General features: G+C 36.5%; 1 pseudogene; it reads right to left on the bottom strand.

The window, feature by feature from the left end:
- Positions 1 to 78300: 78300 nt before the first annotated feature.
- On the bottom strand, positions 78301 to 78607 carry LOC102286561 (EKC/KEOPS complex subunit GON7 pseudogene; annotated as a pseudogene).
- Between the last annotated feature and the right edge of the window lie 65572 nt (positions 78608 to 144179).

The following is a 144179-nucleotide window of genomic DNA, read 5'->3' as shown; positions in this document are numbered from 1 at the left end:
TTCCCATCCCTTGCCAGCACTTCTTGTCAGTTTCTTCCAGCTTTGGAAGTGTAATCTGTACAGGTTATTTTTTTATGATAAAAATAGGGCAGAGGAATGAAAGGGATGGATGTGAAGAAACACAGTCAAATGATGGGTTCACCTACTATAACACATTTCTTTATTTCATATCCATAATAACATCTGATAATAACAGCAGTGAGATAAAGATATTACAAAATGTAAATTGTTTAGCACAATAGCATATTGTGAGTGTAGGGAAAACTGATTATTCTTCTCTCCCTATTCCTGCCTTGACCAGAAAGAGAGGAAGTTACATTCATAACTTTCTTGCAGTGCATATATTTGTTAATTCCCAAAGTAGCAGAGGTACTAACCTGATTAGGATAAGTTTGACATTCATTGGACAGCATGTCTCATACTTTGTCTCAAACATCATCTTTTTATTATTATTATTGCTTATATAAAATATATGTAAAAAGCATCCAGAATTCTTACTCCTTTATCACAAGAAAATCCTGGTAGGGTAGTTTATAGGTTCAGTTCAGATCAGTCACTCAGTCGTGTCAAACTCTTTGTGACCCCATGGACTGCAGCACGCCAGGCCTCCCTGTCCATCACCAACTCCTGGAGTGTACTCAAACTCATGTCCATTGAGTCAGTGATGCCATCCAACCATCTCATCCTTTGCTGTCCCCTTCTCCTCCTGCCTTCAATCTTTCCCAGCACCAGGGTCTTTTCCAATGAATCAGTTATTCACGTTGGCTGGTCAAAGTATTGGAGTTTCAACTTCAGCACCAGTCCTTCCAATGAATATTTAAGACTGATTTCCTTTAGGATGGACTGGTTGGATCTCCTTGCAGTCCAAGGGATTCTCAAGAGTCTTCTCCAACACCATATTTCAAAAGCATCAATCTTTGGTGCTCAGCTTTCTTTATAGTCCAACTCTCACATCCATACTTGACTACTGGAAAAACCATAGCCTTGACTAGATGGATCTCTGTTGGCAAAGTAATGTCTTTGCTTTTTACTATGCTGTCTAGGTTGGTCTTAACTTTCCTTCCAAGGAGTAAGCGTCTTTTAGTTTAATGGCTGCAGTCACCATCTGCTGTAATTTTGGAGCCCCCCAAAATAAAGTCTGCCACTGTTTCCCCATCTATTTGCAATGAAGTGATGGGTCCAGATGCTATTATCTTAGTTTTCTGAATGTTGAGTTTTAAGACAACTTTTTCACTTTCTTCTTTCACTTTCATAAAGGGGCTCTACAATTCTTCTTCACTTTCTGCCATAAGGGTGGTGTCATCTGCATATCTGAGGTTATTGATATTTATGCCAACAATCTTGATTCCAGCTTGTGCTTTATGCAGTCCAGAATTTCACATGATGTACTCTGCATATAATTTAAATAATCAGGGTGACAACATAGAGCCTTGACATACTCCTTTCCCTATTTGGAACCAGTCTGTTGTTCCATGTCCAGTTCTAACTGTTGCTTCTTGAATGCATACAGATTTCTCAAGAGGCAGGTCAGGTGGTATGGTATTCTCATGTCTTGAAGAATTTTCCACAGTTTATTGTGATCCACAGAGTCAAAGGCTTTGGCATAGTCAATAAAGCAGAAGTAGATGTTTTTCTGAAACTCTCTTGCTTTTATAGGTTTGAGAGGACCTCTCTTGCTTTTATAGGTTATAGGGTTTTTATAGGTTAGACAATCACAGTTCTCTCCCTTGTGGCCACCTGGACTTCTTCAGATCCAGCAGGCCCAGCTGAAGCACAAGAAGATTCAAAGGTGAAAGTTGGCTTATGATGGAGAAGATGTCATTTCAGACACTGATCTAAGCCCTTATCTTGTTCTTCGCTATAGCATGTAAAAGACAGCCTTACATTTGGCATTTTAAGTTGCTGGTACAAATTTTAAAAAATGCTGCTTAATTCCCGTTTGGCTGGAAATCCTGATGTATATGTTTCTTCAGCCAGAACCCTGGTGCGGTAGAGGAAGAAGTGCTTGGCCTTGAGTCCCAAACAGTAAGCACTAAATTGATGGAGGCTCTTTTTGTTGTTGTTGGAAGGAAGAACATGCTATAAGAGATTTTGAACAGGGAGAGTTAAATGAAGATAACACATGGAATTCTTATCTTTTTCCAAATTTCCACTTTATATAGTTACTTCGTATATGCAAAGGGGATGTTTCCAGTACTCACTAAACCAACTGCTGCTGCTGCTGCTAAGTCGCTTCAGTCGTGTCCGACTCTGTGCGACCCCATAGACGGCAGCCCACCAGGCTCCCCCATCCCTGGGATTCTCCAGGCAAGAACACTGGAGTGGGTTGCCATTTCTCTCTCCAATGTGTGAAAGTGAAAAATGAAAGTGAAGTCGCTCAGCCCTGTCCAACTAGTAGCGACCCCATGGACTGCATCCTACCAAGCTCCTCCGTCCATGAGATTTTCTAGGCAAGAGTACTGGAGTGGGGTGCCATTGCCTTACTAGTTTAGGGATCATGATACCTTTTTTCTTTTTTTTTAAAGGCTAAAACCTTCTGATATTATCTTGGATTAGAAATGTTTATTCATTCTGTGATGCTTCCTCTCAAAGAGAAAGAGAGGGGGTTATTTTGAGAAACAAAATTAATGGCAAAGGATACCATAGAAACTGCACATAGCAACAAGGAAAACCGGTGACTGAACAATGAGGAAAAATATGGGAAGATGAAAACAAAGATCATGCTCAAAAAACACTTACACAATGCAATTATCAGAGTAAGGTTATAAATATGAGAAAGTAAAATGAACTGATTAAAAGCAAAACTAAATTTAATTCAGAGTAAAAGGTATAGGTACAGGAAAAACTGCTATCTTCCATCCCCAGAACTATTAAGCTTTCTAGTTCCCCACAACGTAGGATGAATTTCTGGTTAAACTGCTTAGTGACCTAAGACATCACCAAGTCACATTTTACTAGTAAAAAGCTGTTCCACTCTCCCTATTTTGCCCCATGTGGCCAAGGGCTCCCAAAGGATGACCTTGCCAAGCATTATTCACTTTTCCATTTCTTTTCTGCATGCAGGATGGAAAAATAAGTTGAGCCAGGGTGATTATAATCAACCAAGTTGCGTTACTATCCTCTAAATATTAAAACAATACTTTAGACAAACCTTAGTTCCCTGAAATTGTTTTGATTCCTTTGGATATAGACACTTCAATATCCCAATTTTTAAATTTCTTCTACTTTATGGCAATGCGTTATTCATGCATGCATAAATATTTTTCTGAGTTGGCTTTAAATCAATCTTTTTAATCCTCCAAATCTCTACATCTGATATGAAGGATTAACCAATAATGTATTTGTATCACATCAAAATTACTTTCAAATTGTGGAAAACGAACTTGAAATTAATTCTGTACCATAGTGGATCTACTTAAGGCACACAGCAAAATTCAAAATGAAATTAAATGTATATATAAATTTTTTTCTATATATGGGTTTTAAAAAATGTAAATTTAAGACGCACTTATGTAAGTTGAGAGGCTTCCCTGGTGTCTTAGCAGTACAATTTCCACCTGCAATGTAGGAGACACAAGAGGCACTAGTTCAATCTCTGAGTAGGGAAGATCCCCAGGAGGAGAGCATGGCAACCCACTCCAGCATCCATGCCTGGAGAGGCCCATGGACAGAGATACCTAGTGGGCTGCAGTCCATGGGGCTGCAGAGATGGAAGCAACTGAGCACTCACAGATCTGAGTTGAATGTGTAAGAGGCTATCAAATTGACAAGACGAGTTTCTCCTCTTCTACACAAAACTGGACTTCATTTCTTGGCTTCTGTTGCTGTTAGATGTGGCCATATGACTATCGGGTTGACTATAAGTAGAATGAGGGTGAAATGATGTATGTCAGAGTTCTGTCTGTAAAATCCCAACACATGGGATCCACTGAGATCCTTTGTCTTTTAAGATAGCTGAAATGGAGACCAAGCCTATGGCACACTTGGGAGATTTTGCTGAGGATATTAGAGCCATAATATGGAATAAGCAAGAATTCTTAAGGAGCTTCCCCAGTGACTCAGTGGTAAAGAATCTGTCTGCAGTGCAGGAGATGCATGGTTTGATCCTGGGGTTGGGAAGATTCCCTGAAGAAGGAAAGTCAACCCACTCCCATCTTCTTTGAGAAATCCCATGGACAGAGGTGGCTGAGTCCATGGGGGTCTCAAAATAGCTGGGCATGATTTAGCGACTAAAACAACAAAAAGAATTTGTACACATTCCCTTATTTGAAGAATTGTCTACTTATTAGGAGCTATCATTTTGGACTTCATATTATCATAGCAATAGATATACTTCATGTAACTACCACATTAGGCTATTGGATTTTGGAGGTTTATTTATCATTACAGCATTACTTTAAATAATTAAAGTAGAATACATTTTAGTAAATTCCCTGCAACATCAAAGTTACCATACATCTTAAGGGAGATTGGAGACCAAAATAGATGTCATGTCAATCCATGTGCTTTTTTGGAGGCCATTCTCCCAAATGTTGTTTTTATATGTCTAGTATCTGACTTTGTCTATGCTTACCTTTTGTACAATAGGAAACAGGCTTAGGAAGCAGAGATAGTACCCCTCTTCAGAAGAGAAGGTGAATGGATTTGCTGTCCAGGATAATAATGTCCCCATCTGATGTAAGAGTTGGCGATTCTCTTGTAAGATTGGTGATACTCTAAGCTGTTCTCATGTGGGAGACAATCCACTCTGTATGCAGTGTCCAAAAGGGCCCACCTCTCCATCATTCTTGGGGCCTGGAGAGCAAGGTTTTCTCTATGAGAACATGAAGCTCAAGCTGCCTGCTGCGCCATGAGTGATAAAGTCCTTTATCTCTGATTCGGGTATCTGCCACTATGTATGACACTGTGACAGGCTACCTTGTTAGCCTGCAAGTGGGATAAAATCTCATAGTCTTCACCATTCTTGACAGCCCTCTCCACATATGTGTGTTTAAGTAAATGTGGGTGCAATGTGTCTGTGTCTACAGAGACTATATCATGCTTCCTGCTCCTGGTTACTTCACCAGCTGCTCCCTCCTGCTCCTCCTGTAGGCACAGTAGATATCCTGAGTTTCTGTCAGTGAAGTGTGCCTGAAACAGAAGCATCAGAAACAACACTCACATGTAATTAGGAAAAGTAGGAATAAAAAGTAATAATGATGATGGCACTGATGATTATAACTTAGAAGACTATGTCAATGGCAGTCATTTCAAAATGCTTCAAATATGAAGTCATTTAAAAGTTAAAATGCCACTCTAAGCTGGCATTGCTATTATCCCCATGCACAGTTCTGTACAGCTGCCTGTAAGTAGTTACTTTGGATTTTTGTGGAACTGTGTATAATATTATGCTACAGACTGCTACTACTACTGCTAAGTCACTTCAGTCGTGTCCGACTCTGTGTGACCCCATAGATGGCAGACCACCAGGTTCCCCCGTCCCTGGGATTTTCCAGGCAAGAACACTGGAGTGGGTTGCCATTTCCTTCTCCAATGGTACACACTAGTGTAGCATATGCTATGCTATGCTATGCTAAGTCGCTTCAGTCGTGTGCAACTCTGTGTGACCCCATAGACGGCAGCCACCAGGCTCCCCTGTCCCTGGGATTCTCCAGGCAAGAACACTGGAGTGGGTTGCCATTTCCTTCGCCAATGCATGGAAGTGAAAAGTGAAATCGAAGTTGCTCAGTCTGTCTGACTCTTAGCGACCCCATGGACTACAGCCTACCAGGCTCCTCCATCCATGGGATTTTCCAGGCACAAGTACCAGAGTGGGGTGCCTAGTCCATTTGGGCTGCTATAACAAAATGTAAACTAGATGGCTCATTAACAAAAGAAATGTATTGCTCATAGTTCTGCAGGCTGAAAGTTCAAGATCCAGACACTAGCAAGTTTGAGTTCTGGTGAGTGCCCTCTTCCTAATTTATAGCTGGTGCATTTTCTCTGTGGTTCTCACATGGTAGTAGGGGGAAGGATCTCTGTGGAGCCTATTTAATAAGAGGCTAATACCATTCATGATGGCTGCTGCTGCTGCTGCTGTTAAGTCGCTTCAGTCATGTCTGACTCTGTGCGACCCCATAGACGGCAGCCCACCAGGCTCCCCCGTCCCTGGGATTCTCCAGGCAAGAACACTGGAGTGGGTTGCCATTTCCTTCTCCAATGCATGAAAGTGAAAAGTGAAAGTGAAGTCGCTCAGTTGTGTCCGACTCCTAGCGACCCCATGGACTGAAGCCTACCAGGCTCCTCCATCCATGGGATTTTCCAGGCAAGAGTACTGGAGTGGGGTGCCGTTGCAGAACCTCCCAAAGTCCCACTTCTTAATAGCATCACATTCTGAGGTTAGGATTCAGCATATGAGGGGGTACATTTAGACCAAAGCAGGTAGTCTAGATGCCTTGGAAACCAGATGTTGCCACAGGCTAAGCATTCAAATGGCATGATGTACTACAGCTGTTAACCAACCTCAGAACTTGTTTGTCAACCCAGATGAAGAAAGGAATAAGAAAAGGAAATTTGCATTGATTTTGCTTTTAAACTTTGTAGTTGCCTAAAGTGGCTGTGAAATTACATAATCATAAGTAAAAAAGAAACTTCTAAAATTCAAATTTTTGTTTTTTTCATTTTCTTTTTTTGAAATGTGATCGAGTGATAGATTTCTGAGCAGTTACCATAATTTGCAATGATTATTACTGGAATTAGAGTAAAATAGCAACTTCTTTAGGCTTCTTAAATACCATATCTACTAAACACAGGATGATCGAGAGCATAGATTAAACAGTAAAGAAGAAAGCCTGCTTTCTATGTGATTTAGCATAGGGAAGATGAGATGCAATTGCTTTAATCAATTTGCTAAGTCTTCTCTATGTTTTATTTAGAAGACATAGAAATGGAGTACCATGGGATACTGTTTTACTGAAGTGTGACTTTCGTAGATCAGTAAACTCCAGAGACATAGAGCTAAGTTTTCTCCTTCTGTATTTAGCAACCTTTAGCTCATGTCCTAGGATCCCCACAAAATGAAAGGCACACATATTCCCACTGAGATTGTTTTGTCTCTTTCAGTCACCAAAAGGTGATCGATCATGCAATGATGACTTCGATCAGAAGGGCCCTGGGACTCTCCCTTAAGCACTGTACTCCATATCTGTGTCTTTTACAATAAAATATAGAGAAAACTTACATTGATTAAAACAATTGCCATCCTAGTCTTATCTATCAATATGTCGAGCCTCTCAGAAAGTAGGTACTCTTCTTTTCTGATTGATCCTTCTGGTTCCTCTGTCCCTTGCAGATCTGGCATTCAGGAAGTTTACAGTAAGTTTATTCTTACTCTAATTCTTTTCATAACAATGGGAAGTCAAATTATTGAGGATATAATTTACTACTGATTTTCAGCCAAATTATTCATCTTGATTTATAAAATTCCTTATTAATTACATTTCAAATTATTGAGTTCACATGATAGAGGTTTCAGAAATGTAGTTCAATCCACCATTTTGCATTAAACTGAAAACTTCTGATTTCCATTTAATGTAAACTAATCATGATACACTGAGATCCACTAGAATTGTTATAGGAATGATAATGATACAATATAAAAATATGCTTAGGCTTTCTAAGGGATAAAGGAGAGGATGTTCTCCTTACTAGTAAATTGTTTTATTAAAAAATGCACAACATTTAAGAATAGTGTTCAAGCTTTGACAAAAGAACACATTCACAGGTAATCACAAAATTACTGGGAGTACTACCTTTGGAAAGTAAATAAGCTCTCTCATGCAAATTACATTATGAGCACTTAAGAATTTTACACAGATGGTGTGCTACCACTGAGAAAGATTGGGAACTCACCAGGCATAAATCATCTGTTGCTGTGAGAGTGTGTATGTGTGTGTGTGCAACTGTGTATGTGTGAGCATGAGTGCTTAGTATGTATCTATATTTCAACTTTATTAAAATAGTTTAGCACAGTGATTTTCATAAAATACTAACTGTTCTATTCCACGAGACACTGAATAGAAGAAAGAAGGATCCAGCAGGTGAAGCTTTACCCAGTCCCTTTAATGAGAACAATGTAGAATTATCTAGATTAAAGGAAAAAAAAAAAAACTTTGAAAAAAAAAAACTTTCCAACTCTCACATCCATACTTGACTACTGGAAAAACCATAGTTTTGACTAGATGGACCTATGTTGGCAAAGTAATGTCTCTGCTTTTTAATATGCTGTTTAGATTTTTCTAGACTTTTCATAATTTTTCTTCCAAGGAGCAAGTGTCTTTTAATTTCATGGCTGCAGTTACCATCTTCAGGGATTTTGGAACCCCTCAAAATAAAGTCTGTCACTGTTTCCACTCTTTCCCCACCTATTTACCATGAAGTGATGGGTCCCAAATGCTATGATCTTAGTTTTCTGAATGTTGAGTTTTAAGCCAACTTTTTCACTCTCCTCTTTCACTTTCATCAAGAGGATCTCTAGTTCTTCTTTACTTTCTGCCATAAGCGTGGTGTCATCAGCATATCTGAGGTTATTGATGTTTCTCCCAGGATTCTTGATTCCACTGTGCTTTAACCATCCCAGTGTTTCTCTTGATGTACTCTGCATATAAGTAAAATAACAGGGTGACAATCTACAGCCTAGAAGAACTCTTTTTCCAATTTGGAACCAGTCTGTTTTTCCATGTCCAGTTCTAGCTGTTGCTTCTTGAACTACATACAGATTTCTTAAGAGGCAGGTCAGGTGGTCTGGTATTCCCATCTCTTTAAGAGTGTTAAAGACTTTGTTGTGGTCCACACAGTCAAAATCTTTGGCATAGTCAATAAAGCAGAAGTAGATGTTTTTCTGGAATTCTCTTGCTTTTTCTATGATGCAACAGATGTTGGCAATTTTATCTCTGGCTCCTCTGCCTTTTCTAAATCCAGCATGAACATCTGGAAGTTCACAGTTCACGTATTGTGGAAGTCTAACTTGGAGACTTTTGAGTATTACTTTACTAGTGTGTGAGATGAGTGCAATTGTATGGTAGTTTGAGAATTCTTTGGCATGCCTTTCCTTGGGACTGGAATGAAGACTGACATTTTCCAATTCTGTGGCCACTGCCGAGTTTTCCAAATTTGCTGGCATACTGAGTGTAGCACTTTCACAGCATCATCTTTCAGGATTTGAAATACCTCAACTGGAATTCTATCCTCTCCACTAGTTTTGTTCGTAATGATGCTTCCTAAGTCCCACTTGACTTTACATTCCAGGATGTCTGGCTCTGGATGAGTGATCACACCTTGGTGATTATCTGGGTCATGAAGATATTTTCTACAGTTCTTCTGTGCCTTCTTGCCACCTCTTCTTAATATCTTCTGCTTGGTCCATACCATGTTTGTCGTTTGTTGTGCCCATCTTAGCATGAAATATTCCCTTAGTATCTCTAATTTTCTTGAAGAGATCTCTAGTCTTTCCCATTCTATTGTTTTCCTCTATTTCTTTGTATTGATCACTGAGGAAGGCTTTCTTATCTCCCCTGGTTATTCTTTGGCAGTCTGGATTCAAATGGGTATATCTTTCCTTTGCTCCTTTGCCTTTGGCTTCTCTTTTATTCACAGCTATTTGTAAGGCCTCCTCAAACAACCATGTAGCCTTTTTGCATTTCTTTTCCTTGGAGATGATTTTGATTCCTGCCTCCTGCACAATGTCACAAACCTCCGTCCATATTTCTTCAGGCACTCTGTCTATCAGATCTAATCCCTTGAATCTATTTCTCACTTCCACTGTATAATCATAAGGAATTTGATTTAGGTCATACCTGAATGGTCTAGTGGTTTTCCCTACTTCCTTCAATTTAGTCTGAATTTGGCAATAAGGAGTTCATGGTCTGAGCCACAGTCAGCTCCTGGTCTTGTTTTTACTGACTGTATAGAGCTTCTCCATCTTTGGCTGCAAAGAATATAATCAATCTAATTTTAGTATTGACCATCTGGTGATATCCATGTGTTGAGTCTTCTCTTGTGTTGTTGAAAGAGGGTCTTTTCTATGACCAGTGTGTTCTCTTAGGAAAACTCTATTAACCTTTGCCCTGCTTCATTCTGTACTCCAAGGGCAAATTTGCCCATTATTCCAGGCATTTCTTGACTTTCTACTTTTGCATTTCAGTCCCCTATAGTGAAAAGGACAACTTCTTTGGGTGTTAGTTCTAAAAGGACTTGTAGGTCTTCATAGAACCATTCAACTTTAGCTTCTTAGCATTATTGGTTGGGGCATAGAGTTGGTTTGCTATGATATTGAATGGTTTGCCTTGGAAACAAATGGAGATCATTCTGTCATTTTTGAGATTGCATCCAAGTACTGGATTTCAGACTCTTGTTGACTATGATGGGTACTCCATTTCTTCTAAGGGATTCTTGCCTACAGCAGTAGAAATAATGGTCATCTGAGTTAATTTTACCCATTTCAGTCCATTTTAGTTCACTGACTCCTAACATGTTGACGTTCACTCTTGCCATCTCCTGTGTGACCACTTGCAATTTGCCTTGATTTATGGACCTAATATTCCAGGTTCTTATGCAATATTGCTCTTTACATCATTGGAGTTTACTTCCATCACCAGTCACATCCACGACTGGGTGTTGTTTTTGCTTTGGCTCCATCTCTTCATTCTTACCAGTAGCATATTGGGCACCTACCAACCTGTGGAGTTCAATTTTCAGTGTCTTATCTTTTTGCCTTTTTATACTGTTCATGGAGTTTTCAAGGCAAGAATACTGAAATGGTTTGTCATTCCCTTCTCCAGTGGACCACATTTTGTCAGAACTCTCCACCATAACCGGTCCTTCTTTGGTGGCCCTTCATGGCATGGCTCATAGTTTCATTGAGTTAGACAAGACTGTGGTCCATGTGATCAGATTGGAATTATGTTATTATGAGGGATACATTATACATATGTCAAAATACATGGAATGTACAATTTCAAGAGTAACTCTAATGTAAACTATGAACCTGGCTGGTAATCTTGTCCAGTATAGATTTATTAGTTGTAAAGAAATATACCATTCTAGCAAAGAGATGCTGTTATGGGGGAAGTTGTATATGCATGGGGGAAGGAAGTGTCAGAGAACTCTCTATACTTTCTGTTCAATTTTGCTATGAACCTAAATGTCCTCTAAAATATAAAATCTATTACTAATATATATGCCATGTAGAAGACAATGTCTAGGGAATAATGTTTTTAATAGTTAATCTATGCAGGAATGGTCATGCAAATCTAATCATCTGTCCTCTGTGTGACCAAAGTATTTGTCCACCTGAAATCTAATCCTAAAATTACGAAGCACTTAACACTACCCACACTGTATTTTTTCCCTCCCATTTGCTGGGATGCATTTTGATTTAGAGCTTAAATATCAAAGTACAGAATGCAACAAGTTTCTTGAATAATGACATGAATTCTTCAGTAATCTGAAGAGCTGCCAAGGAAAAAACACAACCAAATATAACAAATTCTAGTCTTCTATTTATCCTTTTATGGGATGATTCAAAGAATGCCTTGAAGAAAAAGCGACAGAGTCAACAGGAAACCCTAAATTCAATTTTGATGCAAAAGGGAAAAAAAATGGTTTGGGAAGATTTATCCAGAGTAAGACAAGCAGAGAAAAAAATATGTTAGTTCTACAAAAATTTACTGTAGATAAATACTTCATGAATTAGCCACAGAGGTGATACAGAGAAAAAAAGGAATAAAGTTAGAGGACACAACACAGTGTGCAAAAATCTGAAAGAAATAAAACACTCTGGAAGAAGATTTATCTTAAGAGAAAAGAAATGTTTCAGTAAGTAGTAATTCATTTCCTGGCAATTAGAGAGAATATGCAATTCCCAAACTAATGACAAAAGATCAAGTGTTATTAGCACAGAATGAACTGACAAAATAATAAGGGAAAAGATCTTTCATAGAAAATACACAACTACTGAAAAATCATAAGTCAGGGGATACAGACAGGTAGGCTTCAACAATACATGAACCAAGAACTTCCAGGTGTAAAGCTGGATTTAGAAAAGGCAGAGAAATCAGAGATAAAATTGCCAAAATATATTGGATGATAGGAAAATCAAGGAAATTCCAAAAAAACATCTACTTCCACTTCATTGACTATACTAAACCCTGACTGTGTGATTCACAACCAACTGTGGAAAATTCTTAAAGAGATGGGAATATCAGATCACCTTACCTGTCTCCTGAGAAATCTGTATGGACAAGAAGCAACAGTTAGAATCAGACATGGAGCAACAGACTAGTTCAAAATTGGGAAAGGAGTACACCAAGGCTGTATTGTCACCCTGCTTATTGAACTTCTATGCAAAGTACATCATTCAAAATGTCAGACTGGAAGACTCATAAGCTGGAATCAAGATTGTTGGGAGAAATATCAACCTTAGATATGCAGATGATAGCACCTTAATGGCAGATTGTGAAGAGAAAATAAAGAGCCTCTTGATGAGGGTGAATGAGGAGAGTGAACAAGTTGGCTTAAAACTCATTGTTAAAAAAACAAAGACCATGGCATCTGGTTCTATCACGTCATGGCAAATAGATGGGAAAAAGTGGAAGCAGTGACAGATTTTATTTTCCTGGACTCCAAAATCACTGTGGACAGTAACTGCAGCCATGAAATTAAAAGATTCTTGCTCCTTGGAAGAAAATCTATGACAAACTTAGACTGCATATTAAAAAACAGAGACATCACTTTGCCAACAAAGGTCTGTATAGCCAAATCTATTATATTCCCAGTAGTCATGTACAGATATGAGAGTTGGACCTTTATGGTCCAACTATGAAGGCTGAGCACTGAAGAACTGATGCTTTTGAATTCTGGTGCTGGAGAAGTCTCTTGAAAGTTCCTTCGACAGCAATGAGATCAAACCAGTCAATACCACAGATAATCAACCTTGAATACTCATTGGATTGACTGATGCTGAAGGTGAAGCTCCAATACTCTGACTACCTGATGCAAAGAGCTGAGTCCTTGGAAAAGACCCTGATGCTGGGAAAGATTGAGGGGAGGAGGAGAAGTGGGTGACTGAGGATGAGATGGCTGGATGGCATCACCAACTCAGTGGCCATGAGTTTGAGGAAACTTTGACAGATAGGGAAGGACAGGAAGCCTGGCCTGCTGCAGTTCATGGGATCGCAAAGAGTCAGATATGCATAGGGACTGAACAACAACAAGGAGATACAGCAGTGATACGGACAGTATAAAAATGTAAAATAGGCTACAAATACAAAAGATACTATTTAGCACCAGAAGTTAGTGCAGTAATGCCTATCTATCAAGCATGAAAGCAAGTATTGTGAATTCTGAATTATATTCGTAGGAAGCTGTATTTCATATGCAAAAGCATCAGGATGATATATTTAGTGTGCAGCAACTCAGGAGGTATAATGTTCACTGATATTCTAGAATTCACAAAATGATTCAAAAGAAATAGCCTACTTATGAAGAGGAGAGTATTTAGGGGATTTTTGATAAAGCTCCCAACATTCAAAAACCTGTAAGATTAATCTAAGCTAAACATGCTCATTCCAGTCTTCCTCCCAATAAAATTTCAAAACTGGGAATGGGAAGTCCAACAACACTGAAGGGAAAATATGTTACTAACTTCTGTGAAAAGTTTCTCTATGACTAAGAGAGAAACAAGAAAGAGAAATTTTCTCTTTTTCACTCAGTTATGTTTCTCCTCTTCATCTCATTATGTTTGAATGTGACTAAGTTGTCTAAAGTTTCTCCAGCTACCTACTCTAGGTGTGAGGTTAAAGGTAACAGTGGTTCTCCATGACATCATTTAGACCAATGTTCACTGAAGTGTTCTTGGATCCTGTGTTATCTGTGAACTCCTAATTATGGGATATATATTTCCTAGATTTTTAAGGCAATTTGAATGGGACTTTTAAAACTTACTTCCAAAAGAAGCATCTTACCTGATATCATATGTTGTGAAAATATGGATAGAGATAAATAGATTCACCAAAATGTAGGCTTAACTAAATAACTGTGATGACTGTGTTAAGAAATGAATGATAAAGTTTATATTCTCAAAAGACAAGTTATATAATATAAAACGTAATGAATGTTATTAGCTATCTCTACTCTAGTGATTGTGATAAAAATACCAAAATATTTTATTGAGAAGGAGAAAGAGAGGTTGGAGAAGGCTTTTATTAGTTCATCAATCTTTTCATCTTCCACATCAGGGAATTAGTCAATGCTTTTTTCACTGAAATTAATAAACTTAAAAAGACAGATTCAAGTTGTGATTTAAAGCAAAAATATATTTCTGAGTAAATAAAACAGATTATAACTTATATGAGGCACCACACAGAACATATAGCAAAAGGGAGAAAAAACAGAAAATAAGGAAGCATCAACAAAATGTCAGATAAGATGACAGAAATAAGATTAAACAGATCCTCTGGGAGAGGCAGGCAGTTCTGATCTGCCTGCATTTTGCATGATCTTGGGCAAAACGTTAACCTTTCAGGGCCTCAGTTTCTCATCTGTAGAATGTAAATGACAGTAATAGTAATTATCATAGATTGTAGTGGGGATTAAATGATTCAGAGCATATAATGATTTGAATGGTAATGGCACAAAATCAAAAGTTAGTTTTTACTGTTGTGGTGGTTCTTCACAAAAAGAAAGCAATGATTATGATTTGTTCTTGGAGGACAAATCTCAATATTATTAGGCTAGCCAAAAAAGTTCACTTGGTTTTAAGTAAAATAAAAGGTATGTTTTTCATTTTCACCAAGAAGTTTATTGAACAACTTACAACACTAATCAAATGAACATTTTGGCCAACCCAATGCAAAGCTGCCAATTTTCACTAAACTAATGCTTTCAATATAACTAAATCAAAATCTTTATTGATTTCATTTTTATACTTCATAAATCTAAATATATATATGTATGTATATACATACATATATATATGCCCAAATTGTTTTAATCACATAGTAATCCTACTTAGTAGAAGAAAGCATGGAGAAAATACTGATCTTTTTTTTTCCAACAAATTCTGTTGGTTACCTGGCTAGCTATTTGGAAAATAATTCTCCTACCTGGGTTATACTAATACTTCCTCTCTGCTTTCATCTGTTTTCTGATAGATCCAATTGTATAAGAGAACATGCATAGTCCACACTGCATGAAACTTGTTAGGGTTCTTTAGAGGACATTTTAATGGAAAGAGTAGTTGACAGCTAAAATGTTAAAATTTTTAAAAAACTATATTTTTGTAGAATATATTGGAAGCGATTCTGTCAACAGACTCATGATGCTTTTAGCACCATCCTCGCTGTTACATTCTGTGAAATCAGTCAGCTTCCGGCCATCTTTACAGGGGCATGATTGGACAATTGATGTTTTGAGATGCCTGCTGCTCACATCACAGTGAAGATAAAGCCTAGTTGATTGTAAATCATACGTTTCAGCTAGAATGCTTTCAAAAGGTTTTGTTTTTGCTGGCTTAGTTGAGATTCCTGGGCTGGTCTGACGTTTCAACTTCACATCACAGTAGCCTGATAACTGTACTTACCCAAAGTGCAAACTCAGAAGCCAAAAAGGAATTTTCTGTCATAGGTGGTACAAGCAGTGAAGTTCAGTGGGAATGTGAGTGAAAATAAAGCATATCATTTAATGTGGGACTCAAAACTTTGGATTGCATAAATTCAAAGAATTAATCCATTTATTTATTAAAAAAAATGTTTTTTGAGCACCTACTAACTGCCATGAATGTATACTGGTTAACAAAACTAAGAAGGCCCTGCCCTCTAGTGGGAAGATAGACAATAAACAAGTAAAAGAATAACTGCAAATTATGTTAAGCACTGACTTTTTGATGATAGTTGCAGTCTTTAACCCTTCAAGATCACATTCTAGAAAAATAAATCTTTTTTCTCTCTTAAAAATATTGATACTCAAATAAAAAGATCCTTTAAATTTTTAATTAAGAATGCATTATTGGCCATTTAGTGTCCTGCATATGTAATGGTTTAAATAATTTTTTTTTTTTGCTAAATTGATTGAGTCAAATATGATATATATAGCAGTCTTATTGCTCTAAAAATACCAAGAAATCTGTGACACCTATCAGATAGAACTAAATGAATGGTTAAAGTAATAAATAAACCAATGAATTTAGAAAATATTTAATAGATGTTGATTCTGATTTATGAACTAATATACCTACCTGTTTAAGTTAGGCCTTTTCTTGTTATATTTTACATGACAGAGAGAATCTGTATACTTGAATAAGTTCCATGTTCTACTGAAACAAACAGTTGCATATATATAGTATTGAATCTCAACAGCAATCCTAATAGGAACGGTTGTTCGCATACTTTGAGTTCATAGTGTTTGCAATTTGTGGTAGATTAAGCCAAAAAATTGATTTGTTTGAACTGTGATGTTGGAGAAGACTCTTGAGAGTCCCTTGGACTGCAAGGAGATCCAACCAACCAGTCCATTCTGAAGGAGATCAGCCCTGGGTGTTCTTTGGAAGGAATGATGCTAAAGCTGAAACTCCAATACTTTGGCCACCTCACGTGAAGAGTTGACTCATTGGAAAAGACTCTGATGCTGGGAGGGATGGGGGTCAGGAAGAGAAGGGGACGACAGAGGATGAGATGGCTGGATGGCATCACCGATTCGATGGACGTGAGTTTGAGTAAACTCTGGGAGTTGGTGATAGACAGGGAGGCCTGGCATGCTGCAATTCATGGGGTCGCAAAGAGTCGGACACGACTGAGTGACTGAATTGAACTGAACTGAAGCAAGGCAATAATTACTTGTACTTGAGGGATATACTTATATAAAGCGATCCAAAATGCAATGAGTTATTTCTGCCCAGACAATTTTCCCCAGGTACAAATACAAATGAGTGCATACACTTCCTTTTAACAAATTGAAAACTATCTCTGTATCAATGTTATCCAGTCTTACATGTGCATACAGGTCTTATGTGTTTAATTCAAGTCTTATTTATAAAATATTGGATGTGATCACAAATGGGATCATTTTGATGTTTGGTATAATTTCCAATAAGTAGTTTATAATGCTTACATTTTTATTTTGAAAATCATCAAGAAAATAATAAAGCATGAAATGTTACAAAGTTTGAGATTCAAATGAAAATTGTAAAAGCTAATGCCTCTAACTTGACATTCATATGGAAATATGAGTGATTTAAAATTGAAACCAATGCAATATTGTAATTACCTCCAAACAATAATTATTTTAAAAATAATAATGATTACAATAAAAAATAATAAAATTGAGCTTCAGATGCTTTTTATCAGTTGGAGTCTACAACTGTGTTGTGGAAGAAAGGTGGCGTATGATGTGGGCAACAAGCAGCAAGAGGAAGTTGACTAGACTTAATTAATTCTTTGCAGGGCGGGGAGGTGGGGGGGGGTGAGGATGGGGCTTCTTGGGATACTCAAATGCTTAAACAACCTGATAGGAGAAATAGACATGAGATGATAGGAGAGCAATTCTTATCTTTTTCCCCTGAGGAACAGGGATTCCCTCATTTTCAATGCACTGTTGGTGCACATCACAGCTTGAAGCTGGGGAAGAGGGTTGAGAGAGACCAACAAAAACAAATTCACTTGAGCTACCAAGTAGAGGTGGTCACTTTGGAATGAAGAAAGAAATGAGTTTCTCCTGCATACTCTTTAGGGGAACCCCCCGATATTGGCAGCTCCCAAGCTAACCACTCAAGTCACACCACTTACTTCTATTTTCCAATGCTGTTCATTTGCTTCCCTTTCAGCTGTCACCATCTGCAGTTTTAAGCATGATTCCTTTTCTCTGGCCTAATAGTGAAAAGAATAAAAATTTAAACATTGAATCAGCTCTCCTTCCAATGTCCATAGCTTTCTTGAGATTGTTATGTGCAGCCGTGAGGCATTCCACTCGTGACAAAGGTCATGAGGAAGGAGGCTCGGCATACGCAAAGGCGGATCGAGCCTCAGGAGTCCCCCCGGATATTCTCGAGCATTTTCCCCCAAAAAACCAGAGTCTGCCTACTTTATTGCTTTGTGCTCTCACCTCTGACTTTACTGGGGGCTGTCCCCTACCACCATCTCGCTCTCTCTGTCAAAGAGTTAACTTACAGCTCCAATTAATAAAGTTCCTGGGCAATTAGGGAGTGTTTAAATCAAACCCTGATGGCTCTCTAACTCGCCTGACAAGTTTACCCGGACTCCTGCAGCTATGCATACGATTGTTTACAGTCTCCCAGCCTCCAGAGGCATGGGAAGCTTAAGATATTCAAATAGCTTAGAGCCTCTCAGAGAGTTAAAAACTGTCAGAATAAACTAGTAAAGGATTTCATTGATGAGTCAATGCTTGTTGCCAAGTTTTCACATCCCCTGAATTGTATCCTTGAATATGTATCAATTAATAGTGGGTATGTAGAAAAAATAAGTAGTGGCCTTGGTGTTAGTAACTTTAGACCCTTAAGGTAATAAATTCTTTCTTTGTTGTAAACCCATTACACATCCGCCTATAGGAATGCAATTTATCTTTGGAAGATGGTGCCAAACCTTGAAATAATTACTCTTGGAGAAAGTAAGTCTTTGTTGATAAGTCCTTGTCAAGAGTCATAAAATGTTAGTAGGCCTTCTGGCCAGAAGATGATGTAAATCACCTAAACCATTTGTATACGATACATTTGCAGGAAAGAAACCTTGGTTTTGATAAGAATCAAAGACTGCTGACTTTGCATCCCCTATTATCCTCTATGTGTAACTTAGGTATAAAAGCCCCTGTTGAAAATAAAGCTACGGGCCTTGTTCACCAGCTTGGTCTCCCCATGTCATTCTTCCCTCTAACCTCCAGCTGAGTCTCCATCTGGGCGCTGAACCCACCACGCTTACTAATCATGCCTGGGCTTCTAAGACCCACTCGAGAAGGAGTCTAGGGTGAGACACCTTCCGCTATTCGAGAGGGCGCCTGCCTACGTAAGTGGTGCAAACTTCTTGTCTTGAAGTTTTATTGGTCTCCCAGAAACCAAGCTACTCAGCTTCTTTTCTCCACTGAATTTTCCTACTGAGCTATCCTCATTCTATTGTTCCCTATATCTCTAATTAGCATATAAATAGTCGCCTAGGCCGTCTCTCCTTCGAATACCCTGGATCAGCTGGGGCTGGTCCCCAGCAGTTATGTGCAATAAACTGTCACATGCAGGGCCTAAAATGGACACAAACACAGATACACACTCACAATAAAAATTAATATACTTGTCAAAATGTTCACAGTCACAGTAGAGGAGTTGCTCTTTTTTTCTTTAATAGAAGGAAGATGCTCTGTAGTCAAGGACACAGCAATGCAGGGAAATAGCAGTCTCTGTATAGAAAGTCAAAGGACTGTAGATTTGTTTCTCCAGAGCTCCCCCTGAAAATGTGAGCAAACTAGATTTAGAGATGACAAAAATTTACTAATTACAAATAAACTATTTGTAAAATCACTTTAAGACCTGGTAGTGTTAATAATTTCCTTACATCGAGAGATTTAGATTGATTGCAGTATTTTTGTTATAGTAGAGCAATAAACATCTTTTACTGTAACGTTCTACAAATTTTAGCTAGTTCCTTAAGATATATTCCCAGTTGTGAAATAACTGGTTCAAAGGGTTTGATTTGTTTCTCTCACTTGATGTTTATATGTTACCAAATATTTTAAAAATTAATACAGTGCACGTTTACAAGCAAGTATGCTCATTATAGTAATTATTTTCCAGTGACATAATTTCCATAAACTTGTGTGTGTTCAGTCACTCAGTTGTGTCCGACTCTTTGCGACCCCATGGACTGTATGTAGCCTACTAGGCTCCTCTGTCAATGGGATTCTCCAGGCAAGAATACTGGAGTAGGTTGCCATTTCTTACTCCAGGTCCATTACCTTGGTGTTAAGAAAATTAGCAAATATTCTCCACCCCTGACACACACACAAAATCCTAGAATGATTCCAAAGAAACGTGTAGATTTTTACTTCATGGTTTTAAAAAAAAGTAAAAAAAAAAAGTTTCCCTTTCTAGTACACAGTCTCATACTTGGTTTTGTTAGCTTTCTATTTCCAGTGTTTTTTATATTAAATAGTGTGCCTTTTAACAGAAAAGCATAACATTTATTTTTCAGCATCAATTAAATTACATTTTGATTCCTTAATATTCAACCATATAAACAATTTAAAAAAATTTTTATTCTTTTGATGTTATCCCAGTATTTATCTGTGTGTATGTTTCATTTTTATATATTATTTATTTTTATAAATCAGTGCCAAGCCCTCTCATTGTATGATTTTTCCTGGATAAAAATGCTATCCCTGTCTCTAAAATATGAGGTGTACATTTTACTCCTGGAAGCTAGATTAAACCCTTTTCATTACATGTATCAATTTCTATGCTGTATAACACATTGTCAAAAATCTGATACTTGAAACAACATATCTTCATTATCAGTTTTCAGGTCAGGAATTCAGATCCTCTGCTCAGGACCTCACAATTTGGTAATCTGTTGGCTTGGCTGTCTTTTTTTATTTTTTTTCTGAAACTTGAGATCCTTTTCCAAACTCATATGGTTGTTGATAGAATTCATTTCCTTGCTGTTATATCCACTGAGAGCCCCACTGGTGGCTCTCAGCTCCTAGAGGTTCTTAGATCCTTGCAATGTGGCCTGCTCACAGGCTGTCCACAATGCAGCCACTCACTTCAAAGCCAATAGGAGAAGCTCTTATACCAGTCTGCTCAGATGGAGTCTTATATAACCTATTCATGGGAGAGACTATCTCACAACTTTGGTCATATTCTATTGGCAAGAAGCAAGTCCCAGGTTGTATCACATACTAGAAGGGGAAAAGATTTTTAAAAGGCGTGATTCAGTGAGGATCATCTTAGCATTCTGTCTCCAATATGACTGCATTTAACTGCCCTGGGATACATCGTTAACTCTTAAATATCCCCATTTCTGAGTCTTGAATGGATTCTCCTATCGCTCTTCTATACTGTCCTACCAGAATGAGAAATCTGATCAGTACATGTAGGCTAGTTTTCTAAATTTCTGTCATTCATTGATTTTCTTCCTCATAATCTAGTCTTAATAATAACTCACCTAAACTATATGCAGTATTTTGTAATTTAGAAAGCATTTTTTTGTAATGTTTTTCTTTACCAAAAATTCCAATAAATTTGAGTGGTGTCAGTTCATAAAGGTCCTTTTGCTTAGAAGCCAAGCCCTATGTAATTTGCTTGATATAGTATAGTGTTGATTGACACCTTGTGATTTTCTTGGTCTGATAGTTTTTAACTGTCCCCATTTTGGAATGATTAGAGAGTGGCCTCCAAGGGTTTTTCAACTGCCTTGGGTCATTAGTTATCTTTCATTCTGATTGCATTTGTGAAATGCAATAGGCAAGATAAACATGGCCCTTGGACAAACAAGAACTCTGAAAGCTTATACCCATGCAACTAATAAAAAAAAAAAAAAAAAAGAAAGATTTGAAAAAAAAATGATGAAGCTTTGAAAGATAATGATATGGTTTACAAGAAAAACTAGTCACTAAGTATAACTCAAAAGTCAAGAAGTAAAAATTAAGTAGGAAAGAAAGCTATGTGGGAAACAAATGTCAGCAAGAAAAGAAAGAGAAGAAAAAAAAGTTTTTAATTTAAATTTAGAATCATATTGCTGAATTCATTTCAAGACTATATTAATTTGAAACTTGCTGGCTCTGAATTAAAAATACAGGAAACCACAATTTAAAAATTATATGAAGAAATGTTCCTTTTTTTGACTCAAGTTCTGTGATTATCGTAAGCTCATATTTACCTTTCACCACTACATATATAAGAACCTCCCTGAAAAAATTACACTATTTTATGCTGAAATATGTAATTTAGACTGAATTATATTCTCTTTAGTATCAAGACAAACATCTTAAGTTACATCAACACAGAATTGTAAATGTTCATGCTAAAATGCATGTAATAATTTAGTGATAAAAATTTACATTTTTCTCTACATGGAAAACATAAACCTACTCCTAGGTAAAGACATAATAAATTAAAAGCAGGTAGAAATTAATATAGATAGTCTAATAAATTATAATCATTAAATACAACTGAGCATTAATTTCTATACTTACATATTAAAGTTATCATTGGAATAAAGAAAAACCACATACTTAGTTATTGCACTCATCATCAAACAGGATTTCAGAATTAAATGTTCCACCCTAAGATAACATCTGCTTTTGAATTTCATGAAGATATAATTTCCTTCATTAAACAAAATTGAAATAAGACATTTCTAAAGGCACCACAACTTTAAATCTAAGAAATCATAAATCAATACCATCTAAGATTCTATTTCATAATTTGGGAATCAGTTTTCTACAATATAGAGTTTATACAAACAGCTGATAGACTGAACAAAGGAATCATGGTATGTTCTATTTTACTGTGATAGGCAGATACCAATCTTTGTAACAAAAGACAGAATGACTGTTGTCCTGGTCTTGCAGCTATCAACAATTTTCCAAATGTTTTCTCAGTATTTGAAAGGTCCATTCACTTGAGTAAAGTTTTATCAAGACATCTCCAATGACTAGAAGTTATTACAACTCTCTGATAATGAAAAAGTCTGAAAAAAGTTTACAAGGGAAAAGCTGAGCTTCTCTTCCTTTAAACTTGTCTTTTTATTTTTTTCCAAAAGCTCACCTAGTTGACATCTAAATCCTTTTCACTGCCCAACTGTGTCTCATTGTGCCCCTATCTGAAAGTAAGGCTAAAAGGAAGCAAACATTATATAGGGCACACTGGCAACCTCCTGCCTGAAAAAAAATGGGTTCTGTTTGTGTAACAGAGAAAAATGAATATTGATTGAGTGACTAACAGTGTCTGCTACTCCTATGGATGTGCACATATGCTTCACAGGATTATATAGCTGGAGATAAATGGGCAAAGAATTATAGCAATCTGCTAAGACTGATTACACTACAGGAGTGGGAATGGAGGCTAGAAGAGATGACTTTTAGCAACATGTGTATACTATTTCACTTACTGCAATAAGATCACATGTCCCTTTTCTTTCAACAATATGAGTATAGATAATTGAAAAATAATGGATGAAAACATATCATGAAAGAAAAACTGAAAACAATGAAGTGTTTCAGTTCAGTTCAATTCAGTCGCTCAGTCGTATCCGACTCTTTGCGACCCCATGAATCGCAGCATGCCAGGCCTCCCTGTCTATCACCAACTCCCGGAGTTCACTCAGACTCACGTCCATCGAGTCCGTGATGCCATCCAGCCATCTCATCCTCTGTCATCCCCTTCTCCTCCTGTCCCCAATCCCTCCCAGCATCAGAGTCTTTTCCAATGAGTCAACTCTTCGCATGAGGTGGCCAAAGTACTGGAGTTTCAGCTTTAGCATCATTCCTTCGAAAGAAATCCCAGGGCTGATCTCCTTCAGAATGGACTGGTTGGATCTCCTTGCAGTCCAAGGGACTCTCAAGAGTCTTCTCCAACACCCACAGTTCAAAAGCATCAATTCTTCGTGCTCAGCCTTCTTTACAGTCCAACTCTCACACCCATACATGACCACTGGAAAAACCATAGCCTTGATTAGACCGACCTTTGTTGGCAAAGTAATGTCTTTGCTTTTGAATATGCTATCTAGGTTGGACGTAACTTTTCTTCCAAGGAGTAAGTGTCTTTAATTTCATGGCTGCAGTCACCATCTGCAGTGATTTTGGAGCCCAGAAAAATAAAGTCTGACACTGTTTCCACTGTTTCCCCATCTGTTTCCCATGAAGTGATGGGATGCCATGATCTTCATTTTCTGAATGTTGAGCTTTAAGCCAACTTTTTCACTCTCCTCTTTCACTTTCATCAAGAGGCTTTTAGTTCCTCTTCACTTTCTGCCATAAGGGTGCTGTCATCTGCATATCTGAGGTTATTGATATTTCTCCCGGCAATCCTGATTCCAGTTTGTGTTTCTTCCAGTCCAGCATTTCTCATGATGTACTCTGCATATAAATTAAATAAGCAGGGTGACAATATACAGCCTTGACGTACTCCTTTTCCTATTTGGAACCAGTCTGTTGTTCCATGTCCAGTTCTAACTGTTGCTTCCTGACCTGCACATAGGTTTCCCAAGAGGCAGGTCAGGTGGTCTGGTATTCCCATCTCTTGAAGAATTTTCCACAGTTTATTGTGATCCACACAGTCAAAGGCTTTGGCATAGTCAATAAAGCAGAAATAGATGTTTTTCTGGAACTCTCTTGTTTTTTCCATGATCCAGCAGATGTTGACAATTTGATTTCTGGTTCCTCTGCCTTTTCTAAAACCAGCTTGAACATCAGGAAGTTCACGGTTTACATATTGCTGAAGCCTGGCTTGGAGAATTTTGAGCATTACTTTACTAGCGTGTGAGATGAGTGCAATGGTGGGTAGTTTGAGCATTCTTTGAATGAAGTGTTTAAGTTTCATTAAACCCTAGAGTGGAATGGATCTATTCAATTTAATATTCTATTTAAAATGTTATACTGGTCATGATCATCAGAAGACTAACGCTAAAGAGTAGCATTCTCTTGGTGAATGGATAATGAGCAGAAGGAAAAAAATAAATATCAATTTAATCTTATATGTTTCCAAACAATTTTTAAAAACACACATATAATCTACTATACCAATAATGAAGATAAATGGATAATATTAAAAAATGGATATGAGAGAAGGGACAATGTATGAATAAAAGCTACCAAAAGTTCAGATGTGTTTGGAGTTGGGGAATACATGAAGAATGATAGTCTGTGAGGGAGCATACAGTGGCTGAGGGGTTAATGGGCCCTGAAAAGCAGGTTTAACTCATTATGGAGGAACGTGGACCAATCTTGATCTTGTAGTCAGAGAGATTTATGTTGTATTTGAGATAGGGCTGGAATAATGAAAGTCCAATTTTAAGGAAAACAGCTAAAGAGAAGACACAAGGTGAAGAATCTGTTCATTTAGTCATCAGATCAGATCAGATCAGTCGCTCAGTCGTGTCCGACTCTTTGTGACCCCATGAATCACAGCACGCCAGGCCTCCCTGTCTATCACCAACTCCCGGAGTTCACTCAGACTCACGTCCATCGAGTCAGTGATACCATCCAGCCATCTCATCCTCTGTCATCCTCTTCTCCTCCTGCCCCCAATCCCTCCCAGCATCAGCGTCTTTTCCAATGAGTCAACTCTTCACATGAGGTGGCCAAAGTACTGGCGTTTCAGCTTTAGCATCATTCCTTCCAAAGAAATCCCAGGGCTGATCTCCTTCAGAATGGACTGGTTGGATCTCCTTGCAGTCCAAGGGACTCTCAAGAGTCTTCTCCAACACCACAGTTCAAAAGCATCAATTCTTCGGCACTCAGCCTTCTTCACAGTCCAACTCTCACATCCATACATGACCACTGGAAAAACCATAGCCTTGACTAGAGTGGAATTTAACGACGATGTGCTCAGGGTGATGCTGTTACATGTTTTCCCTAAAAAGTGATATTGCTAACACAGGAAGTATTCTAACAAATGTTTGGAAGAATAAATGATCTTGGCGTCTTATGTGAGCTGTAACTATCTCAGTGTGGTTGAATATGGAGTGAAGGAAGGAAGAAGGCTACGGTCAGGTAGCACATTCCCCACTGGGGTCTCAATAGCAAGAGTTTCTAAACTGTGAAAAAGAGACTGGATGCCATGCTGAGGGCAAAAGGAAGCCAGTGAAATTCTTTAAGAGGGAGGTTTCCATTTGATAAAAGTTGCTCTGAAAACACACAAAGGGAAGATCGAGATATGGCAACTCTTTTAAGAGTTCCAGAAGATGATCAGTACTTGAACTACACAGGTAGCAGAACTACAGAAAAGATATGACCCCTGCAAAGGAATCATGATCAAGAGATTCTCCGTATTTCTAAATTGAAAAGTCATTAATGTCATTTGCTTCATCTAATGGATAAAAATAGCATGTATTGATAATGAATTTATTTATTTTGAAATAGATTATCATCTCCCCTCCCCAGTCTCGTATTACATTTAGATGTCGTGAAACAAATGCGTGAAGAAATCTGTATTTTTTACAAGTAATGAACATATGTTTCAACATCGGCTAACACTTTCCATGAAAGAAACATTGTACGTAAACTATCATTTCACACCATAAAGCTGATCAATATGCTTCTTCAAGGTAAAGTTTTAACTTAAAAATATCTTTCTGAATAATGCATAATATGAGAGTGCATATGTGGTTGTTGAATGTTTCATTGGACCTAATTTTTAAATGTTAAGTAGGTCACAGAGTTGGACATGGTTTAGCAACTGAACACAGTAAACACACACGCACACGGCACACACACACATTACACTAATATCTTAGACTTTTCAAAACACCCCATGTCATAGTGTTAATCAGGCAATCTTGTGGTAATAAATGGTGACCTCAATGGCTTAAAACAAACAAACATATACGTGTACTTCTCATTCTGGTTATAAGTCTGTCTCAAGTTTTTTCTCACAAGGTGGCCCAGGTAAACGGAGCTTTCTCTCTGTGGAATATGTCTAGTCACCATGGCAGAAGGAAGGAGACATACTATACATTGTCTCTTAATGACTTTTGCCTGGAAGTTATAAATGCTCTTTGTAGTCATATTTCATTTGTAAAAGCCAACAGTGAGGACATTTTAAAATTCCACATAGAGACATAAAATCCTACCATGTGCCCATGAAAACTCGAGTTACAGGTCAAGCAAACTAATATCTACCACTGTGATAAATTAATTTTCCTTTCAATGAGATTTTGATACACAAAAGAAGAATAGAAAATCCAGGAGGTACAATTTCTATTCAGGTTCTTAGCATGAGCACATTTGGGGAAAGTATACTCAGTAACAGATTTGAATGAACATTCAATTTAAAGTCACCTTGGCTCTATAGAAATTTTAAGTAAGTTAGAAATATAGAAGAGAATAGAACTTTTACTTCAAAAGCCTTAAAATAAAGACTTCAATTCTAGTTGCTAATGATTTCTTACCCAAATCAATTACATACATGTTTTGTATAATGAATAAGCGTATGTCATATTTTATTATTTTTACTTAATTGCAAAGAAAAAATTACCACAAATGATTAAATTTTAAATGGAATCTGAACAATAATTTATATAATATTATCTGAAGAAGTTATTTTTGAAGTTTTAGTTACTATGCTTTTATGTGTCTCTAAAATTAGAATGATTGGTGAGAACAAAACTACATAATATGGTGCAGAATATAAATAGGCATCTGCTTAATTTTCTTTTATGCAAGCCGTAAGTAAAGAAATTACAAAGAAAATAAAAGCAGACACAATCCTTTCTGTTCAGTTAATAAATCCTTTTTTCCAAAGGCAGGCTTCTCTGGTGACTCAGATTATAAAGAATACGCCTGTAATGCAGGAGACCCAGGTTCAATCCCTGGGTCAGGAAGATCCCCTCGAGAAGGGAATGACAACCCACTCCCAGTATTCTTGCTTGGAGAATTCAACGGACTTCACATTCCAAAAGGCAGATGCATTTGTTAGTGTCAAGACTTTCGGAGCCCTCAACTATGATTACTGTAATGATATAATAATAGCAACTGTATACTGAGTATATTCTGGCTGCCAAGCATGGAAGGTGTTTTACATACTTAAGTTGTTTAATGTTTAGAAAACATCCCCTGGATCAAGTTTCACATTCCAGTTTTTTTAATAACAATTTTTTGAGATATAATTTAGCCATTATCTAATTTTAAAATATTATCATCATCCCTAAAAGGCACTCCAAACCCATTAGCAGTCACTTTCCATTCCTTCCACAGCCTATCCCCTGGAAATCATCAATCTACTTTTTGTCTCTAAGGGTTTGCTTATTCTGAACACTTCATATAAATGGATTATTTTTTCCTGGGTCCTTTCACTTAGCATGTTCTTAAGGTTCACCTGTGCTGAAATGTGTAACAGTACTCTATTCTTTTTTGTGGTTGAATAATACTCAATTTTATGGGCTGATCATGGTTTTTTATGCATTCCTCAGTGATAGACATTTGGACTGTTTCCACTTTTTACTTATCATTGATGTTGATGCGAACATATGTGCTTAAGTTCTTACATGGACATTTAAAAATGTTCTTGGTATATACCTGAGAATAGAATTGCTGGTAACTATATGTTTAACTTTTGAAGGAGGGGACAAACAAGTTTATATATTGTCAGCACCATTTATATTCCCATCAATAGGGTATGATGGTTCAAATTTCTTCCTAACCTTGGCAACAATTATTCTTTGAAATTTTTTTTATTGGAGTATAGTTGATTTACAATGAAGTTAGTTTCTGCTGTACAGCAAAGTGAATTTGGTATCATATATCCACCCTTTTCTTTAGATTTTCTTTTCCCATAAAAGTCATTAAAGGGTATTAAGTAGAGTTCTCTGTGGTAGGTTCTTATTAGTTATCTTTTTCATATATTGCTGCTGTTCAGTGGCCAAGTTGTGCCTGACTCTTTGAGACCCCATGGGTTGCAGCATGCCAGGCTCCTCTGTCCTCCACTGTCTCTTGGAGTCTGCTCAAACTCCTGTCCACTGAGTGAGTGACGTCATCTAACCATCTCATCCTTTGCCACTCCCTTTTCCTTGTGCCTTCAGTCTTTCCCAGCATCAGGGGCTTTTCCAACAAGTAGACTCTTCACATCAGATGGCCAAGTATTGGAGCTTCAGTTTTAGCGTTAGTTCTTCCAATAAATATTCAGGGTTGATTTCCTTTAGGATTGACTGGTTTGATCTTGCAGTCCAAGGGAATCTCAAGAGTTCTTTGGCATTCAGCCTTCTTTATGGTCCAATTGTCACATCCATACATGACTACTGGAAAAACAAGAGCTTTGACTATACTGACCTTTGTTGGCAAAGTTATTACTTTGCCTTTTAATATACTGTATAGGTTTATCAAAGTTTTCCTAAAGAGCAACCATATTTTAATTTCATAGTTACATTCATCCTCCACAGTGACTTTGGAGCCCAAGAAAATAATATCTGTCACTGCTTGCACTTTTTAAATATTTTATATATAGTGGTGCATATATGTTAATCCAAATCTCTGAATTTATTTCTCCCCTCCTTCCTTTTTGTTGACCATAAGATCATTTTCTATGTCTGTTTCTGTAAATAAATTCTGTTCTGAGTCATTTTTGTAAATAAGTTAATTTTTATAAAGTGTTAGATTCTGCATATAAGTGATATCATATATTTGTCTGGGGTCTTCCCTTGTGGTTCAGCTGGCTAAAAATCTGCCTACAATGTGGGAGATGTGAGTTTGATCCCTGGGTAGGGAAGATCCCCTGGAGAATGGAAAGACTATCCACTCCAGTATCCTGGCCTGGAGAATTCCATGGACTGTATAGTCCATGGGGTTGCAAAGAGTCAGACACGACTGAGCAACTTTCACTTTCATATTTGTCTGACTTACTTCACCTTATATGACAATCTCTAGGTCCATCCATTTTGTTGCAAATGGCATTATCTCACTCTTTTTATGGCTGAGTAATATTCCATTGTATGTATGTACCACGTCTTTATCCATTTCTCAGTTGATGGACATTTAGGTTGCATCCATGTCCTGGCTATTGTAAATACTGCTGCAATGAATATAGGGGTGCATGTATCTTTTCAAATCATGGCTTCTCCTGGGTACTACATAGCCAGGAGTGGGATTGCTGGATCATATGGTAACATTATTTTTAGTTGTTTGTTTGTTTGTTTGTTTTAAGGAATCTCTATATTGTTCTCCATAGTGGCTGTACCAATTTACACTCTCACCAACAGTGTTAGGAGGTTCCTTTTTCTCCACCCTGTCCAGCATTTATTGTCTTTAGATTTTTCAATAGTGAAAATACTTATTATATTGTCTTTTTGATTGTAGCCACCCTAGTCAGTGTGAACCTGTATCGCATTGTCGTTTGAGTTACATTTTACAAATGAACGTCTTTTCATGCACATACTGGCCATTTATGTACTTTCTTTGGAGGGAATTCTATTCAACTTTTTTGGCCATTATTTAAATTGGGTTGCTTTTTACTTTTGATTTAAAATTGTTTGTTGTATATTCTGGATACAAGTTTCCTTATCATATATGTGATCTGCAAAAATTTCCTTCCTATTTGTGGGGGAGAGTTTTCCTTTATTGATGGTATCCATTGGAGCACAAGTGTTTATTTTAATGAAGTTCAGTTTATTTCTTCTGCTGCTGCTTGTGCTGTCATATATAAGAAATCATTGTATAATCCATAGTTTTAGTTATAACATTTAAATATATGAACACTTTTAATTATTTTTTATATATAGTGTAAGATGGGGTCCAACTTAATTCTTTTACATGTTTATATCCAGCCGTCCTTTCAAAATTTGTTGAAAAACTTTTCTTTTCCTAGTCAATTGTCATGGTACCTTTTTTGGATCACATTCTAATTTTTCAGATGGGCAAATAAGGCCAAAATAATTAAATATAATATCAAGAATATATACTGTCATAAATGACACAGATATATGTTTTCAAGCCTGAACAATCTGGCTCCTAAGTTTTTTCACTATACAAGAATGTTTGAGGCTCTGATCTTCAGACTTTGAGATGGATATATCACACTTTGAGTCATTACTGCATCTCTGAATCTACATACACACATTTAGCACCTATATAACAAGTCAGGGCTCAAACACAATAACAGAGAATTTATAAGAACTTTTGATAGTCAAAGGAAACTATATATAAATATATATATATATGATAAATATGTATATATTTATTTTGTAGTTTATAGCATCTATACTAGTAAAGATATAGATTTGTACAGCTTGTGTGTGTGTGGAAAAAATATATAGATAGGTAGATAGATAAGGCTATAATAACCACAGTGTTTTATTTTTTTAAATAATATTTAGAAATTTCAGGAAACTGAATTCTGTAGAATGAGACTTTTTCATTTAACATTTACAATTTGACAATCTTACTCTTCTTCATAGTATTCCCAACATACTGGGAGACATCACACAGACATATGTTTTAATGAAGGATTATAAATGTTCTCAATAATTTAGACATATGAAATATATGAATATTTACTGGCATTTGATAGAAAAAATAATTGACCTTTTCATCATAAAAATCAATGTTTACTTGACAGATGTTTGGATGTATTTTAACTCAAGAACATATTTGCATAAATTTGGATTATTAATTAGGGTAGATTGCTCATGGATCCTAAAACTTGTATGTTGAGAGTAAGAAAATAGAAAATTACAATGCTTTCTGGAACAAAGTCAGACTCGAGATAAATCTCCAAGAAAGCATGTAAAAAATAAAGATACCAATATATTTTTAGTGGAGTTTAAAAAAGTATCTAGCTAAAAGCTAGAAACAGAGAAAGATCTCTGTATTTAGGGCATGAAGTACAAAACACAGAAATGTAAGTTACTGAAATAATATAGATGATATTAAAACATTTTTCTGTTATAAATGCTTATACTCCACTTATTTGGAACGTGAGCATAATGACTTTAAGATAGCAAGTTTAATTTTGTATGTAGTTTGGTTGACTTTTCCATTCCAGATTTAAGTTAAACATTGTGCTTCTATCTCTGCTATCTCCTCTTCCCCTCCTCCTTCTCCTTCCTTCCCTCCCGGCTCTCTTTCTCTCCCCTTCTCTCTCATTCCTCCTACCCCCATGACTATGACCAGTTCTCTATCGTCTTTGAATCCTATACTCCCAGGTATAAATTTATAGTATTGCTCACTTCAGTATTAATGTGAATATCAATAAGTTTTATATAAGTGAAGATAATCTGAAAACGGTTTATAGCCATCTAAATGGAATTTGTATAGCACCAATGACTTATCTGGTCCATGGATTTTTAAATTATAATTCTCCCTACTGTTCTTGTCTGGATTACCACTATTGCTTTGAACAGTGACTTGCACTGAGTAGTGACTTAACGGCTGAGAGAAGTACTCATAGCTGTATTCAGAAGTACTGACAATTGTACTAAGTACTATTTTTATTATTGATGCTGAATTTGTTATTATTATTAGGTAAGAATCTATGAATGGATCCATTGCGCTCACTTTTGAGTCAACTGCATTATCTTACATTTAAATGTCAGCATGCTGACATTTTATATATTACAAAAAGAGAGATATGTAGGAAACAGTAACATTTTCATGGTTGTTTTTAGTGAAATAGCTCTTAACTTGAGTACCAAATGCTGCATAATGTAGCAACTTGGTCATATAAAAACATCCATAATTTGAATGTTTCATCATAATTGTTAAATCATTTGGTGGAAAATTCTGTTACCATTATTGTTTTTAACCATTAATTCCAGGAGCTATAAATAAACTTAAAACCACTCATTTTCACCCAGTTAGATATCTACAGTAGGTCCTGCACAAGCAGGTGATTCGTTAATTTAAAAGGCTCATTAGACATAATCAATATGACCCGAGTGCTCTCACTAGCTCTAGAGTCTTAATATTCAATGTCTCTGGAAGAATCAAGATTAAGAAAGTTATTTAAACTATATTTACTGGTGGAACTATACAATTTATCACAAGGTAAATGCTGATCTTACTTTAGTCATTTAAACAGTTTTAAAGGTATCATTCTCACCTTAATTTCACAACTTTTAAGCAACGTATATTATTCAAATGATATAGGATATGGAATATAAAATAAATATTAATTTCATTATTTAAATATATTTCAATACAAAACCCAATAAACCACAAACAAGAACACTGAATGGTGAGTAATAAATATGATTCTCCTAACGGTTATAAATATTAAAATGCATCAAAACAAAAAAAAGTCCTGGAGTTTTCAGCAATAATATCAATTAAACAGATTAAATAAAATAAAATGCATATATGAGTGTCAAAATAAAATGTTAATATAAAAAACAAAATCTTAAGAGAAATCAAAATAATATCTTATACAACACTTTAAATGAACTGACATAGAAAGCAGTAGTTTCATTAAACTTATGTTTTGATAATACATAACCAACATTAGGGTTTATGAGACATTACAGGAAAATCTCTGAGTAAGATTATAAAGCTCTTTACATTCCCAATTTAAAAATTATTGATAAGGAACAAGCCATATACAATTGACTAAACAGTTATCTAATGCATAATCATCTGTAAAACAATTACCACAAATGAATAACAAGCAGGGTGGCTCTAATGTCAAAGCTGACTCTGTGTTATAGGCAGCAGGAAAAATTGATGAAGGGACCTACTTCTGTCCTTGACCTTCTGCTGCTTAAAATTATGTCACTTTAGTTTTGTATCATTTGCTGATTTTTGTCTGAGTCTTATTCTTTTTTTTTAAATTTTATTTTATTTTTAAACTTTACATAATTGTATTAGTTTTGCCAAATATCAAAATGAATCCATCACAGGTATACATGTGCTCCCCATCCTGAACCCTCCTCCCTCCTCCCTCCCCATACCATCCCTCTGGGTCGTCCCAGTGCACTAGCCCCAAGTATCCAGTCTTATTCTTTATTAAGTTTAGCAGTCACTTTTCTTGTGTAAGAAAATTTATGCACATTTTTCACATAAAATTTTCATTTAATCCTAAGTCCCTGAGTTTTCAATTGCATCAGATGTTAAGAGTTTTAATCAACTGGAGAAAAATAGTAAGAGAAGAGGTCTTACTTTTTGTGCAGAAGTGCAAAAATGATTCCTCTGTGCAGAAGAAATTGATGTTGTGTATTTATTTTAGAGCTCTGGAAAAGAGAGCTACTTTTGAATTTATGTTAGAGTGCTAAATCTGTGGCACTCTGTGAAGACATCGCAGCTGACTGACAATATACTTTTTCATATTAGTATGCTCCATTCAACGTATTTTTGTTCATGATAGAGAAACTCTGAAGACTATAAAATATGTTATTCCAAAGTGTACTCACCCTATTCTTATATTTATATATATTGTCCATATTGTTTCTCTCTATATCAGGTGATGCTATTTAGGTTATGTTAGCATCACAGAATGTACTGTAAGTTGTCATAATTGTATTACTATGGACTAGCCTGGGTTTCCCAGGTGGTACAAGTGGTAAAGAATCCATCTGCCAATGCTGAGAGACCTAAGAGACGCAGGTTCGGTCCCTGGGTAGGGAAGATCCCCTGGACGAGGACACAGAAACCCACTCCAGCAGTCTCGCCTGGAGAATCCCATGGCCAGAGAAGCCTAGGGGGCTACAGTCTATAATGTTGCACAGAGTCGAACATGACTTAAGCAACTTAGCGTGCATGCATGCACAAACTATTTCAAATGGCACTGGAATTATTCCCTGGTTAAGGTTAGCTAACCTTAATTCTAAAATCACTTGATATTCTTGCCATTTTTAATGGTAGGTCTTTTATTTTCCTTTAGGTTTTTCCTGAGATATAATTCATATATAGTCCTATGTAAGTTGGAGGTGAACAATATAATGGTCTGATTTACACACATGATGAAATGATTACCACAATAAGCTTAGTTCACATCCAACATCTTATTTAGTTACAAAAGAATAGAAAAGAAAAATAAAATATGTTTTCCTTATGAAAACTCTTAGGATTTACTCCTGCAATAACTTTCATATGTAACATACAGCAGTGTTAATGATATTTATCATGTTGTGCATTTTATCTCTTAAATGTTTTTTATCTTATTAACTGAAAGCTTGCACCTTTGACTACCTTCATCCAATTTCCCCTACTCTTCTTATCCCTCGTCTTTGGTAAGAGCAAATCTGATCTCTTTTTCTGAGTTTTTCTGTGTGTGTGTGTGTTTGAAGTATAATTGACCTAAAACACTATGTTAATTTCTGTTACACAACATCGTGGCTCGATATCTCTATACATTTCATAATGTTCACTACAATAAGTTTAGTCATGATATATCACCATATGATGGTATTATATTACTATTGACTATATTCTCTACATTGTACATTTAATATCCCTGACTCATTTATTTTGCAAATATTAAGTACGTACCTCTTCATCTCCCTCACCTATTTCTCTCCTCCTCCCATAATCCCTCCCTTTGAGCAGCCACCTGCTTGTTTTCTCTATCTATAACCCTGTTTCTGTTTTGTTATATGTTTGTTCATTTGTTTGTTTCCTAGATTCCACATGTAAGTGAAATCATAGGACATTTTTATTTTTATGTGTAACCTATTTCACTTAGCAAGGTATCCTGCAGGTCTACCCACTTCGTTGGAAGTGGCAAGATTTCATTATTTATTATGTCTGAGTAATCATCTATTATGCATAGAATATTATATTACATATGTAGTTTTATATTTATATATGTAGATGTATCACATCTTATTTATCCATATCTTGCTTATTATAAATAATACTGCAGTGAACATACAGATGCATATATCTTTTTAAATTAGCACTTTTGCCTTCTTCAGAAAAATATCCAGGAGTAGAATTGATGGGTCATATGGTAGCTCTATTTTTTAATATTTTGAGGAGTCTCTACATTGGTTTCCATAGTGAAAACATGTTTACAACAAAATAAAATTGAAGAAAAGCTCTTAAAAAGGGGAATCTATAACTGAACTCTTGCTTTTCTACTCAAATCTGTTAGTTTACAACCATAATCTATTCAAATTAACTCAAATAAAACTAGATGGGGTGAATAAATATAAAGATCTCAAGGATTATATAGATTTCTAAAGAGTGGATGAATAATCTTTCATTTCATAGGTATAAAGTTCTGGAAGACAAGGAGCCTAAGTCATTGTCTTCTCATCTCAGAGCCATATGGCCTCCTCTTTCTGCACGCTGTGTCTCTTGACTGACATCGTCTTGAACCTTATTGTGCCCCCATACAACGTGTCCTAAATCTCCCTTTCACATTATGACCTTTAGGGGTGGTTTCTATCTCAGAAAACATAGATGCTTAGTTTTTATATTTGAATTGATTGATCTGCATAGTCTGTGTAGCAAGTCTGCATGTTGTAAATCAGAAAACAGTTTATGAATTATGTGTGTCTTCTCCATTCCAGAGTCAACTTCTGGTCCAGTCAGTTGTGGCTGAGGGTGTTAATTATTTGTTTATTCCAAAGGAGCAACAGGCAGAGATTTTCACAGAAAAGGATTTCCCAGAGAGTTGACATGGATTTGCAGCTCCAATCAATGGCTTACTATAAATACTTTGCAGATGACTAAGCAATAAAGTAAACTTAAAGCAGAATTATTTAACTCTCATAGTGATCATGAGGTTGGAAAGGGTATGCCTACAGAAAGAGAATGGCTCCAGTGTTCTAAATGACCTTGAATTTTCAAGAACCATGAGAAAAGGGAATTCCCTTTTCAGAAGACACAAATTTCAACAAAATTCTAGGCGATTTAATTCTCCTACCAAGAAACAAAACATAAGCTATAAGGGATCACCTTTTCCATGGTTTAAACCAGATCTGGTATCAAAGCCTCTACACTTGAGCTGAGACATAAATGTGTCACTGGGTACATGTTCTGTGAATTATTTTAATTAGTCTTAAGCCCTACTCAAGTCATTCATGACTTTGTGTAATATCCTTAGCATTAGTTCTAGACTTTACATTTTACTTAGGTAAATACTTTAAAACATACATACTCAATAATCACAATACCGAAAAACATTACCTACGAGGGTAAACAAACTGTTTAAACCAACATTTTATAGCAAAAAAGTTGTGCTATGTTCTCTTCCCATTCTTTCTTACACTGGGTTCCATAGTTTGATATCCTCAAGTTCTTTTCATTTTGGGAGAAAGAAGCAAAACAAAGCAGTTGTTAGACTGTATATTGTCACCCTGCTTAGTTAACTTCTATGCAGAGTACATCATGAGAAACGCTGGACTGGAAGAAACACAAACTGGAATCAAGATTGCCGGGAGAAATATCAATAACCTCAGATATGCAGATGACACCACTCTTATGGCAGAAAGTGAAGAGGAACTCAAAAGCCTCTTGATGAAAGTGAAAGTGGAGAGTGAAAAAGTTGGCTTAAAGCTCAACATTCAGAAAACGAAGATCATGGCATCCGGTTCCATCACTTCATGGGAAATAGATGGGGAAACAGTGGAAACAGTGTCAGACTTTATTTTGGGGGGCTCCAAAATCACTGCAGATGGTGATTGCAGCCATGAAATTAAAAGACGCTTGCTCCTTCGAAGGAAAGTTATGACCAACCTAGATAGCATATTCAAAAGCAGAGACATTACTTTGCCAGCAAAGGTCCATCTAGTCAAGGCTATGGTTTTTCCAGTGGTCATGTATGGATGGGAGAGTTGGACTGTGAAGAAAGCTGAGCGCCGAAGAATTGATGCTTTTGAACTGTGGTGTTGGAGAATACTCTTGAGAGTCCCTTGGACTGCAAGGAGATCTGACCAGTCCATCCTAAAGATCAGTCCTGGGTGTTCATTGAAAGGACTGATGCTGAAGCTGAAACTCCAATACTTTGGCCACCTCATGCGAAGAGTTGCCTCATTGGAAAAGACTGTGATGCTGGGAGGAATTGGGGGCAGGAGGAGAAGGGGTTGACAGAGGATGAGATAGCTGGATGGCATCACTGACTCGATGGACATGAGTTTGGGTAAACTCCGGGAGTTGGTGATGGACAGGGAGGCCTGGAGTGCTGTGATTCATGGGGTCGCAAAGAGTCGGACACGACTGAGCGACTGAACTGAACTGAACTGAAATCGTATTCCATTAGTGGGAGACAAGAAGGGAAGAATATGTTACAAGCTTTCAGCTACATTGGTCCCAAGTTGTAGACATCTAATTCCCCAGGGTACTGCCTGAACTGAACTGATGGATTAGTAATATTCCATTGTGTATATGTACCACAACTTTGTACCCAATCATCTGTTGATGGACATCTAGGTTGCTTCCATGTCCTGGGCTACAGTAAACTGTGCTGCAATGAACACTAGGGTACAAGTGTTTTTTAGGATTATGTTTTACTAAGGGTAAATTCCCAGTAGTAGGATTGCTGGGTCATATGGTAGTTTTTTCCCAGTTTTTTAAAGAAATCTCCATACTTTTCTCGGAGAAGGCAATGAACCCACTCCAGTACTCTTGCCTGGAAAATCCCATGGATGGAGGAGCCTGGTAGGCTGCAGTCCACAGGGTTGCTAAGGGTCAGACACGACTGAGCGACTTCACTTTCACTTTCCACTTCCATGCATTGGAGAAGGAAATGGCAACCCACTCCAGTGTTCTTCCCTGGAGAATCCCAGGGACGGGGGAGCCTGGTGGGCTTCCGTCTATGGGGTCGCACAGAGTCGGACACGACTGAAGCGGCTTAGCAACAGCAGCAGCCATATACTTCTCCATCGTGGTTGTATCAATTTACATTCCCATCAACAGTGCAAGAGGGTTCACTTTCCTTCACACCCTCCCCAGCATATATTATTTGTAGTTTTTTGATGATGATCATTATGACCAGTGTGAGTTGATACTTCATTTTACTTTTGATTGGCATTTCTCTGATAATAAAAAATGTGAGCATTTTTTTCATGTATTTATTAACCATATGTATGTAGTCTTTGGAGAAATGTCTGTTTTGGTCTTCTGCCCATTTTTCATTGGAATGTTTGTTTTTCTGATATTGAGTTGCCTGTGCTGCTTGTATATTTTGGAAATTAATCTTTCGTCAGTTGCTTCATTAGCAATTATTTTCTCCCACTCTGAGGGATGTCTTTTCATTTTGTTTATGGTTTCCTTTGCTGTGTAAAGGCTTTTAAGCTTAACTTCATCCCATTTGTTTATTTTTGTTTTTATCTCTATTACTTGAGGAGGTGGGTCACAGAAGATCTTGCTGTGATTTATGCAGACAGTGTTCTGCCTATGTTTTCCTCTAAGAGTTTTATAGCTTCTGATCTTATATTTAGGTTTTTAATCCTTTATTAGCTTATCTTTGTGTATGGTGTTAGCAAGTGTTTTACTTTCATTGTTTTACACATAGCTGTCCAGTTTTCCTAGTACCACTTATTGAAGAATCTATCTTTTCTCCATTGTATATTCTTGCCTCCTTTGTCAAAGACAAGGTGCCCATAGGTGCATGGGTTTACCTCTGGCCTTTCTATTTTGTACCATTGATTTATATTTCTGCTTTGGTGCCAGTATTATATTGTCTTGATGACTGTAGTTTTGTAGTATAATCTGAAGTCAGGAAGGTTGATTCCTTCAGCTTCATTCTTTCTCAAGATTGTTTTGGCTATTAGGAGTCTTTTGTGTTTCCATATGAATTGTGAATTTTTTTTATCATAGTTCTATGAAAAATGCCACTGGAAATTTTATGTGGATTGCATTAAATCTGTAGATTGCTTTGGATAGTTTAATCAATTTCACAATATTGACACTTCCAGTCCAGGAATGTGGTATCTCTCTGCAGTTATTTATGTCCTCTTTGATTTCTTTCATGAGAGTCTCTTAGTTTCCTGTATACAGCTCTTTTGTCTTCTTAGGTAGGTTTATTCTGAGGTATTTTATTACTTCTGTTGCAATGGTGAGTGGTATTGATTCCTTAATTTCTCTGATTTTTCATTTTTAGTATACAGGATTGCAAGGGATTTCTGTGTGTGTATTGTTTGTGTATCCTGCAAATTTACTAAATTCACTGATTAGCTCTAGTAATTTTCTGATAGTAACTTTAGTGTTTTCTATGTACAGTATACTGTCATCTGTAAACAGCAACAGTTTTTCTTCGTCTTTTCCAGTCTGGATTCCTTTTATTCCTTTTTCTTCTCTGATTGTCATGGCTAGGAGTTCCAAAATTGTGATGCATAATAAGGGGGGGAATGGACACCATTGTCTTGTTCCTGATCTTAGAGGAAATGCTTTCAGTTTCACCACTGAGAATAATGTTTATTGTGGATTTATCAAATATGGCCTTTGTTATGTTGAGGTATGTTTCCTCTATGGGGCTTCTTTGAAGGCTCAGAGGTAAAGAATCTGCCTGCACTGTGGGAGACTTGGGTTCAATCCTTGGGTTGAGAAGATCCCCTGGAGAAGGGATTGGCTATTCATTCCAGTATTCTTGCCACAAGAATTCCATGGACAGAGGAGCATGGTGGATAATAATCCATGAAGTTGCAAAGAGTCAGACATGACTGAGCAACTAACAGGTTTCTTCTATGCCCATTTTCTGAAGAGTTTTTTATCATAAATGGGTGCTGAATTTTATCAAAAGCTTTGTCTTCATCTATTGAGATTATCATATGATTTTCATCTTTTAACTTGTTGATATGGTGTAGTGCATTGATTGTGTATATTGAAGAATCCTTGCATCCCTTGGATAAACTCAGAATGATCATGGTGTATGGTCTTTTAAATGTGCTGTTGGAATCTGTTTGCTAGAATTTTGATGAGGATTTTTTCATCTATGTTCATGTGATATTGGCCTTTAGTTTTCTTTTTTTGTGATGTCTTTATCTGGTTTGGGTATCAGGGTAATGGTGGCCTCATAGAATAAGTTTGGAAGTGTTCCTTCCTCTGCAATTTGCTGAGAGTTTGAGAAGAATAGGCATTAGCTCATCTCTAAATGTTTGATAGAATTCAGCTGTGAAGTCATCTGGCCCCGAGATTTGGTTTCTGAGAGATTTTTTATCACAGCTTGATTTCAGTGCTTGTGATTGGCTTTCACATAATTTCTATTTCTTTCTGATGCATTCTTAGTTGCACATTTCTAAGAATCTGTCCACTTATTCCAGATTGTCGATTTTATTGGCATATAGTTGCTCATAATACTCTCTTATGATCCTTTGTATTTCTGCATTTTCTGTTGTAACCACGCCTTTTTCATTTCTAATTGTGTTGATTTGAGTCTTCTTCCTGTTTTTCTTGATGAGTCTGCCTATTGAAGTGTATTGGTGAAGTGCCTATTGGTTTGTCAATTTTATTTTCTCAAAGAAGCAGCTTTTAGTTTTATTGACCTTTGATATTGTTTCTCCATTTCTTGTTCATTTATTTCTGCTCTGATCTTTACAATTTCTTCTACCTTTTTTACTATTCTTTTTCCAATTAGGCAATCTACTTATTTTAATTAAGTTGGATTTAAAACTGATTATATACAAAAGGAAAATAGGTATATTGGAAGGAGGGAAGGATTTATGCGGGGGGCGGGGGGGTGGAATCTGTAAATAGATGTGCCACTAATGATTATAAACCATATTTTTTCTATCTTTTTCCCTAGTATGTATATAACCCATTCCCCATCATACTCATTTTTTTTTTTTTTTTTTCCTTTTTGTGTGCCTTTCTAAATGCTACAGAGAGAGGTCAGGGAATTTGGATAACAAATTACACTTCAAAGCACTATGTGAAAGAACAGAATAGCTAGGCACTGAGTGTGCCACGCCACTAGGGATGGGTATGCCTTACTATAAGGAGCTGCAAGCCCCCAGTCCCTGCCCCCAAACACACACACACACACACACACACACACACACACACACACCTTATTCATAAACATCTTTGTTGTTCCATTAGCCTCAAGCTTTGCATGTTAAAAACTTGCTTTTCTCTCATTGTCTTTTTTCTTCCTCAAATGTCTTAGAGATATGGTGACAAAGTAAGGAATAAGGGTAGAGTCTAAAATCATTTTTGGCTTAGCTGCTTTATTTTAAATAGGAGAGAACTGTAAAATAATTGACTTACCTCCACTGAGTTTTTACAGAGTAATAGGTAGTGATCTAAGCTCCCTTTTTGCATAAACTCATTTAATCCTCTTAATAATTCTCAAAGTTATATAATGATTCTGTTTATAGGTGAAAAAGCAAAGTTACACGGCTATTTAGATATTTTATCCAAAGTTACACAGCTAATAAGTGATAAAACTAAAAATCAAACACAGGTAATCTGGCTCCAGACAACTCAGTCTATTAATAATATTTCCTCATATCTTAAAATAAAAATTTAAAGTCTTTTTTCTGGCTTTGTCACGCTTTCCAGAATAATGCCATTAGTAATATGTTTTTAAACCAAAGGAAGTTAGTGGTGAACCTAACCACAGTTACTCTATTTTCCCCTTTCTTTCTCCTTTTTTCTTTTTCTAAGATAGTGAAAACATTATAATATTCAATATAAAAAATTATGCTCTTTGGTGAGCCTTCTAAAACAATTATTTACTTGCTTTTTAGTGATAATTATATATTTTGGCTTGTTCTTGGTTAAGCCCAGAATGTATAGTAATGCAGTTTAGCCTTACTGTCATCTTTTAACAACCAGACTGGCATAATAATAGATTTTGATTGTTAAATATGATTTCAGGTACTCCTATGTTAGGCATTAACACAAAAACCAAGTATTACTAATTTCCCCCCAATAACTTAGTAAGCTGCAATCTCTTCCCCACACTACCAAGTGAGGCATGGTCACATAACTTGTTTTTTCTAGTATGTGTTACTTGACACTACAGCTTTATAAGCCAGATGATACACCAAATTCTTTTCTCTCTATCAAAGTCACAGTTTCAGTTGCTGGGATTATCTGTAAGCATGGGTCAAAGATTGAGGACAGCATGTGACAGGGCCCCTGTCAACCTTGATGGACATGAAGCATGGAAAAAAAATAATATTTTGTTGAGGTTTGTGGATTGTTATAACAGCATAACCTAGATTATTCTAACAGATACGTATTCCTTTACTAAAACATATAAACACATGATTCTCCAAAGAAAATATCTCCTTTTACAATAGTACCTTCTTAGTAATATTTTGTCTCTGAATATATTACTGTTTCAAATACTTCTGCTCTTATTTAGTTGCTAAGTCATGTCTGACTCTTTTGCCACCTCATGGACTGTAGGTCACCAGGCTCTTCTGTCCACGGATTCTCCTGGTAAGAATACTGGAGTGGGTTGCCGTTTCCTTCTCCAAGGGATCTTCCCAACCTGAGGGTTGAACCTGTGTCTCCCTCATTAGCAGGCAATGCTGAGCCACCAGAGAAGCCCTTTAATAACTTCTAGATACTAACAAAATAACTTTTTGGCTTTATAGAAAACAATTTATAAAGTAAAACTTAATATCTTCTTGTAGAACAAGGAGCAAATAACTCATATAAATTGTTAAAATAGTCTTATGACAATTTAGTTGTTTAGTCACTAAGTTGTGTCTGACTCTAACCCCATGGACTGAAGCACACCAAGCTTCCCTGTCCTTCACTATCTCCTAGAGTTTGCTCGAATTCATTTTCATTGAGTTGGTGATGCTACGTAACAATCTCATCCCCTGTCACTCTATTCTACTATTTCTGTCCTTTTATAGTGTAATGTAGTACTAATGCCACACTGACTTGTTATACAGAAAGACAGAGTTGAGAAATTTTCATGTTTTATTTTCACTGCTCTACCTTCTTTTTTTTAATCAGGTATTTTTCTTGAAATGGCTTTGTTTGGTGGCATCTTCTGTCCACTGTAAGGGATTCAAGACATAAATTGATGTTTCAAAAACATTTTTATATATTTCCCAAAACCTCTATTAATGTTAGTTGCTTTTATAATAACAGCACTTTACTGTCTTTATTGCTGTCATTTGTTGAAGAAATGAAGCTCAAAGAAATCACTGACTCAGTAGATAATAGTTTATAGACAACAAAATTTAAAGTAGTTTAACTTGTCCATGCCTAAACAAATGGAAAAAAAGTGAGCTTTAATTTTATTAAAAAAAAAGTATCAGACTACTGTATAAAACTTTGGGAAAGCATTGTTTTACAAGTGCTTTATGTTCTTGGCAGAAAGCTTGATTCTAAATAGAAGTTCACCCAAGTAGAGTTTAAATTTGCATATTCTAATGCATTGCAGCAATTTCTACTTCACTAAAACTGAAAAATCACTATATCTCTATTTTATATAAGTTGATCTTATGGTACCTGCATAACATTACTGCCAAAAAGTTATACAATATTCAATATTATTCTATTTACAACACATTAAGATTCTCCATGCTAGTCATGTGTCAATTAATCTATCAGATTGCACAGTGGTCACAGTTTTCAAGCATTTAACAGAAAACCATACAGATGTTTTAACATATAAGCAGAAAAGAAATGGAGCTGTAGTTCAGCATGATAGCTTTAATGTACAGTTTCTTACTGTTTATATTTGGAATATTACACAAAGAATGAATGGCTATTTCTTCATATGCATCCTATGTTTTCTATCCTTATCCCACTTCTAACTATACTTATAATTGACTTTGTGACTGTGTCTGAATTCAATCCTTTCTAATAACCATAATGACACCAAAATCATTCTTGCATTAGCATTTGGCCTGTGTAAGTTCTGGAAGTATTAACTGTAAGAATAAAATTGGGGTTGAAAAAGAGTCCTAGAATTTCCATTAAAATGATTATTGAGTATAAGGTGACTTCAAAAGTTAAAGACAGTTCCCAGAAGCATCAACATAGCAGAGGAAGAACGATATGTTTTAACACAGATTTACATTAATAATTGCTATAGCTTTGGTTTATTATGAACCTGTAAGAATTTTTTTTCAGTACAGAGAAGGATGCATGCATGCTTAGTTACTTTAGTCGTGTCCAATTCTTTGCAGTTCTATGGACTGTAGCGCTCCAGGCTCCTCTGTCCATGGTATTCTCCAGGCAAGAATACTGGAGTGAGTTGCCATGCCCTGCTCCAAGTGCTCTTCCTGACCCAGGGATCCAATTGAGTTTCCTGCATCTCCTGCAGGTGGATTCTTTACACACTGAGCCACCTGGGAGACCCAACAAAGAAGGAAAACAAGTATGTAAAGTATATCTACCAGGCATTTTTACATAGACAACAATTTGCCACTGGCTACCAGAGTAATTTTAACTATTAACAGCATAACTGTTAACAAAATATGTCTTTAAAAAAGTGATACATTTTGCTAAATAAATGACCTTTTCACTTTTAAGTATAACAATTGAGAGAGTCAGTTCCTAGGCAGGTTGATAAGGAGTCTAGGGGTCCCCAAGGAGAGATGGGTCTGGAATTCTCAAGGAGGAAGAAAGGACAAACTTTTTTTTCTTTCTCCACATTCCTTAGGATTATATAACAATAATGTATCCTGCCTAAGGACAGTCTTTGGATTCAACCTTCTGTTATCTTAAAAGTTAATTATGGGAGTAGACCTGGTCTTTACAAGGATGTATCTTGCCTGAGGACAGTGTTATCTTAAAATGTAAATTATGGGAGTAGGTCTGATGAGGTCTTTACAACCTCCAGACATTCTTTGGATTATATAACCTCATTGTTAACACTAGCAAGCGGGTACTCTTTCTGCCCCCTTCTGATGCCTATGTCAGAAGTTTTCTCTATCTCCTTTATACTTTAATAAAACTTTATTACACAAAAGCTCTGAGCGATCAAGTCTCGTCTCTGGCCCCGGATTGAATTCTTCTCCTCCGGGGGCCAAGAATCCCGGTATATTCGTGTAATTCAACAACAACCTTTCACAATCAAGAGACTGTAACTTCAGTGCTACTTTGGTGATTTTTCAGGTGAATCTCTATCTAATATTTGACATATATTCAACCAAATCTTTCTCATCTGAATTTTCATGTAAAAAAGGTATGTCGGGTGGCCATCAACAATATTACAGGACACAAGTGAAATATAATTATTTGAGCACACATAATTCTTACTGATGCATTTATTTCCTCCTATGCTCAGCTGTTAGGCCTCTCAAATCATTTAACACCAGAATCTTGGAATATTTGTGTATTAGTTTAATGGAAAACCCTAAGATTTTCAGAGACATGTGATATGAAATAATACTGAAGTACAAATTAAATCATGTGTTTTGCAGTGATATAAAATAAAATATAATGCATATTATAAGTGTATACATAAATATAAATGCTATAAAACTATTTCAGAAACTCAACAATGAGGTTCAAAAATAATAAAGAAAAGCAAAACTTACTATTAATAAGTAGCAATTATGCCGCTGAAACAGTAAAATGAACATCCTGTCCTTATTGCTTTTCTACCCTCCTACTAAATTTTGCCAATTAGATACAGAAGGTCATAGGAAGACTCAAAGCACATTTACAGGGTAATTGTACTGAGAGCAATCCAATTATGTTTAAATGCTTCCGTAATATTATCATTCTTATGGAAACCTCTGTTACATCAGCTTTATTTAGGAGACACAGCAGATGCTGCTTTCCATTTACCTACTTCCCCTCACTCTACTAAGTCTGGAATGTGGTCCAGTCAGGATATTATTCAGTACAGACTGTCTCAGTACCAGTCCCCGTAAGTGAAATTCACTGGCTATATATAGATGTCCAGGATTAATGCATAACAGATTGGAAAATGATGAGCTATTTCAAGTATTCTTACATCATCAACATAAGATGAATAACTCTATGCCTTTGTTATATGATTTCACCTCTCCAAATAACCATTTTTGAGAAATAGTATCTGGCAAGTGTTATGATTTGTTGTTTACTGAAGATGTTCCTAGTCTAGACTTTCTTGATTCTTTGAGTGTCATGTGTTCTAACTTATCAAAAAAAGTCATAAGAAAGTAACTGTGTTATCTAGAAAAAAAAAATTATTATTCTAAAACAGTGTCAATAACATATAATTTTTTCTTTAATTCTAAAAATACAATTTGGATATTTTATTCTACATATTTCTTCTATGATTCACGCATAAGAAAATATCTGCCTCTTTTTTGTTTTTTTCTGATGAGACATGACAAATATAAATATCCATTAGGGATGGCTGAAAAACAGCAAAAAAAATGCATTATGGTGAGTTTCGTCTGATTTTATATATTTCAAATGATGTATATACTATTACACCTTTGCACATCTAAGTTTCATTTTCAAGTAACATATTCAGTTCATTCAGTTCAGTCATTCAGTCGTGTCCGACTCTTTGCGACCCCATGGACCACAGCATGCCAGGCCTGCCTGTCCATCACCAACCCCTGGAGTTTACCCAAACTCATGTCCATTGAGTTGGTGATTCCATCCAACCACGTCATCCTCTGTCATCCCCTTCTTGTCCCGCCTTCAATCTTTCCCAGCACCACAGTCTTTTCCAATGAGTCAGTTCTTTGAATATGGTAGCCAAAATACTGGAATTTCAGCTTCAACATCAGTCCTTCCAATAAACACTCAGGACAGATTTCCTTTAGGATGAAATGGTTGGATCTCCTTGCTGTCCAAGGGACTCTCAAGAGTCTTCTCCAACACCACAGTTCAAAAGAGTCAATTCTTCAGCCCTCAACTTTCTTTATAGTCCAACTGTCACATCCATACATGACTACTGGAAAAACCATAGCCTTGACTAGACAGACCTTTGTTGGCAAAGTAATGTCTCTGCTTTTTAATATGCTGTCTAGCTTGGTCATAACTTTCCTTCCAAGGAGCAAGCATCTTTTAATTTCATGGCTGCAGTCACCATCTACAGTGATTTTGGAGCCCCAAAACATAAAGTCAGCCACTGTTTCCACTGTTTCCCCATCTATTTCCCATGAAGTGATGGGACCAGATGCCATGATCTTCGTTTTCTGAATGTTGAGTTTTAAGGCAACTTTTTTACTCTCTTCTTTCACTTTCATCAAGAGGCTCTTTAGTTCTTTGTTTTCTGCCATAACGTTGGTGTCATCTGCATATCTGAGGTTTTTGATATTTCTCCCAGCAATCTTGATTCCAGCTTGTGCTTCACCCAGCCCAGCATTTCTCATGATGTACTCTGCATATAAGTTAAATAACCAGGATGACAATATACAGTCTTGACGTACTCCTTTTCCTTTTTGGAACCAGTCTGTTGTTCCATGTCCAGTTCTAACTGTTGCTTCCTGACCTGCATACAGATTTCTCAAGAGGCAGGTCAGGTGGTCTGGTATTCCCATCTCTTTCAGAATTTTCCACAGTGTTTTGTGATCCACACAATCAAAGGCTTTGGTATAGTCAATATAGCAGACATAGATATTGAATCCTATTTAATATAATGCATATAATGTAATTGAGTGTAATACATAGATACATAATTTTATTACACATGAAATTGCTGGCTATATAATGTTGAAAACATACAAAAATCCAATATCTCAAAATCAGTTTTTATCATTTTTTCTCTCTAACTGGATTAATGACTTAATATGTCTTATAAAAACTGAATGAACTGTTGCTACTACTCTAGACAACCAAACAATATGCATTCTGCAAAACGTTGATGATAAAATTTTGTTATTTGATCCAGTAGCACATACTTCTTGTCACAAAGAATGATTTAGTATTAACTGCTCTAAAACTGAAATCAGTTTTTGAAACATATTCTCCCATGTCTAATTGGCCTATATCCAGCAACTGAATCCAGCATGCAAACATGTTTAGTTACCTCAGGTTATATTTTACAACTAATTCAGCTTTTAATCATTTACTGGGGTGTCAAATCACTTAAAATGCAATATTTTATGGGCCCTGGTGAATGATTGATAATATTTGTTATGAAAATGGCTCTGGGTAAAATTATTGAGACCATCTAGTATGGAGTACATCTTTAAGGTCTCAATCACTTATTTATTTTTATGTTGGACCAGATGCAGAATTATTTACCAAGGAAACACCAGGTCCTGAGTATTTCCTTCTGCTATCCTCCTGTAGATATGGCTTGACTACTTTAGACAAAATACCAGGCTTGAAATTTGTTTACAGACATCAACTATCCTTAGCTGATTATAAAGCATATGGGCCTGTCTTTTAATCAACAGAATGACTACTGTGTCTCCAGATTCCCACAGACTATAATCTCATACTTTGCTCCTGAATAATAAGATAAATGAAAAGGAACAGAAAATATGATTGCTATTAATGGGGCTGCTCTTGGAGAACATTGGATCATGTATCACCCTTTATGTTGAGAATAGCACTTGAGAAGGCAATGGCACCCCACTCCAGTACTCTTGCCTGGAAAATCCCATGGATGGAGGAGCCTGGTGGGCTGCAGTCCATGGGGTCGCTAAGGGTTGGGCACCACTGAGTGACTTCACTTTCACTTTTCACTTTCATGCATTGGAGAAGGAAATGGCAACCCACTCCAGTGTTCTTGCCTGGAGAATCCCAGGGACGGCAGAGCCTGGTGGGCTGCCATCTATGGGGTCGCACAGAGTCAGACACGACTGAAGTGACTTAGCAGTAGAAGTAGCAGTAGCAGTGAACCAGAGTCTCAGCATTGCACTTGGATGTCAATGTTCCAACATCTTGAATAAATGCTTTTATTGGACTTCCCTGTGGCATCATGCAGAGAAGGCAATGGCACCCCACTCCAGTACTCTTGCCTGGAAAATCCCATGGATGGAGGAGCCTGGTGGGCTGCAGTCCAAGGGGGTCGCTGAGGGTTGGACACGACTGAGCGACTTCACTTTCACTTTTCACTTTCATGCATTGGAGAAGGAAATGGCAACCCACTCCAGTGTTCTTGCCTGGAGAATCCCAGGGACAGCGGAGCCTGGTGGGCTGCAGTCTATGGGGTCACACAGAGTCGGACACGACTGAAGTGACTTAGCAGCAGCAGCAGTGGCATCATGTGCTCAGCTAGGACTGATTAATGCTTTAGGAGCTATCATATAAAGTCTGCATTTGTAGTAATTTTATAGATTTTTAAAGGACCTTATCTATTATATCACATAGTGGTTCCTTGAGGCATCAGGGGAAATTATCCAGAACTTTCAGAAAAAATATTTTTATATTATGATTATGTTGAATCTTAAGATTATGTTTCTCCCTTCACTTCAGTTTCTGAGAATCATAGAGTTCAATCTTTACCCAGAACTAACAACATATTAAGAATTCTGTTAGTTTTATTTGAGTATTAACCTTATCTCTATTTTTCTTCAAATTAGAATTTTTGTTTGTAATTTTTCAGAGAGCTCACTCTTATTAACATCATTCTCTTTTTACTAATTCACTTTTTTTCTTCATCATGTTCTGTGGCGTGTGGGATCTTAGTTCTCCAGTGGAGGATTGAACCCATGCCCCTTGCAGTGGAAGCATGGAGTCTTAACCACTGGACCACCAGGGAAGTCAACTTAAGTAACTTTTTACCATTTACTTAAAAAAAATCATATTAATAATTTATTTAGAGTAGCTTTAAATTCACCTTAAAATTGAAGAGATGTACATAGATTTCCTTTATAGCTCCTGAACATACAGATTCATAGTGATAGATAGATAGTGAAGTCACTCCAACTCTTTGTGACCCCATGGACAGTAGCCAACCAGGCTCCTCTGTCCATGGGATTCTCCAGGCAAGAATACTGGAGTGGGTTGCCATTTCTTCGCCAGGGGATCTTCCCAACCCAGGGATCAAACTCAGGTCTCCCGCATTGTAGGCAGAAGCTTTACTGTCTGAGCTGCATAGCCTCCCCAATTATCAGCATCTACCACCAGAGGGGTACAGCAAGGGAATTCCAGAAAAAAACTAATATAACAAAAACATAAAATACTGCTTCATTGACTATGCTAAAGCCTTTGCCTGTGTGGATCACAACAAACTGTGGAAAATTCTTAAAGAGTTGAGACTATCAGATCACCTTACCTGCGTCTTGAAAACCTGTATGAAGGTCAAGAAGCAATAATTAGAACCAGATGTGGAACAACAGACTGGCTGAAAATTGGGAAAGGAGTATGTCAAGTCTGTATATTGTCACCCTGCTTATTTAACTTCTGTGCAGGGTACATCATGTAAAATGTTGGGCATATGTCTTACAAGCTAGAATTAAGATGAAAGTGAAAGTGTTAGTCTCTCAGTTACTCTTTGCAAACCCATGGACTGTAACCCACCAGGCTTCTCTGACCATTGGGTTTTCCAGGCAAGAATACTGAAGTGGGTTGCCATTTCCTTCTCCAGGGAATCTTCCTGACTCATATATTGAACCCAGGTCTCCTTCACTGCAGGCAGACTCTTTGCCTTCAGAGACACCAGGGAAGCCAGAATCAAGACAGTCAGGAGAAATATTAATAACCTGAGATATACAGATGAAACTACCCTAATGGTAGAAAATGAAGAGAAACTAAAGAGCCTCTTGATAAGGGTGAAAGAGGAGCGTGAAAAAGTTGGCTTAAAGATCAACATTCAAAAAACTAAGGTTATGTCATCTGGTCCTATCACTTCATGGCAAATAGAAGAGGAAACAGTGACAGATTTAATTTTCTTGAGCTCCAAAATCACTGCAAATGGTGACTGCAGCCACAAAATTAAAAGGCTGAAAAGCTATGGCAAACCTAGATAGTGTACTAATAATCAGAGACATCACTTTGCTGACAAAGGTCTGTATAGTTTTTCCAGTAGTCATGGATGGATGTGACAGTTGGACCATAAAGAAGGCTTAGTGCTGAAGAATTGATGCTTTTGAACTGTGGTGCTACAGAAGACTCTTGAGAGTCTCTTGTACAGCAAGGAGATCAACCAATCAATGCTAAAGGAAAACCATCCTGAATATTCATTGGAAGGATTGATGCTGAAGCTCCAGTACTCTGGCCACCTGATGTGAAGAGCTGATTCCTTAGAAAAGACCCTGCTGCTGAGAAAGATTGAGGGCAGGAGGAGAAGGGGGTGACGGAGGATGAGATGGTTGGATGGCATCACCAACTCAATGGATATGAGTTTGAGCAAACTTCAGGAGAAAGTGAAGGACAGGGAAGCCTGGCGTGCTGTAGTCCATGGGGTCATAGAGAGTAGGACATGATTTAGGAACTAAAAGCAATAACAAATCACTCAAAGTCCATAATTTACACTGCAGTTCACTTTTGGTGTTGTGTATTCTATGGGTTTGGAAAAATATATTATGACATGAATTCATCATTATATTATAATAGAGAGATAATATAATAACAGATATAATAACAGGTATATCTTAAAATAAGTATGTGTAAAGATACTCTATATTACGTGACATCATTATACATCATCATGTAAGCATGTAAAAACATATACCACATCATGCATCATCAAGGAAAGGTAAACTAAAACAACAATAGGATACTACCACACACCTTATAGAATGACCCCAAATCTAAAACACTGACAATACCACGTGCTGGTGAAGAGGTGAAGCTAAAGTCCTCTCATTCATTTCTGGTGGGAGTGCAAAATGGTTCAGCCAATTTGGAAGACTGTTTGGCAGTCTTCCCAAACTAAATATAGTCTTATCATATGATCCAGAAATTCTGCTCTTTGGTATTTACCCAGAGGAGTTGAAAACATATCCACACAAAAACCTACACATGGATGCTTATAGTAGCTTTACTCATAGTTGGCCAAAACTGGGAAGCAAATAAGATCCTTCAGTAGATGAATGGATAAATAAACTGTGGTACATACAGACAAAGGAATATTAATCAGCACCGGAAAGAATGAGTTATTAAGCCTTGAAATAATGAAAGAACTTTAAATGTATATTATTAAGTGAAAGAAGCCAGTCTGAAAAGGTTATATATTGTATAATTGCAATTATGTGATATTCTGGTTAAGGCAAAAATACAGAGACAATAAAATGTTCAGATCAGTGTTTTCCAGGGGCTTGGAGTTTGGGAGGAAGGGAGATGAATAGGCAGAGCACAGAGGATTTTTAAGGCAGATAAAATATTCTGTACATAGTCATGTATTGATGTGAGTTGGTCCACAAAGAAAGCTGAGTGCCGAAGAATTGATGCTTCTCAACTGTGGTGTTGGAGAAGACTCTTGAGAGTCCCTTGGACAGCAAGGAGATCAAACCAGTCAATCCTAAAGGAAATCAGTCCTGAATATTCATTGGAACGACTGATGCTGAAGCTGAAGCTCCAGTACTTTGGCCACCTGATACAAAAACTGACTCACTGGAAAAAACCCTGATGCTGGGAAAGATTGAAGGCAGGAGGAGAAGGGGATGCAGAGGATGAGATGGTTGCATGGTATCACCAACTCGATGGACATGAGTTTGAGCAGGCTCTGGGAATTGATGATGGACAGGGAAGCCTGGCATGCTGCAGTCCACGGGGTCACAAAGAGTTGCACAAGACTGAGCACCTGAACTGAACTGGATTGGTGATATCATAATGGTGAAACATAAGTCCAAACTCATATAAAGTGTATAATACCAAGAATGAACTGTAATATAAACCAGCGATTTTGATGATTATGATGCACCAACGTAGGTTCATTCTTGGTAAAAAAATGTGTCATCTTGTTGAGTGACATTGATAATGAGGGAGGCTCTGCGTATGTGGGATTAGTCAAAGAGGACATCTTCCCCTCAGTTTTGTTTTGAATCTGACTCTGGTGTAAAAATATAAAGTCAATAAAAATTAAAATAAAAAATTTTAAAAATGGATGATACACAATCAATTTCTCTAACGAGTTCACAGTTCAAAGAAGTAGACAGATAAGTGAATGAACATTATCAATAACATTCAGTGAGCTAGGCCACTGAAGAGTCAAGGGCTGGGTGCTAATGAACAGAACAGGGATCTATAATCCACTCTAACTCCAATAGATCAGGTCAGAGTCAAGAAATAATACCCTGGAGATGGTGATCCAGCTCAACCTTGTAATCATCATTTTGATAATATTGATAAATTCATTTGCTTACATTAAAATTCATCATCATTTAACTCCCATGATTTTTATCAATAATTGTATTCTACCCCAACTATCCCAAGTCTGGTTACATAGAAAAAGCAAATTAATCAAATTAGAATTAGAAGATCTGAATGTCTTCATTCAGTCATTTTTCCTGCAAATTTATATAAGAGGAAATAGAAATTGTATCAAAAGCACAGAAATTATTTCTAAGTTTTATTTTAGTTATCAACTATAGAAATGAATGGTGTTATTTAAGACTCATACCATTCTGGTGTATTTATATTTTAATAAATATATTATTTTGGTGAGACATGGTAATAATAAGTCAATCTATCATTAACTTCCAGCGAACTTATCTCTAATACTTTCAATTTATTCCTAAAGTCAACACTCTCTGAGCAAGACTATGCTTGAGAAGCATTAGGTAACTTTTCAGAACTGCTTTTTAGGCTTAAAGGACAAACAAAAACTGTGGTTTTTACAGAAGCAAGTAAAATCCTCCAAAATATCAGGCTAAAGATTTTGATTAAACTTAATAGCCTGAAGGGATTGCTTCTTCTGAATGCATACAAAGGTCATTTCTTTTATTACTTGAAAATTATGGTTCTTATATTGCATAGTTGTAGCCTAGAGGCAAAATAATGAGTAATTATTGAAACATTTTATCTCTAAGTTTTTGTTATAATAATTCATTTTTATTGACATGAAATGTCTACAAATACAATTATAAAATTATAAGCACATTGAATTTTAATCAATAGCTCCAACTATTCAATTATATTATAAACAGATCAGTTATTAAGACTTTAAAATACCATTATATTTGCATAATGCTTAAATTTTGTTTCTTTAAATATTTAATAATTTTTCAGCTTGAGTTGGATACCTACTCAAAGATAACAAAAATAGGGTAGCTTGAACAAAACATTACAAATATGAATTATCCACCATTTAACTATCTTTAGCATTGCTTGCCATATTTTGCCATACTGACATTTTAAATCCACGTAACATCTTTGTACAATTTCTTCAGCTTAAACTAAAACATTGACTGTAAACCAATGGTTTCTTGACATGGCATTTTATTTAACTTACTTTTCTTATATTATATGCCTTTTGTTCTGTTGTAATTGCTTATTGCTTCCATTACAGTAATTACCATTCTTCATAGTTTCTCTCACAGAAAATTTCCTGCACTTCCTATTACTTAGAACATAATTTTATAAACGACAATAACCAAGGGGGAAAGGAGAAGGTACAGAGTTTTTATTTCTGGTCATAAAAGTACCACTTGTTGGTTTTCTGCTCAATTGATTGTGTTCATTATAACAAATCCAGGATCACTCCTGAAGAGATGGTCATAAGAAGAATGAAATCCCCAGTAAATGGGACATGTTACAGGAAGCACATAACTGAAATCAGCACTTGCTGAGCTTGTGCTGTTTCACGAGCTAGATAAAATGTAAGAGCCACCATCTCCCAATCTAGTGACTTTTCTTTATGACTATTTCTCAAATAGTAGCATCAGCTTCATCTCAGAAGTAAAGTGCAAAATCAGACTCCAGAGTTACGGTCTAGTAATCTGTGTTTTAAAAAGCCCCCGGCCCCCACCACTGCCCTAAGGATCATGATGTGTGCCAAAGCTTGAGAACTACTGCTTTAGGAGTTGTTCTTACAGATCACTTCTCTTCCTCACAAAATTCTTATCTTTATAAGGGAAATTACCCATATTCATTAAAATGCAGGACTGCTTCATGACCTTTCCCCAAGTAGTCTGCAATCTCCCTGGAACAGGGACCTCTCCTCTGTGCTTGCTCGTGATGAATCTCCAGAGTCCTGCAGTGGAATGGATGGGTCACCTAGCTCTCTGCAACATTATTTTTGGTGAATGTCATCACGCTTTTGAAGTTGACTCTAACAGATAAGTATTATACAAATACACAAATAATTACAATGAAGATTATATAAAATATTAAAATCAAATGTGAGGGTAAAAATTGATATAGCCTTCAGTTACTATGGCTTAGACATGTCTTGTCATTACTTGGTAAGATACAACATTGAGCTCAAAGACATTTTCATAAATGTTTACTATAATTAGGTAATATTTATATTTATATAGTATGGTTTCACTGTATATAATATATGCATATATCATGTCATTTATTTATTCATGATAACATAAAAATGTTTACACTTATATAATCCAGTTTAAAATGCCTTCATATCAATTGTCTCTTTTAATCAATATATGATCAGTTTTTGAGGCAAAATATAGAAGTCACCAACAAAAGAAGTCAATTGAGAAGCATTAGCTCACACTTTTTCTGAGTTGCTTTTCAAAACTTACTGTCAAGATAATATATTTTAAAATTTTGCACTTTGCATGAGTTACATCCATATTGTTAACTCATGTGCTTCATTCTTTAACCTAATTTTAAAAAGGTTCATGCAGCTACCTTTGCAAATGTTTTCTCCCTTGGCTCCTGGTCTGTTCACTTTTCTTATCCTTGATGACAGTATGCATAGAAAGCCCAAAGCAATTTCACAAGAATAAGATTCATCATGTTAATTCTGTATTTACTGATTTTCTAAGTAATACTTAGAAATAATAGGTGTAGGTTACTATTCAGTCTTACCTTTAAAGCATTTACAGAAAAAAAGTACTATCAACATAAATATAAGTGCAATTATCTATAACATGTAGCACTGGGTCTGCCCTTGGCATTTGCCAAATTAAGACAAGAGCAGAAATGGAGGCTCAAAACCCTATGTCTAAACATATAAATGTTATATTAAACTCTAAACAACAGACAAACACGCTCTAATCTCTTCATTTGGAAAAGGCACTCCTCAAAATTAAGTGGAAGGACAGACTTTAGTACCTAAACGTAGCCATGCAGTGTGCCCCTGCTCCTCCAGTCCTGGCTCAGCTCTGCACTGTAAAGAAGAGCCCCTTGGCCTGGACTAACACAGGAGTTCAAAGTCTCTACAAACAACCTCCCCTTGGCCAACACTTAAGCCTGGCAGTACCCATGACACTAATATAATCCACGCTAGAGAGAACCCAGGCAGGCTGTGGACAGACTAAGGGCCATTTGGATACAAAAGTCCAGCACATAGGATTTGTTCAATATCATGGTCCAGAAGGTGTATGGGGTCTGAGTGCACACATCCTGGCAGGCCCAGGGATGCCTCAGTTCATGGAGAGAGGCAGCTGGAAGGAAACCAGAGTGTGGGTCCTCAAGCATATGGCAATGCAGATAGGGTTTCTATGTGCCTTGGTCCAAGGGTGGACCTGTGCAGCACACAAATAAAGAAGGCCTTTGAAGGTAACACATTCTACTTGTCTTTGTCCAAGTCAGTGAATTTCGTCATGATTTTACTTCTTTTGAAACAAATAGCTTTCAAATCCCCCACCCCCTACCAAGTATTTCCAAGTTGGATTGAGATCTGCCCTCTAATTGCTTTCACATCATTTTTGTTCACTTTTTTCTCCCATTATAATGGTATTATTGTAAGAAAGGAGTCATGTTGCCAGGGTAACCAGAGTGGAGAAGAGGCATTGCTGTAGCTACAGAAAACTTAACTCCTCTTGAGTAAGTTTCCATTGTAATATTAGATCCACTCAACTTATGTGAACAACTTACAGTTTCTGCCTATTTCTCACCTCCCTCCCTCCTTCTGTCTCCCCGCCTGCCCAAGTATGGCTCTCCTTTTGATTTCCTTTGGAGCCTACTCTTTTTCTACCAACTATTTAATGCGGGCACTGTCTCCTTTATTCAATAGATTTTCTCTTCTGTTCGTTACTGCACACTCAGCACTGCCAAATCACAGCACTGGCAGCTCACTTAAACTTAGAGAACCATGTTCTGGTGGTAACTCTTTAAGCTGACCTTGAGTTAGAACATCTGCAGCAGCCTGTGCTAGATAATTTCTCTGCCATTATTACTGCCCCACAGGACAGAAGTGGGCTGCCCAAAGTTGGCAGTGAGACTAGAACAGAAAGCCAATCTCAATCTCCCTTCAAAGTTATTTTCTATTTTCACTTAACATTTTCTGTGCCTTATTCTATAATTAAACTTTTATCTCAAAAATTATTTCATTGAAAGGAAGATGTAATGTCACTACCATAGGCCAATCATTAAAATTGGAAGCAGAATTACAAATGACTTATTAATTTATATCAAACAAACAGGCCAACAATTAAGCTGGTTTGCATACATTTAGTGGTTTTCATATTAGACATTTTTTTGTATTCTTGTTTATTTTATAATATTTTACCTAATATTTTGAGTCATACTAGTTTACTGTGAATAAAAAATAACACACTTCTACACATTTTCTTGGGCTTTTCTTCCTTGGGATTTATACTTAACTAGGAAATATATCCCCATGGTATATCAGGCTGTGTGCTCTAAAAGTTCTGAGTAACACTACTGGGTTGACCAAAAGGTTTGTTTGGTTAGTAAATATGCTGTTCAATAAGGTTCTCCATGAAAATGAAAAATATGCCTTTTACCTAGATATGAATGAACTTTCTGGCCAACCCAATATATTAGCCTATTTTTCATGAACCCACAGTGGTTAAATTGAAAAAAGCTTCATACTCTAGTGCTTTCCAAAAAGGATCCTGGTTATTTCCACCTCATTCTAAGGGGAAACAATCTCAAATCTTGTGACTACTAATTTGTCTTTGTTGTTGCAATTGCTGCTGCTGCTAAGTTGAATCAGTCGTGTCCAACTCTGTGCGACCCCATAGACGGCAACCCTCCAGGCTCCTCTGTCCCTGGGATTCTCCAGGCAAGAACACTGGAGTGGGTTGCCATTTACTTCTCCAGTGCCTGAAAGTGAAAAGTGAAAGTGAAGTTGCTCAGTCGGGCTAGTTGTCACTGAATGCAAAAGAAACCGATTCTGATTTAGACATCAATTTGCTTAAGGAGACATTTGCAAAGAGATGATGTTAGAGCAAAGCAAAAAACATAAAAGTCAAGAAAATACTGGAAAAGGGGAAGAAGTAGAAGATGTACATAGGAAAGTAAACAAACACCGGGGAAGTAAAGAATGCAAGATCTACTGGTACAATGACTAGTGAACAAGCACAACTAGTGGGATGCAACCAAAACCATGTTTAACATGTTACCACTCTGTCCATTCAACTTTGTTCAGTGGGGCTAATTTTCTCTTGTCATTAGATAAAAATCTAGCCACCCACAGCTTTTCTGCCAACTCGCAGCTAAGTCAAGTTGCTGTTACCTTATATCACAAAGCAGAGCCTAATTCAGTACAGTGAATACAGTCAGACTACTGACTGTACAATGCCTAGTCACATATCTTAAAATTCAAAGTTTTTGACTTTACACAAAATGATAGTTACTCCCCTTTTCCCAGTAGGTTCTGTCTTAAGTGAAAAGACATGACTCGAATACTTGCAGTCATGGGCAACTGCCAGTCAAGCTGCCTGCATTTGGGGCTTGGCTGAAGTAGAAAGCAGAGTCCTTCCCAAGAGCAGGCATTTTTTTGTTTTTTTGTTTTTTGGTTTCTTTGGTCATCCCCCCACTTCCCCCATCACAGAGGGATATACCCTCCTTCAGTTACAGCTTTCACAGGTCTGAGTTTGATCAGAGGAGCAAAACTGCTAAAGGGAGATATAGAGCAAGCAATGTACAGCAGGGGGGCCTTCTCAGGTAGCACAGTGGTAAATAATTAGCAGGCCAAAAGATGCAGGTTCAATCCCTGGGTCGGGAAGACTCCCTGGAGAAGAGTTACCCACTCCAGTATTCTTGCCTGGGGAATCCCATAGACAGAGGACCCTGGCAGGCTACAGTCCATGGTGTTGGAAAGAGTCTGATATGAATGAGCATGCTCGCACACATCTACACACACAGTTTACTGCAGGAATCATACAAATGCAAGAGATAGTAAAGCAGTCTGTTGTCCTGAATCTGGTGATGACCCTAGAGTTCCTATATGGCAGTCAGACTGTCTGTCAAAAAGGAAAGCTAGACATGGATGAGAACAGAGACAAACTGTACCTTGCAGGACATAAAGGTACTTTCAAGGTTCATAAACCAAAAACTATGTAGATATTAGTAATTTTCAGGATAAAAAGGCATTCTTTTATTGGGAGTTGCACACTCACATTGGGCCAACTAGCTAAAGGAGAAGATCTAGGAAATAGGAATTATGAGTTCAGGTATAGCATTATGCTAATTAGGTCAGTCAGTGAAATAGTAACCATGTATACAAAAACCACCTGACCTCTGCACTGACTTTCAGAGTTGAATGGTTAAGATTTAGTTCAACCTTTCAAGTCTCTTTCAAGTTTCCCCACTCAGACAGTTCCTCCCATCAGGAAGCTTTCATAAACCTTTTATCCTTCTCCATCAGAGGGCAGACAGATTGAAAACCACAGTTACAGGAAACTAACCAACTGATCACATGGACCACAGCCTGGCCTAATTCAGTGAAACTATGAGCCATGTTGTGTAGGGCCACCCGAGATGGACGGATTATGGTGGAGAGTTCTGACAGGACATGGTCCGCTGGAGAAGGGAATGACAAACCACTTCAGTATTCTTGCCTTGAGAACCCCATGAACAGTATGAAAAGGCAAAAAGATAGACACTGAAAGATGATCTCCTGAGGTCAGTAGGTGCCAAATATGCTACTGGAAATCAGTGGAGAAATAACTCCAGAAGGACTGAAGAGATGGAGCCAAAGCAGAAACAACACCCAGTTGTGGATGTGACTGGTGATAGAAGTCAAGTCTGATGCTATAAAGAGCAATATTGTATAGGAACCTGGAATGTTAGGTCCGTGATCCAAAGCAAATTGCAAGTGGTCACACAGGAGATGGCAAGAGTGAATGTCGACATTTTAGGAAACAGAGAACTAAAATGGACTCAGTTCAGTTCAGTCGCTCAGTCGTGTCTGACTCTTTGCAACCCCATGAATTGCAGCACGCCAGGCCTCCCTGTCCATCACCAACTCCTGGAGTTCACTCAGACTAACATCCATTGAGTCGGTGATGCCATCCAGCCATCTCATCCTCTGTCGTCCCCTTCTCCTCTTGCCCCCAATCCCTCCCAGCATCAGAGTCTTTTCCAATGAGTCAACTCTTTGCATGAGGTGGCCAAAGTACTGGAGTTTCAGCTTTAGCATCATGCCTTCCTAAGAAATCCCGGGGCTAATCTCCTTTAGAATGGACTGGTTGGATCTCCTTGCAGTCCAAGGGACTCTCAAGAGTCTTCTCCAAAACCAAAGTTCAAAAGCATCAATTTTTCGGTGCTCAGCCTTCTTCACAGTCCAACTCTCACATCCATACGTGACCACAGGAAAAACCATAGCCTTGACTAGACGAACCTTTTTTGTCAAAGTAATGTCTCTGCTTTTGGTCTAGAATGGATGAATTTAACTCAGATGACCATTATATCTACTACTGTGGGCAAGATACCCTTAGAAGAAATGGAGTAGTTATCATAGTCAACAAAAGAGTCTGAAATGCAGTACTTGGATGCAATCTCATAAACGACAGAATGATCTCTTTATTTCCAAGGCAAACCATTCAATATCACAATAAACCAAATCTATGCCTTGAGCAGTAATGCTGAAGAAGCTGAAGTTGAATGGGTCTATGAAGACCTACAAGACCTTCTAGAACTAACATCCAAAAAAGATGTCCTTTTCATTACAGGGGGCTGGAATGCAAAAGTAGGAAGACAAGAAATACCTGGAGTAACAGGCAAATTTGGCTTTGGAGTACAGAATGAAGCAGGACAAAGGCTAATAGAGTTTTCCCAAGAGAATGCACTGGTCATAGCAAACACCCTCTTCCAACAACACAAGAGATACACATGGGCATCACCAGATGGCCAACACCGAAATCATATTGATTATATTTTTTGCAGCCAAAGATGGAGAAGCTCTATATAGTCAGTAAAAACAAGACCAGGGGATGACTGTGGCTCAGATCATCATCTACTTATTGCCAAATTCAGACTTACATTGAAGAAAGTAGGGAAAACCACTAGACCATTCAGGTATGACCTAAATCAAATCTCTTATGATTATACAGTGGAAGTGAGAAATAGATTCAAAAGATTAATTCTGCTAGACAGAGTGCCTGAAAAACTGTGGATGAAGGTTTTGACATTGTACAGGGGCAAGGATCAAGACCATCCCCAAGAAAAAGAAATGCAAAAAAGCAAAATGGCTGTCCAGGGAGGCCTTACAAAATAGCTGAGAAAAGAAGAGAAGCAAAAAGCAAAGGAGAAAAGGAAAAATATATCCATCCCAATGCAGAGTTCCAAAGAATAGCAAGAAGAGATAAGAAAACCTTCCTCAGTGATCAGTGCAAAGAAATAGAGGAAAACAATAGAATGGGAGAGAGTAGAGATCTCTGCAAGAAAATTAGAGATATCAAAGGAACAAAGATGGGCTCAAAAAAGGAGAGAAATGGTATGGTCCTAACAGAAGCATAAAATATTAAGAAGAGGTGGCAAGAATACCCAGAAGAACTATAAAAAAAAAGATCTTCATGACCCAGATAATTATGATGTTGTGATCACTCACCTAGAGCCAGACATCCTGGAATGTGAAGTCAAGTGGGCCTTAGAAAGCATCACTATGAACAAAGCTAGTGGAGGTGATGGAATTCCAGTTGAGCTATTTCAAATCCTGAAAGATGATGCTGCGAAAGTGCTGTACTCAATATGCCAGCAAATTTGGAAAACTCAGCAGTGGCCACAGGACTGGCAAAGGTCAGTTTTCATTCCAATCCCAAAGAAAGGCAATCCCAAAGAAAGCTCAAGTAACCATACGATTGCACTCATCTCACATACTAGTAAAGTAAAGCTTAAAATTCTCCAAGCCAGGCTTCAACAGTACATGAATCGTGAACTTACACATGTTCAAGCTGGATTTAGAAAAGGCAGAGTAACCAGAGATCAAATTGCCAACATCTGCTGGATCATCAGAAAAGCAAGAGAGTTCCAGAAAAACATCTACCTCTGCTGTTTTGACTATGCCAAAGTCTTTGACTATGTGGATCACAACAAGCTCTGGAAAATTCTGAAAGAGATGAGAATACCAGCCCTCCTTACCTGCCTCTTGAGAAATCTGTATGCAGGTCAGAAAGCAACAGTTATAACTGGACATGGAACAACAGACTGGCTCCAAATTGGGAAAGGAGTACATCAAGGTTTTATATTGTCACCCTGCTTATTTAACTTTTATGTAGAGCACATCATGCAAAATGCTGGGCTGGATGAAGCACAAGCTGGAATCAAGTTTGACAGGAGAAAGATCAATAACCTCAGATATGCAGATGATAGCACCCTAATGGCAGAAAGCAAAGAAGAACTAAAGAACCTCTTGTTAAAAGTGAAAGAGGAGAATGAAAAAGTTGTCTTAAGACTCAACATTCAGAAAACTAAGATCATCGTATCTGGACCCTTCACTTCATGGCAAATAGATGGGAAAACAGTGTAACAGTGACAGGATTTATTATTTTGAGGCTCCAACATCACTACAGATGGTGAATGCAGCCATGAAATTAAAAGACATTTGCTCCTTGGAAGAAAAGTTATGACCAATCTAGACAGCATACTAAAAAGCAGAGACATTACTTGCCAGCAATGGTCAGTCTAGTCAAAGCTATGGTTTTTCTAGTAGTTATGCATGGATGTGAGAGATGGACTATAAAGAAACCTGAGCTCCAAAGAATTGATGTTTTTGAAGTGTGGTGTTGGAGAAGACTCTTGAGAGTCTCTTGGACTGCAAGGAGATCCAACCAGTCCATCCGTGAAGAAATCAGTCCTGAATATTCATTGGAAGGACTGATGCTGAAGCTGAAACTCTAGTACTTTGGCCACCTGATGTGAAGAAGTGACTCATTTGAAAAGACCCTGATGCTGGGAAATATTCAAAGTGGGAGAAGGGGAGGACAGAGGATGAGATGGTTGGATGGCATCAAAGACTCAATGGATGTGCATTCGAGTAAACTCCAGGGGTTGGCGATAGACAGGGAGGCCTGTTGTGCTGCAGTCCATGGGGTCTCAAAGTGTCAGATACGACTGAGTGACTGAACTGAACTGAACTTCAAGTCCTTTGAACGTTTCTCCCATGGCCACCATGGCCTGAAACCATATACGTAAGGAATTACTAGGAAGTGCAGATTCAGATTAATTAAGGTGTAACAATGTAGGGCCACCACAAAACTCACCATTTATCTGCTGGTGCAGATAAGAATCACAAGAAAACTCATCTTGCCTCTTCAGAGAATTGTTCAGACACCAAATGGCAAATTTATTTGGCAACATCTCAATTTTAATCTCAATCAATCACCATCTCCCTTTGCACAAATCAGGTCTATGGGAAATATATATCCAACGCACCTGGTAGAACTTCCCAACCAAAATGCCTTCTTCTCCTTTACTTCTGCCTTCAAACTAGGTTCACTGATCCCACTCTGCTTCAGAGAATAGATGTCAAACTGAAAGACTTCAATGAAGCCTTTCTCTTAGATTTGAGGGGAAGAGCAGGAATTCCTGTTCCTGAGGGTGGGTGGAGTTTAAGGCCAGATCAGTGATCTCTAGAGAAATTCTCATTTTCCAAATCCCCATTCCTAAATACCCTCAATGAGGGTGAGAGTTTTTGGAATCATGTAGCTATCTTGTAATACCTCCAAAGTAAATTCATATCTTGTTCTAACACTGAGGTTTATTGTGTTTATTCTTTGTGACACTTCAATGACAGCATCCAACTTAACTCTGCTTTAAAGAAAAAAAAAATCTTACTTAAAAGTTTTATACTTCCTTATGCATTTCGCCAATGCCTAAAATTCTTAAGTTTAGAATCAGTATGGCATAATGGCTAATGGACAACCTTTATTTTCCTGTAGGTATATGGAAAATACTAACCACAGTTTATGTTTCAGTCTTACGAGAAGGATGTCAATGTTAGTTAAATCTTGGACTACATGTTAGTTAGTTAGTTAGTAAATGTTAGTTAAATATTAACTATCAATCATCTTAGGATGTAAAACCGTTGCAATATCCTACTTACTGTTTCATTTGTATTTTTAAAGACAATTTTATAGCAGCTCTGAATTCTGCATCCTCTTTTACTGGTAGCATAATCCTATAATTTTTCAATAAAACTAATAGCAAAGCCAACTCTAGCTTGAGAATCATAAAAAAAGCCTGCTGCCTCTACAATATTGATGATCTGATAATTAAAATGAGACCTGCTATTAAGCACAATCATTTCTGAACCTGTGGAAAGGGATGTACATTTGAACTCTTCAAACCATATTTTTATATACACAGAATTGATGAGTAAAAATGGGTTGGGAAGATTCACAATCAGGGGTGATCTCACACAAAGTTAGAATACATGAGGTGGTGTGGTGAGGATGGACCTAAATAGGCAGCATATGAAAACCACAGAAACGGAAAAAGGAACTGGGAGGCACTTTCTCATTACTTTAATCTGTTAATAAAGTATATAAAATAATAATACAAGAGAATATTTTAAAACTATAGAAAATAAAAAGAACCAGTTTATGTAAACTTGAAGAAGTCTCAAGACTTAAATAGCAATTTAGCAATTTCTTTTTGATAGGACAAAAAAGTTGCTGTGAGTAGAAAAGAAAAGCCAAGTATTTCTCTTTTGAAAATATTTGAGAGTCATTTTTCAATTTTGGAAATTCCTTAGATAATTTTAAAAGAATTCAGTTACATGGCATGTAATACAGTGAAATAATAAATTAACTGTGATAGTACTAAAGATTGCCATAAAATTTATCTTAATAAATTTGTCTAAAAAAATTTATCTAAATAAAATTGCTATACTGCTGCTGCTGCTGCTGAGTTGCTTCAGTCACGTCTGATTCTGTGCTACCCCATAGACAGCAGCCCACCAGGCTCCTCTGTCCCTGGGATTCTCCAGGCAAGAACACTGGAGTGTGTTGCCATTTCCTTCTCCAATGCATGAAAGTGAAAAGTGAAAGTGAAGTCTCTCAGTCATGTCCAACTCTTCATGACCCCATGGACTGCAGCCTACCAGGCTCCTCTGGCCATGGGATTTTCCAGGTAAGAGTACTGGAGTGGGTTGCCATTGCCTTCTCTACTAAAATTGCTATACAAATTTATCTAAATATGAACTGTAATATTATTTATTATATGCAGGTAAGTGGTAAAGAATGGGGCTGGAGGAATCAACCTGCCTAACTTCAGACTATACTACAAAGCTACAGTCATTAAGACTGTGGTTTTGATACAAAAACACAAATATATACCAATGGAACAAGACAGAAAGTCCAAAGATAATCCCATGTGCCTATGGACACCTTGTCTTTGACAAATAAGGCAAGAATATACAGTGGAGAAAAGACAGCCCCTTCAATAAGTGGTACTGGGATAACTGGACAGCTACATGCAAAAGAACAAAACCTGAACATTTTCTAAGCACTATACACAAAAAAGAAACTCAAAATGGATTAAAGATTTAAACGTAAGGACAGAAATTATAAAACTCTTAGAGGAAAAAAAAACATAGGCCATACACACTTTAAATACATAACAGCAAGGTCATCTTTGACTCACCTCCTAGAGTAATGGAAACAAATGGGATTTAGTTAAATTTAAAAGCTTTTGCACAGCAAAGGATACTATAAACAGGATTAAAAGGCAACCCTCAGAATGGGAAGAAATAATTGCAAATGAAGTGATGGACAAAGGATTAATCTCCAAAATAGACAAGCCATTCGTGAAGCTCAGTACCAGAAAAACAAACAATCAATAAATGAGGTATCACCTCACACTGGTCAGAATGGCTATCATTAAACAAACAATAAATGCTGGAGAGAATGTGAAGGAGAGGGAACCCTCTTGCATTGTCAGTGGGAATATAAACTGATACAGCCACAATGGAGAACAGTACGGAGAATCCTTAAAAAATAGGATAGAATTACCACATGACCCAACAATCCCACTCCTGGGCATACAATCTGAGAAAACCATAACTGAAAGAGACACATGTACCCCAATGTTCTTGACAGCACCTTTTACAATAGCTAGAGCATAGGAAGTCATGTAGCCTTAGGAAGCATTACAATGAACAAAGCTAGTGGAGGTGATGGAATTCTAGCTGAGCTATTTTGCATCCTAAAAGATGATACTGTTAAAGTGTTGCATTCAACACACCAGCAAATTTGGAAAACTCATCAGTGGCCATGGAAAAGGTCAGTTCGCATTCTAATTGCAAACAATGGCAATGCCAAGAATGTCCAAACCACTGCACAATTGCACTCATTTCACATGCTAGCAAGGTAGTGCTCAAAAATCTTCAAGATAGGCTTCAACAGTACGTGAAGAGAGAACTTCCAGATATACAAGCTGGATTTAGAAAAGGCAGAGGAACCCGAGATCAAATTGCCAGTATCTGATGGACAGGGAGGCCTGGCCTGCTGTGATTCATGGGGTCGCAAAGAGTCGGACATGACTGAGCGACTGAACTGAACTGAACTGATGGATCATAGAAAAAGCAAGAGAATTCCAGAAAAAAATCTACTTCTGCTTCACTGACTACATTAAAGTCTTTGATTTTATGGATCACAACAAACTGTGGAAAATTTAAAGAAATGGGAATACCAGATCACCTTACCTGTCTCCTATAAATCCTGTATGCAGTTCAAGAAGCAACAGTTAGAACCAGACATGGAACAATAAACTGGTTCAAATTTGTGAAAGGAGTACATCAAGATTGTATATTATCATCCTACTTAATTTAACTCAAATGCATAGTGAAGTTGCTCAGTTGTGTCTGACTCTTTGCAACCCCATGGACTGTAACCTACCAGGCTCCTCCGTCCATGGAATTTTCCAGGCAAGTGTACTGGAGTGGGTGTACTGGAGTACATCCTGGTAAATGCCAGGTTGGATGAATCACAAACTGGAATCAAGATTGCTGGGAGAAATATCAATAAACAGAGCTACGCAGATGATAGCATTCTAATGGCAGGAAGTGAAGAGGAACCAGAGAGCCTACTGATGAAGATGAAAGAGGAGAGTGAAAAAACTGGCTTAAAACTCAACATTCAAAAAAGTAAAATCATGGCATCCAGCCCCATCACTGCATGGCAAATAGATGGAAAACAATGGAAACAGTGACAGATTTTATTTTCTTGGGCTCCACAATTACTGGTGAATGTAGCCATGAATGTAAAACTTCCAAGCTTTCTTCTTGGAAGGAAAGCTATGACAAGCCTAGAGAGTATATTAAAAAGCAGAGACACCACTTTGCTGACAAACATCTGTATAGCCAAAGATATGGTTTTTTCCAGTAGTTATTTATGGATGTGTGAGTTGGAGTTGGGCCATAGAAAAGGCTGAGCACCAAAGAATCGATGCTTTCAAATTATGGTGCTGTAGAAGACTCTTAAGAGTCCCTTGGACAGCAAGGATATCAAACCAGTCAATCTTAAAGGATATCAATCTTGAATATTCATTGGAAGTACTGATGCTGAAGCTGAAGTTCCAATACTTTGGTCACCTGATGCGAAAAACTGAATCACTGGAAAACACCTTGTTGTTGGGAAAGACAGAAGGCAGGAGGAGAAGGGGCCAGCAGAGGATGAGATGGTTGGATGGCCTCACCAACTCAATGAAAGTGAGTTTGAGCAAACTCCAGAAAAGTGAAGGACAAGGAAGCCTGGTGTGCTGCAGTCCATGGGGGTCACAAAGAATTGGACATAACTGAGGGACTGAACAACAACAGCAGCAACAACAGCTGTATAATTTTGTGAATATTTTAGGAAATGTGAATAAAAATCCCAGTTATTATCTATTTACTTTTCATGCTGGCTACATTAACCAGTTTTCAAGATTACCTTGACTCATTCTCCGCCTACATATACCTTTATGTATATCACTTGCACATAATTTGTCTATATGACTAATACAATTCAGTAGAAGTAATGGTATGCATCTTCCTAGATTAGAGTATGATGGCACTGTGTCTTCCATCCTGGTCTCTCTCTTGTGTCAGTGTGTCTGTGAAAGCCAGTCATGCAGTTTATGGTATGAAGCGTCCAAGAGGTAAGAAGCTAAGGCCTCCTCTCAATAGCCAGGTGAATGAGCTGAGATGAGGTCAAGCCTTTAGGAAAAGCAGCATGGGCTCACAGACTGATTGTGACCTCATGGGAAAATGTGAACTAGAACTATATCACTAAGCTGCTGCCAGAATCCTGACCCTCAGAAACCATGTGCAAAAGTTAATTGGTTGCTTCAGGCTGCTAGTATTTGAGTCAATTTGTTACATAGCAACAGATATTATACACAGATCAACTTGTAAACATATATATATATTTACATAGTTTATTAAATATATAAAATGTGTATAATATTCAGATATATAAATGCAATTACATATTTTATTAAGTATATAAAATGTGTATATATACATATATAAATATATTTACATATTTTATTATAATATTTAATATATTTTATTTATTTATTTATTTTAAATTTTATTTTTAAACTTTACAATATTGTATTAGTTTTTACAAATATATATTATTACCTTTATACATGTCCTTTAGAAAAAGTTTAAGAGATGAAGAGAAAATTCACAAAGGAGATAAAAATGAGGTAAAAAAACATTATTGTGGGAGAGTCATGTTTTCTTTGAACTTAAAAACAGGAAAAAAAGTTATGATGCAGAATTTCTTAACAAAAATAGTAGACTGATGATGAATATATTAAGGCCCATTCTCCATGAAAACCCTAGAGCTTTATATGCATTTTCTGCCAAGTGATCTAGTGCACTAAATACATATAACATCACAAGCAATCTTAAACATCTAAACTCCTTGAGAAGCAAAATCACCATTAGATGAAATTTTAGTGCAATTTTTGCGGTTCTTACTTTGAGAGGTTTAGAACAGTGCTAAACAGAGTGTTGAGAGTGACGTTAAAATAACTCCTAATGCTAAGATTATGGATTTCATAGTCTTGTGTTGAAAAATTCCTTAAAATTCAGATCTACAAGAAATAAAATTATGAAATAAGGATTACTGAAATTTCAGAGTACAGAATACAAAGAGCATTTTAAGTCAACGGAAAGATTATGTTTGCTCAGAGAAAAAGAATATATTAATCATATTATTACGTGTCTTGTAACATTCATATAAAACATCTGAGTGTGATTTCATAAGCAAGTATACTTTAACTAATATCCAATTGAAGCAGCCTACAAAAATTTAGGGGAGAGGGATATTCAGACTACCCTTAAATCAAAGGTGCTCCTAACAGAGCAATTTGTTTTGTCTTCCAGTACGTATTTACAAAGGCTACGCTTTCCACACCTTTCAGTGTTACCAGTAATCATCTATGAATTGATTTGTCTTCAGAAATAATCATACAACTTTTAGAATCAAGGTTAAGGGCTTCCCTGGTGGCTCAGCTGGTAAAGAATCTGCCTGCAATGTGGGAGACCTGGGTTTGATCCCTGGGTTGGGAAGATCCACTGGAGAAGGGAAAGGCTACCCACTCCAGTATTTTGGCCTGGAGAATTCCATGAAGTGTATAGTCCATGGGATCACAAAGAGTCGGACACAACTGAGTGACTTACACTATCACTTTAAGGGTATGAGAACAAAAATGACAAATAAAATAATAGTTAAATAATTTTATCATTATTCCATAATTATAATGTTTTATCCTCATAACTTTATATCCTTATTTCATAGATGCATAAATAGCAATAGAGTAGTTAAGTAACTTGTCCAAGATCACACAGACATAATTAATGTTTATGTCCAGTCATGCATTTTTGTTTTTTTTTATTCTAATGTCATTCAATAACATTCTAGTGACTTTCCAATGTATTCTGGCACCTCTGAGATGTCTTGTAATCTTTTGAATACTAACAGACAGATCTGTAGGCCTTAGCACATGTTATCTCCGACTTTCTCTGATATTCACAATCAGTAATAGATCACCACTAATCTTTGTAGAGGAGAAAAGAAAAAAAAGAAAATTTCCTTATTTCTGCTATTTTGTTGTCTTGGAGGAAGAAAGAAATAACAAAACCAAAATTAGGCAGGGACTTCCCTGGCTGTCCAGTGGTTAAGACTCTTGCTCTCAACACAGAGAGCCAGGGTTGGTTCCCTAGTTAGGGAACTAGATCCTACATGCTATATATATATAAATATATATAAAATAAAATATAATATATATATATATATAAAAAAATCGAAGGAAAGCAAATAAGATCCAAATCCCAAACTTCATCAGACTTTACAACCAAAATGATTGAAAATTTACCTAAACATTTCAGAAAAAATTTGATTAAATCGGCCTTTTCAGTGAAATTCTCTCAACATATAATGGGTTAGGAAAAAAAATGAATACTGATGCTCATTGATCAAAAGTCAATATATTGCTAGAGCCATAAGCAGCCTCATTTTACACATGAAGACAATGAGGCCTAGAAAATCTGTATGTAATCCAAGGTCGTATCATTGGGATCAGAGAGTAAATCTCTTTTTTCCTATTACACAATTTTCCTATTCATTTTACAATTTTTATAAATGTTTTTATTCAAGGTTCATATTCAGTGGTGCTTTGTAAAATATATTATTACAAGTTCCTATCTATCCTCACCATTTTCTTTCTTGCATAAAGTGATGAATACATAGCTAAAAATTATATATTTAAAAGAACATTTCAGATTATATTAGGTTTTAGTAAAAGTATTAGGTACTTCTAGTTGAACTAGTAAGAAGTACTAATGTACTTCTAAGCACACATTAACATGTATGCTGCTGCTGCTGCTAAGTCGCTTCAGTCGTGTCCGACTCTGTGGGACCCCATAGACGGCAGCCCATGAGGCTCCCGTCCCTGGGATTCTCCAGGCAAGAACACTGGAGTGGGTTGCCATTTCCTTCTCCAATGCATGAAAGTGAAAAGTGAAAGTGAAGTCGTTCAGTCATGCCAGACTCTTAGCGACTCCATGGACTGCAGCCCACCAGGCTCCTCTGCCCATGGGATTTTCTAGGCAAGAATGCTGGAGTGGGTCGCCAGTGCCTTCTCTGATTAATATGTATAGTTACATATTATTATACAATATAGTTACATATTGCCTAAAAACTAATGGAATTCCTAGATCATTGACTCAATCTGATTTTGTCAGAAAAAAATGAGTACATATGTATGTTCTTACACAGGTATATTTATACACATGCAGGCACATGCACAAAATCTGTTGAGTTAATGTTAGAGATTCATGGGTTTCCTCAAAGTCTATCCAGGAACCTTGGACCTCATTTTAGATCACTATTGAAAAATACTTCTTTTTTACTGCTTATAATGACTATTTTCCTCCACGATCATGTAAATTCCTGAAAGTTGATAGAGATAGTATTATTTTTAGTTATTATTGACTTGAGACATATTAATATGTCTTTTGTTACCCAAACATTATTGACTGGAGATGTTATCAATAGGTTGTTAGAGAGTAATACAATTAACATCACCATGAAAAGATAGAGTTTAAAACTGAACAAGGGTTCATCATTAAACTTATGATTGTTGTTATTATTCACATTTTGCTCTGTTCCAACCTTGTGTATATTATAAACATAAAATTTTCAAAAATCTTGCACCACAAAATTTGAAATGAAGAATTTTTCAGTAAACCTTATGCAGTTATTTTCTCTGATTGTTAGAACAACATATATACTAGTGTCTCAGAAGATGACAGTTCTTTAGACTACAGCTCTGATTCAGACGATGTGAATATCAGACCAACAAAAGGACAAAAAAACATTAAGATTGGTTCTGAAAGGGAAAGAGAAAATGAAACCCACGGTGCTGGAGAATGCTCCTGCACTTCTATACAAGAGCTGACTGAAGACAACATCTCATGGAAATCAGAAGACTTTACAGGTGTAACTACTGAGTGTAATAACCTGCAGAGTGTTAATGAGAGGAAAGAATTAATTTGGGGCCAGCCAAAATAAAAATCACTGGCCACAGACATTAATTTCTACAAAAGTCTCCTGCTCAATAAGTTCAGTTTATTTGTTGGTCTGATTGATTCATAGTGAGAGCTTCTGGAAAGGAAAGAAGCAGACTACTTGTTCTGATGAAATTTAGGAATTTATTGGGAACTGTATTTATCCAGATCATCCCTATTTCCCATTTTCATCGATGATTGACATTCAACTAGATTCATTATATTAGAGAGAAAGGAAACTTTGAGTTTAGGAGATTACCACCTTTTGTAATTATATTCTAGATAGTTAATAAATCGGGCCTTGAATTTGAGAGTTTTCACAACATTCATGTAAGAGGTAAATAAAAGTCTTTAGAGGAAAAAAAAACTTACAAAAAACCACTTGTGGATTTTTTAAAAATAATGAGCAAAGCAAAATGCTCCTGGCTTGAGAATACTTATGCCAATTTTACCTGAAAGCAAGTATTTTACTTTTGTAACAGAAATCTTTAGGAACAAGGTCTGTAATGGAACTGCTGACAACTCTGTAACTATGGATTTGCTACTGGGTTCCTCAACAATGCCTTACACATATCTTTGTGAAAAAAATTGAAAGCAGCAGTAATAAAGCATAGACTTATAATATTGAAATTCTCTCTTTCTCTCCCTCCCGCACCCTCTCTGTTTTTTTAACCTCCAGGGAGAAAACCAATTAGAGAAAGACAATCTAGATAAATAGACTGGGAAACAGCCTGGCTGTCTCTATGCTTCATTACCCTTCCTCTTTCTCCTCTCACATTTTCCACAAGTGGCTTGATTATGTTTACCTGACATCCTCACACTTCCCTGCTGACTGGCTGTAGGTGCTTTGAAGCCAAGAGAGACAATGTTTTCCACAAACGTTTATACTCCCTTGTAGAGAGGCCAGTCTTTCTGAATATGCAGCTGTAACTTCAATATGCCTGTGATTGTAGTTCCACTTGCTGAAACTATTCTGCACAACAGGCGTAAGTGGAAGCATGATTGCACTAGGGGTGCAAACGCTCCGCATTAACTAAGCAAACACAGAATCACAGGTTAGGAGTCCATGCCCTGGATAACCAGCATGCCCCCTAAAAGGCTGATCAAATGTTGAACTCTTTACATTTCCAGAAGCTTCAGAAACATGGCTGCCACATTTTCATGCCCTTTACTCTCAAATAAAGCAGGATAATGGCCTCTAACTGTTTCACTGAAATAAAATGCTTTTTTCCATGACAAATCTCTTTGCAAACACTGTCTGGGATGAGAGTTGCAGGGAAATACCAAGCGGCAGAGCTGATTTTCCTGAACTCTCTCTTTATGGATTGAGCCATAAACCTATAACAATGTGAAGGCTTCAGAGATTTTGTAGTTGTCCTCGTAAGAAATAGACATTCTAATTTCTTACAGTTCAGGTTGTAGAAGTAGGCACATTTTCCCCATAGTCACCAGGCTATGAATCTGAGTAACTAATCTACTGATAATTACATGTGATGCTTCAAATTAGAAACCAATATTACATGTGTGAATTAATGGCATTTCATTATGTGTTACTGTCTCCATCAATAAACTGTGACTAGATTTAAGCTTTGCAGGTCTGAGTAACTTGGGAGAGTTCTGTTCAAGTGCAGTTTCAATCAAGGGTAGTATGAAATGATGAATGAAGGAACCCAAATACACTGAATATATCTCAGAGGCAAAATCAGCTAGAGTTTCCCAGTGTGTGTGAGTCGAATTTTTCTCATGCTGGAGCATTGCAGGAATGGAAAGTAAATGGAGATTTAAAATCCTGAGTGACTCTCAATCTACACCACAGATTAAACAAGTCATATTTATGAATTTTAAGTTAGACTGGTTACAAGCTGACCCAGCTCACTGAGTAGAAAGAACTTGGTCTGAATTTGTGAACCCTAAATCGCTGAAATCCAAGCTTTGTCTAGCAAGTGATAAAACTGAATCAAGAACAGAAGCTGAATTTAATAGAGGCCCCAGTGATTCTCCTCTCTCATTTGCAACCTCCAACTTCACTGGCTTGTTACAGCTGAATAAGCAGCACTTATTTAGTGAATAAAATGCTGCCTTCCCTATCTCCTCACCCCTCTTCTCAAATTATGCAGTTTTCTTCCCAAACTCAGCCTGCTATTTTAAATGAAAAGAAAATCTGCAGCCCTATCTCTGCATTAGTGGAACACGGAGGACACTAAAGTTCAGCTCAAAATGATGAATCAGTGAAGAAGCCCTCCTTCTCTGCCATTACCGAGGGCTAGCCCTGGCCTGTTAGTTCAAGGCAAAATTTGCATTTATTTGTATGTGTGGATAGGGGTTACATATTATTAATTTGCCATTAGTAAGGGTACTCCCCAATATCTGTCTCAGTAAGGACTGGGAAAGAAATTCATTTTTCAGATTTGGAAGATTGCCACTTCTAAACAGATTTTATTATATTCACCTCAAATACACTTACAAACATGATGAGTCTCAAATATGTATTAATACTACATTTATTTTTGTATACATATTTAGGTGAGGAAATGTAAAAGGAATTTTAATGCTTTTTACTATATTCCAAATCCTTGTACAAGAATTGATGCTTTTGAACTGTGGTGTTGCAGAAGACTCTTGAGAGTCCCTTGGACTGCAAGGAGATCCAACCAGTCAATACTAAAGGAAATCAGTCCTGAATATTCATTGGAACGACTGATGCTGAAGCTGAAACTCCAATACTTTGGCCACCTCATGCGAAGAACTGACTCACTGGAAAAGACCCTGATGCTGGGAAGATTGAAGGCAGGGGGAGAAGGGGACAGCTGAAGATGAGATGGTTGGATGGCACCACTGATTCAATGGACATGAGTTTGTGTAAGCTCCGGGAGTTGGTGATGGACAGGGAGGCCTCGCATGCTGCAGTCCATGGGGTTGCAAAGAGTCGGACATGATTGGGACTGAACTGAACTGAAATCCTTGTATCAATTTTTTTTTTTCTCCAGAATTATCTTTCTGCCATCCTAATTTCTTCTCACTCTCTCTAGTTTTCTTATATGTTAACAATATAATAATAGGTTTAAATACTGGGGTTTCTATTGGAATACATCATAATTCCAGATACTGCCCCACTACCTGACTACTTCACTGAAATTGATCATGTCTCTGATCATGATGTCTTAACTGAAATTGATCATTGATCCTTTGTCTCTTAGTTGTATCTAGATTAGACATTCTTTCAGTTTACTCAAGCTAACATTTGTAGCCCTGAATTATGTAAACTGATGGACTTTTCTTCTAAAAAACAATGTAACTTTTGAGAAAGTTAGTGTATCCTTAATTGTGCCAATGATGCTGCAAACTCCATAGTTTGTTAGTCAGATTTACAACCCCAAAGCAGTATTCTCTTTCTTTTTTCTCTATCTTTTAAAAACTGTAATTAGTTTGTTCCAAAGCATTTCTAAAACATATATTTAATCTATAATTTGGGGCACATAATAATCCCTAAATGCCATACAATCAGTCTCTGCAACTATGGAGACCTGTGTCCTGATTTTACACTCATGGTTTTGAAGTCTCTAATCTTCCATGTGATTCTATTCTTTTCAGTAAGAATCACCTTCATCAAGTATCAATTTCTCTTTCAGAGGCCAACGTATCCTTGTAATTGCATCTCAAATTAAATTTATAGTTAGGGGATTCTCTTGTGACTGTTAATTACTAGGTTCAACAAAATGAGAAAGGAGGAGAATTACATTTGTCTATCCTGTGTTCATTATATGCATCCTCTCATTTTAGACTCAGGGCAAACCTGAAAAGAAAGAAGTATTTTTTTCCTTTATACAGGAAAGAAACTGAGACTTCCACATACCAGAGAATGTTCTTAAATCCCCCAAACTGACAAAACTTTAGGTAAAAAAACTTCCCTAATCTAAAGAGGGACAGGGAGATAAGGAGAGGGAGACAGCAGGAATGCCGTTTGCCACTGCCAGGAAACAAGGATGCTATACTTGAGATTAACTGACAGGGTAACAATGACCTTCTTCTTTCATTAATTCACACATGTCCTGTATAGTCTCTAAATATATTTATTCAATAGGTGATGCATAACTTCTTGAGATATAAAGGAGTATTATAGAAGAAAACAGAAAAAAAAAAAAAAAACAGTGCCCAAATTAACCTCAGCCCAGAGTACATACTAATTGTGTCCACGTACTTTTGTTGAAAAATAGATAATGTAAATGATAGAGCCAAAACATCAACATTTAATTCATGGATAGATGTGATTAAAAATCACTGAAATTATGAACTGCATCATCATGGTCAAGCACATCCTGCTGACTGTTTTAATTTGAGCAGATATATTTGTCAATTTGAATTAAAGTGCATATTGCATGGAGTATGCATGCTTCCTTTCCAGGTCTTGTTAGGACAATATGCAATAACAATATTAAACAATAAACAACTCATGCACATATTGGGAAAGAAATACTTTGAGAAATAATATAAAGACTAAAGCAGTAAAACATAATAGGTTTTTTTAAGGAATATATACATATACATATATTTAAAGGATTTGATAGTTCCTTGTTAAGCAAAATCAAAGTTTGGCTATAGAATGACATGAAATATCTAAGTTATAGTCAGCACAGGTTGCTTACATAAAGACTTATACCCATTTTAACATAAACAGCATATCACAGCATAAAAGCGCACCCCAATTTGACTCTCGTAAGGTACAAGTTAAACATCTATCTGTTGAGTGGTATCATCTCCAGATCTCTATATTGAGTTCAGGAGTGGATTCAAGGTTTTTCTGGGTCTTTCTCAAGGGCTCTCCTTCTCTTCAGTATTTCTCACTATTCCCATTTTCCTTCTGCTTACATGGAATTATCATTCTTAAATTTAAATTAATTAACTAATTAATTTATTTGGTGGCACCGGGTTTTAGACACACATGTGCAGAATCTTCGATCTTCATTTCCACATGCTGCGTCTTTAGCTGTGGCATGCAAACTCTAGCTGAAGCTTTCAGGATCTAGTTCCCCATCCAGGGATGGAACCTAGGCCCCCTGTATTGGGATTGCAGAGTCTTAGCCACTTGACCACCAAGGAAATACCTGACATTTTTAAATTTAACACCTCATTTTCATCACTTGCTCATGTCAGTTCCTTGAAATGTTATTGTCCATAAACTTTGACATATATTTTTATAACAGAAGCAGACGCTAAAAGATGTAGACACAACACAATTTAATCCAATGGGTATTTAAAAAGTACAAAGTAAGAATTCAGTTGCCGACTTACTGGATATTATACATTATTAAATGTCTATTTTATTTCCATGATCTGAAACTGACTTCTCACCCAAGAAAAGGGATTCATTTCTAAGCATTTATGTCTTTCTTTGATGGAAACAGAAGACAAGTTTCCTCTTTAACAAAATTGTCCCAGGGGTGGAAAAAAAAAATGCTTTCCAAATTAGAGTACAAGTCTTCCTTAAATGTCAGTGTGTGGTAAATAAGATATGGTAGCAGTCTTTTAAATTTCATAAAAGCTAGTTAAGATGGTGTATTTTGCCATTTTGCAGATGGTCCATCGAGTTAGTTCTGTTATCAGAGTTATTTTCATCTTCTGAATCATCTTCATCATCACTGGCGAAGACCTCATCGGGAGCCACCGTCACCCAGTCCTGGGCTTCCTGCTGTTCCTGAGAGCAGGAGAGCTCAGTCACCAGCTCCCTCATCTGAGCCACACCCGGTAACAAGCTCTGGAAAGGGTCGGTGACACCCGCGGCGCCGCACAAGGCACCCGTGGCTGCTGTCGCTGCGCTTACAGTCTGAGGTACTCACCCTGTAACAGCTCCATAGCGACCGCTGAGCTTCAGGAGCATGCCACAGTCAATAAGTTATTTTTAAGTTCAGAGAATAACATGTCTCTCTTACTGCCTTCTTCCCCAAAATTAAAGGAAATATCACCCGCTGTAGTAATCAAATATCTTTAGTATGACTTTAGATGGCAATACAAATTCCAATCTTTGTAATCACTTCAAATGTATAAGAGTGTGAAATATACATTTAATTAATGAAGGATATAATGCAATAGTAGAGAAAGGCCTATGAAACATACGAAAATAATAAAATGCTGAGATTTGGAGATGAAAGAGATAATAACATCTACCAAACAGGTTTTAGTACTCTCACTTGGAGATAAATTTTTTTTGTAGTAAGATGGATAAGTATGAATATATTTGTTGTGTACTAAGAGCAACCTCTATACATCACTGGACACTGACTCATTTCCCTGTACTCATCCCCAGGCTGTCCTAAGAACCTCTGGGATGTGCCTGTTGATGCTGTGCAGTGATTAGTACGAGTGGCAGAGGTACTGGCAAGAGAGGGCTCAAGAGTCCAGCAGAATTATCATCCTGCTCACGCTCAGTCATGTCTGACTCTTTGCAACCCCATGGACTATAGCATACCAGGCTCCTCTGTCCATGAGATTTTCCAGGCAAGAATACTAGAATGGATTGCCATTTCCTCCTACAGGGGAACTTTCCAACCCAGGGGTCAAACTCAAGTCTCCTGTGGCTCCTGCATTGGCAGGCAGGTTCTTTACCCCTGAGCCACCAGGGAAGCTCCAGCAGAATCATCAAGTGCCAGAGTTTATATCCAAGGGTTTCCACTGAGGCATACCCCTCAAACAAATAGCCTCTTTATTTTGACAATAGAAATAATTTTCAAATGGTTTGCTTCCTATATACATTTTATATTACCCCTTGCTAAGAACAATTGTCTTCTGTGTATTTCAATGCATATGTCTCTAGTGAACAGTATGGTCCTGGTAAAACACGTGAGGTAAAGCAACAATTCTGCCATTGATCATCATTTCATCCATAAGGTGATTTTTGTCTTGAGGTTGAAACAGTTGTGCAGTGTTTTACCTACTTAGTATTAAATAAATTTAGTAACTGTGGAAAATTCTGAAAGAGATGGGAATACCAGACCACCTAACCTGCCTCTTGAGAAACCTGTCTGCAGGTCAGGAAGCGACAGTTAGAACTGGACATGGAACAACAGACTGGTTCCAAATAGGAAAAGGAGTACGTCAAGGCTGTATGTTGTCACCCTGCTTATTTAACTTAGATGCAAAGTACATCATGAGAAACACTGGGCTGGAACAAGCACAAGCTGAAATCAAGATTGCCGGGAGAAATATCAATAACCTCAGATATGCAGATGACACCACCCTTATGGCAGAAAGTGAAGAGGAACTAAAAAGCCTCTTGATGAAAGTGAAAGAGGAGAATGAAAAAGTTGGCTTAAAGCTCAACATTCAGAAAATGAAGATCATGGCATCCGGTCCCATCACTTCATGGGAAATAGATGGGGAAACAGTGGAAACAGTGTCAGACTTTATTTTGGGGGGGCTCTCCAAAATCACTGCAGATGGTGACTGCAGCCATGAAATTAAAAGACGCTTACTCCTTGAAAGGAAAGTTATGACCAACCTAGATAGCATGTTGAAAAGCAGAGACATTACTTTGCCAACAGAGGTCCGTCTAGTTAAGGCTATGGTTTTTCCAGTGGTCATGTATGGATGTGAGAGTTGGACTGTGAAGAAAGCTGAGCGCCAACGAATTGATGCTTTTGAACTGTGGTGTTGAAGACTCTTGAGAGTCCCTTGGACTGCAAGGAGATCCAACCAGTCCATTCTGAAGGAGATCAGCCCTGGGATTTCTTTGGAGGGAATGATGATGAAGCTGAAACTCCAGTACTTTGGCCACCTCATGTGAAGAATTGACTCATTGGAAAAGACTGTGATGCTGGGAGGGATTGGGGGCAGGAGGAGAAGGGGATGACAGAGGATGTGATGGCTGGATGGCATCACTGACTTGATAGACGTGAGTCTGAGTAAACTCCGGGAGTTGGTGATAGACAGGGAGGCCTGGCGTGCTGTGATTCATGGGGTCGCAAAGAGTCGGACACGACTGAGCAACAGAACTGACTGAACTGAACTGAACTGAAGGGAAAATATGATGATGTCCATATATAAAGAAATACTGTTTTCTCATAAGCTTTTGTTTGTACCTCCCAATTTTATTGAGATATAATTTACCTACAGCATGTATGTTTAAAGTGTACAGCATGATTTGACTCACACACATCATGAAATGATTAAGACAATAAGTTTACTGAACATCTATCATCTCAGATATTAAATAAAAGAAAAATAATTTTTGTTTCGATGAGAACTTGAGATTTACTCTCTTAAAAGCTTTCACGTATAATATACAGTAGTGTTAATTATATGTATCATTTTGTACATTACATTCCTAGTACATAGGTACAACTGGAAGTTTGTACTATCTGGCTACCTTCATCCAATACCCTCTTTCCCACACCTTTTGGTCTTTGGTAACCACAAATCTGATTTCTTTTTCTATGAGTTTATTTGTTTTTGAATTATAATTGACTTACAACATTATGTTAGTTCCTGTCATACAATACAGTGATTCAACTCTTCTGTATATTACAAAGATATCACTACAATAAGTTACCATCTTTCACCATACAAAGATACTACATTATTATTGGCTTTATTCCTAACACTGTATATTCCATCCCCTTGACCATTTCTTTTAACTGAAAGTTAATCTCTTAATGTCGCTCGCCTACTTTTCTCTTTTTCCCTGCACTTCTCAGGCTGCTGTCAACTACCTATTGGTTCTATCCATGACTTTTTTTTCAGAAAAGGCAAAGACACCCCACTCCAGTACTCTTGTCTGGAAAATCCCATGGACAGAGGAGCCTGGTAGGCTGCAGTCCATGGGGTCGCTAAGAGTCGGATGTGACTGAGTGACTTCATTTTCAGTTTTCACTTTCATGCATTGGAGAAGGCAATGGCAACCCACTCCAGTGTTCTTGCCTGGAGAATCCCAGGGACGGGGGAGCCTGGTGGGCTGCCGTCGATGGGGTCACACAGAGTTGGATACAACTGAAGCAACTTAGTAGCAGCAGCAGCAGCAGCATGACTCTGTTTTCTGTTTTGTTTCGTTTTTTAGATTCCACATATAAGTGAAATCATACAGTATTTTTCTTTCTGTAACTTATTTCACTTATCAAGATACCCTCTAGGTCTGTCTAAGTTGTCAAAAATGGCAAGATTTCATCCTTTTTATGGCTGAGTATTATTCCATTATATATGTGTGTATATATATAGCACATCTTCTTTATCCATTCATATATCATGGACACAAGTGGCTTCATTATTTTGGCTATTGTAAACAATGCTATAATAAACAAAGGGTTGTGTTATCTTTTGTAGTCAATGTTTTTATCTTCTTTGGGAAAATATCTAGAAGTGGAATTGCTGGATTATACGGTAGTTCTATTTTTAATTTTTTGAGGACCCTCCATACTGTTATCCACACTGGCTCTACCAATTTATATTCCTACTGATGGTTCACAAAGGCTCCCTTTTCTTCAACACTTGTTATTTGTTGCTTAAGGGAAAAAATGATGATGATGATGATGACAATGCCTGTCTGTGTGTGTATATATAATTTATGTAAGAAAGTTTATTGAAAACATAAAGGAGTGTAAAAGAAAGAATAAGAACAATTAAGTGAAAAACATTCCATCGTAATTCACAGATTAAAATCTATTTAGTGGGAAATCAAGTGATTATCATGTTATCAAATAGTTATGGAGAGGTTACCATATGCTACCCAGTTCTAAACACTTGGCATGCTCCATCTCATTTATTCCCTAGATACCAGAACAAAATAGGTAATATTACTATAACTATTTACAAACGAGTAACAGAGGCTCAGAAAGGTTAAGTAACATCCCCCAGATAACAGCAAATTTCAGTGCTGATGGTTGACAATAAGATAATTAAATGATTAATAAAGCTAATTGCCTATAATCAGATATATACTTAATCTTAAATATAAAAATAGGGGTTAACAAGCACCAGATACATAATACTCCACATGCTTCAGTTGGTTCAATTCTGGTAATAACTCTTCAGATTAGAAACTTTAATTATCACTTTACATTTAACAAAAGTGAGGTTTAGAAGGGGTAAATGATTTTCTCAGAATCACTCAAATAGTCGTCAGAGTGAATACCTGTATTAAAACCACCCACTTTAACTCCAGAATTATTTCCCTTATCTACTATTTTAAATTCCCAGTCTAAGAAGCTATCCCATACACAATATACCCAAGTACACACACACAAACTTAAGATGCTATTTTTCATTACTCCAATGAGAGTAATCATACATACAGAAAACAGGAACAGAAATCTCATAGGAAAAAGCAAAATCTTAGTGTACTCTAATATTAATAGATTATTGCCTTCTGCTTATGCCACAGAAAGATTCCAAATTTTACATTGCAATAAAAAGGACCGGCATGTTTCAGACCATTGACTCAGGCTGCTTCAAGATTTTAGTGTGAAAAGTGGAACATCAAAAATAGACTTCCACATGAAATACATCCTATAATTTCCCTCCAGATAAACACACAATCAGATTCTATACAGTATAAATATATACCATTGAAATAATTCAGAATAGCTAAGGGGATTGAAATAAATAAAAAGGAAGACTGTAAGTCTTTAAAAATAGTTGCTACAGTATGACAGTTTTTTTTTAAACCGATATTGCTCATATTTATTTCTCCTCTTTTTTCCTATGTAGTGTTCAAGGACTTGTAATAGTGCATAATTTTTAGTTTCTTATTTATTTATATGAGGTAATTCTGGCATGTATACTACCATGGGCTCTAACAAATGTGACAATGCAGCAAATAAAACCATGCTTCATTTATTAAGTTGTACAGGAGTGCAAATTTGTAACCAATTTCTGTAAATAATATATTTTTGATGATAAGGTGCATAGTTCTCCTCAGAGCTTGAAAAAAAGATGGGAATGTAGATATAAGCTACAAGATATTAATGGCACTGTATGTTTTGCATTGGCCTTAGCCACTCTACTGAATCAGGGCTTAAGAGTCACATTATATTACAATCCAATCCACTATGGAACCATACTGACTTCATATTGTTAGTGCCAATTTAGGCCTGAAGTCCTAGTCCATTCTATGTCTGTGGGAATGGCTGAGCTTTAGCCTACTCACAGGGAATGTGCCCAAGCCAGATAAGTTGCCTGTCAACTTTTACCCTTGCCTTCATCTGATGTGAAACTGGAAGATATGTCTTTTGCTGATGTAGATGGTTAATGATCATGAGACACCCAGGGAGTGGGAAGAGCCCCAGTTCCAGGTGGCTTTAACATACTTTTCACTTGGTAATCAAATTCTTTTTTGGCTTTGGCCCCTTTTGAATCTCCCTATAACCCTTTCAGCAGAGTGGAGTACAGCTCTGAATGCCTCTGGATCTTGTCCACTATATGAGTGTTATTCATGATAAACTCATAAATGTAATTTATGGAGTTGCATCCTTCAATTTTAAAGTTCCTTCTCTGTTTAGAGGATATTATTCAATATTTCCACTTCCCAACAAACCATAAAGGCTAATTAATTCTCAGATTGCAGGCCTCCTCCCTTGGAAGCCACAAAATAAAATGGCACATATCCTCATGATAATAATTTTAATATCCTTCAAAATATTTTATATGCAAATAAATAAATATGTCTGAAGTGAAATGAAGTGAAAGTGGCTCAGTTGTGTCCAACTCTTTGTGACCCCCATGGACTATAACGTCCATGGAATTCTCCGGGCCAGAACACAGGAGTGGGTAGCCTTTCCCTTCTCCAAGAGATCTTCCCAACCCAGAGATTGAACCGGGGTTTCCTGCATTCCAGGAAGATTCTTCAGCAATTGAGCTATCAGGGAATCCCAAGACATGTCATAGAAGAGGTAACAATACCCAAATTATTTTAAATGAAAAGACAAGAGTTAAAGCTTACTTGTACAGAAATCACCTTAAGAGTCTATGCCCAACTCCCCATTTTTCTACTATTTGTTATTGTTGTTCAGTCAGTAAGTCACATCCAAGTCTTTGCCACCCCATGGACTGCAGTGCACCAGGTTTACCTATCTTTCACTCTCTCCTAGAGTTGGCTCAAACTCATGTCACTTAAGTCAGTGATGCCATCCAACCATCTCATCCTCTGTCGTCCCCTTCTCCTACTGCCTTCAGTCTTTCTCAGCATCAGGGTCTTTTCTAATGACTTGGCTCTTCGCATCAGGTGGCCACAGTATTGGAGCTTCAGATTTAGCATTAGTCCTTCCAATGAATATTCAGGGTTGATTTTCTTTGGGATTGATTGGTTTGATCTCCTTGCTGTCCAAGGGACTCTGAAGAGTCTTCTCCAGTACCACCATTCAAAAACATTTTCTAGTATAGGTACCTTCTACTTAGGGCTTCTTAAGCAGAAACATCTGAATACCTCAGTTGATATTCTGATGGAATATGAGGTAGGAAGAAATCATCTCAACCCTGGTACTGATCTCAATGATGATTGATTTCCTTCCCTGGCTATCAAGCACAGCACACTTGTATTTAGGTCTCTGCCTTTATGTTTTTATGGCACAATTAGTCTCCAACCAAGGGTAGAGTTTTACCATAACTTGTGCCACTCATAACTAGGATGTAAGCTCATACACAGATTGTACTGAAGTGAATATCTGAATTTTTTTCTCATTATTAAAAAGAAAGAAGGCCTATAATAGGTCTAGGATTTTGATCTGGGAGATATATATATATATATATATATACACACACACACATATATATACACACACACACACACCCAAATACACAAACACACATACATGATTTATTTTGGTAACTCATTTTCCTTACAAATAGAGATTTTTAGATCCAAACAAAAGTCTGTATTATCAACTTCTTTTAAAACAGGAAGATCTGGTAATAATTTGCTTACATTCTTGTGCAGCAGCAGTCTTCAGTACCTAAATAGGGAATGACACTTCATACATATCATTTGTTCTTTGGTTGGCCACAGTCCCCACCACTCCCTATTATTTATTGCTTTCATCCATCTTCTGTTATTTATTTCACCTCTCTGGCATTTGAGCATCAAGACAATTAAAACAAGTACATACTAATTCACCATTTTGACTACTAAGTCATTCATTATGTAAAGCATTTTAGTAAATATGACTGAACTGCATATGAATTGAAACAGCCTAACTATGATATATGCATCTTACAGTAGCATTGATCCATTGCTTGTCAATGTATGTACATTATTTTAAATTAATGGTAAATTTTCAGGTTAAAAAAAGTAAAGAATGAAGGAAGAGAGAAACTGCTTAGAGAAGTTGAAATTGATTGTCTACCTCACCTAAGTACAAGATCATAAGAACATTTTTGTGAGGGAAAGAGGATGTCAACAGTTTAACTACCTTATGAACATACGTGATTCCGTCTTCAATATGGGATGCTTACAAGTAAGGTTAGCCATTAACTCTACTGTAACCTAAACAATCTTGGCTTACTTTCAAAAATGGTAAATATGCATAATGATGGTAATTTTATTGGATTTAGTTTTGTATTACTTGACTTTACAGAATTTGTGGTCAAAACTCAAATATATTTTACCTAGTTAGCAAAGCCTGATGTATTTTTCTATAAATCTCCTATTCTTAAATAACAAGTTCAGAAATGTTAATCATAATTATGGATGAACTAATGCTTATTAGTAAGTTTAATCTATCCTGGTCAGAATTTGTTAGAAATGAGAAAAATAAAATAAAAACACAATGGTCATAATGACTTGTGATTATTATCAAATGTTAGGCAACCTGAAAAGAAATTTATCTATTTACTTAGGTTTTTAGAGGCTTTTGTTTGTGAAGGTAACCATCTTTGTTTCAAAGATGGTTAAAATACTTTTGTCAAAGTATATGCATTTAATTCATACTAAATTAATTGTTTTTAGATTATCAAATAACTTTGCAATAAATTTTGTCTCAGTATCAATTTGGGAATAGAAGTCAGATCCTTACCTTGATTCATCCTGTGATCTTTAGAAACAAACTTCTATTTTCAGGCCTTAGTTTCCTCAGAGAGTAACCCCTCTAACTCAGAAATTCTGATATAGATTACTTTGATCTTAATATGCATTTCTAGAAATAAAAATTTCAATTTCTAAACAATTTATTTCAACACTTTATAGAAAACACCATAATAACTATTAAAAAGGTTATAATTCTCCTCTCTCCTCTTTTGCATCACCGAACACCTTGTCAGAATATCATCAAAATTAAACACCTAATTTTTTATTTTTCAGTCAGCCATCCTATTATTCAGACTGATTCTGAAAAAATCACATTGTCCCTAATCAAGGCCCCATAAAATATGTGTTATTTTTATGAACAGAGTGGAGAATACAATCAGAGAGAAAAAAAGAAATAAGAATTTGGAAGTAGAAAAGTTCGAGAGAGAAAGAAAATTACCACAATTCCCAGATAATAAAATTTGAAACCTACAGGCACAAGAAAAACAACTACAAAATGGTTTCATACTATAAGAGAATGTGCTTTAAGTAGCTTCTTATAAGACTGATTTCTTTATAAAAAGAAGCTTTCCCATATTTCAGGAAGAAAAACACTATGAACATCAATTAAACTGAAGAACACATCTATTAAAGCAATGATAAGATAAAACATTGTGAAGCAAATTTGGAAGAAATAAGAAAAAAATCTGTAAAAAATTTAGGAACATAAAACCAAAAAAAGATGAACAAATGGTAATTAATACAAATGCTAACATTTGCTAGACAAACTAAGTATTAATTCTTTGGGATCTAATTTGAAAAAATAACCAGAGTAAAATGTCATTTTTTTTTATGTTACTGGAAATAGTGATGCTAATTCCAAACATTCTGAAAATAAAATAGTTTACCATCTGTACATGCATGTTATCACAAATCAATGGAAAATGCAAAATTCAAAGATGGACATGACTGTAACAGTGATGTAGGATGTGAGCAAAATACATTTTGCAATTTTTTAAAATCTTAATTTACCTTTTAAATGCCCACTGAATTATAGTACCGTATGTATGGAAACTATAAACAGTTCAATGATCCTTTACAAAATGAACAGACAGCCATAATCCAGATGAAGATACAGAATATTACCATCATCCCAGAAGTCTCCATATCATTCTCCCCCAGTTAATTAGCACTTCCAAAGGAATTTACTCACTTGGTATGCCTATGGTTGAGCTATACATAAAGGAAAATAAATAGTACATATTATTTTGTGTCTTGCTTCTTTCACTCACCATTAAGAGTGGGAGGTTTATCACTTTGTTGCTTATAGCCATAGTATATTATTTCATCGTTGATGAACATCTGATGTGTCATTTAATTTTTTTTTTTGAAAAATGACATTCATGATCTGCATTTAATGGATCAGAAAGTATTACAAGCTCAGATTTAGTAAATTTTGATAAAGTGTTTTCTAAAGCAGTATTCTCATCCTCATCAATTCTTGAAATCTTATTAAAAAAGTTTTGTTGTTATTCTTGTTTTTTTTCCCCCAACTGTTGGTAGTAGGTACAAGGGTGGCATTTAATTGTGGTTTTATTCTTTATTTACTTTGTGACAATTGATGTTGAAATTCTTTACACAGGCTATTTGATCATTTTGATATCATTTTTTTAAGTCTTTATTGAATTTATTACAATATTGCTTCTGTTTTTATGTTTTGCTGTTTTGGCCATGAGGCACGTAGTACCTAAGCTCCCAGAACAGGGATCAAATCCACACCCTCTGCAATGGAAGGTGAAGTCTTACCCAGAGGATCACCAGGGACATCCCTGAATATCATTTTTGTAAAGAGTTAATTCAAGTTTTATCTATTTTATAAAATGCAGTTTGTCTTTTTTCTTACTGACATTTAGAAATTCTTTGTTCTGGATACACATTCTTTTTGTATGTAAATATGTTTTCTCATTCTGTAGCTGGACTTCTTCTTTCCTATGGTGTCTCCTGATGATCATAACTTTCCAATTTTAATGGAGTTCAATCATCAATATTTTAATCACAATTATGTCTTTTTGAAGCCAGTTTTTTAAAAAAATTCTTTGTCCCCTCTGGTGTCACATGGTAGTATACATTTTCTTGTAGAAGTATTTTTGCTTTATCATCCAAATAGTTCTAAATCCACCTGGAATTGATTTTATGGATGGTATGAGGTAGATGGGTTTGTATTTTCTTATGCAGGTATATAATTAACCCAGTCTCATTTATTAGAAAGAGCATCCTTCCTTACCAAATTGCAGAGGCATCTTTGTCTCAAATCAGGCCATTTTCTCTTCTATCTGTTCTATTTCATTAGTCTGTCTATTCCTGAGTAAATAAAGCACTGCTTTAATAACTTTAACTTTCTTATATGCCTTGATGACAATTATATCATCCAACAATGTTCATTTCCTCAAGACTATGTTAACTATTCTTGATTATCTCATTTCTACATGAGTTGAAATCAGCTCCTCAACTTACATACTGAAATTTTTATTAAGATTGCACTGAATCTAGTTTTACTCAAAGAAAAATGACAAGTTTAAAATACAAGATTTTTTTCTATTGACTAATCTTCCTTACTTTATCTCATAAATATTTTTCTTGGTATAGAACTCTTATACAAGTTTCTTATTTGATAAATAACATATTTTAGAAATTATATTTCTTAAATATTGTTTTTATTTTTGTATATTGATATTTAATCTAGTAGCCTTTTTAGAGTCACATTAATTTTAACAGTCTTCTTGTAACATTCTTTGGAATGTACTATACAATGTCATCTATGGATAATGACAGTGTCACTTCATCCATCCCAACCCTTATTTCATTTTCTTCTGTCACTGAACTCCCTCCTGTGAAATACTGAATAGAAATGTTGCTAGAAATCATCTCCATCTCTATCTCATTCCTAGTTTTGCAGTGAAATTTTATAATATATCACCATTAAACAGGATGTTTACTGTAGAATTTTGGTCAATACTATTGTATTTAGTATTGTATTAAGTAAGCTTCCTTCTGTCCTTGGTCTGCTAATTATTTTTAAAATTCAGGAAAAATTGATGGATTTTGTCCATTTATTGGTATGGCTATATGATTTTTCTCCCACATCATGTTAATGTGGAGCATTACACTGATTCATTTCTAAGCATTAAACTTAACTTGAAATTGTAGAATAAATCAAATTTTAAAGAATGTATTTTTATATCCATGAATTTAATTGTTTAATGATTTTTCCTCTCTTTTTAGGAGTTGTCCCATTCTCTCTCCATTTCTAGGACTCTAGTTGTATGAGTATTACATATTTTGACCATACACCTTATATCTTTATAGACTTTTTCTAAATTTTCAATTATGTTTTTTTCTCTCCAGACTTCAGTTTGATATTTTCTACTAAACTATCTTTCCGTTCACTAATTATCTTTCCTGCTCTGTCAAGTATATGGTTAAAGTCTATAGAATTATAATATGAGTTATTTTATTTTTACTTTGGAACATATATTTGACTGTGTGTGTGTAGATTTCAGTTAGATCTGCTAAAATTCTCCATCTTTTCTATATTTTGGCCATATAAATTAACATGATTTAACAATATTATCTGTTATCCCAATGGTCTATTTCCATTTTCTATATATTTCTATAGATTTTTAGTTATTTTATTGTTTTTTGATAACTGGTCCAGTATTATTAATATTAGTTAAGTATTTGGATATTAAGGCTTTCCTGAAGAGATTTTCTTCTGGCAGTTAATTAATGCTACACTACTCTGCTTATTTAACTTCTATGCAGAGTACATCATGAGAAATGCTGGGCTGGAAGAAGCACAACCTGGAATCAAGATTGTCGGGAGAAATATCAATCACCTCAGATATGCAGACAATACCACCGTTATGGCAGAAAGTGAAGAGGAACTAAAAAGTCTCTTGATGAAAGTGAACGAGGAGAGTGAAAAAGTTGGCTTAAAGCTCAACATTCAGAAAACAAAGATCATGGCATCTGGTCCCATCACTTCATGGGAAATAGATGGGGAAACAGTGGAAACAGTGTCAGACTTTATTTTTCTGGGCTCCAAAATCACTGCCGATGGTGATTGCAGCCATGAAATTAAAAGACACTTACTCCTTGGGAGGAAAGTTATGACCAACCTAGACAGCATATTAAAAAACAGAGATATTACTTTGCCAACAAAGTTCGTCTAGTCAAGACTATGGTTTTTCCAGTGGTCATGTATAGATGTGAGAGTCAGATGGTGAAGAAAGCTGAGCGCTGAAGAATTGATGCTTTTGAAATGTGATGTTGGAGAAGACTCTTGAGAGTCCCTTGAACTGCAAGGAGATCCAACCAGTCCATCCTAAAGGAGATCAGTCCTGGGTGTTCATTTGAAGGACTGATGTTGAAGCTGAAACTCCAGTACTTTGGCCACCTCATGCGAAGAGCTGACTCATTGGAAAAGACCCTGATGCTGGGAAAGTTTGAGGGCAGGAGTAGAAGGGGAGAGCAGAGGATAAGATGATTGGATGAGGTCACTGACTTGATGGACATGGGTTTGGGTGGACTCCGGGAGTTGGTGATTGACAGGGAGGCGTGGCGTGCTGCAATTCATGGGGTCGCAAAGAGTCGGACATGACTAATGAATGAACTGAACTGAACTTACTGTGGGACTGAGATATTTACTGATATCCTTCCTTACTGTCAAACCCAAGCAAAAGTAAAAACATTAAAATTTTTCTATTTCCAACATGTTTAAATTCCATTTCCTTTTAAAGTCTAAGAATCTTGTCACTTCAGAGCCTGGCAAAGACTTGTTCAACTAATTCAAGTGAAGAAACAATGCCTGTCAATTAGGTTACTTTGGGCAGCCATTTATCATTTTCAAAACATTAACAAAATTGGGATTAATATTTCCTCAAATGTACTACTGAAATTCATCTCCCAGCTCAAACACTTTCTGAGAAATCTCTACAATGAATCCAGATTTTTGTATGTATTAAATGATTTATGTGCTCTTTGTTGAGTTTTACATGTTCAAGGAAACTGATCATCATTTAACAAAGTTAATCATTTTATAGTATTATTCAGACACTTTAGTTTTAATTTACTATCCAAATTTTTGAGCCCAGCGTATATCCGTTGTAAGGTAAGGGAGTTAGAGCAGGCGAGGTTCAGAAAAAGAATGAGACCAGCACTTTACAGGAACAGATCACCTTTAATGAGGTGAGAAGGGGCAGCAGTCAGATTAGTAAGCTGCTACACTAACCTAAGAAATGAGTAAGTATATATAGGCTTGTATGTGGAAAGTTACTATCTTAAGGGGACCTGTTCTTCTCCAAGGTTGTTCGGAGTAGTTACCTCTTAAACAGCTGGGCAAGGAATTTTGGAGATTGGCTAGAGACTGGACCGGCTGGAAGCTGGACATAATCAACCTAATGTCTATTTTTGCTTCGGGTGAGAGAATTCTTTGTTTTGCATAGAATGGTGGGGAGGACCTGGAGGGGACTTTTAACTGCAGGCTACCTCTCGAGCCTTGCAACTTTCCTTCATCTGTGAATGTATTTTATGACAATATCAAGATTTTATTTTATAACAGGAGACAAGCTCCTCCTAGAGCTAACCATTTATGGGATAATGTTGGTAAGCAATTCATCACAACTCCTAGAGAGCACTATCCAAATATGAAGGCAAAAAAATAAATACATTATGACCTTCTTTCCTTCAGACAGAAGCTTGTAGCCAGAAAATGTCATTCATGAATTTTGTCAACATTCACCATGTTTATAAATGCTAGAGCTTGATAGCTAATGATGAATCATGTTTACTCACCACTATGAAAGGAGAAGTCATTTTTCCATTTATTGCTCTCAGATCTCTTCATTTTCAATGATTTTTTTTTTCAGTTTTTCAACTTATCTTGATAGAGAGTGGTGTCTTTGATTTATCCAGTTGCATCTTAACCCAGCATTTTCTCACTATACTTTTACATGCTTCCATCATTATGTTATCACCAACCATGTGACACTTTTCTTTTTTGGGGGGAGTGGGAGGTGATAATTCCTGCCACTAAATAACTTGATTCTTGAAATGTTGCACTTAATGCAGCTAATTTTTTTTTTAAACAAAACCTTTACTGACTTTAAGATTCCAAGAACTATTTCTCAGTGTTTTCCTTGTTGAGTGACTGTGGTTTGTAATCCTGTCCTTTTGATTTTGTTGCTTCACTGAGAGAGTGTTTGCAACAAACTATGTACAATGGGATTAAATAGTGAATTGTCAGCTCCTATAGAAATGACTGGCTTTCCTGGTAAATATGTTAATAGGAAGCTTTTATTATTTCTGTTGTTATAGTTTTATGTTTTTTCCTTTGTTGCTCAGGTTTAGTGACTTGGAAATGACTTTGAACACTCCAATTGTTTGCTTTCAACCCTACCCAAAGTATCTGCAGACTCAAACCTGGAACACCCGCTTTCATTTCACGCCTCATGTTCAGAAAACACCATACTGGATCCTCAAACATGTTTGCAAACAGAAACATTAATAAAACATATGTTTAATAATTTAAAAAGAAAATCACAAAAAGTATTAAAACTTCACAATTCTTCCAATCTGCATATCCACATTCTGTAAAAGCTGCAGGAGGACTCCTGACTTGTGGTGCATAAAAATCTTGTCTTAGGATCAAGATAGAAGCTTTCTCTACTGTCCTCCTCACTTTCTTCTAAGAAGTCACCAGAAGCATGTTTAAAGTCCATATTTCTGTTAACATTCTATTCAAGGTAATGTAGCTTTCTTCTCTGAAGTGCTTCAAATTTCTCCCATTCTTCACCATTTCCCCCATTCTTTACTCAATTCCAAGGTCACTTTTACAGTAGTGAGGGTAGGCTGGAAACTATCAGGCGGAAGCTGATACTGCAGTCTACAGGCAAGATTTCTGCTCCCCGCAGAAACCTCCATTCCACTTTTAAGGCCTTTCTGCTGATTAGATCAGCCACATACAGATTATAAAGGATAATCTCCTTTAAATAAAGTCAAGTGATTTTAGACATTAATCACATCCACAATATAGCATCATAGCACCACTTAAAAGACTTGTGTTTGTTTGAAAAACTGAGTCCTCTAGCCTAGGCAAGTTAACGCATAAAACTGATCATCACAGGTAATTTTAGCAGTATTAAAATCAATTTCAATATTAAAATTGCTATATTAACCTCAGGCATAATACAGCATTTTGTCGTTTTATTATATGTAAAATGTTAACAAGAAAGTGCTTTAGAAAACCAAAAAAGATAAGGTTCATTCTCCTAATCTTATGTTACACAAACTTTGAGATGCACATTCAGTGTGTAATGCATGGGATAAATACACATGATTACCATGGGCACATATCTTACCATGCGTAAGGTGATCAGGAATTTATCCTAAGCATGGTAGAAAGGTAATGTGAACAGTGATGGGCCAGATAAAATTTGTTCTGTACCCTGTTAGAGTAACATTGTCTTAGTTTTTCTTATAATTAGCATCTTTTTGAATAGAGACCTAATCACATTTGCTTTACAATGCAAAATGTCTTGGAAAGAAATCCACTGAAATTATAAAAAGATTTTAAAAACCCTCATATTGGAAACTGAATTCAAAGCAGGTTTATAATATAGAGAAGAAGTAAAGCAAACCAATCAAAAACTGTAAAAGATGTTATTTCCTGGTCTAAAATTCTGATTCAATATTAACATCATATAATGACAGACTCCAGCATCAACAATGGGAGTTGTTTCTAACTTAATACAAGAAACTGGATTCATAAACTAAATGATTCAAATGTATGGTCAAGAAAATTAAAGATAATAAAATAGGTCTGTTCAACTGATATTAACAGATACATACATCCCTGCTTAACACCATGGCATGGACTTTTTATTTTTTAAGTCACAAGTATTGATCTGACGGATATATTTCCCTTTTATAAACTCAACATGCACATAAATTCTATATCAACTACTGCTCCCAATCCTAGTTCATTCCTTACAGAATACCACTGATATCAATTTGATTTCACAAGTTATTCTATTATATATATAACAAATATACATACCAAGATCAATCCATTCTTTTTTAATTGCTTTGTTTTTACATAAATCATGATACATTGTCTATTTCAACTCCTCCACACACATTATATGTCTTAGACATCTTTCCATGACAGCTAATGTGTCTTACTTGTTTTTTTGTTAACTATCACATAGTATCCCAAAAGCAAATTCAGCTACAATTTGCTCAGCTAGTTTCTTCAAGATAGGTATTTTGGTTGTTTCCAAGTTCCTGCTATGATGTACAATGCATTCTTTCTCATGCATATGTACAAGTGATTTTACAGCACATTTTCCAGTTCATCTGGAGGACTTGTTACAAGAAATATACTCATCCTTAGGACTTCTGCTTTAATATATCTGAGAAAAACCATTAAACTTTGCATTTCTGACAAGTCGCCAAGGAATAATGACCGTGAAAGTGCTGGTCCAGAGTCTCAGAATCTGCCTTTTGAGCACTACTGCATTAAGTAACCAGCACACCAGGTTCCTCTGTCCATGGGATTTCCCAGACAAGAATACTGGAGTGGACTGCCATTTCCTTCTCCTAGAGATCTTTCTGAACTAGAAGTTGAACCCATGTCTCCTTCATTAGCAGGCGGGTTCTTTGCTGCTGAGCCACCTGGGAACCCCATTAAGTAACCACTGCGTACTAATAAAACTGGTCCTCCACTAGCAGGACCACTTACAGCTTGTTAGAAATGCAAATGTTTGAGTCCCACCTCAGCTCTCCCAAAGAAGAATCTGTGCTTCAACAGGGTGCTTCATCTGATTCTTCTGTATTCTCAAGCCTGAGGAACACTGATGCAGCCTAGACTTATGTAACTAAGATGTATGTTGGTATTGGAAAACCTCATCTCTCCACCCTGCTATTTAGTATGACATGAGTTACATAGTGTAATTGGGCACCAGAACAATCTTTTTATTAGCTCTAACAAACTCAGACAATTAATTAGAGTTATTATTAAAAAAAAATAAGTCTAGCCAAAAATTACAACCTCAACATTGGAGGAAAAGCCATATGTTTAACACACTTTAAATTCTATACTTACACTGCCAAATAGGGTAGCATCTAGTCACATGTGTCTATTTACATTTAAATGAAGTGAAATCTAATTAAACTTACAACTGAGTTCCTAAGTCTCAAGAGCCACATTTCATACCCTGAACACCATCATGTGCTAGGGGCTAGCCTGTTTGCATCATTACAGAAAGTTCTCTTGGACAGTACTGTTCCACAGGCATACCATGGTTACATGTCTTCTTCCCTTTTCAACATCCTTTTCAATTTACTGCATTCAGAAAATATTGACTCTGCTACTATGGCAACTGTGAGGCATTTCTTGCAATCTTCCTTAGAAGATCTATAAAGTATTTCTAAGAAATAGAAGAATATAAATAGCACTACAATTATGTTCTTTTAGAATTCACATATACTGTGCATCCATAGTTCTGTTATTGAAGGTTATTCAAATGTGACTTGTAATTTATCCAGTGCTTTCTCCAAAGGGCTCAGTCCTTAGAGAGATAATTTTAAACTAATTCCAACTTTCTGGCTTTTATCTATCCCTTTCTATTCTCAGTAGTGTTGTAATCAATAGAAACATGTCTAACTTACTTGAACTTTCTAGGCTTCTTTTCACTCTACTGCAATAATGAACTTGCTTCTCTGCACTAGAGTCACTAGAGATGCAAGGGCAAATCAAATGTTTCTTGTGTTAAAAATAACTTTTTGCTTTGATAGAAAGAACTAAAATCCTAGGTATAAGATATCATACTTATATATCATATAAACAGAATTCCCTTGTACTTAAACACAGCTCAATAAGCAGAATTCAAGGAAATACACAAACTCTCTCCAGTGTCAAAATTGCTCCCCAGAGGCAAATTCACTATCCATGCTTAATCAAGACTTATGGAATGCTACCACCATGATCCATCACTCATAGTATTATGATCCAAAGTAATTCCTAAAGTACTTTGGTGAGATTGTGGCAAACTCATTTGGTGGCAAAATATAACCTGATATGATGGGAAGGGGTGTGACTTTTAGCCTATATTAATCCCGCATGGTTTAATTATTCATATAATTTGCTTAAGAAATGCAAATATATCGGATTATGGGATTTTAATTCAGACCTTCTGGAGTATTTATGTACCAACCTTTTCAATGGAGTGTTGCTTTGAGTCTCAAATAAATATATACTTTTTAGAAGGCAAAACTAATATTATTTATATAATCCAAAAAGGTTAGTATGCTTTGGTTGAGAAAACAGTATCAAGAAAACCTTAATTTGATTTAAGAAAACATTATGTATGAAGTATTAAAATCCAGTTTAGCCTTGGCTCGTATACTTACCAGTTCTCAGTTCAGTTCGGTTCAGTCGCTCGGTTGTGTCCAAATCTTTGCGACCCCATGAATCACAGCACGCCAGGCCTCCCTGTCCATCACCAACTCCCAGAGTTCACCCAGACTCACGTCCATCGAGTCAGTGATGCCATCCAGCCATCTCATCCTCTGTCTTCCCCTTCTCCTCCTGCCCCCAATCCCTCCCAGCATCAGAATCTTTTCCAATGAGTCAACTCTTTGCATGAGGTGGCCAAATACTACAAAAACTCAAAAGCATAAATTTCCTAGAAACTCAAGTGTTATTTTTTATATTGGTTAGTTTATACAATCATCTTTTCAACAACTGTACCACCAAGTCACATATGCTCTGAGTGAAAGGTGAGATCTTTTATCACAATATAACTTGAAGTATGATCAAATTATATATTTTTTAATTTAGAAGGACAAAATCTTGGATTTAAGTTATAATATCTATTTTTAAAACCCTATTTCAATGTTAAGAAACAAGTTATTAATTAACAGTGCATAATAATATGACTCATATAATATTTTCAAGGAAGAACAAAAGATGGAAAAACCCTCTGTTAAGTTTGATGATCCATCCTGCTCTATTACTGTCATAGAATTATACTGTCATGGATATTTTATCTCCTGTTTCATTTATAAACTTTCAAATTTGTAATTACAAAATAGTATGGAAGCCTCTTACAGACACAATGAGTCAAGACTACCAGCTGGAGAATGTGGGATGCACGGGACTTTCAGAGTGGTTGGCATTCCAGATAAAGAAAGTCATTATTTCAAGTTAATCTCCCATGGGATGAGAAAAATTGCTAGGTGTATGGAGGAGAAAACTTATACTAAGAAACTGCCTGCTTCAAAGGTACTTTTGAGTTATGCTTACATGTATGTGTATATAATTCTGAGTTGCACATCGACAGCTAGCCACCATTTTTTTCTGATTTAATCAATATTCAATTTGGCAAAAACTTGTACTGAACAATACACATTTATGTATCATGGACAATGTATATTGGATTCTGTCCCACTCAAATATAAGCTAAGCAATGAAGGGATAATTAATAACTTCTTGGAGACATAGAGAATATTTATTAAAGTAAAGTTGAACAATAGAAAATTATTACAAATCAAATGTATGTAGACATAATGTTACTCTCTTGAGAATTCATTTTTTTCTAAAACACCTACTCACTTTAGTTTAAATTCATCTAATTTTATAATATTTTAATATAAAGAAACACATAAGTATTATAAAAATAAAGTACCAATAGTGAGGATGAGGAGAAGGCAATGGCACCCCACTCCAGTACTCTTGTCTGGAAAATCCCAGAGTAGCCTGGTAGGCTGCAGTCCATGGGGTTGCTAAGAGTCGGACATGACTGAGTGACTTCACTTTCACTTTTCACTTTCATGCATTGGAGAAGGAAATGGCAACCCACTCCAGTGTTCTTGTCTGGAGAATCCCAGGGACGGGGGAGCCTGGTGGGCTGCCGTCTCTGGGGTCGCACACGACTAAAGTGACTTAGCAGCAGCAGCAGCAGCAACAGTGAGGATGACATACAATGCTATTTATAAATAAAAAATGTCTTCTGGGTAACTCAAACATGCTAACTATGTCATGTTAATAATCTCCATGTACTTTCTTAGTTTAAAATTCCATACTTTAAAATTCATCTCCTCAAGAATAATTCAGAAGTCTTCTAAGTTACAGAAATTTTTTGCTGAGAAATTTTATTGAGTAGTCGGATTATACTAATGCAGGTAACCAAGGGAGCAACACTTGGGATTCCCCTGCCTCAGAGCTTAATGAGTTTAAATTGATACTTGCAGGTGAGGAAATGGAGTGGTTAAATGAATTTGATATGTTACATAGTTTATTGGTTCTTTATGTGGACTCTAAGTAACATTTCCTAATTCCTATCCCAGGGCTTCTAATTTTGAATCCATCTCCATCTCCAAATAAGTTGTGTGGAGCATCTTCCCAAATTTTTAGTATTATGTAGATTTTGTTTCTAATGGGGAAAATTCTAACAGATTCTCCACTAAGACAAATTTTTCTTAAGTTTTTACATACATGTATAAAAACAAAACTAACTTAAAATTTCTATCTTTATGTTTTAGATCTATCTCAGAAACAAAACCAATTCATAAAGAGAATTTTATATTTGCTTAAAAGAAACTTACATAGTCATTACCATAAATCAGCCACTATTCTAAAAACTTTAATAATCATAGCTGCCGTCTATGGGGTCGCACAGAGTCGGACACGACTGAAGTGACTTAGCAGCAGCGGCAAATATTAATAAACAAAATTATTAAACCTACTACTTTCACATTAATAATACTAATTTAATGTTTCAGAGGGATCATGTTGCTGAAATTAAAATAACACACACAACATGAATATAATGGTAACTTGAGACAGCAAAAGAGACACTGATGTATAGAACAGTCTTATGGACTCTGTGGGAGAGGGAGAGGGTGGGAAGATTTGGGAGAATGACATTGTAACATGTAAAATATCATGTAAGAAACGAGTTGCCAGTCCAGGTTCGATGCACGATACTGGATGCTTGGGGCTAGTGCACTGGGACGACCCAGAGGGATGGTATGGGGAGGGAGGAGGGAGGAGGGTTCAGGATGGGGAACACATGTATACCTGTGGTGGGTTCATTTTGATGTTTGGCAAAACTAATACAATTATGTAAAGTTTAAAAAAAAAAAAAAATAATGGTAACTTTTTCGGTGTGCATTCTTTTGAATGCACCTGTTCTACAACTAGTAATATTAGAGTCTGACTTTTAGTGAGTGCTTATCATGTTCCAAACACTATTCTAAAACATTACATTTTAAATATATTTAGTGTTCATATAGTCCTATAAAAAGGTACCATTATATTCCCAAACTTTCGTTGAGGAAATTTTAAAATGAAGAAGTGAAATAACTTGTTCAAACTAGCAATCAGTGAAGCCTGGTTGGAGATTCCGTTTTCTTAACCTATTGCTATCTAATGCATCTGACTGCAGTGTGTCATGCTGTACTTCAAATCCCCACTGCTATTATCTAGTTCAACCACTGCAAAACTGTCATTCGTGCAGTGCTTCTTGACCACAGTTCATCTTCACTTGGTGCATATTTACATGTTAATTGGCCTCAGTCGTTTTCTTGATGGCACTAGACACAAAGTAGTGCGTTTCACTGCCTATCATTGCTGTGATGTAAAATAAAAGCTTCCATTTATTAATTTCAGAAATCAAAGTCCTTTTTATAAAAATGTCTCTCCATGGTGCACATAATTTTGACCTTCAGAACTGATGAAATAATTTGAGTATGGCAGAGGATGTAGGAAATTTTCTGTCATTTGGAAACTTGTCTTTATTAACCTAAGACCAAATAGAAATGATAACCCAAATATTAAAAGTTCAATATTGGTCTTTACCTAACCACTTATGATTCACTGCTGCTGCTAAGTCACTTCAGTCGTGTCCGACTCTGTGCGACCCCATAGACGGCAGCCCACCAGGCTCCCCCGTCCCTGGGATTCTCCAGGCAAGAACACTGGAGTGGGTTGCCATTTCCTTCTCCAATGCATGAAAGTCAAAAGTGAAAAGTGAAAGTGAAGTCGCTCAGCGGTGTATGACCCTCGGTGACTCCATGGACTGCAGCCTTTCAGGCTCCTTCATCCATGGGATTTTCCAGGCAAAGAGTACTGGAGTGGGGTGCCATTGCCTTCTCCCATGATTCACAAACTAATGCAAACACAGGCATCAAAATCATAAAGGAAATCTAAGGGCTCTGGAGTTTATATATCATGGACAATAAATCATACAAAAAATAGTTGAGGATATGCTGATTTCCAAGAATACGACCAAATATTAGTAAAACATACTCCTAGTCAGAGAATTGAAAGTGTATGGCCTTCTCACTTTCAGAGTATACGAATATGCAATCCTTGTATTTCTACAAACCTAGGGTACTTTTTGGATCAATTAAGATTTGTTTATTATTTCTGAGAATGTGATACCCAAATTCTGATGCTAAATGTAGCTTCACAAATATTTCCATTAGCAAATTACACCATCCTTATGTTTCAATCCAATACGGCTTAGGAAAATTTGTGGCATCAATTATTTGCCTTTTAAAGCCCTGTTAAGTGTCACGTCGATGTACTCTGACTCTCTGAAGGTCCTCCTCCCCTGGTCCTCACTGATGCTCTATGACTTTTCTGAACATTCACACTGACATCCTGCCTAGGGAGGCATACTCTGGAGCCTGCCTGCTAGACAGTACTCCAACTTCCAGAAGCCAGGTTGACATTGTATTGATGACTAGCAATAGCTCAAACAACTTAGTTTTGAATCAAAGGACACTGCCACTGTTTAACTTTTAGCTCAAAAAAATGCAATCACTTCTTGTAGAATTTCAAATGCACACACTATAGGGTTCATGTAGGGCAGGCATTCAATAAAATATATTTAGGATGATACAGTATGCATGTATATACCATTTTGAACCTCTCATGTATGCTAGGTAAGGAAATACTGTCTGCAAACTATCTGCATACCCCAGACTATTTGCATGTGGGGCCAACTGTGTTATCAGCTAAACTGCAGTCATGTTTGAGTAACGTGTCAGTTTTATTGGTATATGGGCAAGAACTATGAATTTTTTAAATGAAGTATTATATCTACTCAATATTAGTCAAAAAGAATACCTTTTCTATAAATACGTAGAACCAACATGGAAAGATGGTGGACTGATCTTTTCTAGTAAGGCTATTTGTATATCACATTTTATTCTAAGAATAATAATAATGAATGCTGCCAATACACTGGGGATCAGACTTCAAGAAGAAATGCAAAGCTTTAATAGCTGAATACTGCTGAGGAGACAAGTGTGACATACAACATTCACAGGTAAAGATGACTCATAATTTATGAAAGGATGTATCTGTGTAATTTTCAGAGACTAAAAAATAGCAAATTATATCAAATAGTATGTACCCAAATTTTTAACATTTTTCAACATACAGAATTTTTAACAAACTATCATACAAATCATTTAATTGGGATTAAAATGTGGAAACAAAAAAAACACAGAGATTAAAAATTAAAATTAAAGAATCAATTTAAACAACTAGTTATATGAGCTTATCTTTGATTAGTTATTTGCATATTTTGTCCTTTAAGCTTTATTTTATTTTTGGCAGAATGTCTTGTTTTTGTAGACTCAGCCTGAAGAAAAGCAGCTTTTGAAGAAAATGCTGTTACTGTATGTCTATCTCTTAAACCTGAACTTGCTGTATTTGATAGCAGTATTTAATCCCAACAAAAAGTTTTCATTCCATGTCCCTTAAAGACCTTCTTGCCATTCTCAAATTTGGTAAGCAGGACATCTGTGTCTATACTGAACATCCAATTAATGTACCTGAAAAATCAATGAAATGAAGCAGAGAATTCAATATTTTTAAAACAAATTCCTGAGCTCACTCCAAACCTGGTCCACTATTGTAGTGAAGTAGCATCACCATCTTGCTAAACAAATCGTAAACTTAGATGTCACCCTTGACGCCTTTCCTTCACCTGTCCTGAAATGTAAATTGTTCACCAGTCCCTCTTAAATATCTCATGAAACAGTCCACTTTCTTTCAGCTCCAGTGCCAGAACTCCAGCCCCAGCTACTTTTGTCTGGACTGATACTACAGTTTTCTAACTGGGAACCCTACATTCATGGCACTATCTAACCAATTACCTAAACCACAGACAGAGCAAACTTGAAAAACAATCACACAATCCACTACTTAAAAAGTTCTCGTAGGACAAAGACTAAATTCAACAGTCCAACCCACATTTCCTTTTCCTTCTTTCCTTTCCTACTTTCCTTCTTGCTCTCTGTGATCAGGCCACACTGGAACTCTTATGCCTACTTATGGAACTCATTCCGCGCTCTTCCTTTTCCTTGAATCATCTTTCCTTCCACACCTTTCCTATTTATGCCAAGTGAATTCCTACTCTTTTTTCAAATTATAGATTTGTCACCACTTGTTTTGTGTTATGTTTCTCTAACCTTCCAAATGAAATTAGTGATCAATATCCCTAGTACCGTGTGCACTTTTTCTCTTCACGGCAACATCTACAGTGACAATTTCATATATATGCATATGTATATATGTGTGTGTGTATATATCATAGCTCACTGATTAGTTTCTCATTTGTCAACCAAATGGTAAAATCTATGAACTGTACTTTATTCAAACATTATTATATGTTTGGTAGACTTAATAGCATTGCTAGATATAGATTATTAATTGTACAGCAAAAATTTTGAATTCTGAGACACACCCTGGGAAAAGATCCTGAGAAAGGATCATTTATAGAAATAGGACTCAACATTTCCTAACTTTACAATATCTCCTATATTGGAAGAGGATTTTATGCCTTTGGATTTGTAATTAACTTCCTATCTAGAAATTCATTTGGGACTGTTCATACACTTCCTTATAAAGATGATAATTTTGAAAGTATTTAAAGGATCCCATTAGGTTGTAAATTCCTAGAAAATAGGGATTGTTTTTAAAGATCATTTCTCTCAATGCTTTAGGTCAATATGTAACACACAGTACTTTAAACAAAATACACACACACTAGCTCACTATTTAAATTAAATAAACACTGAATTGTTTTATATTTGTCATCTTCTCCACCAATCTCAATTCATCTGGAGAATTTTTAGCCACACAGTTGAATGAAATGTGTGATTCTCCCTCTTCATCATTCCCTCCATCCCTGTCTGGTCTGTTGCTCATATCAGTGCAGGCTTTACCTGTAGGTACATTCATGGAGATAAGTCATTATGTTCTAACGACATGGATATTAGTGGATATTTCTTATCCATCACCCAAGCTCACACTTTCTCAAAAAGTAAATGTTTTTAATGTATATTATAAGTATTTTAAGTGTAATATTCAGTAGCTTCAATAATATTATTACTGATGTTTATGTAAAATAGGATGAGAAGAGTAACAACAATAAAATCAAAATACAAGATTAAGAAATACGGGTTAAAGGAGAGAAATTTATATACCCATAATTTAGAAGTTAATGTGAAACTGACTTTCAGAATTTTGCCTTTGAGGCTTTTTGTAAGTCTTTCATTTTTATAAGTTCCAATTCAAGTTGGACTCTTACATTAAAGCAAAGCTCAAATCATTTTTATATCCTATGCCTCTAGAAAATAGTCTTACAATAAAAAGAAACTTTGCTACAAGGCCTTTATTTTTATGTCCAAACTTGTGTGAGTATTTTTTTGCTGGACATTTATAAATCAAAATAAGTCTCTCCAAATGACCTTTAGTGACACTCTTTTAGCTGTCTCCTCCTGTTATTTTGCTTTTTCCTCCTCAAAACTGAACATAATTTCTTGTCTCTGTTGGTGCCGAGTCGAAGCAAAAATATCCCAATTGCTTTCTCCAAGAATTTGCTTTTTCCTAAGAGTTAAGACTGACATCATGACTAACAGCTTGTTCACCAATACCTGTTTTAAGACATTCCCTTACAACTACTACTCACTCTGATAACTAACCAAAGATGTCAGGTTATAAACTGAGCCCAGTCCCAACCAGTTCCCTACTTGTCAAGATTCACCTTAAAGTTATCCAGCCTGGACACTAAAGCCCTATAAGTATCTCCCACTATGGTAGTCCTAAGACTCTTCCTAGTGCTGCTGCTGCTGCTAAGTCACTTCAGTCGTGTCCGACTCTGTGTGACCCCATGGACGGCAGCCCACAGGCTCCCCTGTCCCTGGGATTCTCCAGGCAAGAACATTGGAGTGGGTTGCCATTTCAGTTCCACCTTAATGACAAGCTTAATAAAATTAGGTTTGTCGATCAATAAGTTTTTTTTTTGTGTGTGTGGTCTTTGGGAGTTCAACAGTCAGCATTGTATTGTCTTCCTATATTTCCTTTTGAAGTGTATTTCTAGCTTCAAAAGCTCAAAAGAGGCTTTGCCTCTTGCTTATTAACTGCATGACCTTGACTGTAAGTTATGTTACCCTCTAAGATGTCTTGAGCAACATGGACCCCTCATAGGATTCTTCTGAGACTCAAGAAGAAATGTACAAACAATATTAACTAACACATTTCCAAGTGTATTGACACGTTTACTTCATAAAATAACGCCGAGTCATTATCTACATTTTATAGATAAAGAGATTGAGGCACACAGAAGTCAAATAATTTGTTGAGGTTCAAAGACCTTGTAACCAGCAACACCAGAATTCAAACTTGCAAATGCACAACACGTGCTTTGTCCTTAGGCTGTTACCTCCACTCTCATTTAAAGGTCCTAGAGACAGGGATCCACAATTACTTAAAAAAAAAAAAAAAAACTATATACATACATACATAAGTGTATATAGATGATAGATAGACATAGATTTCAGCTGAGTAAAATGTCAATCTTTATGATCAACAAATATCCATTCAGTGTGGCCAAAAATGTTTTAATATTTATTTATTTGGCTATGCCACATCTTAGTTGAGGCATGCAAGATCTAATTCCCCAACCAGAGATCAAACAGAAGCCCCTTGCATTGGGAGCATGGACTCTTAGCCACTGGACTACCAGAAATATTACGTTGACTGAAAGAAATAAAAAGCATCCAATGTAGTTTGAAGATTTTGGAAGAAAAATATCTAATTTTTCATTTTCATAAGCTAAGACTGTTGCTCAGGCAAGCCCCCTCACTTAATTTCTTATTTGTTAATCTGCAAAAATAATTATAGCTTGTAAGAATTTTGTGATAATTAAGTGATTAATTATGACAAGCAGTGTTGTACTTAAAGGAAGGAAGTTTATTAAATGGCTAGCATGTTCTATATATCTTTCTATGTACTACCTCATTCCACTTTTACAAGAATGCCGTGAGGTAAGAAGTTTTATTATTTTATTAAACCACTTTTTCCAGAGGTGAATGTTTAAGTTTAAAAGGTAAGGATCTGGGCATTTGAGCTCAAGAGTTTCTGTTTGCAAATCCCAAATTCTTCAGAGTTTTCTCTTTTACTTCCTTTCTTCCTAACACCATTCTTCTTCCTAATGTACACTGCTCAAATAACTCTATCTCTAGCTACTGCAAGGAGAAAACAAGTCCAGTGAATTCATGTCCTATTTCAGAGGCACAGTAAATTTGCTCTGATTTGAATCCAGAGGGATATTCAATATGATGAATACATCAATACTTATGACATGGATCTCTACTGAGTTAAGCACTACATTGCTGAGTGTCCTTTGGGAATCTTGCTATATGACTCCTATGAGCCACACATTTCCATTTAACCATGGAACACTTTGTGTACCTGTTTTAGCATAAATTATGCTTTTTGAAAAAAAATCAAAGTGCAGCCTTTTTTCTATGTAAATTGAGGAGTCTATGATTTCATTTGCTAAAGAAAAAATTATTCATGATATGTGTTAAAGAACAGTCCAGGAGACATGATTCTGTAGCACTGTGATAGATGTAGGGACCGAGTCAATGGGGTGTGTTAACAGGGAGTGTCAGAAGTGGCAGATGAAGAACCTGATAATGTGGAATTTGATAATATGGGATTAGTACTATAAAACAAAACTAAGAAATAACTTACTTGCCTTTGTATGTGTGGATTATTGAATAAGCTTAAATAGTATAAATGAAACTTGTATAGTGAACAGAATATAAAATATTAAATGGATGATCCTTAGTTTAGGTAGCCCAGCTCCCACTTAATGTAAAATGTCTTGAAGACACTTTTTCCGTGTCCTTGGCCAGTTTGATATACAAGGCACACAAGGTAATGACTAAATTTGCCCTTTACATGTTGAGAAAGAAATAAGGGGTTCTGGGTTTTTGCTATTTTATAATCAGTCCCATGAGCATTGCTAGCTTCACGTAATAGGCTGATGAAAGGGTTATTATTTCTTCAAATGGCTAAACAACATCTAATGTTCTTTCCTGAAGTTTAAGAAATCAGAAAATGGCAGAGCATGCTTGACATGTATTTGCTAGTGAACACAGGCTATAACAATTAAGAATTAATTTAAAAGATTTTATGATAATGGTTTTAAGAATATCTGCCTTTGTAGAGTATCAGGTTAACATTTTAAGATTAAAAACCAAAACAAAAAAAAGCAATTTTTGGACTCATAGGCTCCTGAAGTAGGCATTTCTTTATTAAGTTCCCATTTAGCATGTCCCAGAACTTAATAAGACTCATTGATTTAGCAGTGCTTGGTGAAAACATTGCTGATTTTAGAATTCTAATTTGTATCTTCACATACTAGCTCTTTGTGTGATTTTGGGAAATTTTAGTGAATTTTTCCAAGCTATAAATCTTGTCTTTTCAAACTACCTTTTGGGCATGTAATTTAATTCTTCCAGATTTCATTAACATCATCTGCAAAACAGAAATGGTGAATATTCAATAAAATGTATGGTTTAGAAGTATAACAGAGCACAGAAGAGTGTTTGTAGGAAAGAACTTGGGAACATGGGTTCTGGAATGTGATGCTCTCAGACCAAATCCTGTCTCTGATGAATCTCAGATTTTTGTTCCACCTCCCGTGTCTCAGTTTACATATTTAAAAATGAGGGGATGATAATAATTGTACATATCTCACTGGATAAATGATATAATGCCTACAAACCATTTAGTATGATGATTGGCACAATGGCCAGCACTGGAGAAGTTCCACTGTTATTACCTGGGGCAAGTTCTAGGGTATATTTCATGCTCAAAAGCACTTTTTAAAGAGAAATATGGTTATTATTCATTTTGAATGGCTATTTATAGCCATTCTTAAATATTGCCAAGTGTTTTCATCCTCAAGAATTACCAATACAACTTTTGGAAAGACAAATCTGAGTATACTGCCTACTGCAGAAAGGCAATTAATTCTTAGTAGCATCTATAGTGAGGATGACACAGCTGGGATATTTATTAAGATATTTAAATGTAGCTTAAGTTTCAAAGAATCTTCCAGAACTGTCATTTGATGGTTCTATTGTACAGAGGAGGGTATTCCTGGAAGTTCCTAGAATATATCCACAAGTTTTATCTATCCAGAGCAATACTGAAGTTACTGATAAAAAATACAACTCTAATATGGTAGACAGTGAGCTGTGTGGATGATTTCAATTCTCAAAAGTTATACCTGGTAATAAAAGAGATCTTAGTTTTCTGAACTATACTTCCCAGATTATTATCTATCTGGAAAACACACATTCTTCAAACACTGATTATACTCTTAGTATATTTTCTATATTATTACTGAAGGACTTGTCTTCCTCAAACAATAGACACACAGGGGTTTTAGACCACAAAATACAAAATATAAATCAGTGAAATCAATATATTTTTAGAACCAACATTGAATCAAAATGTTCTTTCACTTTTTATGACACTTAAAACTTGATTCAGCATCATCTGTTTCTTTCATCTACATCTTCATACTCATATCCAGTACTCTTCAACTGCTATTCTGCCTTTCTTGATTCCCAGAACTTCAGAACAAAATGCCATGTGGACATCCACAGAAGCAAAATTCCACTCACCAGTCCATTTGGCCAGTAATGCACATCAGGGTGAGTATTAAAAAAAAAAAGCCTAGAGTTGATATTTCTTTCTCCATGTTGAAATATACAGGCCATGAATGTTATTGGACTGTAAGAGAAACATCATTATTTTGATGTAGAATTTCTAGAAATGTATTATGATCCATCTGACGTATATTAAATTCTAGATAAAGTACAGAGATCTTGCCGGAGTTAAAAATGACAATATCATCTGGACAAGATCATGTAGAATCGTTTCTCTCTACTCCTGCATTAGAAATAATGCAAAAGGCAATCAAATAAAAGCTCTGAAAGGTGGTTAGAGAAAGAAATCATACTGGGACCACAGGAGCAAAGAAACAACAAAGCAGAAGGGTGTCCTACTTCTCCTCTCCAACAGAAGAAGGTGATCAAAGTCCAACATTTCCAAAATCCAGACCTAGTCACAGAGGGTAGCCAAGGTATGCTGATTGAATAGGAGTCCCTGTGACAACCACAGGTGAGCCTAGCACCACTGAAAAGGATGCTGTTAGCAGGAGTTTGTCTAAAAATAAGTGTCCAGGTAAAATGTTTTTTATCCACACAGGGTTTGAAACTTCCCTCTCCCACTGATAGATAAGAGGGTAGCCAGGAGGGACTGGCAAGAGCAATCAGACTATAATAAGTAGTCTGGCCCTGGATAGTCTTTATCCTTGTGGGTCTGAGAATGCCCTTTGCTTCTCTTTTGGTTGCCACTTATGCCTCTTTTCAGGTATCCCCAGTGGGTATGGCCAGGTGGTAGAGAAGGCTGAAAGCAAGGATCTACCATAGTAAGTCTGTAGCCCAGCATGGAAGATCCCACCACAAAAGTGTGTGGCCAAGGTACTTGTTGAAGTGACCAGGGGAAGCAGCAACAGCAGGGCCTTGTAAATTTGGAGAGACCAAACAAACTAAGAAGACCAAAATAAAACCATGAAGGCTCTGGAACAAGCTGTATTTAAAATCACAGTCTAAAAATGTAGGTTAGAACCTACAAGCTATACATAAACAAGATGATGACTTACTAAAACAAAAGGCTTGACTAGAACTCAGATACTCCTTAACATAACAGACAAAATAGCCAGGATACAATATCACAACTGGAATGAGTTAAGACAGCATCATAAAAATGCTCCAGTAATTAATTACAAATTATCTTAAATAAATGGGAAAAAACTCATTATGGAGACAGAAGTTCATAAAAAGAAAAGGAACAAAGGAAAATTACAGGACTAAAAGACACAATAACAAATGAAAATAGCTTAATGGACTCATAAATAGAGTGGAGATGACAGAGGATAGAGACAAAAGTGGAAATGATAGAATCAGTGAATTTAACAGAACATAGATAACCTAATGTAAACAATAGAGAAAAAGCACTGAAACAAATTGTATAGACCCTCAGAGATCTGCAGAATAATAACAAAAATCCAGCATGTATATAGTCAGAATTCCAGAAGAAGAGTGGAGCTGAAAAAATTTTAGAAGAAATTAATATCAGAAAACTTCCCTACGGAGGAACACTAATTTATAGTTCTCATCTTAAACTATGCAGGCCAGAGGAAATAGCATAACATTTTTTCACGTAATGGGAAAAAAAAAAAAAAAAAAACCAGAAAATGTCAATTACAAATACCATTTTCATTGAAATTATTTTTCAGGAATAAATAAGTAAAGATAATCTCAGATAAAGAAAAAGTAATTTTTTTTTTTTTCAGATTGTGCCTTTAAGATTGTCCAATTAAGTTGCTCAAGCAGAAAGTCAGTGATAAAAGGAAGAATCTTGGAGCATCAAGGAGGAGGAAAAAGTAACTGAAAGAACAGATACATGGGTGCCTACAAGCAACTAACCTTATCTTCTTGAGTTTTATAAAGACTATTTGATGACTCAGAAAAAAAATAACACCATATGATATTGAAGATAATGTTACTTACATGGGGGAGGAACAAGAGCCACATTTTGGTGGTGAAAGATTTCCAGACTTTACTAAAAGTATTGAATACTGATACCAGTAGATGGTAACAGGTCTTTTGTGTATATTAAAATATACCAACTATACTAACTATACAAAAAGATATACTCAAAAGTTCTGTTAATAAATCAAAATAAGGTTCAAACAGGCTACAAGAAGACAAGAAAAGAGGCAAAGAAGAACAAGGGCAGGACAAACAGAAAATCAATAATAAAATGGCAGATTTAAGTTTTAACATATCCCAAATAACTTAAATGTAAATTTTAAATATATCAATCAAAACTGAGAGATTTGGAATGGATTTTTAAAAAGTTACTCAACTGTATACTGTTTATAACAATTTTTTCAAATTAATGACATCAGTAGGTTGAAAGTAAAAGGGCAGGAAAACATATAATATACAAATGTTAATCAGAAAAAAATGGGAGACTAGGTGTATTAATATTTGACAAATTAGATTGAAGAGCAAAGAAATTTAGTAGAAACAAAGAACAGTGGATAATGATAAAAGAATAAATCCACCAGGAGGACAAAATGATCCCATATGTGTATATATCATACAGAAGAATCATAAAATACATGACATAAAAACTGATAGAAGTGAAAGGAGAAAAACCAAATCCACTATGAATGTGGGGACTTTAACACAACTCTTTAAGTAACTGATAAAGTTACTAAGCAGATATCAGCAAGATTACAGAAGTTACGAACAATGGAATAAATTAATATGATCAAATTCAGATATATAAAATAAGCCACCTGACAACAACAAAATGCACACATTCTTAGGTTCTCATAGACCATTCACCAAGAGAAACCAAAAAGCGAGATCTGATGATAGGAATCAAACTAGAAACAACATATGATAATGGAAACGATCCAGAAATCGATAACAGAAAGCCAACACCATAATCAAATGAGATTTTTTTTTCTAGCTAAGTGGTATTGGAGAAGACTCTTGAGAGTCCCTTGGACTGCAAGGAGATCCAACCAGTCCATTCTGAAGGAGATCAGCCCTGGGTGTTCTTTGGAAGGAATGATGCTAAAGCTGAAACTCCAGTACTTTGGCCACCTCATGCGAAGAGTTGACTCATTGGAAAAGACTCTGATGCTGGGAGGGATTGGGGGCAGGAGGAGAAGGGGACGTCAGAGGATGAGATGGCTGGATGGCATTACTGACTCGATGGACATGAGTCTCAGTGAACTCCGGGAGTTGGTGATGGACAAGGAGGCCTGGCGTGCTGAGATTCATGGGGTCACAAAGAGTCGAACACGACTGAAGGACTGAACTGAACCGAACTGAAGTAAGTCTGATCCACCATTCAAAAAATCAGATAATAAACCTACAATAGCAACAGGCTAAAGACGAAAAAACATCCCATGATCATTTCAATTGATGAAGAAAAAGCATTTGGCAATATCCAAAACCTGTTAAGGGGAAAAAATAAAACTCTCTGCAATTTGAGGAAAGAGGGAAATTCTCTCTACTTCATAAAGAACAACTATAAAAAACCTACAGCTAACATCTTCCTTAATGAAGAATCACAAAGAATATTTTCTCTTTCAGACAGGGAACAAAGCAACGATGCTCACCTTGACCATTCTTATTCAACATGACAATGGAAGTCCTAGCCAATGCAATAAGTGAAAGTGAACTCGCTCAGTCGTGTTCGACTCTGAGACCCCATGGACTGTAGTAGCCTACCACGCTCCTCCCTCCACGGCATGGGATTCTCAAGGCAAGAGTACTGGAGTGGGTTTCCATCCAGGCTCCTCCCTCCATGGGATTCTCCAGGCAAGAGTACTGGAGTGGGTTGCTATTTCCTTCTCCAGAGGATCTTCGCTACCGAGAGATCGAACCCAGGTCTCCCGCGTTCCAGGCAGACGCTTTAACCTCTGAGCCACCAGGGAAGCCCCATGCAATAAGGGGGAATAAAAAGACATTCAAATTAGAAAAAAAGAAACAAAATATTTATAGTGATATACAAAGCATATATTTCAAACTAAAATTTACTCTCAACACATTTAATTAATTTTAATATACAAAATATTTAAAAATCTTAACAGCAATTAGTTTTTTATCTTATCAGATACAGATATTTCATAATTTTTAACAAACTGTCCACCAATCATTTCCACTATTGTCAAGTTCAAAATAGTTATTTCTCTTGGTATATTGTGTAGAGTAAACTCACTCTCCCCTGCCCTTTATTTATTTTGTCCCAGGGGTAATATTTTTTGTAGATACTTCCAGTCAGCTGAAAGAATCATTTTTTTTTCTCCCTGATAGATTTTTGTGGCTCTGCCAAATAGAGTAAGCCTTTAGGAAGTCTGAGCATAAATAACAGGCCAAGATATAAATTATGGATAATCAGGTAATTAGGTTAGAAATAATACTTACAAATCCATATACTAAGAGGGGCAGGAGGAGATGACTAAATACATGTACTAATATTTTGTATTATACTCATTTATACTATGCAAACTTTTTCTTTTAGTCACCATTACTTTCTCCTCATTCCATATAATATTCCTATTTCTAATGAGGCACTCAATACATGTTCATAGAAATTGTGAATTTTTCATTCTTAATATTTTTTGTTGATTGCTTCTCCTTTATTCCCTCATATCCTTCTGCTTCCCCTTTAGTTCTCTATGTCCTTCCTTCACTCCTTTTCCTTGCTTTTGCTCTCTGACTTTACCTTTTTACACTGCCCTCACCAACTTAGTGGAATATTTCTCCTTCTACATCTTATTTTATCAGCTTCTGAATTATTGCATAAGGATATACAATCCCCCAAAATACGGGTTACTTAACACTTGAACCAAAAAGACGGATACAGACATAAAAAGAATCAAATTTTTTAAAAAAGTGATGAAGAAAGGCAGGGGGAAATAAAGCACAAGAAAATAAGAAACTGAAAAAAAATGAAGAAGAAATGAAGTGAGGAAGGAATGGGAAAAGAATGAAGAGAGGAGAGCAACATTTAGAAACACATGCATAGAAGAACCAAGAGATAAACTATTGGAGACAGAAACTAAAGCAATAATAATGATGATATTAATAACCACCACCAACTGACTCATAGATCAGTGTTTCATAATATCTTGATACATAGCAAATTACCTACTCCTGAGATGTACTAAAGACTTAATGATAAGTCAGAAATAGGCAAAAGGAATGCCACCTATTTTTTTAAGTATTTTGGTCTTTGAATCACAGTAAAACTTCTAATTTTTGTGTCACAAGTTTACCATGCATGACAGTAGTTTCTACCCAGGACATAAAATATAAACCAGGGGTATCAAATAAAATACGTTTCTCTGGATCTAAAATAAATTGTTGCTAACACATTACAATAGTAGCAGCATTGTCTCCATGTGTTTGAGCTGATCTGACAACTAGATGAGTCTACAGTGCCTAACACTGAAGTTCACAAAGCAGTTTCTCAAAACTCTCTGACACCATCAGCAATTTTTGTCCCTGTTCTTCTGAACCCTATTAACCATACTTCCAAAGGTTCTGCTCCAGTTTCACAGAGCCCAGACTACTACTGGCAGGGACAACTGCCCAAGCTACTGAGTCTCCATGACCTGACAGCAGCTTTCCCCCAACAGGGTTTGTAGTGCTGGATCCTCAATGACAACTGCACCTTCCATGTCTGACAGCCCTGTTACCTTTGGTCACCATTCTAGAAGCAGCCCCAGAGAGAGAAGCTCTCTGGGCTTCTAACTTTCCTAATATTCTCATCCTGATCCTAAAGTTCATTTTTTTCTTCCCTTCTAATCCTTTCAGCTATACCCTCTAGAACCCCCATTCTTTGACTTCAGAAAATCAAAACACATTTCTCCCCTGTGGTTAATATTCTTTTCCATTTCTTCCCAATTCTTCAAAAATCAAAGTTATTCATTTCTCCAAGATTAATATTCTTTTTGTGTTCACTGTTATACTCAGAACATTCCCTATTTGCCCTTACAGTTAAAGATTCATACTTTAAAAAACTCAACATTCAGAAAATGAAGATCATGGCATCTGGTCCCATCACTTCATGGCAAATAGATGGGATAACAATGGAAGTAGTGACAGACTTTATTTTCTTGGGTTCCAAAGTCACTGCAGATGGTGACTGCAGCCATGAAATTAAAAGACACTTGCTCCTTCGAAGAAAAACTATGACAATTCTGGACAGCATATTAAAAAGTAGAGACACTATTTTGCCAACAAAGGTCTGCATAGTCAAAGCTATGGTTTTTCCAAGTAGTCATGCATCGCTGTGAGAGTCGGACCATAAAGAAAGCTGAGTGCCAAATAACTGATGCTTTTAAAACATATATATATATATTATATTTTATATATATATTATAAAACATATATATTTTATTTAAGGATAATTGCTTTACAGAATTTTGTTGTTTTCTGTCAAACCTCAACATAATCAGCCATAGGTATACATATATCCTCTCCCTTTTGAAACTCCCTCCCATCTCCCTCCCCATCCCACCCCTCTAAGGTTGATACAGAGCCCCTGTTATAAGTTTCCTGAGCCATACAGCAAATTCTCATTGGCTATCTATTTTACATATGGTAATGTAAGTTTCCATGTTACTCTTTCCATACATCTCACCCTCTTCTCCCCTCTCCCCACGTCCATAAGTCTGTTTTCTGTGTTTCTTTCTCCATTGTTTCCCTGTAAATAAATTCTGCAGTACCATTTTTCTAGATTCTGTTTATATGTGTTCATGTTGGAGAAAACTGTTGATAGTCCCTTGGACTGTAAGGAGATCAACCCAGTCCATCCTAAAGGAAATCAGTCCTGAGTATTCATTGGAAGGACTGATGCTGAAGCTGAAGCTCCAATACTTTGGCCACCTGATGGGAAGACCTGACTCATTAGAAAAGACCTTGATTGAAGGCAGGAGGAGAAGGGGACAACAGAGCATGAGATGGTTGGATGGCATCTCTGACTCAATGGACATGAGTTTGAGCAAATTCTGGGCGTTGGTGATGGACAGGGAAACCAGGCGTGCTGCAGTCCATGAGGTTGCAAAGAGTCAGACACGAGTGAAAGACTGAACTGAACTTTGAGACTTATGCACCTTTCTGATGACATTAGATTTTTTATACACAATATCAGAACTGATATTGCTATCTAAGCAAAAGAAAAGTCAGCATAGACCCCTTCGGACTAATTCAAGTACTGAAACAGGTCAAGCTCACAGAGTGTCTCTAGTTTTCATATCCCTGGATATAATGAAATATCATGGGATATTTCATATCCCATGAATGCTTCATTGACTCAATCCCTGTGTATTGGGAGCTTGGTGTGTGTGTATGGGAAGAACTATGATAACAGAGAAGGCCAGGTGGAGTCTCTAAAAGTTCAATATCTACGAGGAAGTAAAAAAAAGAATATTCTGGGAGTGGTCAAAGGGGAACCAATATTACTCTTAAGAATCTAAAGGAAGATCAGGTGGTACTTGCTTTCACATTTCCATGTAATTGGCTTGTCAGACCCCTACAGAAACTTAATGGCTCCCACAGGATTACTTATAGATGACCACAACTCAATCAAGTTAGAAGCTTCAATGGCAGTATCATGCCAGATGTGATGTCTTTCTTATAGCAGATTAATATACTCCCAGATATATGGGATACAAGCATTAATTTGGAGAGTTTGGGCTCATCAATCCCAATTTTAAAAAATACAATCTTTCATATTCAGGTAGAATAGATAGCAATATGTATTAGTTTGTCCCAGGACTATTAACTCTCCTGTCCTCTATTGTCCCACAGAACATTACATGGATTCATTATTTTAATGAATGAGATAAACAGGAGGTTTTGGTTAGACACATGCCCTATAGGAAGATGGTAATCAAACTGAGTATGATTCAGTGGGTACATGCTAAATAGCTTCAGTCATGTCCAACTCTATGTGACCCCATGAACTGTAGCCCACCAGGCTCCTCTGTCTATGGGATTTTCCAGGCAAGAATACTGGAGTGGGTTGCCATGCCCTCCTCCAAGGGATCTTTCTGACCCAGGATTGAAACCTGTATCTCTTGCATCTACCTGCATTGGCAGGTGTGTTCTTTACACAAAGCCCTGTCATATTTACACAATTTTTAGGATACAGGTATCAGGGTTAAGTTAGGACATTGCCTCCAAAGTGAAACGTACATTATCACATCCTGCACACCTAGCCATGAGGTAGGAAGCACAGTGCCTAGTAATCCTCTTCAGTTCTGGAAGCAGTATATTCCAGCACAAGGAGACTGCTGTGGTCCATATACCTGGTGATTCAAAAGGCTTCTGGCTTTGAATGAAACCTAGGCTGGAAAGGGCTCCGTAGTATGTTTCCCACCTACATGTCAACACCTTTCTTTGTGGCATGTGTATTCAAGATTGTGTCCAGTGACCTCCCTGGCAATATAGTGGTTAAGCCACTGCAGGGGACACAGTTTCAGTCCCTGTTTGGGGAACTAAATATCCTGCATGCTGGACTGCATGGTCAAAAAGAAAAACTGTGTCCATTTTTATATATATATATATATAGATTTGTGCTCTAGTCATAATCGTTTGTCAAATATATACATACATGTTTATATATATGGGCTTCCCATAAGGGACATGGGTTCCATCCCTGGGTCCGGAAGGTCCCCTGGAGGAGGGTATGGCAACCCACTCCAGTATTCTTGCCTGGAGAATCCCATGGACAGAGAAGCCTGGTGGGCTACAGTTCATGGGGTCACAAAGAGTTCCCAGTCAAGGCTTGTTTGCTTAAACATGTTTTCTGATAAGTAGATATTTTTGTCTAATTTATTATGGTTGGTCTTGTTATTGCTTTCCATATCAAGATATATTCGGATTACTTCCAAGTTATGATAATATTCTCCTTTTTTACCTAAAAGTTTCATTGTTTTCACTTTTACACATAAGTCAATGATTAAGTAGCTTTTTATAAACTTCAAGGTAGAAAATAATTGTGTTTCTTTTTTCCATATCAATATACTGTCAATCTAGCACCATTTCTTAAAAAGATTTTCTGTTCTTGATTGTCATACCCTCAATGAGTTTGTCATGTCACTCTTCAGTAATGTTTCTCTTCAAATCAGCTTTGTCTCTCATTAATATAGAAATTCTAGCTTTCCTGCTATTTCTTTTTAATTTGTCACATCTATTTTTACCCATTCGTTGCCTTTTAGGTTTATCAATTTCTTGTTAATATTCATTTATAATTCATAATAGGTCTTTATTATACCTCTTTTAAACATTTTTAATGGTTTCTCTGGGGATTACAAAATGCAGCCAACATTTAACAGTTGACTTAGGACTCAGTTCAGTTCAATTCACTTACTCATTCATGTCCAACTGTTTGTGACCCCATGAATTGTAGCAAGCCAGGACTCCCTGTCCATCACCAACTCCCGGAGTCCACCCAAACCCATGTTCATCGAGTCGGTGATGCCATCCATACATCTCATCCTCTGTCGTCCCCTTCTCTTCCTGTCCTCAATCTTTCCCAGCATCAGGGTCTTTTCAAATGAGTCTGCTCTTTGCATGAAGTGGCCAAAGTATTGGAGTTTCAGCTTCAGCATCAGTCCTTCCAATGAACACACAGGACTGATCTCCTTTAAGATGGACTGGTTGGATCACCCTGCAGTCCAAGGGATTCTCAAGTCTTCTCCAACACCACAGTTCAAAAGCATCAATTCTTCTGCACTCAGCCTTCTTTATAGTCCAACTCTCACATCCATACATGACCACTGGAAAAACCATAGCCTTGACTAGATGGACCTTTGTTGACAAAGTAATGTCTTTGCTTTTTAATATGCTATCTAGGTTGGTCATGACTTTCCTTCCAAGGAAAGTCCTTCCAAGGAGTAAGTGTCTTTTAATTTCATGGCTGCAATCACCATCCGCAATGATTTTGGAGCCCAGAAAAATAAAGTCTGACACTGTTTCCACTGTTTCCCCATCTATTTCCCATGAAGTGATGGGACCAGATGCCATGATCTTCGTTTTCTGAATGTTGAGCTTTAAGCCAACTTTTTCACTCTCCTCGTTCACTTTCATCAAGAGGCTCTTTAGTTCTTTTTTGCTTTCTGCCATAAGGGTGTTGTTATCTGCATATCTGAGGTTATTGATATTTCTCCCGGCAATCTTGATTCCAGCTTGTGCTTCTTCCAGCCTAGCGTTTCTCATGATGTACTCTGCATATAAGTTAAATAAGCAGGGTGACAATATACAGCTTTGACGTACTCCTTTTCCTATTTGGAACCCGTCTGTTCCATGTTGAGTTCTAACTGTTGTTTCCTGACCTGCATACAGATTTCTCAAGAGGCAGGTCAGGTAGTCTGGTATTCCCATCTCTTTCAGAATTTAAGAACTCTTTCAGAATTCAATTAACAATTATTTAGGATTATTTATGTACTATTTCATGTACAATGCAAGACACTTTCAATCTTATATTTTTATTTACAACTGCCATAAGTTCTACATTAGTTATATACAGCACTTTTTATATAAATCCTATATTATTAGAATTTTGCTTTAGAAGTTATTTAAAAATTAAAAGATGTAAAATATATACAGTCACAGCTTTATCTGCATATTCACCGTTTCAAGCATTCTTTCTTTCTTCCTGTAGATTATGTTCCATATGTTGACATTTCCTTTAGTATAAAGTTCATTTTAGCATTTCTTGGAGTTCAGGCCTAATGCAACTAATTCTCTCAATTTTTGTTTATCTGTAATTGTTGTCATTTGCACTTTGGTTCTTGACAATTTTTTAAGATACCTGATTCCTGGTTGATTGATTTTTTCTTTTCTTTCTTTCTTTCTTTCTTTTTTTTTTTTTTTAATTTAAGGCACAGGGAATTTTAAAGAGGTAATTTCCTTGTCTTTCTTTTATTGCTTCTGATGAAAAGTCAATCATCATGTGCATGCGTCCTCTTACATTTAATATGCTTTTGATTGTTTTCTATCTACTTTCAAGTTTTTCATTCTCTGTGTTTTTTTCTGCACTCTTGTCACACAGTTCTTATATGCTTGACATTGTATTTGAGGAATTGTAGATAATTTAGATTTATCTTCCTCTGAAGAATACTGATTTCTCTTCAAATGCATGGTTAATTTGTTTCAACTCCAAACTTCTCTCTCTTGCAGTTCTTTTAGGCCCTCACTCTTGATTTACAATGATTCTTGGTATCTTGACCACACGTGTCCTGGGCAAAGGTAAAATGGAAAATTTTCTCCCTCTTTGGTAGCTTTTTCCTTTTACAATATCCCCTCTCCCAACAGAGACATTCCTGTCACTACAATGCTGAATGTCATCCTCGAGATGGTTGGATGGCATCACCGACTCAATGGACATGAGTTTGAGTAAGCTGTGGGAGTTGATGATGGACAGGGAAGCCTAGCATGCTGCAGTCCACGGGGTTGCAAAGAGTCAGACATGACTGAGCAACTGAACTGAACTGAACTGATTCTTCAAGTCAGTTTGGCTGAGCTCCTCTTTGAGTTGCAGTCACTCCATACCCAAGTGGTGACACTGATAAAGGACCCACCTATCAATACAGGAGATATGAATCTCAGGTTCAATCCCTGGGTAGATTGCCTGGGACAACCTGCCTGGAGACAGGCAGGTAAAACACAATATGTATTAACCACTGGCTGTGAATTCTTTCCATTCTTATGAGCTTTCCAGATGGCTCAAGTAGTAAAGAATTTTCTGCCTGCAATGCAGGAGACACAGGAGATATGAGTTCAATCCCCAGTTGGGAACACCCCTGGAGGAGGAAATGGTAATCCACTCCAGTTTTCTTGCCTGGAAAATCCCATGAACAGAGAAGCCAGTCAGGCTACAGCCTATAGGGTTGCAAAGAGCTGGACACAAATAAGCATGCATGTTCATACTCAATGGTCTGAGAGTAACTCATGAGAAGTTACAGAAACATAAATTTCACCCAGCGTAGTTCTCTTTTTTCAAGGATCAGCTTTTCTCCAGTTTTGGACAGGCATTGTTTTTTCTCTAGTGCTTTCATATAGTTGATTTGAAACAAAATTTTGTCCAGATTTTGCTACCTTTAAGAAATCTGGTTTGGCATAAGCTATTTGCCGTTTCCAAAAGGAAAATACTGACTTTGAGCTTTTTGGTTTCCTGTGTCCCCTGTACCTACCATCTTTTTTATAATGTTCTTTATTTCACTGTTATTTTGTTTATATTAGGGAGAGCATGTTCTACATATCTGTGATTTTTGTTTCTGTAGTATTGCTTCTACTTTGTAGGCAGACAAGACATATTTTCCATTTCCTTATTGATCTTATTGCATTTCAGATTAACTCATAAAAATTGAAAAATTTCTTTTATAAATAGGTATAACTCACCAGAATTTTTATCTTTATGTTCTTTAAAATTCTGAATTTTGCAGAATATGATAAATGAGAAATGAAATATGTTGTAGACCTGTTTGATTAGCATACTTGTTTTAAGTAACAACATTTACACTGAGCAATAATTACTCTCATCTTCTCTTATCTTAGAAATGTTAATATAATTCCCATATACTAGCCCTTAACATCTATATTAAGAATTGCTTTGGTACAGTAGGACAAAGAGGGACCTCATAATGGTCCTGTAGGGAAGGTGAAGTCTTCTCATACTCAGTAGTAGAGGGAAAAGTGAAACTTGTACTCATAAATTAGCAAATATTAAAAAGGAGATGCAACCAGTTAATCCCAAAGGAAATCAGTCTTGAATATTCATTGGAAGGACTGATGCTGCAGCTGAAACTCCAAAACTTTGACCACCTGATGTGAAGAACTGACTCATTTGAAAAGACCTTGATGCTGGGAAAGATTGAAGGTGGGAGGAGAAGGGGATGACAGAGAATGAAATGGTTGGATGGCATCACTGACTCAACGGACATGAATTTGAGTAAGCTCCAGGAGTTGGTGATGGACACGGAAGCCTAGCATGCTGCAGTCCATGGGGTCGCAAAGAGTCAGACACAACAGAACAAATGAACTGAACTGAAAAGTGCTATGAAAGAAAGTAAAAGGGTTAGTTGCTGAGTGATGTCTGACTCTTTGCAACCCCATGGACTATAGCCTGCCAGCCTCCTCTGTCCATGGAATTCTCCAGGCAAGAATACTGGCATGAGTAGCCATTGCTTTCTCCAGGAGATTGAACCTGAGTCTCCTGTATTGCAGGCAGATTCTTTACCATTTGAGCCACCAGGGAAGCCCAAAAATGCTGTATCAACTTAGTATTAGTAATATATGTTTGAGAGGTGTCCAAGTGTTAAATATCTGGGCAATGTAATTGAGTCTGCCATGGTTATTTAAGGGAAAAAACATAAAGAAAAAATTTTGGTTGAGACTTTATTTTTAAATATGTAAATTTAAACTGTGGTAAATATGAAGGCTGATTTTCTCTTCAAGATGAAGGTCAACGATATGCTTGTCTTCCTAGCCATATGAATGATCCATAATTCATTTCTACAATATTTACATTTCTTTTGATAGTTCTCATATCACTGCTTTAGATTTCCTAACTCTTTAACCATTACCATTCAAGGCAAGATTTTTTCATACTGGACATTTTGTTTTCATAAATGTCTGTCCCTACTCAATATCCTTTGGATGATATAAGATTTCACTCAAACAAAATATAGGATCAGAGATTGAAATAATTACTCTTGCTCTATTTGCCTACAAATATTCATCTTATTTAGCTCTCCAAGTTTAAGAAATATTCCATACTTTCATTAATTGCTTTTTTTGTTCTCGTTCAGGTAGCATAATGCAATATATCGGTAACTTAGGTTCCTATCATGAAACATTAATTACCAGGACAACTCTTATTCTAACCCCAGTCTTAATGGTAAATGTACAACTTCTAGTCTACCACCAAACCACCATTTCATTTTCTAATTCCTTAACCATATTCTCAGCTCACTGGAGACCACAAATAGATGTAGAGAGGTGTGGCTAAGGGATGAAATGCAGACAGCAGAGGTACCTGGACCAGTGAAACCAGTGAAAAATCCTCTAAAGTAGATTTTTTTAATCTTTATATTATTTACAATTCTGAATTTTGCATGAATGCATGTGTGCTAAGCTGTTTCAGTCATGTTCGACTCCTTCCAACCCGATGGACTGTAGCCCACCAGGCTCCTCTGAACTTGGGATTATCCAGGCAAGAATACTGGAGTGGATTGCCATGCCCTCCTCCAGGGGATCTTCCTGACCCAGAGGTCAAACCTGCTTCTCTAATGTCTCCTGCATTGGTGGGTTGGTTCTTTATCAGTAGCACCATCTAGGAAGTCTCAATTTCACAGAATATAATTTTGAATTCTGAATTATGCAGAATATGAGAAGTGAAATATGTTATAGGCCCCTTTGATTGGCATACTTCTTTAAACATCAATACTTACACTGAAAAATAATTGCTTTCACCTTGTCTTATCTTATAGATATTAAAATAATCCTCCATATACTAGTGCCACAGAGAAACTTAGTATTATCTCCCACTGTATTATTTCACTAATGTTAACAGTAGGTTGAGAAGAACTGTTAACTGTGATTATAACCCTAATATCCTGGATCTATTCATGTTAAAACATTCTCTCTTAGAAATAAAAGTTTCCTCCAAAGTACAAAACCAAATAAGGCATTTAAAATGTCATTTTCTAAACAGACAAAATATAAATATGCAGTTTTGGGATTCAGCTGCAATCCAGAAATCAGATATCCAAAGGTATGTGCTTTTTTCCCTCAATACAAAGCAACTTATTTTAATATCAGCCTCCTGTTTCAAAAAGTCAGTCAAAACTTTAAAAATGTGTAAGAAAAGTGGAGTTTTTAAAACAAAATAATGTTTTAAAAAATGTTATGTCATAGTTTTTAAAAGTGTTAATATGAGAAAAGAAAAATAAAATTTCTTGAAAGAAGAGTTCCTAGGCCATTCTTTGCATTTCCATCTTTCACATTAAGCATAATTTGTTGCTGTTGTGGTTATTGTTCAGTTAATAAGTCACCTTTGACTCTTTGTGACCTTGGACTGCAGCACACCAGGCTCCAATGTCTTCCATCATCTCCCAGAGTTTGATCAAATTTATGTCCACTGAGTTGATAATGCTATCTAACCATCTCAGCCTCTGTGGCCCCCTTTTCCTTTTGCTTTCAATCTTTCCCAGCATCAGGATCTTTTCAAATGAGTCAGTTCTTGGCATCAGATGGCCAAAGTTTTGGAGTTTCGGCTGCAGCATCAGTCCTTCCAATGAATATTCAGGACTGATTTCCTTAAGGATTGACTGGTTTGATCTCCTGGTTGTCCAAGTGATTCTTAAGAGTCTTCTCCAGCACCACAGTTTGAAAGCATCAGTTCTTCAATGCTTAGCTCTCACATTTATATATGACTACTGGAAAAACCTTAGCTTTGACTATATGGACCTTAGTTCACAAAGTGATATATCTGCTTTTTAATACACTGTCTAGGTTTGTTATAGCTTTCCTTCCTAGGAGCAAACATCTTTTAATTGTTTGGCTGCAGTCAAACTTCATGGCTGCAGTCACTATCTGCAGTGATTTTGGAGCCCAAGAATATAAAATCTGGCACTTTGTCTACTTTTCCCCCACCTATTTTCCATGAAGTGATGGGACTGGATCCCATGATCATTGTTCCTGGAATGTTGAGTTTTATGCCAGCTTCCTCACTCTCCTCTTTCAGCCTCATTGAGATGCTCTTTAGTTCCTCTTCACTTTCTGCCATTAGAGTGGTATCATTACATATGTGAGGTTGTTGGTATTTATCCTGGCAATCTTAATTCCAGCTTGGGCTTCATCCAGTCAGACATTTCACATGATGTTCTCTACATAGAAGTTAAGTAAGTGGGGTGACAATATACAGCCTTGTTGTACTCCTTTTCTAACTTGGAACCAGTGAGTTTCTCCATGTCTGGTTCTAACTGTTGCTTCTTGACCCACATACAGGTTTCCCAGGCAACAGGGAAAGTGATCTGGGACTTCCATCGGTACTTCCATCTCTTAAGAATTTTCCACAGTTTGTTGTGATCCACACATTCAGAGTCTTAGTGAAATCAATGAACCAGAAGTAGATATTTTTCTGGAATTCCCTTATTTTATCTGTGATCCAATGAACGTTGGCAATTTGATCTCTATTTCCTCTTTTCTAAATGAGAACAGCCTAACACAGATCACAGTATTTGAATCAAAGCTACACTTCATTCTTATTAAAAAAAAAAAGTCCTGGACACACACAATCAAAACAGATATGATTTGGTATGAGTATGGGATACGCAACTGAAATAATTTTACAAAAGAGGACTGAACTCAGAAAACCTATAGGAATATGCAAGTGAATTCACAGGTAAATCATTGTTTTAATGAATAGAAGTTGAGAATTTTTTTTTTTAACTGTATCTTTGGTCACCCCTGAGAACATCTTCTGGGAAGTAGAATGCTCTCCAATAATGAAGACTATATATTTAAAAAATAAAGATTAGACCAGTGTCTAATAATCAGTTATTTCCTGAAAGTGAAACGGAAGTTACTGAGAGAAAAATAAACTTCCTTAAAAAAAAAAAAAAAGAAACTTATGTTTCTTTAGATAGTTTGATGTTTTCACATCAGTAAAATTGCTTGTTCTTGGTTTACACTTGAAGACTGAAATGACACAATTTAAAGGTGCAAAACTGGTAATAGTTCTTCAAGCCCAGATGTCATGAGGAATCTAACAGCACTTTATCAAATGTTACACTCCATTGCTATTTGAACTCTGTGGTACATTTTGTAGTTTTCACTATTCTTGCTCTTTATTCAACATTCTTTCAATTTCAAGTTTTTCTTCAGCATCAGTTCTTGATTTGTTGTCTTGTCTCCAGCCTGCTACATATAATTTTGTACAGCTATAGTTAACAACAAAATGACTGTTCTCTTGATCTATAAACCTTTCAGACCTGTAATTGAAAGCTAGCATTTATTTCCCTTTCCCTGATAATGAACATCTATGCAGATCTGAACAAACCAAAGAAGAAAATCCATAAGCACTCTCCTCTTCCCAGTTCTGACTCCCAGTCTTAACTGATATAATTTTGATAATTAGCACTTTACTGCTGAGATGTAAAATATGTTTTAATTCCTTCAAACATATAAATCTCCATTTCCTTTGTAGTTTTGGAAACAAAATTTTAGAACTGAAATTTAAATAATAAATGTCAAATAAGAATTGTGACATCTATTTATAAAGAAACACATAGCAAATATTTAATTACCTCATTAATAAATAAAGGAATGGGTGAGAAGTTAGATGATTCAAAAAAGAATACAAGAAACATATTTGCAGATCTGGAATAGTGAAATAGATTTGCAAATGAATACAAAACTGACTTTTAATGCAGTTGAGAAGGAACTAATTTGAACCTCCACAGAATTTTATTACACACCTATATCCATGAATTATTTTACATTGCTATCTTTTATCTACAACTTACAAAGTCACAACATAGCTTAAAGGCAAAGAAAGGCACAAAAACTCTATAGGATCAGAAAAACTGAAGGTATATGTTATAAAGAATGCAGATTTCCACTGGAAACACTTTTATTCCTATGTCATGAATGTTGAGCATACTGATTGTCTCTACACATTGACTTTTTTCAGCTTTATTGAAGTATACTTGACAAACAAAATTATATATATTTAAGGTTTATGACTTGGTATTATGATATTGTGAAATATTCACAATCAAGTTAATTAATATACCTATCACTTTACATAGTTATTTTCTTTCCCTCCCTTTCTTCCTCTTTTCCCTTCTCTTTCTTTCAAGATGTCTAATATCTACCCTCTTAGCAAACTTCAAATGTACAACACATTATTGCTTCAAAACTTATTTACCTTGCATAACTGAAACTTTGTATCCTTTGATAAGCATCTCTATATTTTTGCCCTTCCTCCAGTTTCTGGCAAACACCATTCCAGTCTCTGCTTCTGTGAGTATAGCAATTTCAGATTCCACATATCAGTGAGATCATGAAGTATTTGTTGTTCTGCGTTTGGCTTTTTCACTTAGCGTAATATTCTCCAGGTTCATTTGTGATGCAGCAAATGGCAGGATTTCCTTCTTTTTTAAGGCTGAATAATGTTCCCTTTTCTTTCTTTCTATCACATTTTCTTTATTCATTCACACACTGACAGATATTTAGGTTGTTTTTATATCTTGGCTACTGTGAGCAATACTGGGATGAACATGGTAATGCAGATATTTCTTCATGATCGTGTTTTCGTCTTCCTTAGATATATACCCAGAAGTGTGATTGTTGGATAATAATGCAGTTTCTGTTTTAGGTTTTTGAGGAACCTCCATATGTTTTCTATAATGGCGGCATAAATTTAAATTTCTATCAACTGTATACAAGAGTTATAAGCCAGATCCTTGAGTAGCAGCTGGAAAAAAATGGAGGCACTAGTGCGTGGTCCAAACTCTTTGCTCCTCAGGGAGGAACTGTGATTTGGGGGTTCTCTCCTGATCGTATAGTATTGTGTCAGGGATGGGGTTTATGATAAGATTGAGTCTCAGCTTTTCCTACAACTCAGTTTGAGTGGTTTCTCAACTGACTAGCATATAGGAATTTCTCAAACAGTTTCTGGATATCACATAAAGGGAACTGATCTTTGCGTAGCTGCTAAATCTGTAGTCTGACTGAAGAAAGAACATCTGGAGCTTCCTGGTTTGCCATCTTGTTGACTTTTATACATTAACTAGTTTTAAAATACATTCTCCAAATAAGAATAGAATTAGTCCTCATGTTTTTGCAAAACAAATAATGATGAAAGTGAATAGTTATGAATAAAGAAGCTTTTCTTCTCTTTTTGTTCATTAAATATATTTTGACATCTGAAATTAGGTAACAGCATACATATATCATATATATACATATATATATGTTTTTGTGTATATGGCAAATATATATATATATATATAAACATATATGTATATGGCAAATATATCTGCATGTGTGTGTGTGTGTGTGTATATATACACACACACACACACACATGCAGATATATTTGCCATATATATATATGGTGTGTGTGTGTGTGTGTTTGTGTGTGTCAAATATGACAAGATTAACAGGGGCTTCCCAGGTGGTGCTAGTAGTAAAGAATCCCCTGCCAATGCAGGTGATGCAAGAGATGCAGGTTCGATCTCTGGGTCAGGAAGAACCCCTGAAGTAGGAAGTGATAACCTGCTCTAGTATTCTTGCCTGCAAAACTGCATGGACAGAGGAGCCTGGCAGGCTACAGTCCATTGGGCCACAAAGAGTCAGACATGGCTGAGTGACTGAGCACATACACACACAAGATTAACAAATGTTCAGATAACACTAATATATGAAAAATGGTTTTATTATTTTATGCACTTATTATGTTGCTACTATATGTGACTCTTAGAAATTAAAAAAAAAAAAAGAAACCCTCTAGGCCCTGACTGTATCAATTCTGAGATTTGACTTCCTAGCTTCTTTTCTCATGCATGATAAAACATTCCTTTCTTAGATGAAGTATACCCTCATTATATGTACTTTCTACTTTGCTCTATACTCTCACTTTGCTATCATGTATAATAAAACAGCTGCTATAAAACATAAGTCAGATAATATCTGAAGGAAATAAAGAAGAGACTTGAAAGAAGACTTTAGTTAGCTTTGTAAAATGTTATTCATCAGATATCTGTATTATTATAAGCTCAGATTTTCATTCCTTTTGGTTGATCTAATTATTTTGGATAAAATGTCAAGATAGTAAGCAACTCCTTTATTTGAAAGCTTTTGTTCCTTTTTTCTTTTCCCCTTATAGTGCATTATTGCATATAATATTATCTCATCTTAGAAGGCCAGCATGACGATTAAAAATAGTAGACAGATATCTAACTTATGAAGAAGTATTTCTTCAGAAATGGATGGACACTATCAAGAGATTATAACTGACCTACACTTTTAGTAAAAACAGGAAAAAAGTCAGGTACTAAAAACAGAGTTCTGAGTTCCCTGAAAACTGGGCATTTGTGCCCTATAGTTTACAAGCACAGAGTCTAAAAATTGTTTTCCTGACTTTTGACAACATATTTTACATAAAGCCTGAGATGGACTATTCATTATTTTGCAAGACAAAAACAAAACAACAAACAAAAAAAATCCTGCTCAATTATGAGCATAGGACTGAATGCACCTTAGGAGATGTGAGTACTTGAAAAGATAAAACACATATAAATACAGGTGGTGAGCTGGACTAACTGAAGTAGAAAGCCCTGCTTGGTGGTTTGGTTGAAAAAAAGAAATCATTTGAAAGCAAGTAAGTGGGAAAAAAGAAAGGGATTAGTAATAGCAACCAAAACAAACAAAAAAAATCCTCAATGGAAACAGTCATTTTCACCACAGGCCATAGGCAACTACATCATTCTGAGTTCCCCAATTATACCTCCATGCTGCTCTTTGGTGAAGAAAAGAAAAAACTCAATACCCTAGGTTTATAGCTTCAAATGACCCAGCTCATCATGAGGTGATCTACCACCGTGTTAAACATGTGTTATATTTTGTCACAAGCTGACCCTTCAGAGCACATTTAAAAGAGTTTCTAACCCTGAACTTTAATCGTACATGTTCACTTGTTCAAAGAACTTTGCTCACTTTAAATAAAAAACATGCCATTCACAATGGTTTTAAGTATATTGTACTAAATTAACAGAGATACATACAGATATGGAATTAAAAATAATATTTGGCAAAAATTATCTGAAACATTTAGGTAGGATTATACCATCCTTATTTCATTTTCACATTTTTTAATTATAAAACTTGAGAAATTTGCCTCATAACAATGAGATTATAACATGATAAATAGACTAAACCGGAAAGGATTGTAACTGCAACAAAGTTAGATGTCACAAATTCACAGCCAGAACTCCTAGGAGTATAATATGAGGCTTTGGTGTGATTTTTAGGAAGGTAATGTTTATGACATTATGGTGATTGTAATGTGAAAACCTCAGGACAACTGATTTTTAGGTTTTTTTTTTTTTTAATGATAGAAATTTTCTGATTGTTATGCATCTTTCGGTTATACAATAATGATACTTGGAGGACTCCCCATGTTCATTATTTCTTTATGATCCATTAGGATATATAGATGTTTGTAGTAGAGAAACTCCACAATTATCAAAGTGGGCTTTTGTTCTAAATGAGAATATTGATTTAAACACAAGTGAAGTCAATGTTCTGCAGAGAACAGGATCCATTTTAGTAATATGAGAAAGAACACTGGTTGTGTTTATTAAGTCAATTATAAAATATGTCATTTTATAAATTATTTAAAAAATAAAGATAGATCACATTGCAAGGCCCTGTGATTCACCAGTAAAATTGCTGTATTTGTTTCTACTTACCATATTCTTATGTAGTCATCATTGCTAATAATAATTTATTTGAATCACACAAGTAGATAAGCATTTATTCATATTGTACCTTGTAGTTCCCTAGTTCCAGAGGTGCGGGTCAGCAGTGGACTGCTGCGGGGGCAGGGGCTCTGGGTGCAAGACCTGGGTATGTCATAAGCCCTCTTGGAGGAGGACACCATTAACCCACCATAGAACTGTCAGAACTTACACAGGACTGGGAAAACAGACTCTGGGAGAGCACAAACAGAACCTCGTGGGTACCAGGACCCAGGAGAAAGGAGAAGTGACCCCACAAAACTGACCCGGACTTGCCCGTGAGTGTCCAGGACTCTCTGGTGGAGGCATGGGTGGGTGGTGGCCTGCTGCAGGGTTGGGGACACTGAGTGTAGCAATGCATGCAAGGGATCTTTTGAAGGAGGTCACCATTATCTTCATCACCTCCACCATGGTTTGGCCTCAGGTCAAATAACTGGGAGGGAATACAGCCCCACCCTTCAAGAAAAATTGGATCAAAGATTTACTGAGCATGGCCCCACCCATCAGAACAAGACCCAGTGTCCCCCTCAGTCAGTCTCTCCCATCAGGAAGCTTATGCAAGCCTCTTATCCTTCTCCATCAGAGGGCAGACAGATGAAAACCACAATCACAGAACACTAACCAATCTGATCACATGGACCACAGCCTTGTCTAACTCAATGAAACTGTGAGCCATGCCCTGTAGGACCACCCAAGACCGACTGGTCATAGTGGAGAGTTCTGATAAAATGTGGCCCACTGGAGAAGGGAATGATAAACTTCTTCAGTATTCTTGCCTTAATAACCCTGTGAACAGTATGAAAAGGCAAAAAGATAGGACACTGAAAGATGAACTCCCCAGGTTGGTAGGTGCCCAATTCTAGTGGAGCTCAGTGGAGAAATAACTCCAGAAAGAATGAAGAGATGGAGCCAAAGCAAAAACAACACCCAGTGTGGATGTGACTGGTGACTGAAGTAAGTCCAACGCTGTAAAGAGCAATACTGCATAGGAACCTGGAATGTTAGGTCCATGAATAAGGCAAATTGGAAGTGATCAAAGAGATGGCAAGAGTGAACATCAACATTTTAGGAATCAGCAAACTAAAACGGACTGTAATGAGTGAATTTAAAGCAGATGACCATTATGTCTACGACTGTGGGCAAAATTTCTTAGAAGAAATGGAGTAGCCCTCATACTCAACAAAAGAACTAAAATACAGTACTGGGATGCAATCTCAAAAATGACAGAATGATCTCTGTTCATTTCCAAGGCAAATCATTCAATATCACAGTAATCCAAGTCTATGTCCTGACCAATAATGCTGAAGAAGCTGAAGTTGAATGGTTCTATGAAAACCTACAAGACCTTCTAGAACTAACACCCCAAAAGATATCCTCTTCATTATAGGGGACTGGAATGCAAAATAGGAAGTCAAGAAATATCTGGAGTAATGGGCAAATTTGCTCTTGGAGTACAGAATGAAGCAGGGCAAAGACTAACACAGTTTTGTCAAGAGAATGCACTGGTCATAGCAAAGACCCTCTTCCAACAACACAAGAGAAGACTCTACACATGGACATCACCAGATGGTCAACACCGAAATCAGATTGATTATATTCTTTGCAGCCAAAGATGAGGATGCTCTATACAGTCAGCAAAAACAAGACCAGGAGCTGACTGTGGCTCAGATTATGAACTCCCTATTGACAAATTCAGACTGAAATTAAAGAAAGTAGGGCAAACCACAAGGCCATTCAGGTATGACCTAAATCAAATCCCTTACGACTATACAATGGAAGTGAGAAATAGATTTCAGGGACTAGATCTGATAGACAGACTGCCTGATGAACTATGGACAGAGGTTCATGACACTGTACAGGAGACAGGGGTAAAGACCATCCCCAAGGAAAAGAAATGCAAAAAGGTAAAACGGTTGTCTGAGGAGGCCTTACAAATAGCTATGAAAAGAAGAGAAGTGAAAGGCAAAGGAGAAAAGGAAAGATACAAGCATCAGAATGCAGAGTGCCAAAAAATAGCAAGGAGAGATAAGAAAGCCTTCCTTAGGGATCAATGCAAAGAAATAGAGGAAAACAACAGAATGGGAAGGACTAGAGGTCTCTTCAAGAAAATTAGAGATAACAAGGGAACATTTCATGCAAAGATGGGCTCAATAAAGGACAGAAATGGCATGGACCTAACAGAAACAGAAGATAATAAGAAGAAATGGCAAGAATACACAGAAGAACTATTCAAAAAAGTTCTTCATGACCCAGATAATCATAATGGTATAATCACTCACATAGAGCCAGACATCCTGGAATGTGAAATCAAGTGGGCCTTAGGAAGCATCACTATGAATAAACCTAGTGGAGGTGATGGAATTCCAGTTGAGCTATTTCAAATCCTGAAAGATGATGCTGTGAAAGTGCTGCACTCAATATGCTAGCAAATCTGGAAAACTCAGCAGTGTTCATGGGACTGGAAAAGGTCAGTTTTCATTTCAATCCCAAAGAAAGGCAATGCCAAAGAATGCTCAAGCTATCACACAATTGTACTCATCTCACATGCTAGTAAAGTAATGCTCAAAATTTTCCAAGCCAGGCTTCAGCATTACATGATCTGTGAACTTCCGGATGTTCAAACTGGTTTTAGAAAAGGCAGAGGAACCAGAAATCAAACTGCCGATATCTGTTGGATCATCGAAAAAGCAAGAGAGTTCCAGAAAAACTTTTACTTCTGCTTTATTCATATGACAAAGTCTTTGTGTGGATCACAACAAACTCTGGAAAATTCTGAAAGTGATGGGAATACCAGACATCCTGACTTGCCTCCTGAGAAATCTGTATGCAGGTCAAGAAGCAACAGTTAGAACTGGACATGGAACAACAGACTTTCCCAATTTCCCAAATTGGGAAAGGAGGATGTCAAGGCTGTTTATTGTCACCCTGCTTATTTAATTTATATGCAGAGTACATCATGAGAAATGCTGGGCTGGAAGAAGCACAAGTTGGAAACAAGATTGCTGGTAGAAATATCAATAACCTCAGAAATGCAGATGTCACCACCCTTATGGCAGAAAGCAAAGAACTAAATAGCCTCTTGATGAAAGTGAAAGAGGAGAGTGAAAAAGTTAGTTTAAAACTCAACAGTCAGAAAATGGAGAAAATGGCATCTGGTCCCATCACTTCATGGGAAATAGATGGGGAAAGAGTGGAAATGGTGAGAGACTGTGTTTTCATTTTTCTGGGCTCTAAAATCACTGAAGATGGTGATTGCAGCCATGAAATTAAAAGAAGCTTACTCCTTGGGAGAAAAGTTATAATCAACCTAGACAGCTTATTAAAAAGCAGAGACATTACATTGCCAACAAAGGTCTATCTAGTCAAAGCTAACAAAGGTTCAGATGGTTGACAGCATCACTGACTCAATGGACTTGAGTTTGAGTAAACTCAGGGAGTTGGTGATGGACAGGGAGGCCTGGAATGCTGCAGTCCATGGTGTTGCAGAGTCGGATCAGATGGAGCGATTGAACTGAACTCAACTGAAGTCAGTTCTCTGTAGAGAACAGGATCCACTTTAGTAATATGAGAAAGAACAGGCTGGTTGTGTTTATTAAAAGTCAATTATATAATATGCCATTTTATATATTATTTAAAAAATAAAGATAGATCACACTGCACGGCCCTGTGATTCACCAACAAAACTGCTGTATTTGTTTCTACGTACCATATTCTTAACTCATGTAGTCATCATTACCACTAATAATTTATTTGAATTACACAAGTAGATAAATATTTATTCATACTGTACCTTTAGTTCCCTCGTTCCTTACTTAAAATATTATGTGTTTATACGTAAATAACATATATAAATACAAATTTCACCAAATTATAATTTTAGATAAGATGTAAATTTTCAGGCTAATAAATGGATAAACTTTAAGGTAAACGTTAATATAATTCTAATTATTTCCCAATATTTATTATATGCTTCAGTTATAAGTAAAAAATAAACTAAAATGTTCTTTTTTATAGAAGCCATTAGACGTTTACAAGATTGTAGTTTGTATTTAATAGATTCTATAGTGATTCTCTTTGACAGATGAAAAACTAGTCTCAAGGGTAAAAAACACAAAAACTTGTTTACATTATTTCAAATATTTTATTTTTAACTTCTGTTAATTCAATTAGATTTTAACATAGTTTTTATTTTCTAAGAAAATCATCTCTTATTAATACTTTTCATTCTCTCACTCATTGCAAGTGCTTTTTTTTCCTTCATGAACATTGCTGTAATAGTTGCTTCAAAGCCCTTGTTTGCTAATTCCAACATTTGGATCATCTGGAATTGGTGCTGTGTTGGTTTGTTTCTTTTGAAAAATAGGTCACATTCTTATGATTCTTTGCTGTAGAATAAAATACAGTGTTATGTTGTTTTGTGCCCTGTTCATTGGAATATTACACTGTGAAGACTCCGTATAAAAAATTCTGTTATTTTCCTGTGACACCGATTTTTGTAGCTCATATTGTTTATAGCATGTACTTAACTTGGTTGGATTCAAACTGTTAAGTTCTCATGCAGCAACTCAACTCAATTCAGTTCTTTATCTCCTAAGGTGTATTCTTTGCTGTCTGTCCCATTCATCTGTGGTTCAGGGATCAGCAGGGATATAGACCACGTTTATGTGCAGAATTAGATTCTTTCCTCAATTTCAAGAGGTCCTTCAAACTGTTTTCCAGTTTATCAGGCCAAAAAGACAGTAAGTTTTTGTAGTAATGGTTGTATTTAAAAAGACTTCATTGTGTTTAAAATGAGTCACAAGATCCAACATGACAACGTTGACAAATCCACAGTTTATTCTAGGACCAGGCAACTCCACTAAAGTAAGGAAATGAACGAAAGCCAAAGCCTGCCACAATAGCAAAGAATCCAAAATTTGGAAAGGTCAGACTAAAACTCCAACTATCCTCCCTCTATAAGGAAAAAAAGTCTTATGTACACAAAACTTCTTAGAAGTAGAGAGCCCAAAATGAAGTCTCAGTTGGGGTTTAAACTTTTTGATCACATAGGCACATTATTCTGTATCTAGATATTACCAGGAGCCATCACAAAGAAAAAGGAAATCTAACCAAATGCAGAAATAATTTACTTAATATTATTCCATAAAGATGAAATAGAAAATATAAGTGATCAAAATATCAAATTATTGACCCTGCTTTAAAATGTTTTATCTTATCAAAATGAATGGGGTGTTTTGCAAATGCATCTTAGAGCTCAATTAGTCCATGTTCCCTTAATCTTTGATGTGATACATTTTAATGAATGATTAAAACACAATAGAAGTGTATTTTTAAAAATAAATTTGACAACTACTATTGCTTATTTAACTTATATGCAGAATATACCATGCAAAATGCTGGGCTGGGTGAAGACAAGCTGGAATCAAAATTGTTGGGAGAAATATAAAAAACCTCAGATATGCAGATAACACCATTCTTATGGCAGAAAGTGAGAAGAACTAAAAAGCCTCTTGAAGAAAGTAAAAGAAGAGAGTGAAAGAGTTGGCCTAAAGCTCAACATTCAGAAAACAAAGATCATTGCATCTGGTTCCATCACTTCCTGGCAAATACATGGGGAAACAGTGGAAACAGTGGCTGACTTTATTTTGGGGGGCTACAAAATCACTGCAGATGGTGCCTGAAATCATGATATTAAAAGACACTTACTTCTTGGAAGGAAAGTTATGACCAATCTAGACAGCATATTAAAAAGCAGAGACATTACTTTGCCAACAAAGGTCTGTCTAGTCAAGGCTATGGTTTTTCCAGTAGTCATGCATGGATGTGAGAGTTGGACTCTAAAGAAAGCTGAGTGCCAGCGCATTGATGCTTTTGAACTGTGCTGTTGGAGAAGACTCTTGAGAATCCCTTGGACTGCAAGGAGATCCAACCAGTCCCTCCTAAAGGAGATCAGTCCTAGGTGTTCATTGGAAGGACTGATGCTGAAGCTGAAACTCCAATACTTTGGCCACATGATGTGAAGAGGTGACTCATTGGAAAAGACCCTGATGCTGGGAAAGATTGAAGGCAGTAGGAGATGGAGATGACAGAGGATGAGATGGTTGGATGGCATCACTGACTCAAGGGACATGAGTTTGGGTAAACTCTGGAAGTTGGTGATGGACAGGGAGGCCTGGCTTGGGGCAGTAGCAAAGAATCACACACGACTGAGTGACTGAACTGAACTGATTCTAAAATATAGGTTTTTATACTTTGGTTAATAAAAAATCATTTTATAGAAAGTCAATGTAGTGTTATTGAATTTGTAAAAGTCAATTGTAAATTGACAATTGTAAAATTATAATTTTACAATTATTGTACATCTATAACCATTCATTCTCATCTCCCACTATTCAAAACAAACAAGTAAAAGACCAATAATGTGGCTTAACATTAAAGAAGAAAAGAGAGGCATAATATGCAATTACTTTGTCTACAATTGGTTAATAGGAACTTAGAACTGTTATAGGTAGTGTTAAACAATTCCTATATATTGTCCAATATAATTCTCAAATGTCCAATACGTAAGTAGCATTATTATTCTTATTTTATAAGTGAGAAAACTGAGGCAATATAGATTTAATAGCTTTTTCTACTAAATTTCATCTAGTTAGCATTAGGGTCACAATGAATGCCAAAGACTAGGAATGGAGTTCAAAAATAAAAATAAAAAACAAATCCTAAAGTTAAAAAAAAAAGGATTAACTTCTGCTCTCTTTACTAATGAATCACGATAGAAAGAAATGTCCATTTTCCATCATGGACATGCTAAATTCACAAGCACTTTATTAATACATTTGTTGCTTGTAGAAAATGGTAAGTGTCCATAATGCTAAACCATAATATATATAAACTATCACCATTATTGAATTTATAACTTGGGTTAAAATGTTGACATGTTCGAAAGTTATAAACATCAATAATTGTGTTGCAAGAAGATAATTACTGAGTGAGCAGCAATATTTCCATGTGGTCAAGGGTACTGGGAGAAGGTCAGAAGACCAGTATATAATACCTGCAACATAGGATGGGCTGGATGCTATATTCAGTTCAGTTCAATTCAGTCACTCAGTCGTGTCCGACTCTGGGCTGCAGTACGTCAGGCTTCCCTGTCCATTACCAACTCCTGGAGCTTGTTCAAACTCATGTCCATCAAGTCTGTGATGCCATCCAATCATCTCTTCCTCTGTCATCCCCTTCTTCTGATTCAATCTTTCCCAGCAGCAGGGTCTTTTCCATGAGTCAGTTCTTCACATCAGTTGGACAAAATATTGGAGCCTCAGCTTCAGCATCAGTCTTTCCAACGGATATTTAGGACTTATTGGGATTGACAGGTTTGATCTCCTTGCAGTCCAAGGGACGCTAAAGAGTCTTCTCCAACACCAAAGTCCAAAAGCATCAATTCTTCAGTGCTCAGCCTTCTTTGTGGTCCAACTCTCACAACCATAGTTTTGACTAGACAGACATTTGTTGGCAAAGTAACGTCTCTGCTTTTTAATATGCAGTTTAGGTTGGACACAGCTTTTCTTCTGAGGGTCAAATGTCTTTTAATTTCATCATTGCAGTCACCATCTGTGGTGATTTTGGAGCCCAAGAAAATAAATCAGCCACTGTTTCCGCTGTTTCCCCATCTATTTGCCATGAAGTGATGGGAACGGATGTCATGATCTTTGTATTTTGAATGTTGAGCTTTAAGCCAACTTTTTCACTTTCCTCTTTCACTTTCATAAAGAGGCTCTTTAGTTCTTCAATTTCTGCCATAAGAGTGTTGTCATCTGCATATCTGAGGTTATTGATATTTCTCCCAGCAATCTTGATTCCAGCTTGTGCTACACCCATCCCAGTGTTTCTCATGATATACTCTGCATATAAGTTAAATAAGCAGGGTGACAATATGGAGTCTTGATGTACTCCTTTCCCAATTTGGAACCAGTCTGTTGCTCCGTATCCAGTTCTAAATGTTGCTTACTGACCTGCATACAGATTTCTCAAGAAGCAGGTCAGGTGGTCTGGTATTCCCATCACTTTTAGAATTTTCCACAGTTTATTGTAATCCACACAGTCAAAGATATGTATAGTCAAGGCTACGGTTTTTCCAGTAGTCATGTATGGATGTGAGAGTTGGACTATAAAGAAAGTTGAACACCAAAGAATTGATGCTTTTGAACTGTGCTGTTGGAGAAGACTCTTGAGAGTCCCTTGGATAGCAAGGAGATTCAACCAGTCCATCCTAAAGGAAATCAGTCTTGAATATTCATTGGAAGGACTAGATGTTGAAGCTGAAACTCCAATAATTTGGCCACCTGATGCAAAGAACTGACTCATTTGAAAAGACCCTGATGCTGGGAAAGATTGAGGGCAGGAGGAGAAGTGGGTGACAGAGGATGAGATGTTTGGATGGCATCACTGACTCAATGGACATGAGTTTGGGTAAACTCCTAGAGTTAGTGATGGACAAAGAGGCTGGTGGGCTGCGGTTCACGGGGTAGCAAAGAGTTGGACATGACTGTGTGACTGAACTGAACTGAACACAGTCAAAAGCTTTGGCTAGTCAATAAAGAAGAAATAGATGTTTTTCTGGAACTCTCTTGCTTTTTTGATGATCCAGCAGATTTTGGAAATTTGATTTCTGATTCCTCTGCCTTTTCTAAAGCCAGCTTGAACATTTGGAAGTTCACAGTTCACGTATTGCTGAAGCCTGGCTTGGAGAATTTTGAGCATTACTTTACTAGCGTGTGAGATGAGTGCAATTGTGCAGTAGTCTGAACATTCTTTGGCATTGCCTTTCTTGGGGATTGGAATGAAAACTGACCTTTTCCAGTCTTGTGGCCACTGCTGAGTTTTCCAAATTTGCTGGCATATTGAGTGCAGCATTTTCACAGCATCATCTTTCAGGATTTGAAATAGCTCAACTGGAATTCCATCACCTCCACTAGGTTTATTCATAGTGATGCTTCCTAAGGACCACTTGACTTCACATTCCAGGATGTCTGGCTCTATGTGAATAATCACACCATTGTGAGTATCTGGGTCATGAAGATCTTTTTTGTAGAGTTCTTCAGTGTATTATGGCCACCTCTTCTTAATATCTTCTGCTTCTGTTAGGTCCATACCATTTCTGTGCTTTATTGAGCCCATCTTTGCATGAAATGTTCCCTTGGTATCTCTAATTTTCTTGAAGAGATCTCTAGTCTTTCCCATTCTATTATTTCCCTCTATTTTTTTTACACTGATCACTGAGGAAGGGTTTCTTATCTCTCCTTGCTATTCTTTGGAACTCAGCATTCAAATGGGTATATCTTCCTTTTCTCCTTTGCTTTTTGCTTCTCTTTTTTTCTCACCTATTTGTAAGGCCTCCTCAGACAGCCATTTTGCTTTTTTGCTTTTTCTTGGGGATGGTCTTGATCCCTGTCTCCTGTACAATGTCACGAACGTCCATCCATAGTCCATCAGGTACTCTGTCTATCAGATCTGGTCCGTTAAATCTATTTCTCACTTCCACTGTCTAATCATAAGGGGTTTTATTTAGGTCATACCTGAACGGTTTTGTGGTTTTCCCTACTTTCTTAAATTTAAGTCTGAATTTGGCAATAAGGAGTTCATGATCCGAGCCACAGTCAGCTCCTGGTCTTGTTTTTGCTGACTGTATAGAGCCTCCTTATCTTTGCTGCAAAAAATATAATCAATCTGATTTTGGTGTTGACCATCTGGTGATATCTATGTGTACAGTCTTCTCTTGTGTTTTTGGAAGAGGGTCTTTGCTATGACCAGTGCATTCTCTTGGCAAAACTCTATTAGCCTTTACCCTACTTCATCTGTACTTTAAGGGCAAATTTGCCTGTTACTCCAAGTGTTTCTTGACTTCCTACTTTTGCATTTCTGTCCCCTATAATGAGAAAGACATCTTTTTTTGGTATTGTTTCTAAAAGGTCTTGTAGGTCTTCATAGAACCATTCAACTTCAGCTTCTTCAGCATTCCTATTCAGAGCATAGACTTGGATTACCATAATGTTGAATGGTTTGCCTTGGAAACGAACAGAGATCATTCTGTCATTTTTGAGATTGCATCCAAGTACTGTATTTCAGACTCTTTGATTGACTACGATGGCTACTCCATTTCTTCTAAGGTATTCCTGCTCACAATAGTAGATATAATGATCATCTGAGTTAAGTTCACCCATTCAAGTCCATTTTAGTTCACTGATTCCTAGAATGTCGATGTTCATTATTGCCATCTCCTGTTTGACCACTTCCAATTTGCCTTGATTCATGGACCTAACATTCCAGGTTCCTATCCAATATTGCTCTTTATAGCATCAGACCTTGCATCTGTCACCAGTCACATCCATAACTGGGTGTTGTTTTTTCTTTGGCTATGTCCTTTCTTTCTTTCTGGAGTTATTTCTCCACTGATGTTTAGTAGCATATTAGGCACCTACCCACCTGGGGAGTTTATCTTTCAGTGTCCTATCTTTTTGCCTTTTCATACTTTCACGGGGTTATCAAGGCAAGAATACTGAAGTAGTTTGCCATTCCCTTCTCCAGTGGATCACATTCTGTCAGACCTCTCCACCATGACGTGCCCATCCTGAGTGGCCCTATGAGTATGGCTTAGTTTCACTGAGTTAGACAAGGCTGTGGTCCATGTGTAAATTGGCTAGTTTTCTGTGACTGTGGTTTCAGTCCCTCTACCCTCTGATGCCCTCTCTCAGTGCCTACTGTCTTAGTGGGGTTTCTCTTACCTTGGACGTGGTGTATCTCCTCACCACCACCGTTCCTGACCTTGGACATAGGGTATCTCCTCTCGGCTGCTTGCTACTCCAGTGCTGAACTGACAGGACTTTATCAAGCACAACAGTCCTATGGTCTTTTTGATAGCTTTCCTATCTTCACCAAGTCTCTGGGAATTTTCTGTGATGCAGGAGGGCTCCCCGGCTCCTAAGCCCTGAAACCTCTTCCCTTGCTCTCTCTCCCTCAGCCTATGCCAGGAGCTCGTGTGGCCAGTCACTCTTGATCCGAACAGAGAGGGAACAGGGTGAATAAGAATAATGGCTACTCCTACAGTGACCTAGAGAGATAGCTTCTGCATGTTGTAAGTGAACAAAGGGTCATTATTTGGCCCGACAATGATAAGACATCTGTTGGGCTCATAAAGAATCGATCAGGTCATGATAGTGGCAAAGAACCTGCCTGCCAATGCAGGTAGATGTAAAGATAGGAGGGTTTGATCCCTGGATTGGGAGTACCCCTGGGGAAAGCACAGCAACCCACTCCAGTATTCTTGCCTGGAGAGTCTCATGGACAGAGGACCCTGGCAGGCTACAGTCCATGGGTTGCAAAGACTTGGACACAACTGAGCCATGAACATTTATGTACTTAAAAAGTATTAATACAAATATACAAAAATAATTTATTCTTCTTAGTAATTAACAGAAAACTTAAAGTTAACATTTTGAATAAATGACAATTTTTTCTGTAACAGAAGGGAATATATCAAGGTGAAAATCTAATTCCCTGTATAACATTTTACCTTGCTTTTACCTTGCAGTTAAAAAAAAAAAAAGCTGAAAATTATCTCTATCCACTTTGAGATTTTGTGAAATTGCTTCACACTGTTCTAGGATATAGTTTCCCTATCATGTAGATTTGTTTTTAAAATCATTAGCTATGCTTTTAAAAATATTTTCAACTATCTAGTACTCTTTAAATTTCTTTGAAAAATAATATACCTTAAAAATGAAATTGGGCTTCCTAGGTGGTGCTAATGGTAAAGGATCTGCTTGCCAATGTAGGATATGTAAGAGACATGGGTTTGATCCCTAGGTCAGGAAGATCTATTTGAGGAGGTCATGGCAACCCACCCCAATATTCTTGCCTGGAGAATCCCATAGACAGAGGAGGCTGGAAGGCTTAAGTCCATAGGGTTGCCAAGCGTCAGACACAACTGAAATGCCTTAACATGCAAAAATGAAATTAGAACTCCAAAAGATGTATTGCCTCAATATATGAATTTTACTCTGGGGAATGAATCCAAGACAAACAAATGCCATGGAAGATGCTTTTGGTTAGAAAAAAATGCATCCTTGGTGCTGTACTTTTCCTCAGACTAAGGACATATATTCTCGAGAATAGACCTGTGCGATCTATCTAGAGAAGAAGCTGTGAAATTGTTCAATAGTTAAGAAAGATTTATGATAATGAAATATTGACAATTCTGCACTTAGAACAGACTGAAAGCTACTTGATAAAATTTACTTTTTTAGTATAAATTATATGAGTGCATCTTTAAACATATCTATAATAAATAAATATTCAAGATCATATGTTTATCTTTTGAAGATCAAAACAAATAAAATATTTAGACTGATTTATTTTCTATATTCTACTTTTTTGATTGAGTACACTTAATATTTAAATTTCTCTTGGTTCATCAGAGACACAATTACAAGAAAGTTTGTTTGTCTTTAGTTAAGCTAATAATGATCTCAAGGGATCTTGAGAGGAAATCCAGGGCCTAAATTGCCCCACTGAGGCTTTTAAAAAAATGCATTATGCAGGATGAATGCAAACATGTTTACCAATCATTTATATCCAAACATACAATAGGTTCAGAAGGGATTTGAACATGAAGAATACATATTTGCCTTTAATAAATTTATATAGTATTTTAAATGATATAAGATTTCAACATAGGCAGAAAACAATGCACAAAATATTATTCCATGAAATCATAAATGAGCAATAACTATAGTTGAGAATAAGGAAAGAAAATTTAGGCATCAAAATTATGCTAATGAATGGATTGTCATGATAAAAAATTAGAGAGTAGGCATATCAGAAGAAAAATAAAAAACATATGATGAACTTAAATCATGGAATGAGGACATGAGGAATACTTTTAAATAGAAGAAATTATATAGAGTTGATATATAGAGGATTCAAATAATAAAAGGTCATGGAAGTCAGTAAAGATATTTGAAAGATGAAGCATAAGTCAATAATGTTTAATGCTATAGAGGATTCTAGAAAAATGGAGTCTGGAAATGGGCACTTTAATGGTTAGATAAAGTTTAGGAATCTTCAACACTAATTAAGGTGTTTGCAACACATCAAATATTACTTAGAAATGGGAAAGTAAAAATATAAGAGATTGATGAATTTTATTTCTGAATTTAATATCATCACCATCATCACCCTGACAAGCTATAATTTAACATAAAGACAGTAACGGTACCATACTAGTAGGTTTATTGTGAGAATTATGCAGAAAATTGAGATAACAAGAAAAATACGTGCCGTGGTTGATAAATATCAATGACACTGTTACTGAGTGACACATTTTCTATCCTGACAATGGCATTTTAAAAGTTAGGCTTTGTAAAAATTATAGGTATTTTTTATCCAAAATGTCAAGGGTGATACAGTTCTTTGGAAAATCTTTTGTAACCTATAATTGCCTTAAAAGGATAATAATACTTTTTTGTATGTGTTCCTGCTGTTTACACATATATTTATAGTTTTTTTTTTTTAATTTTTGAAGGAGATTTTTGTAGGCTTTTAATTATGAGATGGAGAGTTTGAGGATCTGTGACTGTAAACAAATACAAAAAAGCAAATAACAACATGAGATCTCTAAAAGGGAATGGGAACACGGGGTGAAGGAAGAGTTCATTTTGTGAGCTGACAAGGAGGCGGCAGATTCCATTTACTTTGGATAAAAAGAAAAAGGAAAACTCGTTTCCAATATTTCCCTAGATTTGTTTTTTTTTCTTCTACACAGCCTCTTATTTCTCTGCCATTTCACATAACCACTTTTTAAAATAAGTCC

This window comes from Bos mutus, chromosome 6 (genome assembly GCF_027580195.1).
Source record: "Bos mutus isolate GX-2022 chromosome 6, NWIPB_WYAK_1.1, whole genome shotgun sequence".
NCBI classification, from domain to species: domain Eukaryota; kingdom Metazoa; phylum Chordata; class Mammalia; order Artiodactyla; family Bovidae; genus Bos; species Bos mutus.
Note: the sequence above shows the minus strand (reverse complement) of the source record. Positions and strands in the feature narration are given on the sequence as shown.